Here is a 107746-nt window from a genome sequence, read left to right on the forward strand (position 1 = left end):
TGCCCTACAGGAAAGCGACAATATTTGCACACGTAGGGATACAGCGAACACACGTCCAAGTATTTGATTTCTTCTCCTTTCTCTTCGTCGGCTTGGTACAGCAAACAGGTGGCATTGGTCCTTCCTCCGTACAAACTATCCCTCGGGTTCAGCGGGTCCATGAACTGGTAACTTTCCACGAGGCGTTTAAACTCGGGATCGGTTTTCAAACGGTGATCGTACTCGTGTTCCCACATTTCCACCACTTGGTATCCTTGCTGTTCTAACTTTAGGCGTCGCTGACAAGTGTCCTGGTACAAGTCTTCCATGGTTCGTTGCAAAAACTGATTTTTAGTGTCACGGTCAGGGTAACAGACGAGACATCCGTGAAATAAGCAACCGTTAAACTCGTACACGATATTGGGGTTTTCTAAGTCCCAGCCATCGACCGAATACGTTCCGATGGTCTTTTCGCCTCCTCCGTTGCGGGCATGCTGAATCCATTTGTCTTCCTTGTCGCACAAGTAATGTAACCAACGTAGGGCTTTGACCGAGTATTGACGCTTGACATAGTGGGTCGTTTGAGGACTGATGACAGCCACGGTGTTTTCAGGCATGAATCGTTGGCGGTACACTAAAGAACACGCTTTGGCAATGGTGCAAGCTTCTTTCAAAGGATCGACCCCTCCGTGTTCCATGAACAGTTCTCGAAATTTTCCACAGCAACGTCGTAAAATGTCCACGTCGGAACGACAATACTTTAGCATTTCTTCCTGAAAGTCGAAAGGGTCGGAGGCATGAACCTGGTACCAAGCGTAGAAAGCTTCTCGTTGTTCGGTACGCATGTTGTCGGGGTCGTAATAGTGAGCCTCAGGCAAATGGGGTAGAACGGCATGTTGATTGGCTTCCGTATTGAAAAAGTGTGGAAAGTACCCTTTAGCCATTTCTGTCATTCCAAACGTTTTAGGCATTCGACTCAAAGGCATGGCCAAGTAACTCATCGAATCTTTAAACTGTACTTGTCCCACTTGCATGAAAATGATTTTGGCTCCGTTCAAAGTGACTTTAGGACGCTCGGTGCCTTGTTCCGCATAGTACCTCAAAAGAAACTGTCCATCGTATCCGGAGAAATTGTGAGCCATCACCGTGGCATGACGATGACAATCTCCGTAACGTTCGATGTCCTCTTGGCTCCACGTCTTGTCGATGGGGTCTAAGACCCATTGGGCAAAATCGGCTAACGTGTTCGGTCCCCGAAAGATTTTTTCACGCCCTCCGGGAATCTTGCTGCAGTGAGGGCAATGACTGAAGATAGGTTCTTGAATGCACTTCTCGCACGCTCGATGAGCCACGCAGAAATTAGGAATGTGAATGCCGGTCTCTTGCATACATTCGAAATCGAAAAAGATGAAATTGCCTTTCTTCTTGTGACCGTCCTCTTTCTCTGGTGGGGGTTGGTATTTTTGCACGTAGCATTGGTGTTCCACGTCCACGATGCGGTGACAAATGTGACATTTTTTTTTTCCTGAACATACGTGTCCCTTGGTACTATTGGTACGTATGCCTTGTCTACACGTAGGGCACAATCTCAAGAGTTGACAAGCACATTTCTGCTGTGAACCTTGCGTCTTCAGATGTTGTTGGTAACAGGTAGGACTGACAAACGTGCGCAAACAAGTCGAACAAGGCACTGGTCCTTCGCTCAGACAGGGTGGAGAGGCCAAACATCCTGGGCATTTCATTCCACAATGCTTGTGTTGCTCTCGATTGTTATAACCATAGTCACATTTCTCACAATAATAACTGTATCCCAGGAATCGAGTGATACTGGTAATGGTATCGAAATGGTCATCGTGATGATAGACATGAATGTATTTTCCGTCCTTAAAATCTTGGCCTCGAAACAACAGAGTTCCACGCATTTCTTGAGGGTGCACTTTCAAGGTGTAGCGTGGAGCTAGGGCATCTTGCAATTTTTGCATCTCAGGAATGCCACAGGGTGTGTCTTTGGACAGTCCGGCTTGTTGTAACAGGAGTTCTGCTTCGTTTCGTTGTTTGGCTCGATCGCATCGTTGAATAGTTTTCCAGGTTCTTTTCCATTCTACCGTGTCGTTCTTGTTGGCATAGGTCGTCCCACCACGATGGCACGGGCTAAACACATCTGGTCTTGAGGGTTGTTAATTCGGACGAGACTCTTTTTGGTGTTGCGAAGGTCGTCCACCAATAACATCTTTTTGCATCCAGTTCCTTGAGGAGGAGAGACGTGGGCCATTTTCAGTGTGGCTTTACCATCGGTGATGTCAAACTGGTCATTAGATTGTTGCACCTGTTGTATCTTGTCCATGACTTTGGAAGGGGTCAGTTCTGTGGGTCTGCTAAACTCGATCCAAACAGGGGATTTCAAACCGTCGTGATCTATGGATAGTGTCAAGCGATCGTCTTCTTTGGCTTGACATTGTCGCTTGAGTGCGGTGAGCAAAGAATCCCACATCTCGGTGATAAACCCTTCTGCTTTCTCCAAGGGTACGTCGGCCTTGAAATCTTTAAACTTCACCGTGTAGGTGTAAGCCGTGGTTCTAAATTTTCTAGAGGAGCGCTTTTCCGTCTCTCGAATGGAATAGTACTTTTCAGGGTTGACTAAGGGTGGTGAACTTGGTTTAGAGGGTTCGGATTCTGGTTCACTCATGTCCTCTTCAAAATCACTGGCATGAATTTGTGCCAAGATTTCAGCCCTGGTACGAGGCGATAGATCACGTTTCTGCCTCTTACTTTCTTCTTCTTCTTCTTTCTTCTCGAATGAATGGGATCGTTTCATCTTGAGTGCAAAACGTCAAATGACTCAAGTTTAAACACCATAGACTAATTTATAGTCTTGGCAAACCAGCGTTTATAAAAAGGGTGTGTGTCTTGTCCTTTCACTATTCATTTCACTCTCAAGCCGAGCACAACGATGGAAGAGACTACCCAGATGGAACGTTTCGTCAGAGCTTTGCGAGGGGTCATTAGAAAATTCTCTTCAGACCAGCCGACGGACTACTCTCCTTCCTTTCGAGATAAAAGTCAAGATACTTGCTATATCTGTCAGAAGAAAGGGCATTGGTCTTCAGAGTGTCCAGACCGTCAAAAAAAAAAAACAGGGCTAAAAAAGACAAAAGTCAAGATACCTGTTATTATTGTAAAGAAAAAGGACATTGGTCTCCAGATTGCCCAAAAAAGAAACAAGAGGAGTCAGAAGAAAAGAAGGATTCTTCAGAAGAAGAGAGGGATTCTTCGAAAGAAGAGAGGGATTCTTCAGAGGAAGAAGAGGAAGAAAGAAGACAATTCTATTTAAAAGAGGCAAAGAAACAGGAGAAGAAAAGAAGAAGGGAAGAAAATGAGGAAAAAACGGTGAAGAAATTGAAAAAACAGAGAGACTAAATAAGGAGAAAGAAGAAGTGTAAGAACCTTTTAAAGTGTTCTGTGGTGAATTGTGAATTGGATTGTAAAAAATGGATAAAAGAATACATGAATGATATAAGGTAAGTGTCTTTGAGTTTTGATTTTAAAATAAGAAGCTACACTCAAGCACTCATACACAGACACGTACTATAAGGGTAAAATGGGTGGGGTTTATTTTTGAGTTATTGGCAAATTGAAATTGTATTTCTTTTCGAGAAATGTGGGTGGCCCTGAAAAGGGCCTTTTTTTCTTTATGGTGTAGGAGTGAGTTTAACCAATCAACTTTAACTGCCTTAAGCCTTTGCCACGGCCAAGGCCTACTTCTGATGATTGGGTTGAAATCACTAAGGGTGGTACGACAGGCTTAGTCGCAGGGTTGGCGTGTTTAGCTCGGGAAGGTCGTATTCTCTTCGGTCGTGATAAAGAAGTCTGATACATTTGTTTCAGACTTCTTAACTCCGCTAAAATGTCCAACAGTACCGTAGCCGTTTGATTTTCACCCTCTTGTTTCTTTGCTGCTACTTCTTCTTGCTGTTGTTGCTGTTGTTTTTTTCTTACCTCTTCTTGTTGCTGTTGCTGTTGCTGTAGGAGAAAAGCTTGTTCCGCTTCCTTTTGTCGTTGCATAAATTTCTCCAGTTCTTCTTTCTGTCTCTGTCTAAAATTCTCCACTTGCGGTAATGAAGAAGGTAACGAAGGTTCCGGAACAAATTCTTGCGAGGTAAGAAAATCCACAAAATCCCAATGTACCTCTTCTGAAAGTAAGTCCGGGTTCCCTTGGGCAGTCTCCCCTGCTGGTGCACCCCAATGGATCGTTTTCTGAGTTTCCGTCATGTTGAATCACTGTCGCATAGATTGACTGCACACAAGCGCTAACGAGTCTATATAGACCACGTGACGTCACAGACTGCTCTCTTCGGATTGGATGCGAGCTGACTGAATTTTGTAACGCGTGCTCGGATTGGTGAATGAATTCAATCCGTTTCAATCCTTCCTGTACTTATAAATAAGCGCAGTTCACTGCATTGATTCACTTGTTCTCGTCGCTTCAAGATGTGGACCGATGTGCAATCTTCTACGCTTGTGTCTTCCATGATGTTTAGGACGGACATGCTCATGTATGTCCGATCCAAGTGGACCATTGTCCACAGGACAAACACCAGCCTGTGGATACGTAGGATCTACGCTGAAAGACAAGGATGCCTGAAAAGAGTGCTGATTTACGGACCAACAGTGAGACGTAGCCTAAGGACAAGAAGAAGACCAATGCGGTACCATTTATGTTAATGAATACATTAACATGAACCCAAAGGCCCTTTTCAGGGCCAGCCATATTTCTCGAAAAGAGATAGCCTTTCCATTGCCTACCCCTTTTTTAAATTTAAATTTAAATTTAAATTTAAATTTAAATTTAAAAAAAAAAATCCCAAAAGCCCGAACTCTATTCCCCATGTTAATTTCCCCTTGTCGCTAGACAGACCCACACTATAGTTCCATGTTAAATTCCCCTTGTCGCTAGAGTGACCCACGATTTATTCCCATGTTAATTTCCCTTGTCGCTAATCTGACCCACGATTTTTCGCCATGTTAAATTTCCATTGTCGCTAATCTGACCCAGGGGTCTCTGTAATGCTAATTCCCATTGTCGCTAATCTCACCCCATTTACTACTAATGTTCTTTCCAGGTGTCGTTGTAGATGATGACATCATCGATGTAAGTATCACAATTGTCTAGACCACAGGTAATCATATTCATGAGACGTTGACAAGTACTTGGCGACCCTTTAATTCCAAACAATATTACCTTGTATTGATAAAGTCCATCTGGAGTGATGAATGCCGAAATTCCCTTTGCTCTTTCCATTAGTGGAATTTGCCAAAATCTTTTCAGAAGGTCAAATTTGTGACATACTTGGCATATCCGATCTTATCAATAGTCATCAATTCTTGGTAATGGAAATAAATCTGTTTTGTCACACTAATCACCTTTCTATAATCAGTGCATACAGGGAAAGCTTTATCTGGTTTTGGAACAAGTATGCATGGTGAACTTCACTCAGTTTTACTGGGCTTTATGAAATCATACTCCAGCAAATACTGAACTTCTTTTTTCAAGTATTCATCTTTGAGAGGGTTCATTCTGTACAGCCGTTGTTTCACAGGTTTGGACTTTACAGTTTCAACGTCATGGAACATTGCGTTTGTTCTTGTATGAACATTTGGAAATAAGTGCTCATATTCAAGTAATAATTGTTTAAATTGATTTCTTTCTTGTTCTTGCAAATGTGAAAGTTTCTGGTCCAGAGTTTTCATAACTTATGAATTCCGAAGAATATTCACTCTAATATCAGTAGGATACGATAGTATTCCTTCACTTAAATCCTCACTGAGTGGGACAGGTGCAACTAAATTAATTTCATGTTTAATCTGGCTATCTCTTTAAATATACTCCTTTAGCATGTTTATATGGAAAAGTTGCTTTTGTTTTCGCCTCCCATGAATATTTATGATGCAATTTAAATCAATTACGTTGCTTTCAACTGTGTACGGACCATAATATTAGGCATGAAGAGGATTTTGTAGTATGGGCAAGACAGCCAGGAGTTATCACCAGGGCTGAAAACTCCTTTCCTTCGAGGTTTTATCCTATCTTGACTTCATTTTTGATTGAGTAGAGGGCAGATTTGCTCTTGCAACCTCACAAGCTTTTGACAACTTATACTTAAAATTGGAAACATAATCAAGAAGAATAATTTCAGTAAATTCATTAGAAAGACGTTTCTCTTTCAACAACTTCAATGGCCCACGCACAGCGTGTTCAAAAACCAGTTCAAAGGGACTAAAGCCTAGAGATTCTTGAACTGATTCCCTAACAACAAACACTAGTAAATAAATGCCTTCATCCCAATCTTTACCCGTATCAAAACAACATGATCGAATAATGTTTTCTTCAAATTTTGATGAAATCTTTTTAATGCCCCTTGGCTCTCAGGGTGATAGGCAGAAAATTTGAATTGTTGGATGCATACTTTGTAAATAATATGCTGGAAAAGTCCAGACATGAAATGTGAGCCTTGATTAGACTGGACAGATTTGGAAAGGAACATTTGACAAGTATGACAAGATCTACAGTATTTACCAACATCACTTTTGATTTTTTGCCAAAAGAAGTGAGCCAAGATCTTGGGATAAGTCTTATAATCCCTAAATGAGCAGCCAAAAGAGTTTCGTGGGCCAGACTATGTATTTCCTGTCTGTAAGGTTTTGGAACTACAATTTGATAGTTCACTGACCACTCATCACCAGCAGGTATATCGGGAAGTGTCCAGTTTCTCATAAAAATTCCATTTTTAATGAAATAACAGACAGGTATGTCAGTGGCTTCAGTTTTACTTATTGCTCTTTGAAACAAACAGGAGATTTCAGGATCTTTTTCATGTTCGACGACATGTGATTGTCGTTTGTCAACCTGATTAGAATAAAGAGAATGAGTAGTTAAAAGAGGATCACTGTGATCAATACCTGCTGATTGATCCAAACAAGGAGTGAAAGTGACCTCATCAAAAGCCTGACCAATACATGTATCAGCTAAAGGAATACTTTCCTTATCAACACCATTCTCAAGAACTTTCTTTGCCAAAGATCTGGTAACTGCACAAGCTGAGAATAAATCAGGGAATTCTTTTTCAATTGGTTATACTTTATGATCTAAACAAGGCTTGTCAGTTATAAGTGGATTAACCACAACCTTGTCTCCAGCTAGATCTTTGCCTAGTAATAAATGAATGCCCTCAACAGGTGAGCCTAAGTCTGATGACAAAGTTACACAATCGAGAGGAACATTAGCAAAGTCGCAATCTACTCACTGAATGAGTACACTCTCATTAGAAGAATATTTCTCAAAAAAAGGCAAAGTACCTGGTAGTAAAAGACTCTCAGAAGCTCCTGTGTTTCTTAAAATTTTAATAGGGATATGATTGGCCGAATCATCCAAGAGTGACATAGAACCCTTCGATATGAATGGTTCATAATTCTCCATAATAAAATCAGACTGGAGTTTATTAGACCCAACAAATGTATTGCTTTCAATACATGACCGTGACCTCCTAGAAATAAGAGCATTTGGAATAGCTCTGTCTTGATTTTGATGCCTATTATTCAAAATGTAGAAATCAGAAATGAAAAGTGTCCTTTCTTCTTGCAATAGGTACATGTAGGAAGAGACAATGATCTTTGATCAAGTTTATCTGAAGCTTGATTGTTAGAATTTGTGCCAGTCTGAGATTTAGAAGGGCTTGTATTAGGCTGAAATACGTTTCTGTCAAAAGACTGTTGAGTAGAAGTCTTATTTACAAAAGGAACTTTATGAGTTAAAGAATACTCATCAGCAGTACGAGCACTATAAGTCCTTATGTTATTATGGACGCAGTTCTTGAACTCGTCAAGTAATACAAGTTGTTTGAAACTTTCATAATCTTGTTCAACTTTGTTGGCTTTGCACCATCTGTCAAATAACTGTTATTTTCCTCTAGCAAATTGGACATGTTTGTCCAGCTTCTTTTGTATAGTTTTTGAGTTTTTGCCGATAAGCTTCAGGGACTAACTCATAACCATTCCTTGACCGTATCGTAGTCACCACTTTGGTGAACTGACAGTGAATGGTAAATATCACTAGCCTTACCAGTGAGTACACATTGTAATAATTGACTCCAATGCTCCCTTGGCCATTTCAAATTTTCAGCAACTATTTCAAAACGAGTAAAATATTTGTCTCCTACTCTTTCTCGGAAAGGGGGTACTAACAAAATATTGTTTTCAACATCAAAACTTAAATTTGTATTTGATGTGGGAATTAGCTTTTCACTTGCCAACTCCATTTCTTTTATTCTAAATTGATATTCCTTCTTTTTCTCTTTCTTCCTTATCTAATTGCATTTGTTTTTCTTGTAACTGCATTTGCCTTTCTTTCTTTTCCTTATCTAATTACATTTGTTTTTCTTCCTTTCTTGTCTCTCTCTCTCTCAAATTGTAACTGCATTTTCTTCTTTCTGTAATATAATTTGTCCTTTCTCTTTTTCCAATGTCATTTGTTCTTTCTCTTTCTCCAATTTCATTTGTTCTTTCTCTTTCTCCAATGACAACTGCATTTGTTTTTCTTCTTTATCTTTCCGAAGTTCCAGCTTCCTCAACTCCAATTCCATCTTGTATTTTAATTATAACTCCTTTATTTTTATGTTAGAACCTGATACAGATTTTTTACTGATCGAAACCAAAGTACTTTTATCCAAAATTCTTTTCTACTAAATACAGGACCAAATTTTATTGTATTTCTTGCTTCATCAACGAAGCTTTTGTCTCAGAAAGATCATATTTTCTGGCAAGTTGAATTAATTCATCTTTTTTATTTAAAAAAAAGATCCAACTGTTCCTGGGTAGGATTTGAAAGAAAGATTTCCACTTTTGATGACATTTAGAAAAAGCTTGCCGATTTCACTAAAGATTTCTAAATTGTAAAAGAATACTTGGGATTTTTAAAACATTTCAAAAACTTGGGGAATTCAAATTTCAAAAAAAAAAGTTTTCTGAAATATTTTAGCCAAACTTCAAATATCCTGAGGACAAGCAAACCAATTTTTTATGTTACGTGTTTAGCCTCTAATAAGCAGTAATAAAAGAAAGAGTGAAAACAACAAGCTTTGAAAAATTTAACAAATAATTTATTTCCTTGTATAAAAGAAAATAATGAAAAAATGAAAATATAAGAACTTACGGTTTTAATAATCAAATCCAAAAAGAAAATCCATGAATAATCCACGAATTAAATTTTAGAAGTCCTAGTAATGAAATGTTCTCATTAATTCAAGTTAGAGTTCCGACGAAAGTCCAAAATGGAAGGCGATGACGTATACTGTAGTCCGTATAACGCTGATGTGTTTACAGTTCTTTGTGAATCACAGAAAATAATATTCTGGTGTTTGAATTCCAAATAAAATTTAAAGAAATGTCTTTGACCAAGAATTCTGTATGAGCACTCAAATATTTCCAGGAAAAAGAAATAATTTTTTAGAATAAAAATAAATAGAATAAAAATTAAAATGTAACTCCAAACTGGTCACAAACAAACACTCTCCAGTGTCCAAGGTAAAAGCCCAAACTGAGAAATATCTCTTTAAACATCACTATTAAATCTAACTACTGCGCATTTTCGGATAACCCAGAATTGCGAAATAGAGACTGTTTACATATCTAAAACTACGTACTCCCAGTATGACCTTGATAAAAACCAATCATTTTACTCCAAGAATAAAATAAAAATAGAAAGTTATTTACTTGTCTTGTCGGGAACTAAGTCAAAAATAGAAACAGTGTTTTTATTATTAGGTGTGTATGAAAAGTGTCAGGTCAAACTGAAATTTTTATATGTATCAAATTCCAGTAAACAAACTTACATTACTTAATATGTAATGAAATTTAAAAACAATTTAAAACCTGCAAACAGACAAGTAAATTAAATCAAATATACATACAGCATAGGTAGTATTTCCATTGTTTTCATCGTAATGTACACCATCATCAAACCTTTCAAAAGACCCGTCAGAAGGAGCATCGATAGAAAATTGATACAGTACAATCATTTGAGAACTAGTGGAGTGGGAAAATGTAAAAGTTCTCTTGGCGACGGCAAATCTCGGTAGTGTAGTTTGTAGATGGATAAGACTTGTGCGCGAGAAAAGACGGGAAATGGTATTTAATATAACGCAATTTTGATACAAAAGATATGGTGGACTATAAGTGTCAAGCTACACTTTAGGAAAGGTATGATAGTTTACTTATTTGCTGTCTGAAGAAGAAAAAAAAGCCAGCAACGGTGGCGATATTGAGCAGACGATGAAAATCATTTCTACATTTAACAGACATCTGTACAAAGCCTTGTTCGAAACGATTTTACTTTTGATGATTAATTGTCGGAAGAATTGTCGATATTAAACGGCAGATAAGCGTATGCCAAACTTGAAAGCTGAATAGTCGTTATTTCTAAATGCTTCATGTAAAACGCTATAAAATAGGCAGAAAAGTATTGGAAAAGTAGATTTTTGTAATGGCGGAATTCATTGACCTTTGATACAACTAATTTGCTAAATGGCTGTAACATCAGGATGTGGTCACTGAGATTATGTAACAAGAGTTTCAACTGGGTCTGAGATAGCTCACCTGGCCGACTTCGACGTAATAGCTAAATGCAACAGCTGTTAGCCAAGAAAACTTGTCCAGGAGCGGTGGACATAGACTCTGACAAATATGGTCCAATTCTGTTTTCGGTACCATTTATACAAACTGCAGAGACCTTGATGCCGGATACTTTCTTTAAATTTGGTTATAATCTGTTGTACCAACGATAGCCATATTTGATGAAGGATGGGCCTCATTTGCAAAAGCCTGAAGGGCCTTGGCGAAGGATCATAGATTTGCAAAAGCCTGAAGGACCTTGGCGAAGGATCATAGATTTGCAAAAACCTGAAGGGCCTTGGCGAAGGATCATAGATTTGCAAAAGCCTGAAGGGCCTTGGCGAAGGATCATATATTTGCAAAAGCCTGAAGGGCCTTGGCGAAGGATCATAGATTTGCAAAAGCCTGAAGGGCCTTGGCGAAGGATCATAGATTTGCAAAAGCCTGAAGGGCCTTGGCGAAGGATCATAGGATGCTCTCTGTTAATGCTAGTAAACATTTGTTTACTGTTTATGTTTTATAAGTATTTAAAAGCTTTTCGACCGCTCCGGTGGCCTAGTGCTTAGTGTCCGCTTCGGATGCGGGAGGTCGTGGGTTCGATACACGGCAGAGTCATATCAGAGACTTACAAAAATTATACTAACAGCTGCCTCGCTTGGTGCTCAACATTAAGAGGTTAGTGTTATGACTGGTTGGCCTGGTGTCAGGATAATGTGACTGGGTGGGACATCATGCTACATGTCTGCGGCATGATGTCCCAGTGCTAAACATCACTATAAACTGTCACACTGCAGACATCGTAGCGATAAGACTGAAAAATTGTAAAAGCTACGTTGTTGAAAATCCAAACACACACACACACACACTCAAAGCATTTCCTGTTGTAGATAATGGCAGACATATTTTATGGCGGGACCAGGATAACTGGTACAAAATTCAAAGGCCAAAATGTCAGGAATGTCTAAGTCAAATTCAGTCCAATTGTGATTAGCTTGTTTTGACGTTATTTAAATATGTTTCTTGTTTCTAAGTAACAGCTGTCATACTTCCTGAGAGCATGATCTCTTTAAGAATTTGATCAAATTGCATGGTTTTTACATGCAAGATTTTCCAAAGGTATTTCTACTTTTGTAGAGAGTGGTCATATTTTATGAAATAATATCAAGGTACAAATTAGAAAGGTCTTCATGTCAAAGACTCCTTTAAAAATTTAATTTAAACTTACAAGAGGTTTTGGAGAACAAATCGAAATTAGAAAATGTTAACGGATGAAGCACGACGTTATGCAGTGACGTACTTTAGGGTTACTTTGCCTACAGGCGAGTTTCCAATCGAATGACGTCATAGTTTATATAAATCTGTCCAATTTTACCTCTATTGGTAGCAGTCGTGATCATATTGAATAGGAGCTAGGCATTATTGTTATGTTATAGGTCTTGACATTAGAACTGTATCTAAAATTACCTCACTAATAACGGAGCACTTACGAAGAAAGTAGTTTAATTTGTTGATACTTTTTAAACAATTAATTACTCAGCAACATGGGCTTCTTTTGTAAAAAGAAATCAATTAGTTTTGACGATTGTAAAAATCTGATCAAAGACCAAAATGTGATATTTGTTAATGCAACAAAAAGTGCACAACATATCAATATTAAACTATAGTTTATTAAGTGATATAATGGAGTAAGGGAGGTAACCTTTCAGATTTGGTTAGGTGTTTTACCAGACAACACAAAGGTTCATTAGTGCAGAGGCTATTGGAGTCAAGTCGGGACAAAGTGCCGAAGGACACACAGTGCCTAGGTACACACAGTGCCTAGGTACACATAGTGCCTAGGTACACACAGTGCCTAGGAACACAGTGACAACCAACCAGGGTTGATTTTATGTATGAATCAAACTTGCATTCTTCTTTCCCACGAATACAGCATTCTAAACAACAACCCATTGCCGCTCCACTCATCTGTAAAATGCAAACCTACATATCTGACCTAGTAAAACAATTTTCTAATTGTATACTCATTTATTTAAAACCAAATTTGCTACTAGCTAACATTAAGATATGAATTCTCTAGTTCCCAGGATGTTTCTTTGTGTCAAGTTAACTTTTCTATTGTGTCAAGTTAACTTTTCTATGTGCATTAGATTTTTGTGAAAAAGCAGATTGTTGACAATGAAGAAAAACATACATGTTGATTCATTCCTAAACTCATCAGTAAAATATTAAAATTATATCTTTTTCTGCCTCTTTTAGTTTATCCCTAACCCATTCTCTTTGATTCATTATTGGAATCATTGTGTTTTGTTCTTATTAGCCATTTATGGGCCAAATGTCTGCATGTATTTAATTCCAACCACTGTTTGATTTTCATCAATTTTAGTCATCAAACCCAGTGTTGCATACACACATTTGCACTGCATAAATATCAAGGTTCACTTGTCTCCTATTTGTCCTAACTTTCTGTGCAGTTTCTCTATATACATAATGGTTTTAGCCCTATTCAGGTCCTAAATATGTCCATTTTGACCACCATAATAGCCATTCAGTATCTAAATATATAAGACATTAATCATTTTTCATCAGTAACAATTATGCACTTGAAGATCAAGGTTCCACAAATTTACCCCTCCACAAACAGCATAATCATACATGAACTTTGTCGTCTTTGACCAAGTCTGGCAGAAATTTAAAATAACAGAATTATCTGATTTTCTTCTCAAATTGACGTTATAAATAATCTTGCTTGTGGACAAAGTTCTGATTTTTTTAGAGATAGAAGAAAGGATAAAAACTAGGTGGAACTTTAAAACTGAACACATCAAGGCTTTATTTTCTAGACGAAAAAGGTTAAGTTATGTCTCTACTTGAACTTTAAAACTGAACACATCAAGGCTTTATCATCTAGACAAAAAACGTTAAGTTATGTCTCTACTTGAAGTAATAGCCTCATGATTTTAATGGGAAAAAAATATGACTCTTTTTCAGGAAAATTCAAGATACTGTATTTACCGTAATCCTTGATGACTGCTGGATGATCAATGACAACTTATTTGTTCCAAACCATGCATACACAAATGCTTCCAAAATTTTGAATTTGAGGATAACAGTGTTGTTAGTGAAACTGGGTCTTGAGGTGTACTTTATATACTCATACACAACCAGAGTCCAACGACAAACAACACAGACCCTGATCTGCCATTGCATAATATGCTTGCAGATCAAGGTCTGTGTTGCTCTACTGCTTACTCCTAACAAACTGAATGAACCCAGATCTGTCAGTGCATTATGTGATGGCAGATTAAAATCTATGAAATTTTATTGTTGGATTTGACTTGTAAGTATGAGTATAATATATGGTTAGTGTTGTGACTTTATGAAGGTGAAAGTAATAACAGTCAATAGTGACATGTGGTAAAAATGGTTTTACCGCTAATCTTAATTCTAATTCACATCTTTTTAAAATACTTTATAAATGAAGTTTACTTTCATCCTTTTCTGTATTTACTGAGGCAAATACACCCATGTGGTTCATGTTTTTGATTTACTGGGAGATAGAACTTTTTTGATAGTCATTTGGACTCTATCAACATTTTAAATTTTTTTTGTTGAGATTTCACTGAAATGCCTTCTGTTTAAATATAGTGCCTAAAAATTAGTTCAACTCAAATAACTAAGTTATAATGTTCTGTAAAGGACAAAGGTAAATGTAAGTTGGACCTATCTGCAATGATTGGCCTACCTTCCACTACGTGAGTAGACAAAAATGAGTTTTCAAAGTGAAGAGTAGTTTGTCTGTAAAGAGATGTACAAGGACAACTCTTCTGCATTATTAGAGCAGGCTATGACAAATGTATCTCCTAATGTTCATACTCACAAATCAGTCTCAAGATTTTATAATCTAATTCTTGAGAAATTCTCTGATTGTAAACAGAGTTAAATAAGGCAGTAATAGTAAACTAGACGTTTTGCACCATCCAGATCTCAAAATGACTGAATATAGATGACTGAGGTACATAAAACTGATATTAGTCAAACCTGTCATAATGGTCATCTGTGTACAGTGGTCACCTGGTTACATCAGCCATTATAATTTCTCGCCCAGCAAATTTTCTATATGTCATGTGCCTTCTGCTGTGAGCAGCCATAAGCCAACTATCTTTTGGTCTTGGTGAGTTGAGCAACTGACGAATCCTGATATTGTTTTCAAAATGCAATCAAAGATCGGTGTACAGTTTACGAATCCTGATATTGTTTTCAAAGATCGGTGTACACTTTTATGATGTTTTCATTTCTAGGACGGATTAAAGTGAGCAGGATGCAATAATCTTCTGGGAAACATAAATTTGAGGGAGAACAATTTGTACTCATAATAATGATTTTGATGTACAGTGCATATAAAACAATCTTGATGTACAGTGCATATAAAACTATCTTGATGTACAGTACATATAAAACAATCTTGATAATGTATGAAGAAGAAGAAGGATATTTTCTGATTGGTATTTGTTCAAAAGTAAATTTTAAACAATGACCCTGTGTAAAGTAGTCACCTGTGTGCAAAGATTGGTTTTGCCTTTTCCCATGAGTGACTGCTATTGACAGGCTTGACTGTTGTACTAATGGATCTTCTACAACACAACATAGAGGGTTGCAAATCAAATTAAAGGGTATGTACATGCACAAGCTTAATTACAAAATGGATGAGATCAAAACAGCACTTCTAACTTCATTTTTAATAAACTACTCCAACACTGAACAAAAATACATAGACAAAGCATCAGTAATGGAAAACTACACAATTATGCCACTTACAAAAAGAAACTTAAATCCCACCTATTACAATGATAAGAAGGCCAGCATCTTCATGTTAAGCACACTAAGGCAAGGTCCTACATGCTGAATCCATCTAAAGCCAGGACACACCATGTTCATCCAATGTTCTAAGGATGTTGCCTACAAGTTAAAGGATTACTGACAAATTTACCACAAAATGCCAGCACTGACAAGATAAAAGTAACTGCTATGTCTTCCTTTCATCAAAAGTGGACCCAATACAAATTATAAAAGAAAAATGCAAAACAATAGTAACATTGCTCATTGTAAGGAAAACCAGGAGCATGTTTTCATTCAGATGCAAAACAATATTTCTTGTAAAAATAACTTTGTTTCTGCAGTTCTTCATAACTATTCACAAGACAGCTAAAAGAAATGGAATGTATATTATCTACATGAATGACATTACAAATATTCAGCAAAAAATAAAAATACAAAGACTATAATATGGACACTTGTGTATCTAAACAGAAAAAGAAATTCACAGACAATAAGAGAACTTTGTCAATGAGTTCACACAAATCATATTCAACTTTGGTGTGTATATCTTTTTAAATCAAAACTTTTTCATTCATATTATTTAAACAAAATTAATAGCATAACAAATTTATGATCATCTGCAACCTTTTCTGAAAAATCCTTTCTTAAATTCCAAGAAGCTTGTAATTTCACTCTTTGAGGTAATCTTTTGGTAGAAAAAATGTATTTTTTAAAAGGATGTGTTTCTTTTTTTCAGGTCATAATGCCTATCAGTAACAACTTAAAAATGCTTAACAAGGCTTAAAATGAAAAAATTAAAATAAATAATATCATATAACAAAAAATACAAATTTTATGAGTATATTATTTTGGATTTGACATGTTTGGAGATCAAACTGAACTGTGAAAATAACAACTGAGCTGGGCACTCCATTTTGTCTGTACACATAAGTTACCAAAATAAGATTTAACTGCACTCTAAAAATGAATTCTCTAAAATTTCATTAAATAAGCATACCAATATACATGTACAAAGCTCACATAGTTTATTTTGTACTTATATTCTTAGTTAAATCGATGGATTGCATTTCATTTAAATTTGCATCTTTATTAATATCTTATAAATAATTTTCATAAAATATGCTACATTCATTCCTGTTCATCTTAAACACTGTTTAGGAACAGCCACAGGAAATACTTATGACAAAAATCAATTATTCATAAATGATGCAATAGAAAGTATAACAATTTGCATGGAATTTTCAGGTACGGAAGATTAAAAAATAAGTTTAAACAAAAAAATCCATTCTAATCTTTGAGAATGTAAATTCTCACAACTTGCTTCTGCAAAACGAGATTTTATTTTGCCAAGTCCTATTTCTGGCAAATATGTATTCTCTTTTTATTTTTTGGCCTGCTCAGACTGTATCTGCATACAGAATCTGCATATATACTTGTAAAAATGAGGTAAAAACTGCACCCCTTGTGGAATGTTTTTGTCATATGGATACATCTGGATCTCATCCCTTGAGTATGTATGATGACATCACAATGTGCATAATGTCAATGCTTATGCTGGGCAAATATACAGCATTCTTCCTGATGTAAATGTTAGTTTTGTTTACCCTAAAGATTTGGAATGACATGTTTTGTTTTCAATATTGCATGTAAGTTTTCTGTATGATGCTCACAGTAAACTTGCCAGTAACTTTGAGTCGCTGGTTCTTCTCAGGGTTTTCCCAGGTTCTTTTTCCATCAAATATCTGGCCAAAATGCGTAGGATAGCAAATGCTTAAAAATGGCATTATACCTACATAACCACAAACAAACATAAGGATCACAGTGCCGTCTAACACTCCAAAATTTGAGCCATCTCATTATACTTTCAAGTGAACAGTGATGAAAACTGGGATGAGCTGTCTGACCCAGGATATTTATTTGTTTTTTAAAACTGTTAAAATTTAAAATTGAGCTTTATGGTTTGTATTGAAAGTTACAGAAGAAAAATAGTTTGTAATTTTATATTTTTCTGGCTTCACTTAAAGATTTTTAAAACATCTGATACAAAAACTAGTTTACTTAAGTATACAATAATCCTGTAACAAATTCCAGTCAACATTTGGAAACTTTGTTACATTTTACTTTTTTGAACCTTTTTGGAAGTTAACAAAAGTTCTTTAAAAAAAAAAAAAATGGTTTTAAAATAGCACAGCACAGCCGTAAAATGTGCAGTGACAAAAAGTTTTATAAAAGAAACAAACTGAAGCAGATCATTTTAGTTTTGAAATAGTCTAAATCAGACAGAACGTAGTGGTCCTCTTTTTACAAGATCATGAGTTATTTTTATAAAAATGGTGACCTTTTATGATCCAGATATAATGGTAAAATTTCACAAATTTAATGTCAGGCAAGATGAAGTCTGATTATGGATGGACCTCAAGGGGAACACTAATGCAAATGGAATCACTTTGATGTGAAATATGGTGAATCTATGCAATGCTGAAGGTATATTGATGAATCTGTGATGACAAACACAAAAAAGGACAACCCTAATATTTCCTGATATGTCATGGTATCTTAAAACAAATGTTGATACTCACAAACATAACAAGACTCGTCTAAAAGTTCACAGCACAATAAAAACTATCCATAAAAAGTTCCAAAACTTTGGTGTCTTGTAAAAGATTGCTAAGTCTTTCTTCAGAACTCCATCATGAGGAGATATCGGATTCTATTCTGACTCTCCTTGTACACGAGGTATTCGCTTTGGCTGAAGTTACTCTTGTTCTTGTAAGTTGGCTGATTAATGGGCTTTCCCTGGGGCACCACTACTTTTTTCCCATCTATTGTCAGAATGGTGTCTTTGGTTGGGTCTGAAACAAAATGTCTTCAGTAAGAAACTTCAACAAGAAATATTTTGTCATGGTAATTTTGAAATAAGAAAAGACAAAGCCTCCCAAAAACCCACATTCTTCACCTATAGGGACTTTGCCCAGAAAGAACTCATTTATGATATTCACCATTATATTAAATTACGACAAAATTTGAAATGTGACAAAACACTGCACTCTCATTATATGACCTTTCATTATAACAGTCTCCTTTCGTAAGGCTAATATGGTCATGGCTCCCATTTCATTATAATGTAATATTCACTATAAGGCAGTCTCACTATAAGATGGTACACTCCTTGGCTTCTATGGACAGTGGTATAACATAAGAGTGCTTTATTTTTCATACAAACCTGCAATTTTCTTTCAAGTATTTTAGATGGTAATAGTAAGCACATGAACAACCATTTTCATCTACACTTCTATGGCTCTAGGTCCAAACATAGTTTTTATATGTGCATGAATAAGGGATGACCCATTCAAAGATTTATATTTTTTGATTATCAAGTTTCCTCCACATCCAAGATCACCCGTTGCAAACATCTGGGTCATTAAGAACACTCAGTGTATGTTATGACATTTTATTGTAAATTTTAGTTAAAAAATGATTTCTTACAATTTTTACAACAATTAAAATCAGAGAAGAAATTAATACATGCAAGTTCCATGTAGAAAATTCCTCAGAATAAGGTCCTTTACAAAGCTGCAAAAATGAATGTGCACCTGCTGCTGACAAAGAAGGATATTTACATTGGATCGGATTAACAATCTCTATGCATATTATTATACAGAATTCAAACTTAGAGTTTTCAGCACAGAGTTCATGTTTTTGGGACTCAAGTTTCTGGTCCCCAGCCTTCAGTTGTCACTGTCATGAATAGTTTTCTGGGTACTGTACTTCAATGTTTCTTTTTGCTAGAGAAATGTGCCGAAATCAATCAAAGATCTCAGCTCAAATTATTAAAATAATGAAGGCCATCAGTTTTATTCCTTACCTGGTTCAGTCCATCCCTTGGCAACAATGCTGTCATACCCAGATGGAGGTTTAGTAAGGCTACTATCATCCATCGTGATGTGGTATTCTTTTCCAAGCGCCACTTCATTCAGGAACATGATTCCTGTTTTCCCTGCAGGCCTCACTGAAAGAAAATAATACTAACTATATCTTTGAACCAGTGGAAACTGCTCATGTAGCTACCAAATTGTCATGCAAGAATCTTTAAGTGTAAATAAACTTACCTAATTAATTTTATGCACAAATGATATCAACACCATCTTCATCAATATGCAACACCCTTCATTCAATACATATCAACACTGGGTGGTCTTTTAAATTCAAATTCTTCGATGCCAACATTACCTGTTGAAGAGTCAATTATTTCTCGGGAAGTGATAGCCATATTTTCCAGCTACCTTTGGTCATTTAGTAACAGCCTTCCTCAAGAGCTGTATGCCTATACATGTATTTAAATCATGTCGGATGATATGCTACTCACAGGTTAGTGATTTTTCTTTCAATCAAAATATAAATTTTTATTACTCATTACACAAATTATATTAAGAACGGACACCAAAGCTGCAATGACACTGTTTATCATAAAATTCACCATTCTTTCAGTCCAACTAAAGTTTGGAAGGATGGAAATGATTCGTAACTGGTTTTGGCATATATGACTTTTTGCATTCAGCAGTGGCACTGGTTTTGGCATATGTGCAGAGGCGTAGCTGGGGGGGGCAGGGGGGTACATATGTCCCCGGGCGCCAAGGTACAGGGGGCGCCAATATGAGGCTTACAACATTACATTATAATAAGTAAACAAGGGTAATATTCAAAAATGTGATTAAACGGGAAGGAGGCTGGGGCGCCAATTTTATAGTTCGTCCTCGGGCGCAAAATATCATAGCTACGCCTCTGCATATGTGACTTTTTGCATTCAGCAGGCCAATGTGGGTATGTGAGAAAGCTTGCCAGTAGCTTCTCGAGGGTCGATGGTTCTTTCCGGGGTTTTCCCGGGTTCTTCCTCCACCATTAATACTGGCCGCCATGTATAGCCTATCATGTGCTGAAAAATGGCGTTAAACCCCACAACAACAACAACAAAGCATTCAGCAGTGGCACTGGTTTTGGCATATATGACTTTTTGCATTCAACAGTGGCACTGGGGATTTAAGCAGAACTTTAAAATTGAGGAAAGAATACTAGATGATGACGACAATGTTTGTTTACCTATGACATGTGATGGCTAAGGGGCAGCTCAGTTTTGTCTCAGAAATGCACTCTTCCACAACTGAAGGACCAATATGACAGACTAAATGTAAACAGACCACACATTTTACCATGCATCAAATTTGTGGTGTTGCACAGTATGTTCATACAAGTAGTCTGAAGTGAATATATTCAGTAATTTTAGCTACATTTCAAGATGATAAACTGAAAATTTACTCAGCTATAACAATGCTGAATTGAATGCACTATACAGATGTAAAAGCTTTAATACAGAAATGTATGAAGCAAACAAATCTACACCTTATGAGAAAAGGCACATTCAGTGCAACCGGTTCATAAGAAACTACTTTTGACAAGTGAAATCTTTTTATTGTACATAGATATGATAATGTGTATCTACAAGAGAGTATACGGAAATCTTTTATGACCTAATCCATAATGGAGAATTGGAAGGTTACATATCCTGGTTTGAAGCTGTATTCACATACACAACTGAGATTGAGGCATGATATAGTTATGTCTCTCTCCAAAATTAAATAAAGAATAATAAAATGTACAACATAGTTAAAAAAGAGAAGTAATCCAGGGTATTCCTGCAAAAGTTTTTTCCACTATGTTGCTGACTGTGTGTGATTAGGCCAGTGTGATGCATACAATTGTACACAGTGTGCCCATAATTAACTCAGTGACTGGTAAAATAAAAGCAAAGCATGGCTGTTACTGTTCCTGTATCACTAATAAATGATTTTGGGCTTGACTTAAAACCAACACCTATACCTCAAAATGTTTAAGACCTCTATCTGGGAGTGTAGTGAATACAAACTTTAGTCCACAATTTACCAAAAGCTAAACAAGCTCAAACAGTCTGTCAGGGTGGATTTTTTGTGGTAAGATAGTCAGTGTATATCATTATGTGACTGCAATAGGAAATAAAATAAAGATTCAAACTTTTGTACCTTAAATGAACCAAGCCACCTCAAATTTCCTCCCTCAACCATGAATCTCACTAAGGTCCAAGTCATAGTTAGCTATCGCAATGTTACTGTACAGCAGGGGTCTCAAACACATGGCCCATGGAGTTATTTCTTGCAGCCAGTAAAATACCCAGAATTCGTAAAATAATTAATAGTGCACATTTTTTAACTTCTGATACACACCAGCCATCAGAAATGAATTGTTTCTATAGGGCAATAATGTAGGTGGGGTAATAGTTTTGGGCAAGGAATTCATTCCTTGCCAATTAACATAACAAAATAGTATACTTCATTACTTTTCAATTTTCTTTTTCATTTTTGACAACATTTTTGTCTTACTGTATGAAAATGTTTCAGTGATGTGGCCCTCAGGCCAATGTACTAGTCTTCATGTCGCGCTCTTGTGGTTATTTTAGTTTTGAGACCCCTGCTGTAGAGGAACAAGGGGAAGTTAAAAAAAAACATTCAGCTAACCAGGATAGCAAAAAGCATTAGATGTAGGATCTCAATGAAACTTTTTTTTTTTGGGAAGGTTTACAACTAGGATAATGATCTACTTTGTATGGGATTCTGCATTACACAGCAAAGCACATCCTAAGAGTACAATAGTCAACATTTTATCTATGCCAGGTCTGTATTTAATTGTCTTCTATTTAGGTGACAAAATTAAAACCATGTTTCATCTTCAAGTCAATGACCTTGACAACTTTGACCGTTGACCCAAAAATTGATCAGCTTCATCCTTACTCCATGTGTAAACGATTCATAAAGTTTGGTCCCGGTCTGTGATGTGGAAATAATATTACTATGCTGAAACCATTTTCTTCCTTCATCCACAGTGACTGTAGACATTGACCCGAAAATAGACACACTTCTTCCTTACCTCAAGTGCAAGCCATTTACACAAAGTTTTGACCATGTACATCATGTAGAACTATGTCACTGTTCAGAAACAAACTACATGACATATTGGTCACACTGACCTTTTTGTCAGATAATAGTGTATTCACAAAAAACTAGCAGGACTCTGTGGCTAACAATGGCTGAGAAACATGATACTCAAAACTTACCCAGGTATGAAGGGCAGCCAGACAAGATGACTGAAGGACAAGGCTAACACCATATATCCCTTCAACATTCATGGCAGGACATCAATAAAAAATATAACGCTATCTGCGCACCACAACATCTTACCATAGGCAGCTGACTTTGCGTTTTCAGATGCAAAGTAGATTCCCTTCCCGACTCTTCCTCCACTGTGTGGCATGATACGCAGTCCACTCTTCAAGATGGCTGCCACCACAGCCACATTTGTTCCATGCCACAGTAGCTTGCGTTCCTTTATATCATCATGGACTTTGAATCTACAATCCTGAGGAAGAAATTGTAAATGCCAGGATAATTTAACCTTATTAGCACAAAATGTATTCATGACAAGATAGATTTGTAAACATAACACTTAAATCTCTTCAGGCAAAATTTTATTAAAACAATTATATTTCTCAAAGATTGCTTAACCGATTATACTAAGAATAAGAAATAACATCAGCTACCTCCAAATCCAACTCTTCCTGAATGACAAAGAAACATCATCATGTGTATATGTATGTATGTGTGTATATCTATATATATATGAATATATATATATATATATATATATATATATATATATACACACAGAATTGATCTTATGGATTACCTCCCTTTGTCCTCATCAGCTGGATCCTAGCATCCCATATTTCTACCATTTTAAGCTTGAACAAAACCTACAACAGTAAAAAAGTGCTTGAATTTGCTGGAAAGGATGGGAGAGTTTGACAGCAATGTCTGAAAGATCCTTGTTGCAACCAATATCATCCCTTTGTGATATTTCAATATGTTGCAAATTATGGAATGGTATCATTTGATTCTGGTAAGGGCTAAATTTTTGTCCTCAACGAGAGAAAGAAAAAAGTTAATTGGGGAATGGAAGCTAAGAGTGGTGTTAACATCATCAATGTGACAACAGTACTGTATGTGTAAACATGCCACTTCCCTTTATCCCTTTATATGCCTTCAAAGTGGAGGGCCTTGTAGTTTTTGACTTATTCTCCTCTCTTTATGTACAGAACTCTTTTTCACACAAAGCATTCCTCACAAGATCCAGGCATGTACACAGATGTTATCCTAATGATCTCAGTTCCTTGAGCCACATGGGCTTTGCTATGGATATGAAGAGATCATTCAAGTCACTGGCCCAGAATCCAACAAAATCTATTGTGTAAACCTTGTCCCTCATCTTCTGGATTAGATTTGATATTAAAACTCCTGGGAGAAGACACAGACCTACAGCCTCTCCCTGCTGAATGATGAGGCATCATGGGTCTGGGAATGGAGAGAAGAAGGTGGGCATTTGATTGTGTCACCATGTCACAAACACATCTAGCACTAGCTGGTCTACATCATTGTTAGCCAAGGTTCAATTATATTAACCCAATCTACACCTTGGCAGATCAAATAGATATTTATGTGTTTCACGTCTGTGAATTTCACCAGATGTGGTGCAAGCCACCACATCCAATCAAAATTAAGTTGTTCAATTTTGAGCAATGTCCCTACATGATCAAGACAAAGGGAGCACACAACTTGAATGGACCTGTCACTCAAATACAGCTGTAATGGCTTCTTTCTGGTATGTAGTCATACTGTCAATGTTAATCTTACAAAGTATCCTTTTGAAGTCAATTGCCTCCACCATTTTTGGCTGATGTAACAATGCACTGCTGTTAAATACTAATGTTTAGTTAGCATTACATATTAAGGGAGGCAACTCATGAAATCCAATATATGTAGCTAGTACAAGCACTGAAATATCTGCTCGATCCACCGAGGTGTAGATAGGGTTAACATATCTGAACCATGGCTAGCAAAGATGGTTGGTCATAAAGCATAAACTCAAAAACTGACAGGTGGATGGACAGACAAATGCATATGAAGCAGTTGGCCTCTCCTTGATAATGAATTGGTCAGAACAATTAACCTACCTGGGATATATTGGAGTTGTATGTGTATATGGTACAGAACACACCAATAAAGGAACTCCTATAGATAATAATAAGCCCTGGTGACACTGTCCCGTTTTCTGAAGAGAAAGTTCGCCAGGACTGAGATCCCTTGGCTGTGCTCCCTCCAAAAGCATGATGCATCGAGAATGGCCTCATTGCTGTGAGATTGGTGTGAAGAGCCTTCTCTTGCACCATCCAGTTGTCACTGACCATCTAGAAGCATGGCAGCCAGTGTGCCCCCTGAACCTGATAAAATGGTGATTTTAACTTCCTCTTGTGCAGCGTCCAAAAGGTGTTCTCCTTGTGAGCCACTCATACCATGTCATGCCACTGAAGCAGAATGTATTTGATTTTGGTTGACGTCATACTCTGGTAATCTAAAAATCTAATACCAGACTCCATTGTGCTAGAAGGCCATCTGCAGAGGGTCAAAAGCAGCTAAAATACATTCTGGCAGGAAATGTTTCGGATGCATTTTGTGCATTTGGAAGAAAGACAAACCAGACTTAGATGAGTTATAAACTCCATACCTAGATGAATGAAATGCAGCAAAGAGACAAGGTTAGATTTTTCCACAATGGCTATCTGTCCTAAACTTTGCAAAAGTGGGAGAGAAGGTCACTGATATCCTGAACTAAAAGAAAACGTAGTGAGTGTTTTTCAGAATAGTGTCCATGTATACCACTGTCAGAAAAGAGGACATCCTGAACTGGGTTATGTTGCAGTCTAACATTCTGGTGAAGGCCCAAGGGCTGAGGAAGAAAGGGGAAATGCATGAATTGGTACACAGCCAATGCCCTGTAGTAGATGAAGTGAAATAACTTGTAAAATACCATGTACAAATATATGGAGACCTGCTATGAACAGATCAAGATTAAAGGCATGACTGTTGCATTGCACCAACAGGTGAATGGTCACTGCTATCACCATTCTGAAGTTTGGGGTAGCAATAAACTTGTTCACCTGGCTAAAGTCTGTCTGGTCTCAATTTTCCATTAGCTTTCAGGACCAGAAAAAGTCTGGGAGAAACAGTCCAACAAGTCTTGTTTCTGGACTGTTTCTGCCACCCACCTTCCAAGCAAATACTGTATCTCCTTATGTAACATGATCACCTTTGTGGGATCACTTGGGATCTCCTCAAATGGGATGACAGCAGGAATGGGGGCTAAACAAGATCCATTTGAAAAGACTTGGATCACCCAACTGTTTTGGCTGGCAGGAGGCTGAACCAATTCTGGTGAAATAAATGGAGTCTGATGCCAACACGAGGGTTGCTGAAAGGCAGGAGGTATGGCAAGATATTGTATGTTGGCAGGAGTCTTGTGGGAGGAGAAATTCTATTTTCTCTGCCCCTATCCTGGCTTACCTGTAAAAGATGCCACCAACAGTTTACCTGGCTACAATAATGGCTGTTGCAGCTGAGATGTACCCATGTGATTTATGCTGATGATCATCCCTTCTCAGGTATGATCCCTGATAAGGTTGAGATGAGGTATGTGCTTTAAGGAGAATCCATAACTGAAGGGTCATTTCAGTAAGACTTGGCAGGCTTTCCAACTATGGTAACAAAGCCAGTGGTGCCATATCTAGCATGGAATGTGGTCCAGCTGGAGAATGTTGGTATTAATGACTGGTCAGGTCAGGCTGCACAGGCAGATCAGTCTGGTCTGCTATATTGATCTGGTGCAATGAGTTGTATATCAGGTTGACTGGATGGCTGGACTGGTTGGTCAGATTGCATTCACACATGCCCAGTTTAACTGCACTATGGCCATGCATGGGTTGGCTCTATGTGGTGGTGGTGTGTGCTTTATGCCAAAAGTGGGCTGCCAGAATGGTAGAAAAACTGTCACAGTTTCCTCAAATTTGTTCACACACTGATGATGTCAAAGCATCTTGTATAAGATGTCGCATATGAGACTCCAACAAGGCATGGGTAGCAATGCTTTCAACAGATTCCACAGGATCAGAAGTGATCGTCACTGCCATTGCTGTAGTTCTGGGAAAACTTCACCATGAGTGGGGTGGGAGTAGCATCACTACATCCCCGTAAAGCTCATTATTTTTTTCTGAGTTTAGATGAAAGCTCAAAACATCCTATTCTGATGATATATAACACGACTACTTTTCTTGGCCTTTAAGCAGTTTCTTTAAAACGTTTAGATATATCCCACTGGACCACACATAGCATGGGTGTGATGAAAAACATTTTGTGCACACACAGAATATCTTATTGGTGTATTCTGTTACTTTTATGTGCTTGCATTTCTTGCACTTTATCAACATTTTTAAAATGATAGAGAGAAAAGAGTTTATATAAAATATATACAAAGTATATTCAAATAGGCAAAACTTGCATACTGAGAAAACCTGTAAAATTATGAATAAACTGCAAAGTTTACGTCACAAATTCAAGATACAATGGTGAAAGATGACATGCAAGTCCTACAGATTGATGCCACATGTAAATAATGAATCACAGATGTACAAATAAATTCACAAACAAAATCCCAAATGTTTTATTCTCAATGGTTAACAATCCTTTAAATTTCTAAACCATTCAAATATTTTGATAGTAGTCTGAATACTATTAGAAATGAAACTACATTCCAGAGGTGTATGGGCAAAAGTTGAAACTGGTAAACATCTGGGATACTGGTGGCTACCGAGTAGAAACAAAGGGAGATAATCTGAAGACTTGTTTCTGTTTATTGATATGATATACTTATCGAATAACGTTTTTTCTTCCTTCAAGGATGGCAGGATTTGGCAGTAGTGGAGGCTATTTCCTGATGATATAACTGGGCAATATATTCGACAGAAAAGCTATAATCTACAAATGTGACATTACACAGCATCTGAGAGTGAATTACTGGGACAAGATGAAGGGAATGTTTATCAAAGTAATACATTACACAGACTGCCATTTGGAAGATGTAACTTCTTGCAAGCCACAATACAACTAATACATTACACAGACTGCCATTTGGAAGGTGTAACTTCTTGCAAGCCACAATAGAACTAATACATTACACAGACTGCCATTTGGAAGATGTAACTTCTTGCAAGCCACAATACAACTAATACATTACACAGACTGTCATTTGGAAGGTGTAACTTCTTGCAGGCCACAATACAACTAATACATTACACAGACTGCCATTTGGAAGATGTGACTTCTTGCAGGCCACAATACAACTAATACATTACACAGACTGCCATTTGGAAGATGTAACTTCTTGCAAGCCACAATACAATTGATAATTATCAAATAAAGAGTAAAAAACATTTCTAATTCTAATGGATCTTAATTTTTTTTAGGAAGATCATAATTTTTCAATCCAACTGATGCATCCACACATGCTGTTGATGCAGCAAACCGTACAAAGTTAATTCAATATACATGTGTCTGTTTCAGAAGACATTGTCATTAGAGTGATATCTTCATCAAAGAGAAGAGTATATGAACAACAGTACTTTTTTAATCACATGCCAGAACATTACAAATAATAATAATTTTGCTTTGAAAAAGAAGTAGAAAATGATTTTAAAAATGTAAAGGAAACAATACCATGTTGTTATAGTCCCATTCAGTACGCTGTATACATGTAACATTTATGATAAACAAAAGAAAGAAAACTGATATTCTAAACCAATTTTTCAAAATGTATCTCTGTATCATTAATGTGTATACATGTGTTATCATTTTCTTGTCATTTCAGAAATTGATAATGAAATAAGTACCAAAACACAAAATGCTCTTAACAATTATTACGTGAAATCTATGCACCTTTCCAACATTTATTTATTTCTGCAATTCAAAGTTGATGTCTACCTATATTACTAGTTTGTATGGTACTGTCATACAAACATTGTTTGCAAGTGGAAAAAAGTCATTTATTAACTCATTAACCCCTGGAGGTTTTTGTCGTTTTCGCCTGAATTTTGAACAGGAAACACATTTTGGGGGCTATTTCTGAATACATCCTAATACATCGACTTCCAAGAAACTTCCCATTAACGTAATGCCTAGTTGTGTTAGAAACATCATTTTTCATTGGCTATTTCATTCGTGTCTGAACAGAAGGGTAAAAATTGGAGATCTTTTCTTTTTTTACTTAACGGTCTCATCATTTCCATATTGAGACCACTCTTTATTCCAAATGCCCATCTTATCCTACTTTCTGTAAAGGTTCATCTGTCTGTATGCAGTTCAGACTGGTCTGCCAAAAAGTCTAAAATCAAGACTAAAAATCGGATTCCTACCATGAGCGAATTTTGGGTGGAAAAAAATTGGGTAAATTTTTTAGGTTTTTCCCTCTGTATTTTGTAGTGCAACAAGAACATCCAGATTATTTGGCATCACTGTAGAGCTACATCTGTCTACCTTTCTATAATACCACCCACTTTAGTGTATCATACATGACATTGATGCTACAGAGCTCAACAGTAGGCTACTACCTCCTGACGCATAAACCCAGCACCAGGGGTTAATGAGTTAAACCTTTCAATTCTAATAAATGTTCCTCCAAATATGAGTTTATACTTACTTCCTGTCAATTTTCTTACTATGCCTTTACACTTACTTCATCCCTGTCAAATGTCCAAATATGCCTTTATACTTACTTTTCCATCCCTGTCAAATGTCCAAATATGCCTTACACTTACTTCTCCATCCCTGTCAAATGTCCAAATATGCCTTTATACTTACTTCTCCATCCCTGTCAAATGTCCAAATATGCCTTTATACTTACTTCTCCATCCCTGTCATGTCCAAATATGCCTTTATACTTACTTCTCCATCCCTGTCAAATGTCCAAATATGCCTTTATACTTACTTGTCCATCCCTGTCAAATGTCCAAATATGCCTTTACACTTACTTGTCCATCCCTGTCAAATGTCCAAATATGCCTTTACACTTACTTGTCCATCCCTGTCAAATGTCCAAATATGCCTTTATACTTACTTCTCCATCCCTGTCAAATGTCCAAATATGCCTTTATACTTACTTGTCCATCCATGTCATGTCCAAATATGCCTTTATACTTACTTGCCCATCCCTGTCAAATGTCCAAATATGCCTTTATACTTACTTCTCCATCCCTGTCAAATGTCCAAATATGCCTTTATACTTACTTGTCCATCCATGTCATGTCCAAATATGCCTTTATACTTACTTGTCCATCCCTGTCAAATGTCCAAATATGCCTTTACACTTACTTGTCCATCCCTGTCAGATGTCCAAATATGCCTTTATACTTACTTCTCCATCTCTGTCAAATGTCCAAATATGCCTTTACACTTACTTCTCCATCCATGTCATGTCCAAATATGCCTTTACACTTACTTCTCCATCCCTGTCAAATGTCCAAATATGCCTTTACACTTACTTGTCCATCCCTGTCAAATGTCCAAATATGCCTTTATACTTACTTGTCCATCCATGTCATGTCCAAATATGCCTTTATACTTACTTGCCCATCCCTGTCAAATGTCCAAATATGCCTTTATACTTACTTCTCCATCCCTGTCAAATGTCCAAATATGCCTTTATACTTACTTGTCCATCCATGTCATGTCCAAATATGCCTTTATACTTACTTCTCCATCCATGTCATGTCCAAATATGCCTTTATACTTACTTGTCCATCCCTGTCATATGTCCAAATATGCCTTTACACTTACTTGTCCATCCCTGTCAGATGTCCAAATATGCCTTTATACTTAATTCTCCATCCCTGTCAAATGTCCAAATATGCCTTTACACTTACTTCTCCATCCATGTCATGTCCAAATATGCCTTTACACTTACTTGTCCATCCCTGTCAAATGTCCAAATATGCCTTTACACTTACTTGTCCATCCCTGTCAAATGTCCAAATATGCCTTTATACTTACTTGTCCATCCATGTCATGTCCAAATATGCCTTTATACTTACTACTCCATCCCTGTCAAATGTCCAAATATGCCTTTACACTTACTTCATCCCTGTCAAATGTTCAAATATGCCTTTACACTTACTTCTCCATCCATGTCATGTCCAAATATGCCTTTATACTTACTTCTCCATCCCTGTCAAATGTCCAAATATGCCTTTATACTTACTTCTCCATCCCTGTCAAATGTCCAAATATGCCTTTATACTTACTTCTCCATCCCTGTCAAATGTCCAAATATGCCTTTATACTTACTTCTCCATCCCTGTCAAATGTCCACATATGCCTTTATACTTACTTCTCCATCCCTGTCAAATGTCCAAATATGCCTTTATACTTACTTCTCCATCCCTGTCAGATGTCCAAATATGCCTTTATACTTACTTCTCCATCCCTGTCAAATGTCCAAATATGCCTTTATACTTACTTCTCCATCCCTGTCAGATGTCCAAATATGCCTTTATACTTACTTCTCCATCCCTGTCAAATGTCCAAATATGCCTTTATACTTACTTCTCCATCCCTGTCAAATGTCCAAATATGCCTTTATACTTACTTCTCCATCCCTGTCAAATGTCCAAATATGCCTTTATACTTACTTCTCCATCCCTGTCAAATGTCCAAATATGCCTTTATACTTACTTCTTCATCCCTATCAAATGTCCAAATATGCCTTACTACTCCATCCCTGTCAAATATCCAAATATGCCTTACTACTTATTTCTTCATCCCTGTCAAATATCCAAATATGCCATTATACTTACTTCTCCATCTCTGTCAACAGTCCAAATGTGCTTAATCTTTGGCCCACCAGGTGTTGACCACCAACCTTGGCTCTTGGTGTTTTCTGTGTACGTCTCCAGTATCTACAAATGGACTACTTATTTGAAGTAATATTGCAGAAAACAGGTAGATAAACTGACCCCTTGGCCAAATGTCTATCAATCAGAAGAAATTACTGTGGACTGTTAAATATTTGATGGACAGCATGATATAATTCGATGTCCAGATAACAGCTGACCCAAGAAAGTAAGAAAAAGAGAGAATTTACCAAATGTAACATTCAGGTCTTTATATATTTAACATTTTCATCGCATTTAATATAAATTTCACACTTCTGCAAAGAGATAAAAATAGAATGGTATACTACATATAACTAATATTACAGAAAACATGTAAATAAATTGACCCCATAACCAAGAGCAGTGTCTGTCAATCAACTAATGTATAACAGAGATTATAAAGGAACATTAACAAATTGATTGCGAGCTTATATGTATGAAGCATTATATAAATGGATGGCCAGACACATTCTTGCCAAACCAGGTAGGCCACACAATACTTTGTTCATACAGGTAAGGTAAAAGGAGAGAATTTACCATATAAAGTATACACAAATTCAACTCAAAGTTTTAACAATTATCATTCCATTTTCATAAAATTTTCACAATATTCTTACCAGTTTTGATTCAATCAAGGGGAAATCAATGCTTATTTTTTTCCCCCATGTGGAAAGCACTAGTTTTATTTCAATCAATGGGAATTTGTCTGATGAAAAGCACGAGTTTTGTTTCATTCAATGGGAATTTTTTCCCCATGAAAAGCACTGGTTTTGTTTCAATCAATTTTTTCCCTTGAAAAAGACTAGTTTTTAATATAGAGATATGCAAATGAGTACAGTAATCCATCTTTGCATGGTATCTCCCAAGTTGTCCCTTTGATAAGGCAGGTATGGTCATGGATCATTTCTGGTTACCTGACACAAGGGGCCTCGAGTGGCCGAGTGGTCTAAAGCGCTGTCCGTTACGGACCACTGCCATCTCACCTGTCTGCATGGGTTCGAGTCTCAGATTCAGCCAATGTGGGTATGTGAGAAAGCTTACCAGTAGCTTCTCATGGGTCGGTGGTTCTTTCCAGGGTTTTCCCAGGTTCTTCCTCCACCATTAATACTGGACGCCATGTATAGCCTATCGTGTGCTGAAAAATGGCGTTAAACCCTACAACAACAACAACAACAACCTGACACAAACTTTGTCCAGTAAAGCCTTAAACTGATGCAAGCATTGTGCTACTTGTAGTTCTGATACTGCTGGCTCAAAAAGAAAAGAGCATACAATTTCTTGCAAGAGATTTTTTGCAAGTGTGTTTAAAATTTTATTTCAAAATAGGAAATATATAACTTGACATTGAAATTAGCTTCATTTATTTTATTCACATCTCTTCATGCATGAATAAATTAGAACCAACACTAACTTAACTGAAGACAGTCCCTAAAGAATGAAACAGTTTAAATGACCCCTAACAATGTGCAACAAGGAATAAATACCTGAATATACCATTTGTCTTGAAGACAGTAAGGATGTTAACATACAAATCATGGAAGCTGACTCATCCTGCATATTAAAGCACAAAGAAACAAGACACTTACTTTGAATTCCTTTGATTTGGGTGCCAATGGCTCCAGCTTGCATTTCAGCAGTCCATAATTAACATCCAGTGGATGGGGCACCTCATCCTCTGCCTAAAAATATAGGAAACAGAATCTTTTAGTTTCATACAAAGATGTGTTTTGTACACAGTTGTCCATATCTTATAAAGCACTTCTAAAGAAAGTCCAAAACCCAAATGAAAGGTCATCCACTACATCATACTTTAGGTTGTCCTGTTAAAAGTCAGGGGACCAATGGGCTATAAGCTAATATTTATGACATACATGTTATTATATTTTGTAAAATCTGTTTCTTTGTCAAATATTTTCGTTTGTGCTCAGATCTATGTTTTTATTCTCCCTGTGTGTTAAATATGGTTGATATTATCAGAGTATTTTAAAAACATAACACTTGTTATTATTTTGTTCAAAGGAGTAAACTTTGTTTTTTGGCTAGTTAGATACATACATGCATACTGTAAGAAAGTAGATGATGGTCTCAAGAACTACCATTATGAAATAAATCATTATTATTTCTTTTAATGCAATAACAATCTTCAACTTCAAAAAGTTCACCACTGTTATCGATGCTTTCAACAAGTTCCATGTTATGTATCAAGGAGTGATCAGCTTTCAAGTTACAATGTCATGTATCAAGGAGTGATCAGCTAACAAGTTATGATGTCATGTATCAAGGAGTGATCAGCTTTCAAGTTATGATGTCATGTATCAAAGAGTAATCAGCTTACAAGTTATGATGTCATGCATCAAGGAGTGATCAGCTTACAAGTTACGATGTCATGCATCAAGGAGTGATCAGCTTACAAGTTACGATGTCATGTATCAAGGAGTGATCAGCTTACAAGTTACGATGTCATGTATCATGGAGTGATCAGCTTACAAGTTAAGATGTCATGTATCAAGGAGTGATCAGCTTACAAGCTATGATGTCAGGCATCAAGGAGTGATCAGCTTACAAGTTACAATGTCATGCATCAAGGAGTGATCAGCTTACAAGTTACGATGTCATGTATCAAGGAGTGATCAGCTAACAAGTTATGATGTCATATATCAAGGAGTGATCAGCTTACAAGTTACGATGTCATGTATCAAGGAGTGATCAGCTAACAAGTTATGATGTCATGTATCAAGGAGTGATCAGCTTTCAAGTTACGATGTCATGTATCAAGGAGTGATCAGCTAACAAGTTATGATGTCATATATCAAGGAGTGATCAGCTTACAAGTTACGATGTCATGTATCAAGGAGTGATCAGCTTACAAGTTACGATGTCATGTAACAAGGAGTGATCAGCTTACAAGTTACGATGTCATGTATCAAGGAGTGATCAGATAACAAGTTATGATGTCATGTATCAAGGAGTGATCAGCTTACAAGTTACGATGTCATGTATCAAGGAGTGATCAGCTTACAAGTTACGATGTCATGTATCAAGGAGTGATCAGCTTACAAGTTACGATGTCCGGCATCAAGAAGTGATCAGCTTTCAAGTTACGATGTCATGTATCAAGGAGTGATCAGATAACAAGTTATGATGTCATGTATCAAGGAGTGATCAGATAACAAGTTATGATGTCATGTATCAAGGAGTGATCAGCTTACAAGTTACGATGTCATGTATCAAGGAGTGATCAGCTTACAAGTTACGATGTCATGTATCAAGGAGTGATCAGATAACAAGTTATGATGTCATGTATCAAGGAGTGATCAGCTTACAAGTTACGATGTCATGTATCAAGGAGTGATCAGCTTACAAGTTATGATGTCATGTATCAAGGAGTGATCAGATAACAAGTTATGATGTCATGTATCAAGGAGTGATCAGCTTACAAGTTACGATGTCATATATCAAGGAGTGATCAGCTTACAAGTTACGATGTCATGTATCAAGGAGTGATCAGCTTACAAGTTACGATGTCATGTAACAAGGAGTGATCAGCTTACAAGTTACGATGTCATGTAACAAGGAGTGATCAGCTTACAAGTTACGATGTCATGTATCAAGGAGTGATCAGATAACAAGTTATGATGTCATGTATCAAGGAGTGATCAGCTTACAAGTTACGATGTCATGTATCAAGGAGTGATCAGCTTACAAGTTACGATGTCCGGCATCAAGAAGTGATCAGCTTTCAAGTTACGATGTCATGTATCAAGGAGTGATCAGCTTACAAGTTACAATGTCATTTAACAAGGAGTGATCAGCTTACAAGTTACAATGTCATGTATCAAAGAGTGATCAGCTTACAAGTTACGATGTCATGTAACAAGGAGTGATCAGCTTACAAGTTATGATGTCATGTAACAAGGAGTGATCAGCTTACAAGTTACAATGTCATGTAACAAGGAGTGATCAGCTTACAAGTTAAAATATCATGTAACAAGGAGTGATCAGCTTACAAGTTACGATGTCATGAATCAAGGAGTGATCAGTTTACAAGTTACGATGTCATGTATCAAGGAGTGATCAGCCTACAAGTTACGATGTCATGTAACAAGGAGTGATCAGCTTACAAGTTACGATGTCATGTATCAAGGAATGATCAGCTTAAAAGTTACGATGTCATGTATCAAGGAGTGATCAGCTTAAAAGTTACGATGTTAAGCAAGGAATTGTCTGAACATCAATAAATAAACAAACATGGAAAATTCACATATACATTACTTACATTATTAAAGGCTTTCTCAAATAATCAAATGTTTAATATTTTGATAAAAATTTCAGTCCTTCGGCATTTCAACCTCTATGTACATCAAGCCATAAAAATGCATCTTTGTCACTATTGTCATCTAAAAGGTGCACAAAATCCATAGTAACATTAAATTGTGCTTACTTTATTTTATTATCCATTCTGAATATGAGTATACCTTTTTTAGGAAACTTGGATTTACAATTTCAATTTCTTGGTTATGATTGAAAACACTGGAGAGTAATGAAATTTACATATTTACATTCTTTTTATGTTCACCTATTATTTATATTTTCAACAAAATACAAATGATAAAGAGATAAAAATGTACTTAAAATTTGTGCCACTACTTAATGGATGAAAACAAAATAAATAAAAATAATTATATTTCTGATAATTTTTCAATGAGGTAGAATTAGGTATATCTTTTTAACATAGAATATATATAGTTCAACAGAAATTTGGGCCATCAACTTTTGCCTATTTGCAACAACTGTTTCAAGCATAGGCAAAAGTCTGGTACAGTCCTTTCATCTCCTGTGGTTTCCTCTTTCTGAAACAAGACTTCCCTCATTTCTCATGTATATGCAACAACAAAACACAAAAGCACATCAACAATACAATGAAACAAACACTTACACATCAGTGAAAATACCCTTTCATCAACTGAAAAGTGACTTGGTCTGAAGAGAAACTTTTCAATCAGACTGAAAAGTCATGTTAGCTCAATTTTAGGAGGAACTTTTATTTTGGCTCATGATTAGTTAGTTAAGCAGGTTTATGCAGAAACAAGAACACTATTGCCTGCTGTCATTAGTAAAAAGTGTATATGAATGTAGGAGAATGTTTATGACACTCAAAAACAGAAACCTTTCATCTAATGGAGCAACTGTCCTTGTCATAATTTTATTTCAGGTACATAATACATTGTCAATGAATGCATCAGATAAAGTAACCTAAGACTGACTTTGAGGAGATAAGCTCTGAATTTGGACTCACCAATTTCTCTGCTTGCTCCTTTTCTTTCTGCAGACTTTGGGCTAGCTCAATGTCTCCAAGGACCTGCACAAAATGTAGAATGTTTCCATAAGAGAGAGTGACAGGTTATTCTAAATATACACAAGCAACTGACGAAAATCAGATAATACCGGGTGCCCACGGAATAATGCTCAATCCAGATGGAAATGTAATATAGCCAGTTACTAAATTAATTAAATTGCAGATCCAAGTCTGACACAGACTACCGACACTAAAAATCAGTTCTGATGACAATTGTTATTAACTTTATATTTCATGTAAAATTTAGTCGTTATGACTGAAAAACAATTAAATATTCAAATCATAAAACTATTTTAGAGGTGCCTGTGTAAAAAATGTTATTTTTTTCTCTCAGAAAATGTTTTTAAAACTGAAAACAGTAAAGGTTGCTATCAAGAAGAATCAAAACATGTACCACAATCATGAAGTAGATAAAAATGGTGATGGTCATGATGATGATGATGAAAAAGAACTGGTGTGAGAGAACCCTACACTGGCTATCCATCTGATCCAGAATCAAATACAAAAAGTGTTCTCTTTGCTACACTTCACTGTCGGACTCTAGTCCAACATACCTATCCGACCTCACCCATGTGTACACACCAGCAAAATACTTACGCTTCTCTTCTGACAATCATATACTCATTATTCCCACTATGAAAACAAAGTCATATGGACAGCGTTCTTTTGCATACCAGGGCCCAGCAATGTGGAACAAATTGCCCATTGAACTTAGACAAAAAGACAGTGATCCCATTCAAGAGTACTCTTAAAACTCACTTATTTCGACTGCAAGAACAAACTTTAAGACCTAATAATGTTTCCTACCTTAAATATTTTCAGCATGTATTTTATGTTTTCTAATTTCATGGTGTTTGTTTTTTGTAGCAATATCATTATACATGTACATGTTTTTTGTGTTATAGGTTTGTTTAATGTTGTAAAGTGCTTAGAACTTCCAAAGAATACAACTTTACTCATTAATATTATTATTAGAGGAAGATACTCAAAGAAAAGAGTAAATAAGGCTCATAACTGATTCATTTTTAACTAAAATGAGCTGAAATGAATATAATTGGTTTGTTTTACAAAAGAAGTTAAATGCAATGTTTGAGTTGATTCTCAGACCAACTTGATCAGAAAATAAGAAGTACCAGAGTAATGATGACAATGTTCTTTTTGCAGAATTATTATAGAGTAAAGTAAAATGATGATCTAATTGCCCAATATGTCATGATATTTCATGAATATGGTCTTTTATCAGATTTATTATACGATAAAGTAAAATTATAATTTGATAGCTCAATCTGTCCAGCAATCTCAAGATCAGACCTACCAAAAGCATGTCCATCTTTTGCCTCAATGTTTCCACATCGTTGATTACTGGTGGCACTTTCCTGCCAAAATCATGAGGTATTACTGTGTAAAACCTGGATGACAACTCATTAAGCTTGGAGGTCTTCTTTGCATTCAGTTCCTTCTCTATCTCATCCAAAACTTCGAATCCTTTAGCAATCTGTGTCTTACTGAGCTTGCCCAATGGCATCTTCTTCACATCTAAAAGTAGTCATAAATCATCTAATAAAATGGCATCTTCTTCACATCTAAAAGTAGTCATAAATCATCTAAAAATTGTCATAAATCATCTAAAAGTAATCATAAATCATCATTTAAAATGGCAAATGGCATCTTCTTCACATCTAAAAGTAGTCATTAGTTAATCTAAATACCATGATTTAATCAGTTTCTCTGAGCACCATGATTAAAGTAGTTTCTGTGCACCATGATCAAAGGTTTCTCTGAGTACATTGATTAAAACAGTTACTATTGCTTAAAATGGTTTTTTTCGCAAATACATTACTGGATCACAGTATATGAGGACAACTTTCTTTGCTATCTTTGAATCCAGACCTCCAGGAAAGATGAAAAACATCAATTATATAAACCATGGGAAGCAACTCTTACAGGTTAACTCCCCTTTCTATCTACACTACAGCTACTGTTACACCTAGTTTAAACCAATTTACTTTTGTTGCAATGTTCTGAGGCATCCTCCAGACAATCAATTAGGGGTCATGGTTGGCAGAATGGTCTAAACTGCTTGCCTTTACCAATCACTACCATCTCAGTTCTGCCCATGTGGGTTCAAGTCTCCAGCTCAGCAAATGTGGGTATGTGAGAAAGCTTGCCTGTAGCTTTGCATGGGTTGTTGGTTCTTACCAGGGTTTTCCTGGGTTCTTCCTCCACCCACTATACTGACCTCCATGTATAGCCTATCATGTGCTAATGAATGGCATTAAACCCAAAACAGCAGCAGCAATCAAGTTAAATGTGATAATTTTTATAACTTAAATTTAATTATCCACATATATTTGTAGTGGTACAGTCAAAATGTTGTTTTGTATGGTGCATACAATATATTTGTAAAATACTCTCACAAGTCTCACTGGGATGCCAAGATACCCCCTCCACCCCCATGAAGATTCAGAGGACAGCAAGATCTTAATGCAATTGGAATGTGAGACAAAACTCCAACCAAAAGTTAGTAATGCACATGTTCTCTGTAACAAATAAGGCTATATCGTTGAAAATGTCAACAATGGAACATTTTCAGGATCAATTTGAGATAAGCCTTTAGCTCCACCCATAATATGTGATAATCCTACCTTAAGCAGAAATATCACTCTGCCTATGGGATGTGAGGCTCCAGATTTGTACCTTTCTATAATCATGTGGGTTGAGTATACAATACTTCACTCTGTCTGTGCACGGCAAAATTCTTGCCAGATGCGTAATATTTAAAATTAATTTGTGACTAACATGACTGTTTTGTAAAAAAATGAATAGTTTTGAAATATTTGTCATTAAAATGAAAACATGCTTTTAATATAATTAAATTTTTTGTAGATTATTCTAGAATTTCTGAACATTCCTTGCTGAAGGAATTCACTGAGGTACCAGTAGAGCAAAAAAGTACTGAGGTACATCACACCAGAACTGTTACCACAGTACACTCGTATACCAGTCATACTGTGCACCTCTACTGTCAGCGTAAGATCGATTATCTGGACATCCTGGTCAGAAACTGTTCCTAAGAAGGGCCAATAATCAGCAGGGATAGCCACAGCCAGGCAAATTATATGTGGTCATGCAACCCAACTTCTCATCAGCAGGCAGAGACAGCGATAGAGAACAACAATTCTCCTCCAAGCCTCTTATCACCCATCAGTGACATAAACTTTTCTCTCACCAGCTAGTGACCCAGCCATGGGTGACAGACTTATTTGTAATTTCACATGGTTAGACCTCTCTCTGCAAAAAACTGGGTCATCCAAGTCATGTCTGAGGGCCTTGGAATCTTGTTTGTTAGGCCTCTTCCACCTCTGATGTCCTCCTTCATGACAGAAACCCCAAGTGATCCCATTGAGGTGACATACTACAGAAGGAGATAAATCTTTCATTTGTTATGTATATTTAATTTAATTGTTTGTTTGCTAATTTTAAATTTGTTTATTTCATTACACGTTATTGTAATGTACCAATGTATGCTGGACTTGACCTTGTCAAAAATTGAGTTCATTTCTGCTTGACCTGATTGACTTTTTTAAATTTCATTTATGTAAATAACTAATAATAGCTTCATTATTCTCTATGTGTATGAGTTTATTATCAGAATTATTATTCAGGTAAACAAGGAGTAAATATGTTGATTTGGGTCAGTGTTTTGGAGAGTCCTAAGTTAATTTTATTGGTTGCTGTGCTCTATAAGGTTATTTTCCATTAGGTAATGGTAGTTTTTAGAAAATGCTAATTGTGACCCGAGGTGAAGCAGAGAACTATATAATCTTGTGACTGTGAGGATTTTGCCAGTCATTGTTTTAACATCTAGCACTTTAAGTTACATTATGTTGTGACCAGTTTGGGCTGAATTTTATTTTCAAGTGCCTATTTTCTCTGGAAATACAAAAGTGCTCTGATAGAATTCTTGGATAAAGACATTCACTGGAATTTATAATATATTCAAACCTGGAATAATAGTTCTGTGATTCAACAAGAGACTGTTGATACATCAGCACTCCATAGGCTTTAAGAGACATGTCATCACCTTCCGTTTTGGATCTCTTCTGGACTTTTACTGAATTTTATTCAGGACTTTAAATTGCTAGGACTTGTGTCTTTAATTCTTGGATTATTTTTGGATTCAGTTCTTAATACCGTAAGTTCTTTTTCCTCATTTTCACTTTGTATTTTAGGGAAATTTATTAAATTTGACAAAGCTTGTTGTCTTCACATTTTTCAGTTACTTATTTTAAGAGCATAGACTACTACGTAATGTATTCAAAATATGGTTAGTGGAGATTGTACGAAAGCCATACACTCAAGGCTTCTACTCCAGTTTCTGGTGACAAAGTCCAGTGGTAAATTGAGAAATTGAGACCTGTGATCAACCTCAGCAGGCTCGACCAATTCATTTTGATCCTGAAATTGAAGATGGCGATGTCAATGTCTGTTTGTCTTTCAGTGCAATCTGATAAATGCATAATTAGCTTTGACATGTCCAATACGTATTTTCAAATATGTTTGCTTTGGCTATCAGGGCAAAATATATAGTTCTGTGTTCTTCGTTTCTGCCTCAACCTAAGTCTTTGGGTCTTGACAAAAATAACAGACTGTAACCTCATGGTTCAGGATGACCTCCTCCACAGTGACAGCAGCATACCTGGACAACATCATTCAGAAACACTAAGTTAAATTTTGGAACAAGATATAAACAATCATCTTGCCCTCATTTGCAATCTGGGGTGGATAACAGATATCAAAAACTCAACATTTTATTCATCTCAGTATGAAGTTTATCACACACCTTAATCTCCCTCCCAGATGCTCTGAAAACACTGTTCACGCATTGGACAAGATTTTTTAAATAAAATGTTTATCTCAGTGAGAGAATTTCTTCAACTCCCTGTCCTGTTCAATGAGGTGACAGATTTGTCATCCCTTGGCCATCTTTACATGCACTCATAACAAATGGCCCTTCTAGCCCGATGGTGACCTTTTCACTGGCAGATTTGTCATCCCTTGGCCATCTTTACATGCACTCATAACAAATGGCCCTTCTAGCCCAATGGTGACTGATGGTGACCTTTTCATTGGCAGATTTGTCATCCCTTGGCCATCTTTACATGCACTCATAACAAATGGCCCTTCTAGCCCGATGGTGACCTTTTCATTGGCCATTTAGATCAGAATATTATGATTGCAACCCACATCACAAACATCCTTCTCCAATTGTAAGACCAAAACTGGCTCACAGTGGGAATATGCCTCAAGAACCCAGAACTGGAAATAAAGATTTGTACTGATGCCAGTCTGTCTGGATGTGGAACACACTATCAGACTCTACATCAGTAAGTGGCAATTGTTGTTGTTGTTGTTGTAGGGTTTAACGCCATTTTTCAGCACAAGATAGGCTATACATGGCGGCCAGTATTAATGGTGGAAGAAGAACCCGGGAAAACACAGGAAAGAACCACCGACCCACGAGAAGCTACTGGCAAGCTTTCTCACATACCCACATTGGCCAAATCGGAAACTCAAACCCATGCAGACAGAGGTGAGATGGCAATGATCCGTAACAGAGAGCACTTTAGATCACTCCAGGAGTCTTTTGATTTCTGACCCCATCTTTTGATCTACCAATTTGCTGGCAAGATCTCCCAGAAATAAAAAAACTGCCAAGCATAGACATTTCCTGCTAAAACAACATTCAATACACTGTTCATGACTACTGTAATCCGTCAATCAAGTTATTACAATTTGAATGTTCCCTGCCTTTTCCGTCAATTCGAGAAATAAACCTCAGATGTAATTTGTCCCCATTGAGAATTATATTCTGAACCACTTTGAAAGGAGAAACATTACAACTGGAATATCATTGTTCTTTGCTGTTGTACAGTATGTAGTGCGCTCCGCTGGAGGCGAATCACCAAACACATAAAAATTGATGTATATTCCTACAACCACGTCCAGGGTTATGAGAAAAATAGTTGTTACACTAATCTCCCTGATTTGGACTAAATCTCCCCGATTTTGAACACAAATCTCCCTGATTTGGTTCCAGAAAACTTGGCATGTATGATAAAGGGAGTTATAAAACTGGCATACACTGATCTCTCCCAGGAAAAAGGACACCTTATGAATATCTTGGTTCATTCAAATGTAACATCTCCATTTGAGACACTTATGACAACACAATCTCATAACAAGTTGATACTGGCCTCTTTTGCTGGATTCACCTGGACAACTTTAAGGGTGAGACAATAATCAAGTGCTGAATCACACAGGGACCTTGTTATATGTGTATAACTAAGGTCTCCCATTGTGCTAAACAAACATAAGGAGAATTCCATCTGCTAGTAGAGCATTCATGCTCCACCTCGGTGACAGAGGTAGAGGTAGGATGCTCAACATTTCCCCTTCTCTTCCCTATCCTCCCAATGAAATGAGATCAGGAAATGTATTTGCTGGAGAAAGTAAATTTTTACTAAATTATATTTCTCCTTTAATGCTTACCTGATCAAATTGTAAAAAAAATATTTCTGAACTGGGTTTAACAGTAGTCACCAAGCAGGTAGAAAGGCGAGTTAAACCAGAAGAGTTGCTTCCCTTTATCCATTTAATATAAAGATGTTTTCTGTCTTTGCAAATGGATTGTTGGTACTTAATGAAAATGGTGCTGATGTTGGCCATTGTTAAAATTTTACTGCTACTACTTCTAAATGGTAAATCATAGCAATGTGGATTTGGAGGCAGCAAAGAAAGTTATCCTAATGTAATGTGGTCAGGTAAGAATCATGGAAGAAATAAAATCTACTAAAACAAAATAGCTTTTTCCAAGGCAGGGATGGTCCTGGCTTTTAAAAAGCTGTCGCCAAAAAAATCGCCAACCTCAATATTTTGTCACCAATTTTCAAAAAGTGTCGCCAAAACAAGTAGTGTACATTTTTTGAAGTGTTAATTTAGTCTATTAATGTAACAGGCAATGAAAATTACAAAAGATGGGTTAGTTAATACTCTAATTACAATAAGCATTAACAAAATGTTACAAAGTGTTATATGAAGATCCGTCGCGATTTTAGGGTTGCCAACTTGTTGAATGTAGTTTCAGAGTCTAATTTTTCACATCTGTACATGCTGATTCTCATTAAATTCTCGAGAGATGAAATGCAGAGTTTATTTCTGATGTCAGTTTTTATGAGGTTCATCTTACTGAATCCACGTTCACAGTCTACAGTGCTGACAGGTGACACCAGTAGTCTCTTGGCAGCCCCCCTCTCCCCCTTATCGCTAGCTTCACAAAGCTTGAAGTGAATTGCTTCCTAAATCCCAAGAATGATCACTGAATGCTGTATAAATTTTCTCGACAAGCAAACTAGCATCTCCATTCCCACGAATGAAACTTACATGAGTCAACACCTGGCAATACTGGACCATATATATAAGCATAAATTCACACCCAATTTAGGGATTCTTTCACTCCTGTATTTTGAGAAATAAATAATTATTATTAATTATGCAAAACTGTTTTTTTCTTGCTATTTCTTGTTGCAGAGTTTAAGTCTCTGCAGCCATAACACGGATTGATGGCAAAAGGAAAAGATCAATGAGTAAAATGCTGCACTGGCGACAGATATAATTGTGATTGAGATTTTTTCCATTTGCTTTGTATTTATACGCAATAGTCGGTACTTCAAAGGTTATCAGTTTTCTATGAAGGTTCAGCAAAACTATTGTATTGGTATATGAAAAAAAAAAAAAACAACAACAGAAGGATTAGCCATTCAATTAATTGTATCTGTTCTATTCGCGTCTTCAGAAGTCGGTCAGTTGTAGGTATAGTGCGGTAGCATGATTGACTGTATAACAGCATACAGTACTCAGCCCAGATGTCAGCATAAGCAGATTATGATGTAACAATGCACTCTAAAGATGGGGTTGTCAATACGAACAAAGGATCGTTTGTGTAACAGATTGATTCCAATGCATTGCTTAGTCAAGTTTGTGGCTTCCTTTCATTCTCCCTTTTAATTTATCCAGTCAAAATCCATGATTGTATGTACAAATTAAATAACCAAAAAGTCTGTCGCCAAAAAAATCGCCAGATGGGATATTTTTGTCGCCAATAAGGAAAAAAAATCGCAATTTGCGACATTGGCGAAGCCCAGGACGATCCCTGCAAGGACTATGATTAAAATGGTTACTCTGAGTACCGTGATGAAAACAGTTTCTTTGCATGATTCAAAAGTTTCTCTGATTATCATTCTTAAAATAGTCAAACAGTGTCTCCACATAACATGATTTTAAAAAATTGTGCACTATGATTAAACCGTGTCTGTGTAACATGATTAAACAGTGTCTGTGTGCCATGATTAAACTGACTGTGTAACCTGATTAAAAATAGTTTCTTTTTACCATGATTAAAATAGTTTCTGTGTAACATGATTAGAATAGTTTGTACTATGATTAAACAGATTCTGTGTAACCTGATTAAAACAGTTTCCCTGAATACAACAATTAAATTAATCTTTCTGAGCACCATGGTTAAAACAGCATCTCTGAAATTAAAATAATTTCCAAAATACAAAGAACAATATCTTTATAAAATACATAGATCTATCTCGGTATTATCCTTTTTGCTTTAGTTCTTTCTTCAAATGAATGGCCCATAAAACTGAATGGAACTAGAGCAGAGTCTTATTCTTTGTGTGAAACCTTCCTGCTTTTACACTGCAACCAATGTCCAAAAAAAATGGGATTAAGTTTAGAAAGGAAAATAATATCCCAAGTATCAAGGAGATTTGGAAGCAGCAAAGAAAATTAGAATGAATCTTCCATATAATTTGATAAGTATACTGAAAAAGACTTGTTGTTCATGTTTGCCATAAAGCTGATTTAAGTGTTATACCCCATGAGTAGAAAATGACTGCTTACTGCAACAACAAAAAAACAGATTTTCAGGAACAAATACTGATTTTTAAAATATTAAGGCATATGTAACTATTTACAACATCTACAACCATCAGTAAAGTAGGACAATAACTTAATTATTTAATATCAAAGATGCATGTGACATGTATTGTACTCTTTCATCTTCTAAATGGGCACCCTGTTCCATTCTGAAAGTGCAAGAGCGCAACATAGTCACACTCAGACACAGGATATTTGTAGAAGCCTTTGTTCAAAACCTTGTTTTTTTTCTTTCTCAGTTATTATTAATTCCAATGTACCATCTTTCACTGCTGATCTAAATTATGTGCAATTTTGTTTACCAAACTGTTTTCATTCTAGCACACAAGTAATCCTTTGTGATTTTCCTGTCTGGAAAAAGTGTGCAAAACAAGTCACCAGCAACACTAGCAACTGAAAGAGGACAGTTCATTTCTGATTTTTTGTTAGTAAAACGAACTTCGGATCGCATTACATCAAGGTTCTCTCTGGTATTTATAAACATTGTAAGTTCAGACAGTCGTGTTGATAATGATCAAGCAGTGAGCTGATGTTTATTAGCTTTTTCATTCTGTTTTATGTCATGGGTACCACCATGCCAAAATCTGAATTACACAATTTGCAAAATGCAAAGTTTTCTCCTTTACTAGATGGTTTCACAGATCATCTGATTGCATAAATGTCCTTCCAGATTTTATTTTTCTTTGCTGGAGAAAATTGTGAATCTTCTGTTTTCCTTTCCAATATAACTAATAGTTGAATATTATGATGATGCGTTACTTTTATATTGGCAAATGCTTTGTGCAATTCAAAATGGTCGTTAAAGACTGGCATGGTAGTCTTGATTTCCAATGAACCAATAATATTCTAGAACTCTATAGCCCTATATACATGCAATAATTTACTCTCAGAATAGAATAGGGTGCCTGTTCCAATCAGAAAATTGCGAGGAATGTTTTAATTTTTTTGTATAACCTAAAAATGGATATTTAACAAGAAAAACATACATCCATATTCAGGTCCAAAATACAGGACAAATATGCTATTAATAACTACTATATCAGTGGTGGTAAATTACCATATTTTTTGAGTGATGTATTGATTTTTGAAGCGTTCTAATCCTTAATTATGTAAGTATAACTGGAGTATAAGACAAAGTTCATACTATTACTACTGACTGACCATATCCAACCTTTCTAAATATCAATCCAGTCAAGTTCATGCTATTACTATTGATACCCAACCTTTCTAAATATCAATCCAGTCAAGTTCATGCTATTAATATTGATACCCAACCTTTCTAAATATCAATCCAGTCAAGTTCATGCTATTACTATTGATACCCAACCTTTCTAAATATCAATCCAGTCAAGTTCATGCTATTACTATTGATACCCAACCTTTCTAAATATCAATCCAGTCAAGTTCATGCTATTACTATCGATACCCAACCTTTCTAAATATCAATCCAGTCAAGTTCATGCTATTACTATCGATACCCAACCTTTCTAAATATCAATCCAGTCAAGTTCTTGCTTTTACTATCGATACCCAACACTTCTAAATATCAATCCAGTCAAGTTCGTGCTATTACTATTGATATCCAACCTTTCTAAATATCAATCCAGTCAAGTTCGTGCTATTACTATTGATACCCAACCTTTCTAAATATCAATCCAGTCAATTTCGTGCTATTACTATTGATACCCAACCTTTCTAAATATCAATCCAGTCAATTTCGTGCTATTACTATCGATACCCAACCTTTCTAAATATCAATCCAGTCAAGTTCATGCTATTACTATCGATACCCAACCTTTCTAAATATCAATCCAGTCAAGTTCATGCTATTACTATTGATATCCAACCTTTCTAAATATCAATCCAGTCAAGTTCATGCTATTACTATTGATATCCAACCTTTCTAAATATCAATCCAGTCAAGTTCATGCTATTACTATTGATACCCAACCTTTCTAAATATCAATCCAGTCAAGTTCATGCTATTACTATTGATACCCAACCTTTCTAAATATCAATCCAGTCAAGTTCATGCTATTACTATTGATACCCAACCTTTCTAAATATCAATCCAGTCAAGTTCATGCTATTACTATCGATATCCAACCTTTCTAAATATCAATCCAGTCAAGTTCATGCTATTACTATTGATATCCAAACTTTCTAAATTTCAGTCCAGTAAAGATTTCTGCATTTTTCAGTTGATAAGTAGATGCAGGTGGAAAATAAAAGCTCAATGTTTCAAGGGAAAAAAGTACAAGGAATAATACAACTGATGACTCTTCCTTGTTTTAATATAATTCCTATTGCTGTTTCAGAAGGATAAATGAAAGCCATTTTACTTCATGTATATTGTTTTAAAAAAAGTTTTTTTGTTGTTGTATGGTTTAACGCCATTTTTCAGCACAAGGTAGGCTATATATGGCGGCCAGTATAATCGGTGGAGGAAGAACCCTGGAAAACCCCGGGAAGAACCACCGACCCACGAGAAGCTACTGACAGGCTTTCTCACGTACCAACGTTAGCCGAGCCAGAGACTTGAACTCACGCAGACAGAGGTGAGATGGCAGTGATCCGTAACTGTGAGCGCTTTAGACCACTTGGCCACCTTTTTGTCAAACCTGCTTTTGATTTAGCTAGGGAGTAAAATACTTTACACTGAACTTAAGTTAAAAACTCATCGAGCTGAATAATAAAAATGATTTTGTCAGTGAATTGTTTGTGAACCAATTTCTATTACGTACGATATAATTAGTCTGTGGTATATGTAGGTTATTTTGAACAGATTTTCAAGACACATTAACCATGTAAATAACACAATGTAGTACCCAACATTAATTTTCAATTCCAGAAAACTTACCAATATCAAAACTTTTCATTGCATCCTTAAACATGTCATTGTCAAAGATGAGCTTGATCAGTTCTTGAGTTTCTTTATCCAAAGTACATGCTTTCACTTTTTTCCCCGCTGTGCTGGTTGACACTGTCTGAAATAGAATTTGATATTTCCCATGTATGAACCACATGATGACCAACCATATAAATTGTGTATTGTTCTGTCTTCACATACCTGATTATATGTATTCATCTTAATAATATAATACCATGAATTACTGTATTTTCACGGGTAATAATTTTATGTTTTTCTGAAGAGAAAAAAAGAAGACATTTTCATAAGTACTTTGAAAAGGCATTGTGACCACAAAGGAACAATTTTGAAATTTGTGATTTTTAGAAACCAGAAATACACAAAATAGGTATCCCCCAAATAATAGCAAATTCAATTTTTTTAAAATCGTTCATAAAAAAACAAGTATTTTATCTATAAATTTACCATTATTCATGTGCAAAATCCACAGGGAAGTTCACTATATAAAAAAGTCTGGTTGAGAGAGAACTACTTTTTATTCAACAAAAAAAACCACCCTTAGATCATAAAATTACTGCTGAATGTTTCCAGAAACAAATTTTCTATGTAAATTATTTTTAAGAATAGGAATAAAAACTTACTACCTCCTGAATCCAGCCTTCCAAAAGGTCCACAAAAAAGCCTCTTTACTGTCTGTATTAATAAACAAAGTGCAATAGCCTTTGCTCATTACCTAACCTTGACACCACCAGGTGCTAATTTTAAGCTGAGCAATGGATCAAAGAATATGCTTGGATGGCGTGAAGGTGGAAGCGTGTTAAACTAATGTAATTAGGTAAGTATTTTTAGAAAAACAATCTTGACACCACTTCCCCAATAACTTGCACCCTGATAACTCATGAACCTGCTAATAATGTAGTGACTGGCATGGATCTCAGTTTTAAAAAAAGGAAAATATTTAAAACTTGGCTCGTAGATGTTGAATATGAAGAAAATCGTAATCAGAATTGGTAAATGAAACCTTTATATATTACTTGTTTTATCATCGAAATGCCTTATATGTTAGAATCGACATTGTGAAATTTACAAGGTTTAATAAGAAATCACATTATCAGACCTGCCAACCCTGAAGAGTCTGTCTCAGTAAGTCAGCTGATTTTTTTCCTTAAGATTGACCACTTTTTAGTAAGGTGTAACAAAATATAATTAACTACTATTGTAAAGCTGGAAAATGTAATTAAAAATTTGATGCAACGACAATAAAGATTATGTTCAACTGAAAACTTTGTAAAGTACATGTCGACTTTATTTACCACATGGTGGAGCCCCGAGTGGCCTAAAGCGCTCTCCGTTATGGATCACTGCCATCTCAGCTCTGCCTGCGTGGGTTTGAGTCTCAGATTCAGCCAATGTCGTTATGTGAGAAAGCATGCCAGTAGCTTCTCGTGGGTCGGTGGTTCTTCCCAGGTTCTTCCTCCATCATTAATACTAGCCGCCATGTATAGCATATCATGTGCTGAAAAATGGCGTTAAACACTACAACAACAACAACAACAATTTACCACTAGTATAGTTGCACAAACTTTAGTTCGAACCCAATGCAACTCAATGGCTTGTTGCTTTCTCGTAACTTGACATAATTCTTGGAAATTCTTTTTCCATTTCACATGACAACGGCAATCATATCTCCTACCATGAGACATACTCAAATTGGCACATGATGCCCAATAAACATAATTGTGTCCTTTCCAGCTTTTATTCACAAGAATCGGACTACTCTTTTATTCTTCTGTGCTAATTTTTAACACTTTTTAGAAGCTTTTTTCCCCCTTTTGTCTTAAACATGCATTGCTTTCTGGATGCCATTTTAATTTTTCTTTACAATCAAAAGTTTGATCATGCAAACGCTTTGCATGAATAAATAGGTGCAGCTTAAAGTGTGTAGGGAGCTGCTGTAAAATTAGTCTGGTTCTCTTACTGATTTCACTAATCCTAATATGAAACCCATATCCAAATCAAACATGGATGAACTGATTATTCAGATTTTTTGGCAACCATCAATTTCCATACTTTTTGTTTGTATGCTTAAGTCTGAATTTCAAAGGTAATTTTTGTAAGACTTATGGCAAAATCATAAGAGTTGGTAGGTCTGCATTATTTTGTTAGATTTTACTGGAAAAAATAATTTCTTAATACACTGAAAATAATAACATGTGATGAAAGAGCAATCAATGAAGAATTCTTAAAAATGCTCACTATTATTAGCTTTAAATCACAATGACTTACTGGTGCATCCACCACATCCTCCTCACTAGCCATCTCTATTAGGGTATATTTTCCAGGAACTGGCTCAAAAGAGTCCCTGTTGGCCCATTTGTTCTTAGTCTTGTCAGAAAACTTCTTCTCAAAGTCCTTAATAGCAGAGGCTTTATCTGTGGGACCCTTCACGGCATTAGCACCTACCTCTCCCTGTAAAATATAAATAGTGTGAAATATCTAATTTGTATTTAAAGACCCAATGAACAAGTATTATTCTGTGAAAACTATAGGACTCCCTTGCTTGGCCCACAAAGAGTAGTACTGGTGCCTACAAAAATAAATACCCCCACAAAATCAATGACTTCACAGTAATGTACTGATCTAAAAATGACTCAGCTGGACAAGTGCTAAATAACCTAGGACTAACTGATAACAATGTATCCTTGAGACTGTTAACATTTATGAAAAGCAAATAAAAGGTATTCATAAATTAATTACTGAAACATGATGAGTATGTGAAAATTTTAGTAGAGACACATCTTTATTTATATTCATCCATACCCGAGTAATTTTAATGGATCCCAAGTTAAAAACATCAGCAAAAAACCAGTCTTACTTTATTGAAAATATTTAGCCTGATTTGCAAGTAAATTAAACAAAGCTTTTATAAATTTACATTACTGTCATCTTAAATCCTTCACTGTTTGTGCTCAGCTGGAGATAACTTATGCAATTCTGACATCTTTATTTTTTATGCTAAAAATCGTCACTGTACAGGGTACATGAGTTTCCATAAATTATTCTGCCCTTTTTTAAAATTCGGCTGTGGTCTAAAAAACTGGCAATTTTCAAGTGTTAAAAGGTAACATTGATTAACTGACAATTTTTACACACAGGTAATTAAGAAATATTAGCAACAAAAAGATTTTTAACATTTAAATGATTCAACTGATTCTGATGATATAATTGTCTTATTTTCCTTAAACAGGCCTACAAAGTGCAGATTATTTTGTCTGCAAAGATAGCACAACATTCTATCTACTCCCTTTGGTTTCAATTAATAGCATTAATAATCAAAGTAAATGTTGACCTTTGTGTCAATTGCCACTGTACTGAGAAAAGAGGAAAGTTAGACAAATAAGTTTAATGTCCCGTAGTAAATTTTGATACTAATTTGATGATCATAAAAGCCTTAAATATTTACATCATTATCTATAGAATTTTCACAGAAAATTACGCCAATTGCAAAAAATGTGTGAGAAACAGAATTTTTAGCCTCATCTGAAGAGACGTATGACTCAACAGATGTATTTCGGTCCAGTACTAAAAACATAAACATTTGATCCGATGTCATCCTATAATCGTATGATATGAGTGATTCTATTTAAACTGTTGCAGATTTGCAACTGCAACCTATTTTTTATGATGATGCTTGATGTTATTCGATAACATTTTGAAGCAAAATAAAAAATACTTCTTTTATATTTTTATAAAGTTAAACTAATATTTCATGATTATTTTAATTATCACAACTGAAAATATGCAAAAAATTGAAATTAAAAGTGAATAATTTTGAAACTTATAAATTGTAACTTTCAACTTAGTCTCGTTTTTTTCAAACTTTGCTCAATCCTGTCTGGAGTGAGAAGTCATTTTAGCAAAATATAACAAATATTCAAGTCTATCACGAACCCTCATTGTTTGTGTAGGTTAGTTTGACTCAGTAAGTCCCTTGCTGTACTCACTGTGTGTGTAGGTTAGTTTGACTCAGTAAGTCCCTTGCTGTACTCATTACAATAATGTCAACACTCATATTAGAAAACATAGTTTTTGGCACTGGAAATGGGGTAAGAACAGGCCCAGAAAAATCCATGGTTATCAAGCTCACTAGTATATATACACAAATATTTCAAATTGGTTTCATATTTTGGACTGAGATGAAAAAGAAAATATTTGTTACAACATTTCTGGTGTGTTTTTATGTGGAGCAGCTGAATAAAAAAAAGATATACTGTATTAACAAAGTATAATAGAGACCTAAATAAAGTATAATACAGACCTAAATAAAGTATAATAGAGACCTAAATAAAGAAGGGCAAAGTCTTTGATCTGCCATCACATAATGCACAGCAGACCTGATACATGTAGTACATTATTTTAAATTGTAAACTGGACAGACCCAGATCTGTTGCTACATAAACTGTGCAATCTGTTAGGAGTAATCAATAGAACAAACAACACAGACCCTGATCCGCATGTGCATTATGCTATGGCATATTGGGATCTTTGTTGTTTGCAGTTTGACTTATAAGCGAGAATAGAGGGTACTCCCTCAATATATGGTCCCTCGAAATACTGTGCCTCTGTATAATGTGGTCCCATATAAGGAAGGTATGATGATGGATTCAGTTTATTATCTAACTCTAAGTACAGTAACATTATGTATAAAATAATTCAATATCATGCCATCACACCAATAAGGCAGTCCAATGTAATGGCTCCCACAAACATCATTATAGTTTGAAAGTACTGTAATACTGAATAAATAATAAAGAACAAAACAAACTTGCACATTATATGATGTCTTAAATGTTTGCAATTGTCATACATAAGCTAATATTGTATAAAATAAGAAAATCATGCTTCTTTCTTCTCTGCTTTAAAATGGAGATAATTTTTTCCAATTTTGTCATCTGCCTGCAGTGGTACCAGGCTGAGGACATTAACAAAACTGTGAACGGCAAAGGTTGATACTCTGAGATTTAATGGCTACAAGTTTGTGGAGTATTTTTACCTGATCAATACATTTTATAATATTTAGTCTATGTTATCATTTGAATGAAGATACCTTTTCACAAATGTACAATGAAAGTGAGAAAATGTCAGATTTCTTGTTTCTTCTGCTGATGAAAGAAGAGCACTTTTACTTTGCCTTTTTCGTTGTCAAAGTCTCTTGCACAGACTGGTACAACTTTTTATCATCATAATCAATGCTCCTGTCTGTTGCAATACTAAATGGCCCAATTTTCATGACTTCGGCAATTTTAGGTGAATTATCTTCTGCTAAACACCTAATAATATTAGATGATTTTGTTCTGGCAGATGCATATTTTCTGAAATTTTGGAATCAGATTTGTTGTTGTTGTTATAGGGTTTAATGCCATTTTTCAGCACAGGATAGGCTATACATGGCGGCCAGTATTAATGGTGGAGAAAGAAAGAACCACTGACCCATGAGATGCTACCGGCAAGCTTTCTCACATATCCACATTGGCCGAGCCCGAGACTCGAACCCACGCAGACAGAGGTGAGATGGTAGTGATCTGTGACGGAGAGTGCTTTAGACCACTCGGCCACTCAGGGCCCCTTTGGAATCAGAAAACATCTGTTTGAATAAAGAACCAACATAGTCTTCTACTGCTAGGGGTAGTCCATGACCTATTAAGAACTCGGTAAATAATGCCTCTGCATTTATTATTTCTGCTTTAAAAAGGTTACAAGTTGCCGTAATATTGGAGTTTGTAAAATGAGTTAATTCAAGGTTTCTTTGTTTTACCATCATGACCAATATTAAAATCCTTTCCACCATGCCTGCAGTGGGTGGGAAGTTGCCCTAGAATGGAACACTGTATTGTGTAATTCATGTATTCATCTTTGAATCAGTTTTGCGTCTTTTTCTAATCTATCTGTGAAATTATTTGGAAAACATTTTTGCTCTAACACAGTCATCTACTAGAATAAATCTGACTTGACTTTTAGTGCCAAATACTTACAGACTGGTTCTGTATCAGATACGAATTAAAACAAAAAATCTGCAAGCAAAGATTAAAGATTAGAAAACCAGTCTGTTCTCTCTAAACTAAGCCATACACCTGCTATAAATAGAAACCGAGGCCAAAAGTTTGAAAGTAAAACCAGCATGTTTCTTGGAAATAGGGCAGCTGCTATAAATAGAACATAATACATGTACTGTTAGGAAAGTGCATGCAAGGACAGACAAGCGTACTCTTATGTCATAGTTATGTAGAAGCCGTCTTTTCTAGAATACGGTCTGAAAGATTAATGGGATGTTAATAAAAAATAAGAAAATAAATCATAAATTTTTTGGGGAAGGGGACATACCCAAAACGCGAAATCCGAATACGTTTACATGTAGTTTAGTGAGAAAAAAATAGTGTAATGATTATGCCAAAAGCATAATGGTTGGCATGTATAAATATGGTGCAAAGAAAGCAATTTTCCAGAAGCTGAATAGATTAGATAATTTTTCAGTAACTGTAAAAAGTTCAGTCCTTTCAAACTTGAATACAAAATACCATTTTTGAAGACTATTTGTAGTTAAATTAGAACAAGGGACCAACATGTCTTCTAATGTTAATAATGCATTAAAACACACTTCATTTTGTCATCAACATATACTTCTCCCTCGTTAACTCGTGCACAACTAAACATAGACCACACTATAAGCGAGGGCATGATTTATCGAGGGACCTTCATAGCAATTTGATTCATATCATCCTCGCTGGGCATCGACATAACCTTGGGGGGTGGGGTGAACAGGTATGTTTCATGGCTGAATACTCATTTTAAAATCGTGTTGGGAATAATTGTCACTAAATCGCTTTTCTAAAAAAGTTATTCATTTTTTTTTCATAATGTTGATTAAAATTTCCAGGCCACATCAGCCATTTTTGATGATAAAACGAGTGATATATCAGGGTTTTAGATACTAATTTTGATAGTGATTTTCTTCATGTTCAACAAAAAGGGGTCAATTTTTTAAAATACTTTCTATAAAAAATATGAGATCCATGATTGACCCTTCATTATAAGCAGGTTTGCAAGTTATGAAGGGTGTAGAGTATTTCATTTTGTTATTAGCACGCATCATTATGTCATCAACACACTTCATTTTATCATCATAATAGTACTTACTGCAAATATCATTCACGTATTATCAAAATTGTATTCATCAAAAGCACTGAATACAATTCTGATTTTTATTTTTTGTAAAACACCAATATTTAGGATGCTTAAAAAATCAACAATCATGTTATTGTTGTGTTCTATCAATCTGATAATAGGGTAGACAAATACTTACCACTCTGCCCCACCTGTTCCAGGAATAATACATTGCCCCTGCTTGGAGCACCTGGATCACATAGAACTTGTTATTGTTGTGTCCAATATTGGTCTGATTTAGCATACAGTCATAGTCATCTACAACCTGAAGCAATGAAACATAACCACTGTTAGGGTGATCATGACACTGATACTTTATCCAGGTACCTCCTACAATGTTATTTTGCTAGGATTTCCAGACTGGAATTAAATCCTACAATGTTATTTTGCTAGGATTTCCAGACTGGAATTAAATCCTACAATGTTATTTTGCTAGGATTTCCAGACTGGAATTAAATCCTACAATGTTATTTTACTAGGATTTCCAGACTGGAATTAAATCCTACAATGTTATTTTGCTAGGATTTCTAGACTGGAATTAAATCCTGCAGTTATTTTGCTGGGAATTTCATGACTGGAATAGAATCCCATGAAGAGTAAATGTGTAATATTCAGAAAGTGCAGAGTCTCGCACAGCTGCTTAAAGAAAAAGGGAAACCCTTTTAAATTAGCTAGAAAGTGTCATTAATATTGGCAGTCATTTATTGCCTATTAAAACTATACTGGTTTTGTACAAAAATAACTACAAAGAAATACTGATTAAAATTGAAAAGTCAATTTGCTAGATAACAAATACAACTCTTGTTGACTGAACTTCAGGCATTTTGTGTATCCCATCATCTCATACAAATAATGTATAAATACAGTTCCTATGAATGTTATTATTTAATACACTGCATAAAGAACATGCATTGAATAAGCTTGTTTGTGACAGCAAATCATGAAACTTGCAATAATACATGCACCATAGCAAAATATAAATAAAGGAAATAATGATTTGCACGATTTGCATGTGAGCCAAACCATCAAATGATAATAATGAACATTTAAAAAAATGTGATGACAAAATAATTTAAATTTTAAAAAAAAAGAGTACAAAAAAAGAAATAAAGTAATTACTTGTAAACTCCAAACAACAGATATATTTACAATAAGCTTTAAAAGAGTACACTGTATACTCAGTTTGGAACTCAATCTTTCTCCCATTCTGCACATTAGAGTTACAGGTGACAGTTATTTATATATAAGACACAGGCAATGTGAATGCCACACCCTGCTAAACTTGGAATTGTTTCATCTGCTGTGGATCTTATTCAATCCCTATGGTATGTCCTAGAGCAAACTGAACCATATCCTCTTACTATGACAGGATTCAGTTTGTAAAATACATTTTGTTCGATATATCTTTCAATTTAGGTAAAACATCCTTACGATTACCACGATTAAATTTTAACTGCTGCCACAGATACAAACTTAATGAAAAATTTATAATGCAACAATGCGTACAGCCTGGACATGCACATGGGATGCTTTTGAAGGATGTGAGTGTGTGATTTGTATTTTTAACATAGCTTTTTTTTTTTTTAAAATCAGTCATGCTGCTATGTTGTCTGCAGTGTGGCAGTTTATAGTGATTTCTAGCCCTGAGGCATCATGCCACAGACATGTAGCATGATGTCCCACCCAGTCACATTATCCTGACACCAGGCCGACCAGTCCTAACATTAAACTCTTCATGCTAAGTGCCAAGTGAGACAACTGCTAGTACCATTTTTGTAAGACTTTGGTATGACTTGGCCAGGGTTCAAACCCACAACCTCTCACATCCAAGGCGGATACTCTAACCACTTAGGCTACAGGAGTGGTGCCTTTTGTAGGATATGAAAATTGTACCTGTTTTAAAAAGATTAAAACATCCTTATAAAATTGAAGAAATATACAATTTAATTTGAATGGATGGTTAATGCATCCCTGGTAGCCATATGCATGCTCGAAAACTTGGTTAATGATGTTGTAAACTTATACAGGCAGTGAATTAAACTAAGCCATTTACATGTAATAAGTTGGCACCACTATGTTTTATATTCTCAAAATTCTTATAACTAAGAACCTTGAGCTCCAAAAAACACAATTCTAAAACCTACATTCTGACCCAATGACAGAAAATGGACACAAGAATAAAGCATTCATTCTTACTGTTGCACTGTGAGCATGAGGAAAATAAGAGTCTGGTTTATGAGCTTTCTTCTTTCCTTTATCTGCTGCTTTCAAAGTTTCAATGGCATCCTTCAGAGTCTTTGGCTTTATTTCTTCCTCCTTCTGTTCTTCCTTCTTTGTCTTTTTGCCTCCAGCTTTAGTGGCTGCTGCTTTCCTTTTTGGTGGCATTTTCTGAAATGAATTATAATACATACAAACACATATACATATATGCATACATAACACTGACATACACAAAAATGATTGAATTTTGAAACTATAATCCTGGGTCCAATTTTGAGTTTGTTTTCAACAATTTTGAGTTTTGAAGTTAAAATACAAGTGAATGCTTCAATATAGTCTAACAAATAATTTATTAAATAGTATGTGTAAGTTCTTGCTTTTTGTGCAAATTTAACATACACGTCTAAACATTACAGCGAACCTCAGATATTTTCCTTGTGGAATAATGCAAACAAGCAATCTCTACAATTAACTTACTTCCTATCACAGTTACCTGGTTCAGTCTGACAACCTGTTTTGCTAGGAGTGAATAAAATGCAATTCATTTTAACATACATGATTGCATGGCTATAATAAAGACTTTTCTTCAATGTGCAAGACAAAGTGATATGCTTGTTTGTACGGTCTGAACACTTATGCCTATCCACACAATACACTATTCTTGCTTTAATCTCCAATGTGGGCATGTAACTACATAACAAATAATGTCTTAACGAATATCAACAATCTTATAGTTACACACTCAGCACAATGTACCCATGTGGTTCTTTACATAAATTTAATAAAATATGACAAGGAAATATTTAATTTGAGAGAGAGACAGAGACAGAGACAGAGGGTGGATTGTTGTCAAGTCATGCCACTGAGATAGTCCTACAATGTAAGACGCCTCCCCTGATACTTGCGTTTGGTAGGTCTCCGACAGAACTAACGAATGGGAAAGACAATATATGACCTGTGCCTGCAAGTGTAGCCACGCCCACAGCCGGCTCGGAATAAAGAAATCTTCAGAAAAATGAGAGCAAAGTAAATCAAACTAAAGATTCAAATTAACAAGAAAAGAGTTGAACAAGTTTCAGTAATGCTCGACTGCAAATTGGTGTGACTGTCAACTAAATGTCAGCCACTGCACCAGTTAAACAGGTCGTGCAAAATTAGTTTACGATAATACCTATTTACTGTGTATCTAAAACGCTGTGGTATTCCTCTCTACTACGATCAATATCGTTATGATACCGACTACTGATTGAACAGGTATTTATTTACTCCGAATGCAACATGTCTGGGCGAATCAACGGGAACCAATCATTCAGTGACGTCATGCGTACTTGCTGCCGCTTGCTTCATCATGAACAGACATGGTCTCAGCTTGCCCAGACTTCTGATTTGGATTTATGTCGTTTACCGCCATTGGCATTTACGGCGATTCTCAGATTCACAGGTGCTTGAGGTTATATAAATGGTACAATCCAAAAGAAAGAAAAACGAAAACAATATATCTGCTATGGTCACGCTCCTCGGCTTGTCGCAGGCTAGTAAAAGAGACAATGATATTCCGAATGATGGTCTCCGAGTTAGACTTTTGTTTGGCAGAAATAGTCACGGCTGTGCAAGTAAGCCACGGCTGGGGTGATATTCAAGTGCAAAAAGAACATGTTTTCGCGAGAAAGAAAAGAAATAAGTGCGAAAAGAACTTATGTTTTATTTCTTTCTTTATCAGATTCAATAATTCTTGATTTAAAGGCACAAAAGTGCAGAGTGTCTGTAATTTTGTGAATGTTACAGAGCATGTAACTAGTGAAATGTGTAGACTTATAAGCTGAAATAATTCAAAATAACCTAATGTTTGAGAAGATTAAATTGGGCAATTGATAATAAACGAGAGAAAATGAATTTTTGTGGGGGCCCGCTTTAATTGAAACTTGTAGGTCACGAACTGTTACGGAAGCCTCACGTGACCACAAAAACGTATACGTCATCTTCGTCCAGTGGGCGGGTTATGAGTCACGTGGTGGTAATTTAAATATCTACTGTAAACAAAAATGGCGGACACACGTGAGAGTCAAAAACGTAAAGGTCGCCCGCGCTTGTCGCTTTCCGAGAAGAAACGTCGAAAAACTGTCTGAGAAACCGAACGGGACTTATCAAGGATTCGTCTTGGGGACCAGTTTGTTCGATGGAGAGCATTGATGTAAGAGTTAGGACTGGCATCAGACACTGAAATGGCGAAGTTGTTGGACAGGTAAGCCAATGTCTGTGTTATATGGTGATACACATTAGTTTCCCCAGAATCAAGTGAATTTGATGTCTATGTATAAGTGTTCTCCATTTTTCAATAACTTGTTCCTACTGTATATTTGAAAGCACACTGTTTTATTAATACAATGTTTGCACAAGGACTTGCTTTGTAATATGCCCAAAATAGGTGTGATCGGCTGATCAATATTTCACTCGGTGACTGCATTGTGTGTATTGTATGTTGGGGTGGAATATATTATTTATTTTTTATAACAGCGTGCTCATAAAGGTCATTTTGTACACCTGTCAATTATCTTCGTGAGACAGGTTTTTTAAAATTCGGCGAGGGAACTTAGACACATTTACAAGCGTTATCATTATTTATATCATATATATCCCTCTCTCTCTCTCTCTCTCTCTCTCACACACACACACACACCTTAGGTTAATGTGACATGCACATTACTTGCATAAAAGTTTAATAACCTTATCATGTAAACGTGATGGAGCAAATAATAAGATTTTATTGTACATCTTTCAACTACAGTGTACTAGTAAATCTATTATAAAGCACTGTATTGACTACAATTACAAAAGGATCTCTAGTCATGATAGGAAAGGATGTTGTAGTGCTACCAGAATATATGGCTGGCAGATTGTTATCAGTTAAAGTTTTGAGCTGCAGTCAAGTTAGTTTTATTGATGTGATTTTTTTTTAGATCTATTATTATGTATTCTTGCTTAAATGAAGTATTTCAGTTCTAAGTGTTTAACACAGTGCACAAAGAAACATATTTAAAACATAACTTATAATACAAATGAATATTTAATTCATATTTTAAGTTACAAAGTTACAAAGAATATAGCAGAAGATGAACCCAAGCATACAGAACCGATGGCCAGTACATTTTCATGCTTCACATCAACACCTGGCCAAGTGGTTTTGCAACATACTGAGAGAATGAAGACACCTTCAGTATCTAAGTATTTGCTATTGAATCAGGAAGGTAAAAATGACAAATTTCTTGCAGATTTTTTTTTGTGTGTGGGTGGGGGTTGTCTTGCAATTGTCATTCTGCTGAAAACAATGATGTAACAAATGCAATGTTGATAAAGGACATTATTATAACTGCCAGCAGGTTGAGTTCCCACTTCATGCTTTTCTTAGTTTGAGTTCGAAAAAACCCTTGAATTTCGCTTTCTCAGAAGTGGTGTTGGGTATTTCAACTGTGCCACTTGATGCATAGAAAAAGGCATAATTTGAACTGTCATTGTTTTGGTTATGCAAAAAAGTTCCAGTATACTGTGCTGGCTAACCCAATAATCATAGCTGTTTTTTTTTCCCACTCAATACTTAGAGGACCAGTGATTGTATATTGAAATTGTGTCTACATGCCTCATATGCTTTCTTTATGCTGTTTCCCATTTATACATGTGTCTATGTCCCACATGCAGTTCTTGCTAACACACTCTTCCCATCTATCCACTTAGCTCATGATGAATGCACATAAGACATATTTAATTTAAAAACAAAATACTGAGATAACAGTTGAAGTTTGTTTTTGGAAACCACTGGCAGTTCATTTGAACTTTATTCATTAGGACTGGTGATATAACTTAATTGGGATTTAATTTACAAAACTGTAAATACTTTTTAAATTTAATTTTTTAATCTTGGGAATTAAATGACTTGTTGGTTTTCACTCTTTACTGTTATTATACTTTTGGAATTGAAAAGCTGTTTCTGTTTTGATGATTGCTCTTCATGCATTTTTACCTTTATTTTATTTACCTAATTTTCAAGGTTGCCAAACAAATGGATAATATGGCTTTATTACAATGGTCCCAAGACATGAACCAGTTTTGGTTTTCAAGCAAGACTGCTAGCAGCTATGGACAATTTTTTGTGAGTTTTCAGTCCTTTTATTTGAAACATATATGTAAACATTTGCTATTGTATACTTTTGTATGAAATCAAAATTACAGTGCATAATCCTTATCTTCTGATTTCTTTTAATGTATTTTTTATCCATATATATTCATCATCAAATCTTCTAGGTATGTAGTTTATTAAAAGTAATTTATTTGAAATGTCAGAGTAATGTGGAATATTGAAGGAACAATGATCTGAGGAAAATCTGAATCCTGCTAAGCTAACTATTAGCCAGTTCTACAATGTAGCTTTCGCTGTAAGATATAAATCAAGTTGTCTTATCAATATGGGGTCACCATGACAAAAGAGACCAGCTTTAGGTGCTAAAGGTATTGATTGTGGCATTCTTTCAGAGTATCTTGAGGAGTGTCCTAAATCACATCACCAATACACATGAGTAGATTCTCTCACATGGCCAAGGCATTAATAAATGTCTTCATGAACCTTACCTGGAGAATGAAGAGCTGACAAAGCCTTGGCTTGATGAAGATGATCCCAAGAAGAAAGCCAAAGTGCTGAAAACCTTGGCACAGGTGCTCTTGGACCAAAGGTTCCTAAACAGTGGAGTATTACTTAAATTTCAGGTATGCCATTTCAGGATTGCAACAATTGCATGGTATTTAAAAGAAAAATGTGAAGACCACTTTAAATATTTTTATTCTCAACTAAATAATAAATTACTGTATATATTTACCGTTTGAAGATCTGAATAAGTTAGAATTCATAAGATGTGTCCACATGATACATGTATAGTGACTCTCCTCAAGTCTTTGGTAATTTCAGGTATAATACATGCACATCAGGTATAAACAATTCCATGACACTCTATCAATAAACACTTAAGTAAAGATTTCATGTATGCAAAAATTACCAACAGTAATGATTATTTAATAATTGTATTAATCTGTTAGCAGATTACAAATAACACATGTTGCAAGATACATGTTTTTGATAATTGCAGAATCACTGCTGAGCTTGAAGTTTTTCATCAGCAGATCATGATGTACAGTGCCAAGAGATTTTCATACATCCCTCCTGTGTACAGGATTAGGAATGAGCTAGCTGCTTTGGATCACAATATCCATAGTGGCTGAGGTGTTATGAGAAACAAAGAAGGGGAGATAGTGTAAGCTTGTTTCACTACAGGACATTAGAAATAATTTTATATATTGATTGTGCATTATGATCCCTGCCTGGAGATCAGACAAATGGAGTATTATTCACATGTACAAGTCATGAAAACTTTGTATTAGATACAAGTCATTCTGCAACAATCGGCACACATTTATATTTGTGGTAAGGAATCTTAATATTTTCATGCATACAGATCTTGTAATTAGTATTGTTATCATTCTAGTGGATATTTATTTTGATCTGAGCAATGCAAGTCTAATAATTAGATCCAGTGATATGTATAGCACTTTCCCAGGGGACTGACACTTTATTAAGGATATATGGGGTTTATGGAATATCCTCAGGATGGTTGGGATAGATGCTGTCATCATGATGATTACTAGCTAATACCTGTTCATGAAAACATGTTGCTTTCTGAAGGAATGGGCAAAAATGCATCCTGTCTCACATAGTATTTTGTGGATAGAACAAATAAGAACAAAAACCCCTCAACAACTCCTTCTTGGGAACTGATCATGAGGCTGTAATATTGGGTAAAAAGTTAATATGGGTTAGCATGGGGATGCTTGTCACACATGTTAAGAAAATAAAATTTTCTTTAAAACAGGCATTGATATTACAACAAAAAAAGCGGCAGATGGTCCGCCTACCCTTGCAAGGAAAAGAAAACATTCCACATTAGGGAGCTTATAAAGAAAGCCCTCATTTGTCAACTTGAGGGAAAGCAGGGTATGCAGAGGAGAAGAGAACTAAAGGAAGATGATTCCAGGAGAATTTGTAGAAACCTGGCACCTCAAGAACCACCATCAACTCTAGTTTTGGTGTGGTGAAGGAGATCTAACAATTTTAGTTATGTAAAATATGAAACAGTGTCTGATATATGGAGGTGTCAGCGAAGGCAGGTTACACTTTATATAATATCCTGAAATATCAGTAGTTGAAAATAAAATAATGTATAATATTGTATCTGCAGTTGCTGAAAACTTTTTATATTGATTATTTATGATCTTCGTGCCCACATTGTTTATAGGCAAAAATAGACTGGTGTTAAAACAAATCTGAAAGCATTATTGTTTGATGCAATATTATGTGCATTTATAAGAAAACAATGAATAAAATCAATTGTATTCATTTATATACAAACTCATACATGCAAGAAAGTGTTTAAGTTCATGCAAGCCTAGAGGGGATGAAGCCAGCGTATTGTCCATCTGGATATTTTTCATGTATCTGCCAGAAACAGCAAGAGGGAATTACATGTCTCTGTCCAGACCCCAGCCTTCCATGTTGCCATAGTATGAACTGCCTATAGGTAGCATGACTGTTGGCACTCATCAAGTCAACTTTATCGTTGAGGACAAGAACATTTCGTCTGTACATCCTGGACAAGGCAAGTACAGCCTTATCAAGGATTAGATCTTGAAAAATCTGAAAAATTATTCCAATTGTAATATGCTATTTCTAAAATGTAAAATAATATATTTTAATTAATAATAGGAACATGCGCTTATTCAAATGTTATTCATCTTCGATCAGCAAATTCCACTGTGAAATACACGTGGATCAAAACTGCACATGGTTTTTATTTTGACATGAACACTGAGAGTTCCATCGCAACTAGAACTGATAGATTATGTTAAGATGGACAGCTCAACGTTTTTGGGGAGCATTTCTAGAAGTCAGAGACTCCTGCATTGGGATCAAATAGGAATGGCTGATTGCAGCTTAGATTTGTTTAATATAGTGAGGTACCCACATTGAAATCAGGTAATGAAAAGAATCTACACGTAAGTATCAACTGTAAATTAAATCAAAGTCCTTATCATTTGCATATGTATGCATGTCTGTTTTTGGACGGCTTACAATTTTAAAATTCTTTCACAGTGGTTGCAAAGAAATAACATTTACAACAATCATGTATGTACATCAATTATCAATCTTAGAGAGTCCACCTTGGAAATGGAATTCATTGTAAATGTTGTATTGTAAGAGTAACTATCAAAGTTTTAATTCTGTGTGTAAATTGATGCAGTATTTTGATTTTATTGGTACAAAGTGCAAATTGTACATTCATAGGCATGTGCTGTACATATCCTGTATACAGAAAGAGGTTTTCTGTAATGTGGCCAACATACCTGTCAAGTTATTCATACCTTTTGTGATATACATTTTGTACATAAAAATTTTAAGCTTTGGCAATAACACGCTCAAGGAATATATAAAAGTCATTGAAAGAATTAAAGAAATTTCAAAATTGCCATTGAATCGAGTAAATTTGTTATACAGAAATCATTTGCAGTAATCACCAGTTCAAAGGTGGAAACACTGAATGCCAAGCAGAATGGGCAATTAAAATTCTTACCCAAAAATGTTAGATCAGATATGAAGAAAAAAAAGTTTCTTGCAAGCCTTCATGTCAGTCTTAATTCTGGATGAATAAAACAATTTAGGATTATTAAGTCCTTATGTTTATCATGATATTGCATATATAGTATTATCTTAACATATTTTGGGGCTTTAGAAATACACATTAAGGCATGCATCATATTTAAAACAGAAGAATAAAAGTGTAGTACATGTATTTATTTCACAAGACTTAAATGGCTATATGAATTCTGTACATGTCTAATTTTTTAAAAAAAAACTGCAATCTAGTCAGGTGTAATTGCTGAACTCCAAAGTGAGATTGCATAGACTTTTTGTTACCATTTTGTATTTAAAAATCATAAAACTAATAAATGTATTACTTAAGTTGGTTTATTAATTAAATTGAAAAAAGAGCAAGTTGACCTTAATAGTATTGAATGATTGTATGCCACTAGTGTAAATCACTAATACCTATATATGAAATGATTTTAGCTAATCTACCTTTAGGCCCTCATACAAAGGAAATTATCTATTTTAAGTGTATCTCTGAAGCCGCTGTATATATTGTTTGGAAGAAGGAAATAGACTTTGCATTTCTAATGTCAACTAGAATACTATTCCAGAGCAAAGTTCCAGAGTACTGGAAACATTTTTTGAATAATTCCTTATTTGGTTTGAGAATTTTATACTGTCTGGTAGACATGGATCACAGTTGTGGAGTATTACCAGGAAGCCTGTACTTGAATAGTGATTGTAAATATTCAGGAGCACTATTATTGTATATCATGTACATTAATTTGGCTTTTCTCAACTGGATTCAGTCTTTAATAGGTAATAATTTTAACTTACCAGCTAAAATTTTCCTTGCTTACTTTCTGGATTGATATAGCCTGAATGCACATGTTTTAAGATGTGCCAGCTTTGCTATGATTTTATCATTTGAATTACTCCACACTGTGTTGCAGTAGTCTAAATAGGGTTGTAAGTAACTGTTATAAAATAGTTTTCTGTACCTTATCCTACTGAAAAGCCATAAACTTCAATTAACTTTTTTACTGACATGTTCAGTTCTTAATAGGTTATTATCTACCAAAACACCAAGTAGTCTATCATGACAAACCATTTGCAAATTTGTATCCTTCCATGTCAGACATAGTTCATCACTACCAAAGATTTGTTCTTTTTTGCCATGTTGAGATAAGTAATATTTTAGTTCTTCCAGTATTTACCACTATGCCACTGCATGTGCACCAGTTGTCCAGTTTGTTTAGGGCATCCTGTAAATAAATTTATAGTTTGTGCTTTGTGTTTTGGATGTCTGACAATGTTGTGTCATCTGCATATAGATCTGTAGATGAAATTGAGTCCCGTAGTAAAAAGTGGTAGGCCATTAATGACATGAACGAGTCATGGACATATGACATGAACGTGTCATGGACATGTTTTTCAATCAATTTTGACAAGTTTTGGTTGTATTGATATTGGCTGGTAGTTATCAGCATCATTCTTAGAACCAGATTTGTGCATAGGCATTACTTTTGCAGTTTTCCATATTTTGGGGACAGATGAGGTTGCAATATTTAAATTGATTATGAATGTTATGCTAACTGAAATATCTGAGGCAGAAGTTTTAATGAGTGGTGGACCAATCTGATCAAGTCCTGTAGCTTTCTTGATATTAAGTTTACTGAGACATTTTTTAGCAGTTTTTTTTATACCTGTGGGATAGAGAAACATACCTCCTTAGGGATTTTTCAGTTCATTATAGTTGTTTTATATCACTGGTTCTTTTAACTTAGTGGTAACGTTAGTGAAAAAAATCACTCAAAATATTTGCAATGTCAGTGTCATCAGTGACTTTTGTGTCATTTACCAGAAGTGAGTGAATTTTATTTGTCTGATCTTTGTGTATTACCCCAATGAGTTCACTGAAGACTTTCCAAATGCAGTTTGTGTTGCTCTTTGTGTTTTCAAGCATTGATTGATAAAAAGTTTTTTTTTTAGCCTTTTCAATCATACTTGTTATGTTATTTCCCCATACTTGATATTGTGCATGGTTTCCCATAGCCTTCAATTGGTCTCGTGTCTTCATAGTATCTAGGATTTAAGTAGTAAATCAGTTAGGTTGGATTTCATACTTTACTCAATGTACTTTTAGTGGTGCATGCTTAGAGACTACATTCATAAATCAGTCCACACTTTTAGAGCTTCACATATGTCATCAAAATTTTGGATAATATTCCATGGAACTTTATATAGGTCATCTTGAAATTGTTGTTTACTTCAATTTTGGAAAGATCTGTAAGTGATAGTTTTGTGTGTATGTTTCCTATTTCTGTTGCATTTAACCTTTGTTGTCAAAAAAGTAGGATAATGGTCACTAAGACCAACATTAGACATTAACATAAGCCACATTGTTTGGTAGGTTGGTATAAATGTGATCAGTAAGAGTGCTTGATATTTCTGTTACACTTGTGGGCTCATTTACCAGCTGGACTAGGCCTAATGATTCAAAAAATTCCATCCAGTTACTCCTTACTTGAGTATTGAGTAGGTCCTTATTTACACTGCTGAGTATATGTTTCTTTCTCCTGTGCATGAACATTTTCTATTTGTTTCAAAGAGTTATCATTCCAAATTGCTTTGGAGGAAGGTGACCTATAAATGAAACCAACTAGGAATGATTCTGCATTATTTTGAGAAATATCCACCCAAATACTCTCAATTTCATGTGACCCCAAGTCAGGTCGCCTTTCTGCATTTACATCTTGTAATGTGTACAAGACCACCCCCCCCCACTGTCTCTCTGTCCGTGCATAATGGTTTATTGTAGCCTTGACAGTGAAATAGATTATCATTGTGGCCAGCATTTAATTTGGTTTCAGTGAGTCCTAAAACATGCATATTATTTTCCTTGGAAGACAACATTAACTTAATCTGTTCTATTTTTTCCACTATACCTTGTACATTTAAGTGACCCATGTTAAAACCTTTTGTATTTAGTTTCATATCAATTATATGTATTTCATCATGCAATGGGGTACTCTATGAGATTGTCTCCATAATACTTATACCATTTTGGTATTATATAAAGTGGCCATATAAATGAGGTGGCCTCTGTATTTTCTATGGTATCTGTGCATAGTCTTCCTTTATCAAATCATATTGGGGTGGGGTGTTGAGTAGCAACAAAAAGTAAAGGAGTTTAAACATACATTGTTTGGTAAAATAACTAATCCTTTAATACAAGTATGCATTTTCTAAGTTGTGCAAAACACTACTGACATAGCTATTAGAGTCTTTGCCAAGTTACTTAGTACCAAACATTTTTCAGTATCTATCAATACTTGTTTTGCAAGATATAAATAAACAATTACCCTCATTCTTGTCTGCCTTGTCTGAACTATGTGTAGAGCTTGGTCAGCTCAGTCTTTAGGCTGCACAGCGTGTCTTCCTCCTCTCCCCCATCTGGTTTTTCAGCTTCTTGCTCCATGCCTCATCCTTCCTTTCCCTCTTCCTCTTAAAGGTCGCTCTAGAATTGAGCTTGAAAGTGAGCTGATTTAAGTCTATCTAATGAATTTTAATATGTAAATGTATTTCATAATTTGACAACTAATATATTCATGATTACTTATCAAACTTATAGGACTATAGTGCTAACTTTGGATCAGAAAGTAATACATGAGAGGTTGTGATTTGATGGAAGTTTTTTTGAGCTGGATCAGGTCAAGTGTTGGGTGGGGTGGGGATCCAAAATTTAAAAAGTGCCCCTACTTTCCTCGAATGGGCACCAAAGCAAAGTCTATGTGTCTATTTACTCAGTGTGCACAATACCCAATAAACATGTGCAAGAATAAAGCTGTGGTCAAACTACAGCTGACAAGTGACTGTACGTTTGTGTGTGTGTGTACTTTTTTTTGATCTGGCCCCGAGTTTTGAACCTGGATTCCATATTCTAGTCGCAGATTTAAAAAAAAAAAAGCTTATTTAAAACCTTGTGTGTGTAAAGTATTAACTTGGAGAAGCACACAATTCTTTTCCGCTTTGTTTGAAACGTCAGAAAGATGGGTGTTAGGGGTCCACTGGTGACAATCTGGTTAGAATTTATAAATTGATTAATGAAATTACTCAATTCTGAGCATTTTTAAATATCCCTGATGCTTTTCATTTATAAAATTGAGTGGTGGGGACGTGAGGAAGTACGAATTCTACTGGGCAAGAAATAGAGTGAGTACCTGTGGGTTTTTGCAATACTGTACAGAGCACGTCGATTTAAATTATTCTCGTACCACAAAAACTTTGAAATATAACTATAAAAGTAGTTCTACAGACATTTCATTGTTTCCTCTAAAAATTAAAATTAGAAAGGAAAAGGATAAGAAGAAAAGATCGAGATCAGAAGAAGATCATACTCACCGTTGTTGATATTTTGGGCGGTCTCGTAGCGTGGTTGTGTTTTACGTCATCATCTTCAGTGTTTACAATGTGTCTTATAATTATGCAAATTTCGGTCACCGGAATTATGTGTTATTCATTCGGGATCTGCCGATCACTGCCGAGAGGGATTTCAACATGGAGAAGATAGATTCGTTACTCTACGTACGAAGATTTCAGAGAGCTCGTATTTCTACGTACGAAGATTTCAGAGAGCTCGTATTTCATAACGAGAACCCCTACGTACTTGATATTACCCCAGAAATGCCTTTTAAATAGTATTTAATCAGTTGATATACATAAATGTCCCAACATTTTTGCAAGAAAATTCACCCTCAGCTGTGCCTTTAAATTAAAGATAATGACAAAACATGTTGACTAATGTATTTACAACGTGAATTTTCATGACATGTTGGTCCTATGACCAGTCAATTCCGTCTGCGGTATGTAAATTGGCTTGCGAAAAGAAGAAATCAGTCTGAAAAGAACTTGTATTTTCTTTATTTCGTTATCAAATTCAATAATTCTTTTTTTTTTAAAATTAAAGATAATGACAAACACGAGAACTGGTGTATTTACAACATAATTTTTTGTGACAATTTGGTCCTACGATCAGTCGTTCGTACTGTGGTATGTAAAATGGACTTGCGAAAGAAGAAATAAATTTGAAAAAACTCGAGTTTTCTTTGTTTCTTAAAAAAATTAAATAATTCGTTTTTAAATGAAAGATAATGACATAACACAGTAAGAAGGAAAACAACAGCAACTACATACGGATGAAACACGCGGTGCGAGTGGAATTAACCCCACCCCAAAAAACTCTAACAAAACAAAAACAAAACAACAACAACCTTTAAAGGTAGCGGAAAGGCCAATGAATAGAGACAATAATAATGAATACGATAAGCAACGCAATGGAAGACAATTGACAAATATGTAATACTCTATCAATAAACAGGAAAATAAACCTAACGGGAATCAAACAACGCAGCAGACCACACAATCAGTGTCGAAGAGACGACAAGGCACACCCATTTGTACAAAGTGTAATGCACATGATTGATTCGAAACATCCCTGATAACACTATTTGCGGTACAACAAATTAAAGACATTAAAAGGTTTTGTTGTAAGGAATTGGCTTGAGTTTTATTTATTGACAAAAGTTATAACCTAGGAGAGATCCACGTGACGCCTACGGTTTATAAAGACTTGTCGGCCATGGATCATCCACTGTGTTTCGGACCGACTTTAATACACACAAATTCATCAGCAAAGACCTAGTCATCATTTGTGTATGGCATTGCAGATAACCTAAGTGACAGTGAACTTCCTAACTTGTTGGATATACTTTACTACAACAGACAAAATATCATCACGGCAGTAGTGAATGGGGCCACCCTAGGGTCTATGGGAATTAGCATTAAAAACACCCCTGGGCCACTCTAGGGTCTATGTAAATTTAACATGGACAAAACCTCTGGGCCACTCTAGGGTCTATGGGAATTAACATGGACAAAAATCTTGGGCTGGTCTAGGGTCTATGTAAATTTAACATTAATCACCCTGGGCCTGTCTAGGGACTAGGGGAAATGGAACAGGGTCGGGACCCTATTTTAATATGGTCCCGACCTGATGGGTCTCTATTTTTTTTTTTTTAAAATAAAAAAAAAATAATTAAAAAAAATGGTGTAGGCAATTGAAAGTCTGTCTCTTTTCGAGAGATTGGAGTGGCCCTGAAAAGGGCTTTTGGGTTTCTTCTTCTTCTTCTTCTAACTCCTTAACTTCTTTATCCATCCCCTTATTTTTTCCATCATTCCTTTCTTCTTCTTCTTTTCTGTTTCCGGTATACAGTCCGGGCGACCCATGGCTCGGAACTTCTGTTGGATTTTCATCCAGTTAGCGTTTAGTTTCTCTAGTTCTTCCTTTTTCTTTCTATTTTCTTCTTCTTTTCTATATTTTGCCCACCTGTCCTTTATTTTCTCCACTTCTTCATCTATCACCTTTCTCATCTTTTCTTCCCCTTTTTTCAATTGTTCAACACTCCTTTTGACAAAGGGCCACTCTGACCTTTGTTCTATCTCTTCCAAGAACCTTCTTACTTCTTTTACCTTCTCCATGGCCTCTTTTATTGTCCCCACTCTGACATAAGGGGGATTTATCAGCCCTCTCAATCTCTTTACTTCTTCTTCAATTAATCCCTCTATCATCTCCCTGGCTAATTTAGTTCGTTCACGTAGTGCAGACTTGTTCTTAACTTCCAATCTTTTTCAATCCTTTCAACATCATATTCACCATCCACCATCCAAAAATAAACATGCCTTAAATCATTAAACAGTTGGGACACTTCCATCTTCCTTTTTTATTCCTTAGAATGGTGCGAACGACGAACTTTGTGGGTTCTTATAGTTAAAGCGCGGATGTGATGGAAAACATCCTCCTAAAACAAAATTAGTTAGTTAGTTAGTTGGATTATAGTGGTTTTCGTTCTTTTGAACATGTACCACTTGTTTATTCATGCCTTTCCCAGTCCCATATTCCGGTAGACAGAGCCTTCCTTTTTTCCACTCTGTTTAGGTGGTGCAGGTTCATCAGCTTCATCGCCGCTGGATGATGATACTTACAGGGCCGCTGCCAGCGTGGAAGTTTCAAATTCTTCAGGGTCGACTTTTAAGATTCTCACATTCTCTATCTCTTCTGGCTTCGGTATCAGACTGTGTCTCACCCTATGCAAATTCACGTAAGTAGTAAAGTGGGTCACCCTAGGGACAATGGAATTTCCACTCAAAACACTCCTGGGTCACTCTGGGGACAATGGAAATTTAACATGGCGAAAAATCGTGGGCCACTCTAGGGACAAGGGGAATTAGCATTACATGGGAATAGAGTTTGGGTCTGTCTAGGGACAATAAAGTTTGGGTCTGTCTAGGGACAAGGGAAATTGAACATGGTTAATAGAGTTTGGGTCTGTCTAGGGACAAGGGGAATTGAATATGGGATTTTTTTTATTAAACTTTTTTAAAATTTAAATTTAAATTTAAATTTAAAAAAGGGGTAGGCAATTGAAAAGTCATTCTCTTTTCGAGAAATATGGGTGGCCCTGAAAAGGGCCTTTGGGTTTATGTTAATGTATTCATTAACATAAAGGGCACCGCATTGGTCTTCTTCTTGTTCTTAGGCTGCGTCTCACTGTTGGTCCGTAAATCAGCACTCTTTTCAGGCATCCTTGTCTTTCAACGTAGATCCTACTTATCCACAGACTGGTGTTTGTCCTGTGGACAACGGTCCACTTGGATCGGACATACATGAGCATGTCCGTCCTAAACATCATGGAAGACACAAGGGTGGATGACTCAACTGTGGTCCACATCTTGAAGCGACGAGAACAGGTGAATCAATGCAGTGAACTGCGCTTATTTATAGGTAGAGGTAGGATTGAAACGAATTGAGTTCATTCACCAATCCGAACACGCGTTACAAAATTCAGTCAGCTCGCATCCAATCCGAAGAGAACAGTTTGTGACGTCACGTGGTCTATATAGATTCGTTAGCGCTTGTGTGCAGTCAATCTATGCGACAGTGATTCAACATGACGGAAACTCAGAAAACGATCCATTGGGGTGCACCAGCAGGGGAGACTGCCCAAGGGAACCCGGACTTACTTTCAGAAGAGGTGAATTGGGATTTTGTGGATTTTCTCTCCTCGCAAGAATTTGTTCCGGAACCTTCGTTACCTTCTTCATTACCGCAAGTGGAGAATTTTAGACAGAGGCAGAAAGAAGAATTGGAGAAATTTATACAACGACAAAAGGAAGCGGAACAAGCTTTTCTACTACAGCAACAGCAGCAAGAAGAAGAGGTAAGAAAAAAACAACAGCAACAACAGCAAGAAGAAGTAGCAGCAAAGAAACAAGAGGGTGAAAATCAAACGGTCACGGTACTGTTGGACATTTTAGCGGAGTTAAGAAGTCTGAAACAAATGTATCAGATTTCTTTATTACAACCGAAGAGAATACGACCTTCCCGAGCTAAACACTCCAACCCTGTGACTAAGCCTACCGTGCCACCCTTAGCGATTTCAATCAAATCATCATCATCATCAACAGTACGCAGTCCAGAAGTAGGCCTTGGCAAAGGCTTAAGACAGTTAAAGTTGATTGCTTAAACTCACCCCTACACCAAAAAAAGGCCCTATTCAGGGCCACCCACGTCTCTCGAAAAGAAACACAATTTCAATTTGCCAATAACTAAAAAAAACCCACTCATTTTACCCTTATAGTACGTGTCTGTGTATGAGTGCGTGAGTGTAGCTTCTTATTTTAAAATCACAACTCAAAGACACTTACCTTATATAATTAATTTATTCTTTTCTCCATTTTTTTTACAGTTCAATTCACAATTCACAACAGAGCACTTTAATTAAAAGTTCATTGACTTCTTCTTTCTCCTTGTTTAGTCTCTCTGTTTTTTGAATTTCTTCACCGTCACACTCTTTTCCTCTTCTTCCTCCTCGCTTTCTTCCCTTCTTCTTTTCTTCTCCTGTTTCTTTTTATTCACCTGTCTTCTTTCTTCCTCAGAAGAATCCCTCTCTTCCTCTGAAGAATCCCTCTCTTCTTCTGAAGAATTCCTCTTTTCTTCTGATTCCTCTTGTTTCTTTTTTGGGCAATCTGGAGACCAATGGCCTTTTTCTTTACAATAATAACAGGTATCTTTACTTTTGTCTTTTTTAGCCCCTGTTTTTTTTTTCTTTTTTGACGGTCTGGACACTCTGAAGACTAATGCCCTTTCTTCTGACAGATATAGCAAGTATCCTGACTTTTATCTCTAAAGGAAGGAGAGTAGTCCGTAGGCTGGTCTGAAGAGAATTTTCTAATGACCCCTCGCAAAGCTCTGACGAAACGTTCGATTTGTGTAGTCTCTTCCATCGTTGTGCTCGGCTTGAGAGTGAAATGAATAGTGAAAGGACAAGACACACACTCTTTTATATACGCTGGTCTGCCATGACTATAAATTAGTCTATGGTGTTTAAACTTGAGTCATTTTTGACGTTTTCACTCAAGATGAAACGATCCTATTCATTCGAGAAGAAAGAAGAAGAAGAAAGTAAGAGGCAGAAACGTGATCTATCGCCTCGTACCAGGGCTGAAATCTTGGCACAAATTCGTGCCAGTGATTTTGAAGAGGACATGAGTGAACCAGAATTTGAAACCTCTAAACCAAGTTCACCACCCTTAGTCAACCCTGAAAAATACTATTCCATTCGAGAGACGGAAAAGCGCTCCTCTAGAAAACTTAGAACCACGGCTTACACCTACACGGTGAAGTTTAAAGATTTCAAGGCCGACGTACCATTGGAGAAAGCAGAAGGGTTTATCACCGAGATGTGGGATTCTTTGCTTACCACACTCAAGCGACAATGTCAACCCAAAGAAGACGATCGCTTGACACTATCCATAGATCACGACGGTTTGAAATCCCCTGTTTGGATCGAGTTTAGCAGACCCGCAGAACTAACCCCTTCCAAAGTCATGGACAAGATTCAACACGTACAACAATCTAATGACCAGTTTGACATCACCGATGGTAAAGCCACACTGAAAATGGCCCACGTCTCTCCTCCTCAAGGGACTGGACGCAAAAAGATGTTATTGGTGGACGACCTTCGCAACACCAAAACAAGTCTCGTCCGAATTAACAACCCTCAAGATCAGATGTGTTTAGCCCGTGCCATCGTGGTGGGACGAACCTATGCCAACAAGAACGACACGGTAGAATGGAAAAGAACCTGGAAAACTATTCAACGATCCGACCGAGCCAAACAACGAAATGAAGCAGAACTCCTGTTACAACAAGCCGGACTGTCTAAAGACACACCCTGTGGCATTCCTGAGATGCAAAAATTGCAAGATGCCCTAGCTCCACGATACACCTTGAAAGTGCAACCTCAAGAAGTGCGCGGACCTCTGTTGTTTCGAGGCCAAGACTTTAAGGACGGAAAATACATTCATGTCTATTATCACGATGAATATTTCGATACCATTACCGCCATCCCTGGATTCCTTGGATACAGATATTACTGTGAGAAATGTGACCGTGGTTATAATAATCGAGAGCAACACAAGCATTGTGGATCGAAATGCTCAGGATGTTTGGCCTCTCAACCCTATCTGAGCGAAGGGCAAAAACCAATGCATTGTCCTGCTTGTCTGCGCACGTTTGTCAGCCCTGCCTGTTACCAACAACATCTGAAGACCCAAAGTTCACAGCAGAAATGTGCTTGTCAACTCCTGAGATTGTGCCCTACGTGTGGACACGGCATACGTACCAATAGTACCAAGGCACACGTATGTTCAGGAAGAAAAAAAAATGTCACATTTGTCATCACATCGTGGACTTGGAACACCAATGCTACATGCAAAAATACCAACCCCCACCAGAGAAAGAGGATGGTCACAAGAAGAAAAGCAATTTCATCTTTTTCGATTTCGAATGCATGCAAGAGACTGACATTCACATTCCTAATTTCTGCGTGGCTCATCGAGCGTGCGAGAAGTGCATTCAAGAACCTATCTTCAGTCATTGCCCTCACTGCAGCCAGATTCCTGGAGGACGTGAAAAAATCTTTCGGGGACCGAACACCCTAGCCGATTTCGCTCGATGGGTCTTAGACCCCATCGACAAGACGTGGAGCTAAAAGGACATCGAACGTTACGGAGATTGTCATCGTCATGCTACGGTGATGGCTCACAATTTCTCCGAATACGATGGACAGTTTCTTCTCAGATACTATACGGAACATGGCACCGAACGTCCTAGAGTGACTTTGAACGGAGCCAAATTCATTTTCATGCAAGTGGGACAAGTACAGTTTAAAGATTCGATGAGCTATTTGGCCATGCCTTTGAGTCGAATGCCTAAAACGTTTGGAATGACAGAAATGGCTAAAGGGTACTTTCCACACTTTTTCAATACGGAAGCCAATCAACACGCCGTTCTACCCCATTTACCTGAAGCTCACTATTACGACCCCGACAACATGCGTACCGAACAACGAGAAGCTTTCTATGCTTGGTACCAGGCTCACGCCTCGGACCCTTTCGACTTTCAGGAAGAAATGCTAAAGTATTGTCGTTCCGACGTGGACATTTTACGGCGTTGCTGTGGAAAATTTCGAGAACTGTTCATGGAACACGGAGGGGTCGATCCTTTGAAAGAAGCTTGCACCATTGCCAAAGCGTGTTCCTTAGTGTATCGACAACGATTCATGCCTGAAAACACCGTGGCTGTCATCAGCCCTCAAACGACCAACTTTGTCAAACGTCAATACTCGGTCAAAGCCCTACGTTGGTTACATTACTTGTGCGACAAGGAAAACAAAAGGATTCAGCATGCCCGCAACGGAGGGGGTGAAAAGACCATCGGAACGTATTCGGTCGATGGCTGGGACTTAGAAAACTCCAAGATCCAGTACGAGTTTAACTGTTGCTTATTTCACGGATGTCCCGTCTGTTACCCTGATCGTAGCACTAAAAATCAGTTTTTACAACGAACCATGGAAGACCTGTACCAGGACACTTGTCAGCGACGCCTAAAGTTAGAACAGCAAGGATACCAAGTGGTGGAAATGTGGGAACACGAGTACGATCACCGTTTGAAAATCGATCCCGAATTTAAACGCATCGTAGAAAGTTTCCAGTGGGTGGACCCCCTGAACCCAAGGAATAGTTTGTACGGAGGTAGAACCAATGCCACCTGTTTGCTGTACCAAGCCGACGAAGAGAAAGGAGAAGAAATCAAATACTTGGACGTGTGTTCGCTGTATCCTTACGTGTGCAAATATTGTCACTTTCCTGCAGGGCACCCGCAACTGCTGACGGAACACATCGACCTGAAAAACATTCGACAATATGAAGGTCTGATCAAGTGCAAAGTCTTGCCTCCCACGGACTTGTACCATCCCGTGCTACCTCACCATTGCCAAGGCAAACTGATGTTTTCTTTCTGCCGTACTTGTGCCGAAACGTGCAAACAAGATCAGCCTTGTCAGCACACCCAGGAATAACGTGCCTTGACGGGGACGTGGGTTAGCGTGGAATTGTTCAAAGCTCTGGACATGGGATACCAACTGTTAGAAGTGTACGAAATTTGCCACTTTCCCAAGACACAACAATACCACAAGGGTGACCCCAGTCAGAAAGGCATTTTCGCAGACTACGTGGATGCCTTTTTGAAACTGAAACAGGAAGCCAGCGGCTATCCTTCCTGGTGTCACACTTCCGAAGACGAAAAGACATTCAAAGAGAAATACTATGAACAAGAAGGTATTCCTTTAGACCACATCGAGAAAAACGAAGGCAGGCGATCGTTTGCCAAAGTGATGTTAAATTGCTTGTGGGGTAAAATGGCACAACGACCGTGTTTACCCAAGACGGAATATTTGACAGAACCTTCCCGCTACTTCCAGATGATTCACGACAAAACCAAATACATGAAACACGTGGACGTCGTTCGTGAGGATTTGATCTTGGTCAATTACGAAGAAGATCTGGACTTTGTAGAGGCCGACGAATTTGGAAATGTCATCATTGCGGCTTATGTGACAGCCCATGCTCGCTTAAAATTGTACGAAGCTTTAGAACTGTTAGGGGATCGTGTCCTGTACTTTGACACGGACAGTTGCATCTACATCGATCGACCGGGTCAGCAACACCCTAACATCGAAGAAGACCGTTTAGGAGCCTGGACAGACGAACACCCCGACGACAAGATTCTAAGTTTCGCGAGTGGCGGTCCTAAAAATTACGGCTACCAATACCGGGACAAACAAGGAGAAGTGCGCACAGAGTGCAAAGTGAAAGGACTGACTCTGAATTATCGTACCAGTCGAGTGGTCAACTTTGGGGTATTGAAAGAAGCCTTGCAATCGGGAGAGGATGGAAACTTTAAAGTGACCACTCCCCAACCGAACAAGATTGTAAGTTTACCCACTCACCACATCGTCAGTCGACCCCTGGAAAAAATCTATCAAATCGTGTACCAGAAGCGAGTGAGACTTCCCAATCACTTTACGTTGCCGTACGGTCACATCGATATTGCTCAGCATATTAAAAGGGACAACGTCCAAGACCAATAGTTCATTGTCACTACCAAGACCAATCGACAAAAATGAATCCTTTCAAACAGCAAGTATAGAGCGTAAGACTCAAGTCCAACGAGAAACTCGGGTGTGATTCTATGCCTCACGATCACATCACCAATGCAATACCACATCTTAGTTGTTATGTACTAATGCCATGACAAACTACGTGCAACCAGTGAAACTTCCAGACCACAAAACTTTACCTTATGGACATGCTGATATCACCCAGTATAAAAAGGGACGACTTCCAAGAACGACACTTCATTGCGAGGACAAGCGACGAGAAAGATGAATAACTCTACGCAGAAGAAAACAGAGAAGGAACAAACATCATTGACCTCTTTCACCACCATACCGTCACAGCAAAGTGCGTTCAAGAAGGGAAAGGATTCAATAGACCTAAAGGAGTATTTTAGCATCCAAATGACCCAGACAGCGACCTCGAGAAAATTTAGAACGACAACTTACACCTACACGGTGAAATTTAAAGACTTCGCGTCTGACGTTCCAGCCGAGGATCATTACGGATCTACTTGACTCACTGTTAGAGGAACTCAAATGTCATTGCCAAGTCAAAGATGAAGGTCGTTTGAGCCTATCTATGTATCACGACAGTTTGAACTCGCCTGTATGTCTCGGATTTAGCACACCTGCAGAAATAACTTCTTCCAAACTTTTGAGGGCTATTGAAAACGTGCGGTCGGTGAGAGAAAAATTTGACATCACCGATGGAAAAGTGACTATTCATATGGCATATGTTGTACCTCCATGGGAAGAAGACGATCACTGCTCTTGATCTGCTTACGGATAAGTGTACCTAGCACGATGGACGTAACAGCAGATTTACGACTGACAGGGAATACGAGATGGGAAACATCTATGCTGGGACACAAGTGTTAGCTGACCAGATTTTAAACAACGTGTGTGACGGATAGAGAGACAAACACGAACTTTCTCTTATTTAATTGTTTGTTACTTGTTTTGTTTTAGCTTTTTCTTATAAACGAACATTTAATGTAAATTCGTTGCATATGAAGTGATTTTAGAAAGGAGTGAACGTTAATTTTAAACATTAGTTTACTAGAGTCAATAACTAAACAACTCGTAAATATGTTTCTTTTATGTTCAAATGTTTATGTATTTAATGGATAGTGCTTAGACGAAAGCACAGGCCAGAGAGCCCATGTATATATGTACTTGAATAAATGTTTTGAACCCATACAACAGACTTTTCTTTATCGAGTCTCTATTCAATCTGTGAGTCTTTCTTTAGAATATTTCTGTCCTCTTTTCTGTGTGTTTGAATGTGTATTTGTTTGTTTCTGTATGTCTATGTTTGTCCCTATCAACCCTTTGTCCCTATAAATACATTTCATCCTATAAAAGTTTTTGACCCTGTAAACCTATGACGTTACCAATGTTTAATTCCCATTGATCCCCAGGTGACATTCCCATGTTCAATTTCCATGTTCAATTCCCCTTGACGCTCTACAGTCCCATCCATGTTAAAATGCCCCATGTTAAATTCCCATTGTCGCCAGAGTGAATTAACCGTTTTTGCATGGTAAAGTCCCTTGTCGCTAGGGTAGCCCCATTTACTACTGTTGTTGGTAACAGGCAGGGCTGACAAACGTGCGCTGACATGTTGAACAATGCACTGGTTCTTGCCCTTCGCTCAGACAGGGTGGAGAGGCCAAACATCCTGAGCATTTCGAGCCACAATGCTTGTGTTGCTCTCGATTGTTATAGCCATAGTCACATTTCTCACAGTAATATCTGTATCCCAGGAATCCAGTGATGGCGGTAATGGTATCGAAATGGTCATCGTGATGATAGACATGAATGTATTTTCCATCCTTAAAGTCTTTCCCTCGAAACAACAGAGGCCCACGCATTTCTTGAGGGTGCACTTTCAAGGTGTAGCGTGGAGCTAAAATATCTTGCAATGTTTGCATCTCAGGAATGCCACAGGGTGTGTCTGTGGACAGGCCGGCTGTAACAGGAGTTCTGCTTCACTTCGTTGTTTGGCTCGGTCCGATTGTCGAATGTTCTCCCAGTCTCTTTTCCATTCTACCGTGTCGTTTTTGTTGGCATTGGTTCGTCCCACCACAATAGCCCTGGCTAAACACATCTGGTCTTGAGGGTTGTGAATTCGGACGAGACTTGTTTTGGTGCTGCGAAGCTCTCCCACCAATAACATCTTTTTGCGTCCAGTCCCTTGAGGAGGAGAGACGTGGGTCATGTCTAGTGTGGCTTTACCATCGGTGATATCAAACTGGTCATTGGATTGTTGTACGTGTTGAATTTTATCCATGACTTTGGAAGCAGTCAATTCTGCAGGGGTGCTCAACTCGATCCAAACAGGGGATTTCAAACCGTCATGTTGTATGGAAAGTCTCAAGCGATCGTCTTCTTTGGGTTGACATTGTCACTTGAGTGTGGTAAGCAAAGAATCCCACACCCCGGTGATGAACCCTTCTGCTTTCTCCAACGGTACTTCAGCCTTGAAATCTTTAAACTTCACCGTATATTTGTTAGCCGTGGTTCTAAATTTTCTAGAGGAGCGCTTTTCCGTCTCTTGAATGGAATAGTAGTTTTCAGGGTTGACTAAGGGTGGTGAACTTTGTTTAGAGGGTTTGGATTCTGGTTCACTCATGTCCTCTTAAAAATCACTGGCATGAATTTGTGCCAAGACTTCAGCCCTGGTACGAGGCGATAGATCACGTTTCTGCCTCTTACTTTCTTCTTCTTTCTTCTCAAATGAATTGGATCGTTTCATCTTGAGTGCAAAACGTCAAATGACTAAAGTTTAAACACCATGGGCTACTTTATAGTCATGGCAGACCCGTGTATATAAATGTGTCTTGTCCTTTCACTATTCATTTCACTCTCAAACCGAGCACAACAATGGAAGAGACTACACAAATCGAACATTTCATCAGAGCTTTGCTAGGGGTCATTAGAAAATTCTCTTCAGACCAGCCTTCGGACTACTCTCCTTCCTTTCGAGATAAAAGTCAAGATACTTGCTATATATGTCAGAAGAAAGGGCATTGGTCTTCAGATTGTCCAGACCGTCAAAAAAGAAAAAAAGGGGCTAGAAAAGACAAAAGTCAAGATACGTGTTATTATTGTAAAGAAAAAGGACATTGGTCTCCAGATTGCCCAAAAAAGAAACAAGAGGAGTCAGAAGAAGAGAGTGATTCTTCAGAGGAAGAAAGCAGCCAGGTAAAGAAAAAGAAACAGGAGAAGAAAAGAAGAAGGGAAGAAAGTGAGGAGGAAGAGGAGGAAAAGAATGTCACGGTGAAGAAATTTAAAAAACAGAGAGACTAAACAATGAGACAGAAGAAGTGTACGAACTTTTTAGTGTTCTGTTGAGAATTGTGAATTGTGAATTAGATTGTAAATATTTATAAAAGAATAAATTAGGTATAAAAAGGTAAGTGTCTTTGAGTTTTGATTTTAAAATAAGAACGTACACTCACACACTCATACACATCCTATAGGGTAAAATGGGTTGATTTTTTTGGGTTTTTTTTTAGTTTTAATGGACGTTGGCAATTGAAAGTCTATCTCTTTTCGAGAGACGTGGGTGGCCCTGAATAGGGCCTTTTTTTGGTGTAGGGGTGAGTTTAAGCAATCAACTTTAACTGTCTTAAGCCTTTGCCAAGGCCTACTTCTGGACTGCGTACTGTTGATGATGATGATGATTTGATTGAAATCGCTAAGGGTGGCACGGTAGGCTTAGTCACAGGGTTGGAGTGTTTAGCTCGGGAAGGTCGTATTCTCTTCGGTTGTAATAAAGAAATCTGATACATTTGTTTCAGACTTCTTAACTCCGCTAAAATGTCTAACAGTACCGTGACCGTTTGATTTTCACAACCTTGTTTCTTTGCTGCTGCTGCTTCTTCTTCTTGTTGTTTTTTTCTTACCTCTTCTTCTTGCTGTTGTTGCTGTAAGAGAAAAGCTTGTTCCGCTTCCTTTTGTTGTTGTATAAATTTCTCCAATTCTTCTTTCTGTCTCTGTCTAAAATTCTCCACGTGCGGTAATGAAGGAGACGAAGGTTCCGGAACAAATTCTTGCCAGGTAAGAAAATCCACAAAATCCCAATTTACCTCTTCTGGAAGTAAGTCCGGGTTCCCTTGGCTGGTCTCCACTGCTGGTTCACCCCAATTGATCGTTTTCTGAGTTTCCGTCATGTTGAATAACTGTTGCATGAATTGACTGCGCACAGGCGCTAGCGAATCTATATAGACCACGTGACGTCACAGACTGCTCTCTTCCGATTGGATGCGGGCTGACTGAATTATGTAACGCCTGTTTGGACTGGTCAATGAACTCAATCCGTTTCAATTCTTCCTCTACCTATAAATAAACGCAGTTCACTGCATTGATTCACCTGTTCTCGGCGCCTCAAGATGTGGACCGACTTTGAATCTTCCACCCTTGTATCTTCGATGATGTTCAGGACGGACATACCGATGTATGTCCGATCCAAATGGACAGTTATCCATAGGACCGAACCAGCCAATGGATACGTAGGATTTACATGGAGAGGCAAGGATGCCTCAAAAGAGTGTTAGTGTATGGACCTACCATTAGACGAAGCCTAAGACGAAGAAGATGTTGCAGATACCCTTTATGTTAAGGGCATATTAACATAAACCCAAAGGCCCTTTTCAGGGCCACTCCAATCTCTCGAAAAGAGATAGACTTTCAATTGCCTACCCCATTTTTTTATTATTATTTTTTTTATTTTAAAAAATAGAGACCCATCAGGTCGGGACCGTATTAAAATAGGGTCCCGACCCTGTTCCATTTCCCCTAGTCCCTAGACAGGCCCAGGGTGATTAATGTTAAATTTACATAGACCCTAGACCAGCCCAAGGTTTTTGTCCATGTTAATTCCCATAGACCCTAGAGTGACCCAGAGGTTTTGTCCATGTTAAATTTATATAGACCCTAGAGTGGCCCAGGGGTGTTTTTAATGCTAATTCCCATAGACCCTACGGTGGCCCCATTCACTACTCACGGCCACCTTTGGTAAAGACGTTATCGTTGAATCAACAGACGTCGACACATATTCCACTCGTGTTGACAGACTCCACGTGGAAATCGATATTTTGGATGAAACGGCGAGATTAAAGTCTTTCAGAACACTTTTTTAACCAGAAAATGCTGCCACTTCTGGAGAAACATGTAATGGAATCGGTTAAGAAAAGTCGAATTTCGTCTAACCGACTAGGAAAAGTCGAATTTCGTCTAACTGGACGAATAATAATTCGGAGACTGCAAACCATATTTTTGAGGTCTGCGGTCGACTGGAAGTTACAGATTCTTCCAAAGTTTATTAATACGAAGCACGAAATTGTGCAGGGTGAAGAATAAGAAAGGTGCCGAGCAATAAGGACCATGGGTAATTACAAGTTAACATAAATGTTTTTTGCACCATAACACAGATCTGGATAGATGGTCCGATATTTCTGAGGAAAAGCGGAAACAAAGAGTGGCTCTCTTTTTGTCAGATGCCGGGAAAACGAACCTTAATGCTGTTTTGTCCACCGATGGAGATAGAGCGGTAGTAATACCAAACCAATCGAAAAGATAAAGGACGGAAAGGTCAAGAACTCACTCAGAAAAAAGGAAATTGACAGCAACTCAGTAACCCTTTAATGGACGGCGTTATTAGTCAAAGACATACTGGTATAAAATCAAATTATAAGGAACCAATGTGTTCTTTTTTTGTGCGCACCTTATCGTCTTTTATTTTTCTTTTCTTTTCTCAAGTCATTTTAGATACCTTATCTTACAGTCAGCGTGTTTTGTTAAAATACGGGTTCTTTTCGCAATTATTTCGTCTTTTTGCAAGTCATTTTAAATACCGCAGTACGTATTGACTGGTAGTAGAGAATGGGGGCACAATAGAGTCTATGGGGCTTCCATGTTAAATATGGTCGTTTGCACTATAAGGTCAATGGGACTTTAACATGGGTGGGTTACTATAGGGTCAATGTGAATTAAACATATGAAATGCATAGCGACAATGGATTGGGCCTCTCTATGGTTAATAGGAATTGGAGAGGGTTGAAGTCACGGTACTGGACACTGGCAACAATGTTGCAAGTGGCTGACCTCAATCGGGCGGAACAGTGTGGCAAGGGGTTGACCTGAATATGCGTTACTCTAGGGCCAAATAGAGACATAGACATAGAGATAGAGTTAGAGACATAAGACAGAGACATATACATATGACACATACATAGATTGATGAACATAAATCTATCACACAAACAACTATGCAATCGACTAAAAAAATCTGCATGAGAGAATAGGTATCTTTTCGGAACAATGAAGGGGCCCTGAAAAGGGCCTTTGGGATTTTTCTTCTTCTTTCTAATTTGTGTCTTGTCTTTTTCTTTGCCACCAACATCTTATTTTCTCCACTACATTCTTCTTTTTTTCTCTCATCTTTTTCATCCTCCTCTTTCTCCTCCTCCTCTTTTTGTCGCTTTTCATTTTCTCCTTCTTTTTCAATTTTTTTTCATTCCATCTTCTCATTTGATTTTTATCCTTTTCTTCCTCCTTCTCCTTTTCCTATTTGATTAGTTCTCTCAGCCTTTCCTTGGCTTTTTATTCAAACTATTAATTTTCTTCTTGAGTCTGTGAGGGCTATAGGTACTCTAATCATCATCTCCACCACCAGGCCTAGGTCATCTACTACATCTTGCAATGTGATCATTTTGTCAATATGGTTAGAAGCCATTTTTGGTCATTCATTGTTGAATGGCTTACTTACTTAATTTGAATTAACAGTGGTTTTTGCACATGAGTGCATGTACCACTGTTGTATACCTGCACGGCAGGCTGATTAATTATTCCTGAGAGAAGGAATTGGAGCCACTTCTCCCATGCATTTATGTGCTCAAGGAGCACTTTTTAATTGAAATCTTCGGGCAGTGGGACTAATTGAAAGTCCCTAACTACCTGAATGGAGGGCTTAGAACGAGTGGGAATAGACCCAGCACACACTCGTGTTTCCTGTCTTTAACCACTGAGCAGTGTAAAGTGCATATGAGTGGGAGTACCCAGCACACACTCATATTTATGATGTAATTTTTACTGACTTTTCAGTAGTGTTACAGGCGTGCACTGCACGCTATTTGGTTTTGATGTCCGACTGTGGCAAGGGAGGAGAGGGTGGGCAGGTTGGTTTCTAGTTCACAGGTCGGTCCTCCAAGACTCCAGTGCATATGGCCTAACCTTGTCTTCTGGTACAATTTTGAATAAAACTCTGTTGTTTTTGTTTAGGATTTTAAGTTAGGATTGATTGGTTACCTTAGATGACAGCTTTGATATACCACTAGGTTTACCACCTTGTGTGGCTGGTCCTGATGGTTCTGGACTTAAGACCACTTTATATGCTGCTTTTTCCTTTTTTGTGATGGCATCTGCTATTTTAGGATTGGTATTTACTGTTTTGCCCCTAATTGACTTGATTTTATCCCATACTTGTTTAGTGGTAGTGTTAATATTAATTTTAGAGCAGGAGTTTTGCGAATATATATTTTATTTGCCTGTTTAATTATTTGTTTTAGGTTTTTTCCTTTCTTTGTAAAATATATAGAGTTACCTGAGCGTTTAAATTTTTTAAGTGCAGTTCGTTTTTCTTTATGGGCCATTTTACAAGCACGGACGTGAAGGAAAACACCCCTCTCACCAACTACCCACATCATCTACCAAACAATCCACAGAGAAAGTAGTACTAACAGAAAATAAATTTTACAAGTCAGCACACTAATACCAAACTTTTTTTGTCTAGAGATAAGTGTTTTTGTAAGGGGAAAAAACACACATACAGACACAAACGTACACACACATACAAACACACAAACATTTTTTGTTTAGGGATAAGTGATTTTTGTTAGGGTGAAAAACAAACACATACACACTCAAACGTATGCGCGCACACGCAAACACATTATTGTTTGTATTTAGGGATAAGTGATTTTTGTTAGTCGAAAAAACACAAACGTACGCGAGCACACATACACACACACACAAACGTACGCTCGCAAACATACACATACACACAAACGCACGCGAGAACACATAAGTAAAGGAGTTGGTGTTTATAGTCCCACTACTTTACTTTCACACAAATTGGCGGGTTTTTTTAAATAGCCCCAAATGCATTTGCATAATGCCTGCACCTTCCAGGCCGGGCACCACAGACACATCTCCTATTCCAATCTTGCTCCCAATTCACAGTAGTGTTTGCGAGCGCAGAGGCCACTTGAGTGGCTTCAGATCCCTAATCTTTAGCTTGCGGGATTCTAAAAGTCTCTCTCCCGTACGATCCTTCGTCCTGCCTATGGATGATGCTGTTGCCTCCTTACTTGTAGGGGACGCTGAGGCTACCACTCTTGACGCTGCCTTTTGAACTCCTCCTCCCAGGTTTTAGTACCTGGGGGACAGCGGCTCTTGGTACTGGTGGTTGTGGCTGTGGCTGACGTGGTGGCGGTGTTGGTGGTAGCAGTAGTTGTACTGGTGCCCTGACTTCAGGCTGGACCACACGCACTGGCCTAATCATGAGGTGAGGCAGGATCCTTTCTTTCTTCTTTACCTCCTCCTCCTCTTTTTTCTTTTTCCTCTCCTCCTGTTCTTCCAGCTTGGCTGCTTCTGCTATCGCCTCCATGGCCAGCTCGTCCAGCAGGTGCCTGGCATAATCCAGGTGCACTTCGAGTTCAAGAAGTTTGGTTAGTCTACTCATTTTCTTTGATGTTGACTAGTCAACGATGGGTAACCAGACTAACTGATTTATTGATTTCTTGGATTATAGAGGCGTTCGCACGGAGTGCATGTGCCTCTGGTTTATTGCTGCACAGCAGGATGCTAATTGTTCCTGGGGAATGGAATTGGAGCCACATCCCCCAGGCGTTTATGCACTCAAGGAGTGCTGATAATTAAGCCGTCAGTTAGCGAAACATATTGTCCCATGCTATCTGAATGGTGGATTGTCATGGGTGGGAATTGACCCAACACGCACTCATGTTTATGTAGGCTAGGACCCAATGTCGGGACTGTGGGATTGGAACCGACACTCACTCATTATTTTTATTGGTAAAAATTAACGCGCGCATTGCAAGCTGTTGATTGATGTCTGGTCTTCGCATGAGAGGAGGTGGACGGAAGGGCAGGCGCAGATCCACTGGAAGGTGCCCGTTTACTAGTCCAGGGTGTTGATCTGAAGTTGTCGTCTTGCACGAATTTTGAATTTAGAATGACTGAGCTTAATTCCGAAATGTTTTAAATATTTGCTGAATTCAGAGAGGCTCTGTGCTGTTTAATGCTTTTAGTAATGAGAGAGGAAACATGGTAGGTTTGAGAGTGTCAGTAGCAGCTAGATGAGTTTTCTTAAATTAAAAATACACACACACACACACACACACACACACACACACACACACACATATATATATATATATATATATATATATATATATATATATATATATATATATATATATATATATATATATATATATATATGCTTTTTGTTTGCTGGTTAGCTTGCCTCCTACTTTATGTTGATTATTTTCCTATGGTTAAGGTTATTAATGTAAGATTTTCAGGTTGTATAAATTTAGATAAGACAGATATCCCTGCCGAATACTCGAGTCGCTTAAGACATATCAAGGACATCTGATCTTATATGTTTCCTAAAAAAATGTTTCCCATCTTGTGATTAAAGATATTGATGTATGGTTATTTTATTTTGAGGCTAAATCTATTTAGATAAGACAGATATCTTTGCCGAATACACGAGCAGCTAGGACATGTTAAAGACATCTGACCTTATGGTTCCTTAATTTTAGTTTCTTAGCCTGTCTCCTAAATATAAGTAATTGAATGAAATTTATTGTCTTGATTTTAGTCAATAGCTGTATGTTGTTTTAATAAGGGGTGGAGGGTATTTTAGTGGTTGTGCGAGAAGACAAAACCTAGTTAAATGGGGGTGGGGTGTTAGGTTTAGTAATTTGATATGGTATGTTATATGGTGCTAGATGCCTGACAGGGAGTGTTGGGTTTTATATTTTATTTTTTAGTCCTGTTGTTTCTGGGAAACTTAGGATGTTACAAAACATTAAATTTAAATTGGGATTGATATTGTCTAGTATATCTGGGTAGGTATAAGGGGATCCAATTGCTTGTCGATATTTATCGCAATGTTTGTAGGTCCTCAACTGCATGACAATGATAACAGTTGATGTTAGCTGGTTGGGGTCCTACGAGTTTACCAAAACCGGCAGCTAATTTTGTTTTTCCTGTCATTATACGATTGATTAATTTTTGGTCCACACTTTTAACTTTGGGCGGTTTAATGGACCTGTTGACTGTTTTTAGAATGGAGTAAAATTTTCTTCTTTTGGACGTGGAATTCCAATGATCCTGCCATTTGTTCTCAATATAGGTTTTTGTGAAGCTTTGTGCTTCTGTAATGCTATATTTAATTGGGGCAGGATCGGGGTCTCCTAGCTTGCTTTTGGCGACTTGGTCAGCTTGTTCATTGCCAGGAATTCCTATGTGTGAAGGAATCCACATGAATTTGACTGTTTATTGTGGATAGTTCTCTAAGAGCGTTTGGTGTTACATTTGTCAATGGCAATTTTGGTGAGATGGGTATTGGAGTGTTTGGCCAATCGACAGCATTTCCTGTCTTCTCAGATTTATTGGAAGTTCTCCGGTGAATATTTGGAGTTCGTCCAATGAGGTTGAGGGGAGGGTGCCAGTGCATATGATTAGGGCTTTTCTTTGGATGGCATCAGTCTTGTTCAGGAGTGTTTGATTTGCAGATTTATGAACTTGGCAACCATAGTCTAGTTTCGATCTGATGAGTGCTCTATAGATTGTGAGCATAGTTTCTTGATTGGATCCCCAAGTGGTCCCTTTGATGTTTCTTAAGAGGTTGATGTCTTTGTTACAATTTTGTATTAGGAGATCGATATGGTGTTTCCAGGACAAGTGGTTATCAAAATGCACAGCTAGGAACCTTACTACTTTAACATATTTGATGATTTGATTTTGGATATAGAGGTTTGGGAGATTTGGATGATTTATTCGTTTTGGGGAGAAAATGATAGCGAGTTTTTTCGTGTCAAATTGTAAATCCCCATTATCCGCCCATTTCCCTATGTTATATAAGCTTTGCTGGATTTCAGATATGAATAGATTGCTGGCGGGATTTCCTGCCCTCCAGATGCCGCTATCATCGGCGAATTGCGAGATATTAACTTTTTTTGGAGGCAAGGTTAAAGTCAAGGTCGTTGATCATAATGTTGAAGAGCGTGTGGCTGAGGACGCTCCCTTGTGGTGTGCCGTTTTCAAGGGAGAATTCCTTGGAGTGAGTGTTCCCTACTCTAGTGAGAATTTTACGACCTGATAGAAAGTTTTAACCAAAATGGTTAAGTTTCGCAATCAGACCTTAGTCCAAACTAGGTCAAAGGCTTTTTCGAGGTCAAGGAAGACGGCTATTAGGTGTCTGTCTGTTTTCCTTTTCGAGTTGATGGCCAGTTTGATATCTGCTTCTAACCTTAGTAATTGGTCACTGGTGGAGCGCTTGTTTCGAAAGCCACATTGGTTTTCTGATAATAGGTTATTGCTTTCGAGATGGTGTTTTAATCTGTTTGCAAGCATAGTTTCCATGAGCTTGCAGATATTATTGGTGAGTGAGATGGGTCGATACGAATTTATATTATTCGGGTCTTTGCCAGGTTTACAGATGCGGATAGCAATGGCGAGTTTCCAGCCATCAGGTATTTTCCCGCAAAACCAGATTAAATTGAGTAGTTTGAGTATGGTCGTTGTTATATTATATTGGGAGGTTTTTATAAATTACATACCCAATTTCGTCTTTTCCCGGGGATGTTTCTTTTTTTTTCCCTAATGCTATCTTCCATTCGTACAAGGTGATTTTGCTACTTAAATCTGAGTTCTTGGTTCCTAGATCTTTAAAGAGGTGCTGATGAGAGATTTCTACTTTACGTCTATGCTCTTGAAAGGTTTTTGTATGGTTCTTGTTGCTGCTCATGTCAGTGAAGTGACTGGCGAGCATATTAGCTTTGTCTTGATTGGTTGTACTGCCTCTAAGTTTAGGGGTTAAATTAAATGTTTGAGTGGCATCGTCGAGTCAGCCAAGGAGTTCCTAACTGTTTGGTTAACACTTGCACTTGCGATTTATCTCTACGGTTTTTAAACAAGACCACGTAATGAGCATTGAGACTGATGGTGCGAATGGCTTTACTTTGTTGAAACAAATTTGGGGTGATGTAAATGACATTGGCATTACGATGATGCCCTTTGCGAGTAAACCACAGTTTAATTTCTTCTTCGTCTTCTCCTAACATGTCGTCGAAGACGACCAGATGAGTTTGACTGGGGTCAGACATGATCCCGTCGTCTTCGCTAGGAATGCCTTCCACAGACACGATGGAATCGCCTTGACTTTCTAGCAGGAGGTTGTACGCCGAATGCCACTCTTTGTAACACCACACGACCCGTTGAGGTGGACGATCGATCAAATGATTTTTATGTTCGATCAAACGTTTGACAAATTTGTTTTTCCTGAACCGCTCGGTCCAGCAATTAACGTGTTAAAGGGATGACGAAGATACAAGGTCTCCCAACTGGCAAGATCTAAGTTTTCGTCGATGCCTTTAAAAGTGAGGAAGAGGAAGCAGAGACAGCAGTGGCATCCATAATGCAGGGAATGTCACTTTTGAAAGGAATACAGACAAGACAAGAGATTTTATACTGTTTTAGGACACGTTTATTTCAAAACAACTTTAGAATGAAACACGAAAGACAAAAATACATAAAAGCCAAATGGTTAAGTACATCGATAAAATACACATCAAAACGATCCAAGTAGAATATAAACAAGTCATTGTACAACATTTTTGGTGACGAATTTGTGGTGTCCAAGGGATAGTTTGTAATGTTTTTAGAGTTTACACTTGGTACAGTCACACAGGGGTCCTCCCAGTATGGCATATCGGGGGTGTCGATGTCAATGACAGTCCTGAATGGGGTGGTTTTCCTTGGTGTCGGGTTCTTCTGGCACTGTGGCTAACACAGGTTTAAAAGTTACTTTTTTCACTGAACGTTTGAATTTATGATTACAGATCTTTGGCATAGTTTGCCACTACTTTTGTCCAAGCCTCGAAACCAAGACTTTTTCAGTCACGTACATCTGGCCAGTGAGGGTGTAAGTCACAAGCTACACACACATCTTCGTAAACAACTTCAGTGACTAAAAGTTGATGAATCCTTTTTTTCCCCGTAGAGGTCGAGAAGTATCGAGATGAAAACGCAAGACTTTTAACAGAATGAGTCTCTCGTGTACATTTAAAGGTACCACCCTCATGTTTTTGGTGGTAAGTAGTGTTCGTAAATAGTCCACGAGGATTCGGCTGGTAAACGAAATCCCAGAAAGGAAGTCACTAAGACACACACCACACGATGATCCAAATTCATTGGACTATGTGCTCGTAAAAAGAGTTGGTAATGTTCCACAGTCTTAATACTATCATTGATTTCCTTCCACGGCAATCACTAATGATAGTTCGTGGCATGGTAGCGAGTTTTTATACCCTCTTTTGTTGAAGGTAATAAATGTATTTTTTTAACAGAAGCGGTTTTATTTCAGTACTGTACCAATATTGTTTAGTCACTGACTTACACACCCCCATAGCACAGAAGTTTCCTTTTGAACCAGAACTTGTTCGTGTACAAGATTTTGGTAACCCTCTAACTCTTCCTCTGAAATTCGGTGTACTATGATCACCTTGTAAGTAGAATGAGTAGCATCCAAAGCTTTCTGAATCTTGTGTGATTCATCAATGTCTGACCAGTGGAACAGTTTGAAATGAATCAGTCATCTTATACCATTCAAGTACGAGTGGTTCCAATATCGGTGACGTAAAGGATGCAGTTGTTCTTTGCGCTGGACTTGTATTTTGACAAACTCTTGATAATTGAGTTCTCTCAGTTCCAGAAGTTTATTCTGAATGTACTCTTCTAAACTAGACATTCACGGCAATGTCTTTCTTTTGTTTGAGACAATAAGTGTACATTCTGCACAGAGCTGATCGTACTCCAGTGTCGAATCTAAATTGTTTAGTCACTAACTTGCACACCACACACCGTACAGAAGCTTCCTCTACAGACAATATTTGCTGTTGTAAAATAATTTGGTAATCTTCTCACTCTTCCTCTGGAATTCGTTACATTAAGTCTACCATGTAGTAAATACAATCAGTAGAAAACCAATACTTCTCGTCCTTGGGTAATTGATCAATGTCTGACCACTGGAACATTTTCATCTGAATCAGTACTCTTATAGCATTCAGGTCCCAGTGGTTCAAACATTGGTGACGTAACGGATGCAATTGCTCTTTGTGTTTGACTTTTATTTTGACAAACTCTTGGTGATTGCGTTCTCTCAACTCCACTGGCAAACCACGAATGTTCTCTGGTAAAGTATCCATCAAGAAAATACTGGGGTCCCACTAAAGGTAGGTAGTGACAGTGTGGAGACCATCGAGCATGTTCTAGGTAAGCTAAATCTTTCTGCTCCCACTGGTGAAGTGACACACAACAACAGAGACACTTGACTTTATCCCCTTCGCCCAAGTATATAAATCCGGCTCTGGATATTTCTTCGTGGGTAGGTTCTCCCAGATAGTTAGGCTATTTTCCTTGGGAGGTTTGGAATCGACTTAGAAAGTCTCAGTATTCAGGGAACGAATATTCTTCTTTCACTTGTTCATTTGGATGAGGGTACGGTGAAACCCGTAGTAGAGATGGTAGCCGCATGATTTCACGTGGAGGATGACATTAACAATGAAAACCAGCAAAGTGATAAGGTGTACGATAAAGAGTGTCATCGCTTTCGCATCCGTCAGGTTTGAGACGCACATTATCACTTTCCACTATAGGTGTAGTAGTAATAGTCACATCAAAGTTCACATGATGTGGAACTGAATCGCTGAGGTCACAGCTTACGGCATCCCTGTCATCGCACTGAACAACATCGCACTCCACTTGCTAATCACCGAACATGAAAGGGCGACTGACAGTTTGGTGTGTTTGTGAACGCACAGTCTTGTGAGATTCGTAAGTGGTAACTTTAAAATGTTGATCCTTTCTAGATTGCGAGGGTTCTTTCAATACCCCAAAGTTCACCACTTGACTCGTGCGATGATTTAGAGTCAGTCCGTTCACTTTGCAGTCGGTGTGCACTTCTCTTTGTGGGTCCCGGTATTCGTAGCCGTAATGTTTGGGACCGTCACTAGCAAAACTTGGAATCTTGTCGTCGGGGTGCTCGTCCATCCAGGCTCCTAAACTGTCTCATTCGATGTCAGGGTGACGGTGATCACTGCGATCGATGTAGATGCACCTGTCCGTGTCAAAATACAGTACACGATCTCCTAACTGGTGTAAAGCTTCGTACAAATTAAAGCGAGCATGGGCTGTCACGTAGGTCGCAATGATACCATTTCCAAATTGGTCGGCTTGTACAAGGTCCAGTTTTTCTTCGTAATTGACCAGGATCAAATCTTCACGAAGTTTGCGGGAAGGTTCTGTCAAATACTCCCTCTTGGGTAAACACGAACGTTGTGCCATTTCCCCCCACAAACAATTCAACTTCGCTTTGGGAAACGATCGTCGTTTCGTTTGTCTCGATGTGGTCTAAAGTGACACCTTCCTGCTCCAAGTATTTCTCTTTTAATTTCTCTTCGGGAGTGCAGAACCAGGAAGGATAGCCACTAACGTCTTGTTTCAGTTTTAAAAAAGGATCCACGTAGTCTGCGAAAATGTCTTTCTGAGTCTCGTTGCTCTTGTTTTTGGGAAAGTTGTAAATTTCGAAAACTTAAAACAATTGGTATCCGATATCCAGAGCTTTGAACGATTCCACGCTGACTCACGTTCCTGTCAAGGCGCGTTCTTCCTGAGTGTGCTGACAAGGTCGGTCTTGGTTGCACGTTTCGGCACAAGTACGGCACAAGGGAAACATCAGTTTTCCCTGGCAATGGTGAGGTAAAACGGGATGGTACAAGTCTGTGGGAGGCAAGACTTTACATTAAATCAATCCTTCGTATTGTCGAATGTTGTCCAGGTCAATGTGTTTCAGCAGCAGTTGTGTGTGCCATGAGGGAAAGTGACAATATTTGCACACATATGGATACAGCAAACACACGTCCAAGTATTTGATTTCCTCTCCTTTCTCTTCGTTGGCGTGGTACAGCAAACATGTGGCATTCGTTTGTCCTCCATACAAACTGTCATGAGGATTCATAGGGTCCACCAACTTGTAATTTTCCACGATTCACTTAAATTCGGGATCGGTTTTCAAACGGTGATCGTACTCGTACTCGTGTTCCCACATTTCCGCGACTTGGTGTCCTTGCTGTTCTAACTTGAAGCGTCGCTGACAAGTGGCCTCGTACAAGTCTTCCATGGTACGTTGTAAAAACTGATTTTGGGTGTACCGGTGAGGGTAGCAGATCGGATATCCATGAAATAAGCAACCATTAAATTCGTACACGATCTTAGGGTTTTAAGTCCCAGCCATCCACCGAATACTTTCCGATCCTCTTTTCACCCCCTCAGTTTCGGGCGTGTTGGATCCATTTGTCTTTCTTGTCACACAAGTAATGTAGACAGCGCAGGGCTTTGACCGACTATTGACGTTAGACAAAGTCGGTCGTTTGAGGGCGTATGACAGCCAGGGTCTTCTCGGGCACGAATCGTCTGCGGTACAGTAAGGATCACGCTTTGGCAATGGTGCAGACCTTTTTCAAAGGATCGATCCCTCCGTGCTCCATGGACAATTCTCGAAATTTTCCAGAGCATCGCCGTAAAATGTCCACGTTGAAACGACAATGTTTGAACATTTCATCCTAAAGTTGAAGTGGTCCAAGGCGTGAATGTGGTACCAAGCGTAGAAAGCTTCTCGTTGTTCGGTGAAATGTTGTCGGGGTCGTAGTAGTGAGCATCAGGCAAATGGGGTAGAACGGCGTGTTGATTGACTTCGGTATTGAAAAAGTGCGAAATATAGCTTTTGGCTATTTCTGTCATTCCAAACGTCTTAGGCATTCGTCTCAAAGGCATGGCAAAGTAACTCATATAATCTTTAAACTGCACTTGCCCCACTTGCATGGAAATGAGATTGGCTTCGTTCAAAGTCACTTTAGGACGTTCAGTGCTGTATTCCGTGTAATGTTTCAGAAGAAACTGTCCATCGTATCCTGAGAAATTGTGAGCTATCACCGTGTCATAGCTATCTCCGTAACATTCGATGTCCTTTGACTCCAAGTTTTGTCGATAGGGTCTAAGATACGTTGGGCAAAATCGGTCAGCGTGCTCGGTCCCCCGAAAGATTTGTTCGCGTCCTCCGGGAATCTTGCTACAGTGGGGGCAATGGCAAAAGATCGGTTTCTGGATATACTTCTCGCGCGCTCGATGAGCCACGCAGAAATTAGGAATGTGAACGCCGGTCTCTTGCATGCTTTCGAAATCGAAAAAGATGAAATTCCCTTTCTTCTGGTCATCATCTTCCTCCTCCTGTTGGAGTTGTTATTTTGCAATATAGCATTTGTGTTCCAAGTCCACGATTTGGTGACAAATGTGACATCGTTTCCTTCCTGGGCATAGGTGTGCCTTGGCACTGTTGCTACACCACAAGTAGGACACACTTTCAGGAGTTGACAAGCTGTTTTCCGCTGTGAACCTTGCGTCTTCAGATGTTGTTGGTAGCAGGTAGAGATGACAAAATTGCGTTGACAAGCTAGACAATGCACTCGTTTTTGTCCTTCGTCAAGACAGGGTTTAGAGACCGAACATCCCTGTCACGTTTGCTAAGCCTCAGCTATATCCCTGTCACGTTTGCTAAGCCTCAGCTATAAAGTCATGTATAAGCTACAATCTAACTCTCTTGGGAATATTACCGCGGTGTTGTGTTTGATCTCTAAACGTTGCCGCGGGGTTAGTTTTGAACTCTTACGCAAGGTTATCATAACCAGCCAGAGACCCGAAACTTGAATTGGCGACGGCAACAGTCGCATCACTTATCAAATGCTTGCCGTTATTAAACCTGTATGTTAAAAGTTTGTTCAAAGATCAAGGTAAAGTCCACGAGGTGAACGAGGTATGTTCTTATCCGTCCCCAGTTTGACGGACAGAGAGAGGGACATTGTCCGCTAAGTTTAATTGGATCGATCCACAGCGATATTCAATCATACATTGAGATAGATGGCGTGATTACAATTCAAACCAGAATGATACCTTCCAACTTGTAAGAGAAAATGTAGTATTCGCCTAGACGGACTGCTGATTAATTAGGTTTACACAGAGAAGACGCCACTGGTAATTTGGCGTCAAAACTTAGAGGTAGATTCCAAGGAAAGACAAAGTTTTGAAAAGGTCAGTAAGTTACTTGCTCCATTTTGCAGAATATTACAGCATCATAATTGTAATTATTTGTAGTATGTACCCTTAATTACTAGGATTGTTTAGTGTGTAGAATTATATTTCTAGTGTTTCAGTTGCATGCGTATTGGAGAAATGGTCTTGAGCCTTACGTAGAGAATTATTAGATGCGAGGAGGAATTATGTAGATTGTTAGCTTGTGGTCAGAATTAATTTTTCTAATTCGCTATTAGGTTACTTCATAGTAAACCAGAACATTTATTAATGCGTTATATTAGAATTCACATATGCTTGAATTGTGAAATTGGAAAATGGTTGAAGTATGTAAGATTGGGTACTATAGACGTATGCATATATCAGAGCATGGATATTTGAATATTTGCGTACATTGTATGAGTTGTAATGTAAAGAAATGCATCGGATTATTGTGATATTCTTTAAAATAACGGGATTAGGAATATGTACTGATGTGACGGAATTTATTGATGTATGTATAACAAGCAATTGATACCGTGCAGTATTATGACGTATGTTTCACCATACAAGAACGAATGGGTATCTCGATGTGAATGAATACATGACCGAAGAAATTGAATAGCCGTTATCTGATGATAGGCTGTGTGTAGTGTGAGATGAGAGGGCTAAGGAAAAAGGCTGTACCAACATTTTGTTTTCACAGGAAGCTTTTATGGGGACACAGAACTTCCGGCTCCATTGAGTCTCGAGTCTTTAAGAGTTGGAGATGGAAGTGAGACTAGCCGAAACAATCGAAGTTTACAGAAGTGCAGTCGTGGTGGAGAAAGTGGAAGAGGAGTAGAAGAGGTCTAGAGAAAGTCGAGGAGGAGTAGGAGAAAGAATTTGGTGGAAGATCGGAGAGGAAGAGGAGAAGGAATTGGGAGAAAAAGGAGAGAGAGGAGACAACAGATGAGTAGAAATACAAAGGCAGGTGGAAATCAATCTCACACTGCTAATCAAGTGGTGCAGTATGCTTATTAAAGGATTGAGCGGAACGAGTGTAAATTTGAGTCATTTGATTTTTGAATTTTATTAAATTGTTATTCATTGAATTTCAACCTTTTTGTATATTTAACCATCTAACTGTCGGCATTGCTGACTGGGGGCTCCTATATGCTTGAATTGACAATCGTCACAATCCCTCACATTTCGATCCGCAATGCTTGTGTTGCTCACAATTGTTATACCCATTCACTAAATTTAACTTCAAACCAAAATCGAGCCTGGATAGGACTTCTATAATAGTTTAAATAAAATATTAGGAGCCCTCCACCCCAACCATAACAATCGTCACAATCCCTCACATTTCGATCCGCAATGCTTGTGTTGCTCACAATTGTTATACCCGTAGTCACATTTCTCACAATAATAACTATCCCAGGAATCTGGTATAGTGGTAATGGCACCGAAATGTTAATCGTGATGATAGACGTGAATGTATTTTCCGTCTCTGAAATTTTTTCCTCGAAACAAAAGAGGTCTGCGCACTTCTTGAGGGTGTACTTTCAAGGTGTAGCATGGAGCTAAGACGTCTTGCAATTTTTGCATTTTAGGAATAACACAGGGTGTGTCTTTAGATAGCCCGCTTCCTGTAACAGGAGTTCTGCTTCTCTTCGTTGTTTGGCTCGGTCCGATTGTCGAATGTTCTCCCAGGTTCTTTTCCATTCTGCCGTGTCGTTTTTTGTCGGCATACGTTCGTCCCACCACCATGGCCCTGGCTAAACACATATTGCCTTGAGTGTTGTTAATTCGAACGACTGTGTCTAGTGCTACGAAGGTCGTTCACCAATAACACTTTCGCGTCCGGTCCCTTTGGGAAGAGACACGCAGGCCATATACAGTGTCGCTTTACTATCGGTGATGTCAAACTTGTCGTTGGACTGCTGTACGTGTTTAATCTTGTAAATGACTTTGGAAGGTGTCAATTCTGATGGCTGCTTAACTCGATCCAAACGGGGGACATGTTGGTTGCTAGATTTGTATAGTTATGTGACTCGGGATGCAAATGGCCAGATCCAGGTAAAATTTCAGCAACGACGTACTTTCGTCTCGTCTTTTAGCGGATTGTTGTTGTTGTTGTTGTAGGGCTTAACGCCATTTTTCAGCACGCGATTGGCTATACATGGCGGCCAGTATTAATGGTGGAGGAAGAACCCGGGAAAACCCCGGAAAGAACCACCGACCCACGAAAAGCTACTGGCAGGCTTTCTCACATACCCACATTAGCCGAATCCGAGACTCGAACCCACGCAGACAGAGGTGAGATGGCAGTGATCCGTAACGGAGAGCGCTTTAGACCACTCGGCCACTCGGGGCCCCTTTTAGCGGATTAAAGACATAGCCAATGCTATGCTCACGATTTTTGAGAAAATAGATCATATTCCTATCGATGTCATGCAGGTGTATCTCGATGAAAGGTCGTTCAAGTTTACTGGGCCGGCTAGTTAGCGGCTATCCCATGCCGACACCAAATGGTGTCGACGAATTCCAACTTTTTGATAGGGAATGGTCTCTAACCCTACCCCCACCCCCCAACATAAATGTCCATGTATCAAAAAAGGGGTGGCAAGGGTCAGAGGAAACTCATGAGATAAAAGATGCTCAAAACTGAGTTAATTAATTGATTTATAACCTCAAACCTGATATTTTGCCGGGGGCGGGGGGGGGGGGCGGCTAACACCATTATCATCTGCGCGGTTCATTCTGAACTGATGTTTTTATTGTAAAATATGACCCTGTTTGTCAGTCATATCCAGTTCCTGGACAAGTCCATTTTCAGCGAACGGATGTATGCACAACTACGCATGTATGTACATATCTATTTTATTTGTAGAAATATGTGTATAAAGTTTGATTTAAACTACAGATTTATTTATACTAATTTTTTCTCACATAGTATTATTTCTCTTTATCAAACTATTAAAATTTGATTCTGTCTTCAATGTCTTGGGTGAAATAAAATCCCAAATGTCATACACTAGAATTGAACAATGTACGCCTAAACTTGGAGGGCCTCATATCTCTATCTAAATTAAAATCATTTGAATTTGATAACACTTCTGTCTAAAAAATACACATTTTTCAACATTCATTTTTAATCAGGACATTCTATACAAAATTTGTAACACATATAATATAGCTCTAAGAGATATTTCACAACCTCAGCATATTATTTTGATTTATGTTTTGTGTTAATTATGAGGATTCCTCAGTGGTTTTATTGCCTTAAAATCTCATCAAGAACTTCAACATACAAATAAACATGTATTTGGAGATATTGGATCTCTATGTCAACAACCTCTTTTTATATTACATAGTGCATAATCATTAATTGCATACGATATCTCACCTAGTCAATGGTTTTAGTAGTGACCATTGTAAACATAATTATATTGCAGAAACTAAGTTCTCATTAAAGTAATCTTGACAACAAAATTATGGCGCCTCTTTTAAATAAAGTTATTTTGCAATATTTTTATATTTATATTTATATTTTAAATGTTAGTGTCTACTCTATAGCCAATATTGTACTGAGGCAGCATTATACAACCTACCTACCTACCTACCTAACTACAAGCTGTGACAGAGCATACTAAATGTAAAACAAGTATATATAACAAATAAAACAATATAAAAGAACATTCTTTTCGGCAGTCATCGAGAAAATATTATCATCACTACTGCTCTTGAAGAGTTGGTCATGTCAACATGGAGTTTTCATTAAGCACTTCCCACTATATATGGGTTGGACTGGAGTAATAATTGTGCCAATGTAAAGTTCCCAAACTTGACAAATCATATCAATAATAGCAAAAGATTGTGTTTAAACTAGTCTTCATTTATCCTGTCTTAAACTTAATTAACAGTACAATCACAGACCCTAACTGATCCAATTGTAGGATTCAAACTGTCACCCTTTCTGTTGAAAGTCCAGCATGTTAACCATTGAGTCACCTGACCTCTATTAGCCATAATGATGTGGAAGTGTGCAGGCCTATTCTCTACTACACTAAATGCAAGCCAAGTTTGTCTTAGGAACTTACCCTAAAAAAAAAAGTTATTCTGCAAAAACTATTTTTCTTTGAGTCTCAAGGACCTTCAAATTTAGCATTTCAACCCCAACATCAAATGACTTCTTTCATGCCTTAAGTGAAAGACCTCTACAAACATTAGTCATTGTATGTTGTCTAGAACTAAAGGTATTGTGCACAAGAGAGAATTTAACAGTCTGGCAGAGACAAACAATGAAAAGTAGCAGGATTCCTTGTACAGCAGTCAGGCATATCTAAAGGGATGGTGTGTGGCAGTCATGAAAGGCAAATACTTAAGACATGGTGGCTCCTTGATATGCACTGAAAGTATACCCTCAAGTGGTTCTCAGAGCTCTAGTGTTTCAAGGACCCCATTTCCCAGATAGAAAATACATTCACATGTATCATCAAGAACATCTTGATAACATTACTAGAATCGAAGGATTTCTTGGATACAGTTTTTATTGTGAGAAATGTGGCCAAGAATTTTGTAATTGTGGCCGACATATTTATTGCTAAGTGTGATGTTGGGGTTGTTTTGTGTCCAAACTATGCATTCCTGAAAGAAAAGAATGAATTCATTGCTCAGCTTGCAAGCGAACCTTTGTCAGCCTCACTAATTATGAACAACATCGCTTGAAACAAGTTCAACAACAGAAAGGTCCTTGCAAAATATTAAAATTGTGTTCCACTTGACCAATAACTCAAAGACACGTGTTATGTCTAGGGGCTTAAACTTGAGTAACAGAACAAAGCAATCCAACAAGCATTCATGTCTGAAAAATAATAGTTTATTTAAATACAATAAATTAATCTGTGTGAAAGGATTAAAAATACTTGACAGTATATGAATTCCAAGTATGCAATCCTGATAATTCTAATAATCCTGAAATGTTCAATCAAGTTCTCACTAATCAAGAAACTGTTCTGAGGAAATCCAAATGTAGCTTGTATAGTGTGCAAGAAATATGATATTCAAATCCTTGAATGTTATCACATAATCCAGTAGAAATATGATATTCAAATCCTTGAATGTAATCACATAATCCAGTAGAAATATGATATTCAAATCCTTGAATGTAATCACATAATTCCAAGGTACTGACTGTTCAAATCATTGATTATTCAATCTGCTATATCCAACAAACATTATAAATAATTACAAGTATTCTTTCAAACAACTCTTACATATGCTAACACAATGCATAAGAATAAATGTAGCGTGTGTCTGTCTTCATTATGTAGTGTCCTTTACATTTCAAATAAACATCTATGACTCAGAACAATTAACTCCTGACTATTTCAACATAATTCAAATAAATAAAAATGGTCATGTTCTGACTTTTAAATCTCACCGAACCAATCAGTTGCAAGAGTGCATGTCAGGTCAACTGTACCGTGATTTCCCACACTTGTTTATACAACTTGCAGTGAATACTCACATGTCATCTTGACCTCATTCATGTTTATTTCACCTTAGAGCAACCTTGTGAATGAATTCTACTATGTAGTATGAACGTAAATTGACAAAAGTACTAACCATTGAATTTAAACAATATAAAATTTAGCTTTTTTGATTCAAACAACTTATATAAAAAATATATTATAATTCAAAAGAGGCTACACAATTCCATAACACACACATTTGTCCAGAAAAGAAATTATGGACTCTCAGCATCAATGCTATATACGAAAATATGAGAATTAACTGGAGGGAGATTTCAGGATGACCAGCATAAAAAGAAAGAGAAACAACTGGATCTGTTAAATTTATTTTGAATGTCTACAAGAAACTGGCATTCATGTTCCTAATTTATACATAGCTCATAATGCTTGTGAGTGATGTGGTTTTGGACTTTTAATGTAGCTTTGACAATTTTTCAGTCATATCGTTATGATGTCTGCAATGTGGCAGTTTATAATGATGTCAAGCACTGGGGCATCATGCCGCAGACATGTAGCATGATGTCCCACCCAGACACATTATCCTGACACCAGGCCGACCAGTCCGAACACTAACCTCTTAATGCTGAATGCCCAGCAAGGCAGCTGTTAGTAACCATTTTTGTAAGTCTTTGGTATGACTCGCCCGGGGATCGAACCCACGACCTCCCGCATCCGAGGCAGATGCTCTAACCACTAGGCCACTGGAGCGGTAATGCTTGTGAAAAGTGTGTATAAGAACCACTAATTTTTCATTGTCCCAAATGTAGTAAGATTCTAGGAGGATGTGAAAAATCTTGCAGGGAACCCACACTCGTGGCAATCATGTGGAATGGGTCTTAGACCCTACCAACAACACTTGGAGTGAAAAGAACACCCAGCGTTACAGGGACTCAGTCTTTGATCTCTTACAGTCTTTGCACACAATTTCATGGGATATGATAGACAATTTCTATCGAAATATTATTCAGAACAAGGTACAAAATGTGCCACTTACCATGAATGGAGCCGAACTCGTGTACATGCAAGTGGGACTAATACAGTTTAAAGATTCCATGAGTTATTTTGGCCATGCCTTTGAATAGAATGCCTAAAATGTTTGGAATGACAGAAATGGTTAAGGGTTATTTTCCACTTTTTCAATATAGAAGTTAATCAACACATTGTGCTCCTGCACTTGTTTATACATTCTATGAACCTGAGGGGGCCCCCGAGTGGCCGAGTGGTCTAAAGTGCTCTCCATTATGGATCACTGCCATCTCACCTCTGTCTGCGTGGGTTTGTTGTTGTAGTTGTTGTAGGGTTTAATGCGATTTTTCAGCACACAATAGGCTATACATGGCGGCCAGTATTAATGGTGGAGGGAAAACCCCAGAAAGAACCACCGACCCACGAGAAGCTATTGGCAAGCTTTCTCAGATGCCCACATTGGCTGAATCCTAGACTCAAACCCATGCAGACAGAGGTGAGATGGCAGTGATCCGTAACAGACAGTGCTTTAGACCACTCGGGGCCCCTTGCATGGGTTCGAGTCTATGATTCGGTTAATGTGGGTATGTGAGAAAGTTTGCCAGTAGCTTCTCATTGGTTAGTGGTTCTTCCCTGGGTTTTCCTGGGTCCTTCCTCCACCATGTATACTGGCCACCATGGATAGCCTATCGTGTGCTGAAAAATGGCGTTAAACCTCACAACAACAACAACAACAACATCAACGACCCTGAGAGTCTGCACACAAAACAAGAAGCATTTTACACTTGGTACAAAACTCACTCTTCAAAACCTGTTTGACTTCCAAAGAAATGTTAAAATATTGCTGATCCAATATGGACTGTTGATGCTGTGCCTGTGAAAAATTTCAACAATTATTTCTGGAACATGGAGTATAGATCTTTTGAAGGAAGCTACTATCATCACTAAAGTATCGGAAGATGTTCATGCTCAAAAACAAACTGGACATCATACCCCCTCAATCCTACCACTTGGCCAACTGTTGATACTCTGCCAAAAGGTTTGCACTGACTGCATCACTTGTGTGAAATTAAAGAGAAATGGATACAACATTCTAGAAATGGTAGAGAAAAGAAAATTGGGAGTTAGAAAACTTCCACATTGTCTATGAATTTCAGAGATGCCTATTTCACAGATGCATCACTTGTTAGCCTCAAGAAAACCTCAAAAGTCCTTTCTCAGAATTTACCATGAAAAAGTTGTACCAACGATGCCTGAAGTTGGAAAGAAGAAGATGCCAAGTGGTAGAAATGTGGAAGCATGAGTACAATTGACGTTTCAAACTGATCCAGAATTTTGCTGCATTACTGTTAGTTATGACATGATAGATACGACTGCTACAAAAACTAGTCTACTTAAATAAATGATGATCAATTAACAAGAAGCCCAATTGGGCCTGCTATCATTCACCCGAGTAGCTGACACATGCCAGCTTGTGAATACAAATACATATGTAAAAACTGTAAAAAGAAAAGAACAGATTAGACGACATAGTTGCTACACTGTCTACAAATACTGAGGTCTATTATTTACTTTCCTTGACCAAATATATATGAACACTTTCTTATTACATAAAAAACAAGTCCTTTATACAACCAAAATTGTCCCCTGGATCTCTCCAGGCCCTTCAGGGAACAAGGTCCTGATTCATGACATGAAATTGTTTATAGTCTCGTCCTTCAAGTGCATATACAGGGCAGTGTATCTGTGTAGTCAGCAAGGATTCCTAACCATTCATTAAAACCCTGTGGCTCCTGCCCTGGAGTCATAACTTGGATAACATTTGTGATCCTAACCCAGGGACATGTGATGACTCAGTGGTTAAAGAACTCAACTTGTGACCAGTAGGCTGCAAGTTTAGTTGCCAACATCTGATTAGTATGGATTAATAATAACCAGGATGTTTGTTAAGGTCATGTGTTACGAAATGCCTGAAAAAAGTACAATACACATGATAAAGTATAAAACTACAAATGTTTCAGGTACTTTGATAATGCAATACTATCAACTGTGAAGCTTTATTTAACCGAACATAGAAAACTTGATTCAAAATACTCAAGACAGTTATGTATAGTCAAGATTTTGACAATAATTCTCTGCAAATAAATTTATAAACTAAACCTGAATATGGATGTTACAAGAAATATGTTCTTCTAAAAGCAAAATCATTTTTTTTTGCGTATAATAACACATGTCAATAAATGTTCACACTGAGATGCATTTATTGGAATGCAACAGAGACATTTTTCATTCTTCAACCTAGAGGATGCTTTGCATCATTAGTCATTTGCCACACTGATATTTTCCTTTGCAAAGTCCTCTTCATTCACAAGACTGGAATAATTTATTGGTATTTTGGCTAAAGTACTAAAGATATTTTCCACAAAGGACTGTCACTACATTTTTCTACATTCACATAGCCTTTCTCTCTCTGTGACCTAAAACTGATGCACACACGTCTCATGCAATAATTGTCCTGACCATTAAAGTCTGTGTAGTCATATAATTTTGCAGTTGAGCGGAGACCTTACGAAAAATGCCAATAATAATCTTTGTTAGATTCAATTTACATGAGATATGCTACCCATTTATGACTCCGTGACCCACACGTTTCTTTCTTGGGGAGGGACACAGTTGCATAGTTGGTAGAGTGTTGGATTCATAATCTATAGGTAATGAGTGTGAGACTTTCACAAACCACAGCACTTGTCCCCAACCTACGGACTGCACTTCTAAACATATTTTGGCTTACATCTGTAAAACTTAATAGCTGACCACTACATATTTGCTGCACCAACCACTCCTCCCAAAAATAATTCTACGGGCGACCCTGGTAACTCCCACTTCCTTGGCATGATTAATTTAAACCATCAATGTCTATAAATCCCACCCATGCACACCAGCCATTTTTGACAACATTAATGTCTAAGCAGTCAGTTGAAATTGGTTTTAAAGAAACAACGCATTGAGAATTATTTGAAAACTACTCATTCAGACAGACAACATCCTGAGTTGTTCATCCTAACATGTAACATAAGGAAAATAAGACAGAAGAACAGAAATTGGTGTTTACAGAATGGGTATGAATAAGAGAAGGCAAAATAAATATACATTATTTATATTCAAAAGAAATCTAAAATAAAAAAAGGAAAAGAAAAAACGACTTAATCAGTTTTAGAAAATCACAGCCTATGATTGGGCTTGAATTGCTCCTGTTTGCTACATGAGTATTAACAATACAACTATTTTACCTCTACACCATCGATCCAATTCCAAAAACAATTTTCTATGCATAAATAACAGATAGCCTGATGAGGTCCCTTAGAGTAATATATATGTATTCAAAACTTCTAACATGCAAAAGATATTATGCACATCATTCGACCAGAAGTAAAGAAACTGTACAATATTCCTTTTCTTCCATAAATATTTCTTTGAAAATTGCTGCAATCAATAGTTTGTGTTAAAATATC

The 107746-nt window shown here is 37.4% G+C and overlaps 2 protein-coding genes and 1 long non-coding RNA gene across 10 annotated transcripts; 1 reads left to right on the plus strand and 2 right to left on the minus strand.

The window, feature by feature from the left end:
• Positions 1–15362: 15362 nt before the first annotated feature.
• On the minus strand, positions 15363–59586 carry LOC149787449 (protein mono-ADP-ribosyltransferase PARP3-like). 6 transcript variants are annotated; one of them, XM_089973619.1, is made up of 12 exons: positions 59373–59586; positions 58021–58212; positions 55964–56089; positions 50890–51072; positions 48595–48721; positions 38044–38264; positions 36669–36731; positions 32959–33051; positions 31295–31396; positions 22743–22920; positions 19343–19486; positions 15363–18329 (listed from the first exon to the last, which is right to left on the minus strand). In XM_089973619.1, exons 2-12 carry the CDS (start codon positions 58207–58209, stop codon positions 18157–18159), a joined length of 1599 nt encoding a protein of 532 aa, XP_089829745.1. In that variant the 5' UTR covers positions 58210–58212; positions 59373–59586; the 3' UTR covers positions 15363–18156. The 6 variants fall into 6 exon arrangements, with proteins under 6 accessions (XP_089829745.1, XP_089829743.1, XP_089829744.1 ...); XM_089973617.1 differs by having other exon boundaries at positions 59224–59586; XM_089973618.1 differs by having other exon boundaries at positions 59311–59585.
• A 562-nt stretch (positions 59587–60148) lies between these two features.
• Positions 60149–69098, plus strand: LOC149787450 (uncharacterized). Of its 3 annotated transcripts, XR_016424061.1 has the most exons (5): positions 60149–60286; positions 61126–61289; positions 62087–62188; positions 62569–62799; positions 63177–63219. It is a non-coding gene; the product is annotated as an uncharacterized LOC149787450 (long non-coding RNA). The 3 variants fall into 3 exon arrangements; XR_016424062.1 differs by having other exon boundaries at positions 60179–60286; positions 61134–62188; XR_016424063.1 differs by lacking the exon at positions 60149–60286 and adding an exon at positions 63957–69098 and having other exon boundaries at positions 60313–62188; positions 63177–63341.
• LOC149787451 (P2X purinoceptor 7-like) lies at positions 64463–70317 on the minus strand. Its single transcript, XM_089973621.1, has 3 exons — positions 70133–70317; positions 69094–69248; positions 64463–64777 (listed from the first exon to the last, which is right to left on the minus strand). Exons 2-3 carry the CDS (start codon positions 69097–69099, stop codon positions 64520–64522), a joined length of 264 nt encoding a protein of 87 aa, XP_089829747.1. The 5' UTR covers positions 69100–69248; positions 70133–70317; the 3' UTR covers positions 64463–64519.
• Positions 70318–107746: the final 37429 nt, after the last annotated feature.

The sequence above is a fragment of the Sinohyriopsis cumingii genome, chromosome 11, assembly GCF_028554795.1.
Source record: "Sinohyriopsis cumingii isolate HCF-2022 chromosome 11, ASM2855479v2, whole genome shotgun sequence".
Lineage (NCBI taxonomy): Eukaryota > Metazoa > Mollusca > Bivalvia > Unionida > Unionidae > Sinohyriopsis > Sinohyriopsis cumingii.

What these genes read in the sequence shown, in the direction of transcription:
- LOC149787449 (XM_089973615.1), bottom strand. Translation starts at nt 58,272, where the DNA reads ATGTCAGTGTTATGTATGCATATATGTATATGTGTTTGTATGTATTAT. An exon ending in CTCATGCTCACAGTGCAACA is followed by an intron (nt 56,090 to 58,020) that starts GTAAGAATGAAT and finishes TCATTGCTTCAG; the next exon opens with GTTGTAGATGACTATGACTG. An exon ending in GGAACAGGTGGGGCAGAGTG is followed by an intron (nt 51,073 to 55,963) that starts GTAAGTATTTGT and finishes TATATTTTACAG; the next exon opens with GGAGAGGTAGGTGCTAATGC.